General features: G+C 28.3%; 1 protein-coding gene across 2 annotated transcripts; it reads right to left on the bottom strand.

Moving 5' to 3' along the window:
* Positions 1 to 30,889: 30,889 nt before the first annotated feature.
* On the bottom strand, positions 30,890 to 113,623 carry LOC107454507 (diuretic hormone receptor). 2 transcript variants are annotated; one of them, XM_087167494.1, is made up of 13 exons: positions 113,470 to 113,623; positions 69,751 to 69,907; positions 63,735 to 63,857; positions 54,519 to 54,619; positions 53,727 to 53,827; positions 50,761 to 50,881; positions 49,335 to 49,485; positions 44,016 to 44,100; positions 41,829 to 41,895; positions 38,611 to 38,696; positions 37,053 to 37,185; positions 35,437 to 35,478; positions 30,890 to 31,300 (listed from the first exon to the last, which is right to left on the bottom strand). In XM_087167494.1, the coding sequence occupies exons 2-13, from the start codon at positions 69,872 to 69,874 to the stop codon at positions 31,046 to 31,048; spliced, it is 1,389 nt and encodes a 462-aa protein (XP_087023620.1). In that variant the 5' UTR covers positions 69,875 to 69,907; positions 113,470 to 113,623; the 3' UTR covers positions 30,890 to 31,045. The 2 variants fall into 2 exon arrangements, with proteins under 2 accessions (XP_087023620.1, XP_087023621.1); XM_087167495.1 differs by lacking the exon at positions 53,727 to 53,827 and having other exon boundaries at positions 63,742 to 63,857; positions 113,470 to 113,596.
* Positions 113,624 to 127,608: the final 13,985 nt, after the last annotated feature.

Below are 127,608 nucleotides of genomic sequence, written 5' to 3'. Positions count from 1 at the left end.
GGTTAAAGTTTATGACTTTTTTTTAATATTAACTAACAAAATGTTTGGATTTTCTAGGAAAAAACACAATTTTTAAATATTTCTACTTACTTTAGATCGAATATTGTATTTTAATATAAATATCGAGTATTGCGTAAATTTCTTACATTTTTATGGTAACGAAAAATTGTTCTGAAGGCAGAATTGTTCTCGAAATTTATTTTTAATTTAATAATAAAATAAAAGATATAATCTTTTCATCAGCCCACACGATTATATCCGCAAAAAGGAGTACTTTCTGATATTGTATCAATATAGCCAAAGTAAAATATATTAATATAATAGTGTGAGGAGCACTCAAAATTTTTTTTTACAAGAATTACTATAAATTTTCTTAATTTTCTTCGTGCTTTTTTTGTATTTATTTATTTTGTTATAAATTATATATATATATATATATATATATATATATATATATATATATATATATATATATATATATATATATATATATATATATATATATATATATATATATATATATATATATATATATATATATATATATATATATATATATATATATATATATATATATATATATATATATATATATATATATATATATATATATATATATATATATAATGTTTTATAAATTTATAATCAAGCATTTTCTAATTAAATGATTAAATGTTAGAGTGTTTCAAACTTTGATAAATATAAATCATAAAAGATTTGTCCCTACAAAACAATCTTCCTCAACTTTCTGAAAAATAAATTATTTTATCTCAATTGAAATTTTTAATCAGAATACTGGAAAAAAGATAAGTCAGATACGCAAGTACACTAAATGAAAAATAAAGAATAACAGTTTACTGCAGTCAAGCTATAAAAAGTAGTTTATTTCTATCTACTTCGAGTAATTGAATAGTTAAAAATATCCCATGATGAAATGCTATCTTAGTTTAAGTTGGATTTAGTAAGCATTTAAAATGAGTTATCTGTTTTATATGCACAGCATTTTAAATTGTTAATCGATAGAGTGATTTAAACGTGCGTTTTTGACTAAATCGCATGTTTAATGATAAGTTCTATTCACATATTGCATATCTTAGCCGAAGAAATCATTCAAAATAATTACGATAATTTATTTGTTTTAAAATTATAAAATGCGTTTTTTGCCTACGATGGGTTTCTTAACTCATATTGATAATTCTTGGACAAAGAGATTTTATTATGATACCTTAGAGTATGTCACGAAAATCTTTTTTTGTTTTGTTTATTCCTTTGCACCAATCGGACGAATTTATTTTCAAGTTTTTAAGTTTTTTCTAAATGTCTAATAACAAATACAATAATTTTGAAAATCAAAATTTCAGGTTAATTGTTACCGTATAAGCGGCAAAATTACCATGTGAATAGTTTAAACACCATAATTTTTTTTTCTCCGCGAAAGTGTTTAGGCAAAAAACTTGTCTTGTTTTCATGTAGTGGAACACTGGGTGAAGCACCACATTGGTGTAAAGCAGTTGCCACCATTTTGGTGTTAAGATACACAAAAAATGTTTTCACTATAGGTACATAATTTATTTACATTATTTTAAAGAATTTTATTTTATATGAAAAATGCAAAACTTTAACAAAATCGGTTGAGAAGTTCGAAAAAACAAATTTTTAACCAACGACTGTTTTGAAATTTCATTAATCAGAAACTATATAACCGATTTATTTTAAGTTTTTTATTTAAATGTTTATAATTATAATCATTAAAATGCTGTAAAAACTTGAATACCTTGCAGTTCAAAAATCTTCAGCTATTATTAAATAAATTTTAAAAAAAATGATGAATAATCTAAAAAAAAATTTTTTTTTTCATATGGTATTTCATAATTGTGCGAAATTTTTTTTTGACTTGCTGAATTACTTTTTTGAGTTATAGAGAAAAATGCAGCTTCTATTGCCATCGGTGCATTTTAATATACCAGAAAATTGCATGGTAGTATCCAGTTTTCCAACAAGAAGTATCATACTTTTTTTAGTTAGTATCAGCATAAAATTAATAAAAGTCCTAAAAATAGTGTTTCTAATGAACTATTTTTGTGTTCCTAATTTAAAGGGATTTATCTGCGACATCTAATTTTCTTATTCAACTCTGCTATAACAACGTTTTTGATTTTGACAATTTCAGAAATAAAGAATTTAAAACTGAAAGAAATGTTTTTATATCACTACGCAATTATATGATTTTAACTAATGACGTTGCATTTTAAGATAAACTTATTTAAATCGGTGTCGAAACTTATTAATAATTTTACTATTATTATTTTTTTGGTCTAAATTAAATTTATGTACCGTAATAAATTACTGCTAAAAAGGTTCGTAAAAGGATCAAAAACTAAGCGATCAGCTTCATGTTCAAATTGTATTTAATATAACAGTCTACGGAAACATTAAATTACGTTAGTTAACTCACTAAATTTGTCATAACAATATTTAATTTGAAATGCTATATTAAAAAAACTAGTGGGTTCCATCCCTAATTTTGTGACGTTCTCCTGCCCCCGATGATTGTTATGTAGTGTGCAAAATATAAAACGCACCACCTTGAATAACTTTTGATCTAATGATCAGATCTTCTTGTTCTAGGACTCAATCTTAAAAATTCAAAGGGGTGACATCAAATACTCAAATATGTATTTATTTAGTGCGGACGATATTTTAGATTTTATATATATATATATATATATATATATATATATATATATATATATATATATATATATATATATATATATATATATATATATATATATATATATATATATATATATATATATATATATATATATATATATATATATATATATATATATATATATATATATATATATATATATATATATATATATATATATATATATATATATATATATATATATATATATATATATATATATATATATATATATATATATATATATATATATATATATATATATATATATACACTACCGGTCAAAAGTTTGCGAAAATTTTGAAATCTACGAAAAAATGGTCTAAATTCAAATGTTTATAGAACTGCGAAAAATCAGTCAAATTGCATGCAAATTTGATATGTTCTAAAGTGAATCCTCTACATTTAGTTACATATGATCAAATTGCAATACTTTATTTTTTGCGATCTGAATCCAGCTTTTCATCATGGGTTGTTTCTATGGTGAAAAAAGTTGCTAAGTTTGAACACTTGCCAAACATGCAAAAAAATTTTTTTGTACTTTCTGTTAATGGAAAATAGTTATTTGAACCGTTCTGTGTAAGCCCTTAAAATTTCAAATTGTTTCGATTTGTTTTGACAAAGTTATAGAATTTTGAAAAACATGTGTACTTTTCTCAATTTTTGAGCATCCCACATATGCAGTCTTTTATTCTATACTTCTTCTACCAAAGAGCTTTTTAATTTTAATGTTTTCGATATTTTCAAGTAATTAATATTGATTATAAAACAAATACTCTTATTTATTATTGTAACTATTATTGTTTATATTTATTGTTTATATTTATTGCTTATATGTATTAGTTTTGTTGTGATATTTTTACTTTACATTAAATTAAAATAAAAAGTTATAACAATAATTACATAAATAATTCTAAAAAAATAATATCAATAGTATAAAAAATTTGCATTTTTACTAAACTATTTTATTTACAACAGGTCAAATATTTAACATATTCTTATTCGTATTTTGTAATTAAATAAATTAACATTTAAATCTTAGATTCCTCGAACCATCCACCTTTTGCTTTTATTATAGCCTTACATATGCGTGGCATTCGATCGAACAAACCATTAATCACTTCAAGTGATATAGAGTTCCATTCCTGTTGTAAAATGTCCCATAACTGATTTCGATTCGAAATATCAGAGTATCGTTTGCAAGAACAAACAAATTTTCAATGAAATGTGACATTTATGAGATATTGTTTTAATTATATTCATAATAAATTCTTTGTAATTGCAATAATGAATAAGAATATTTGTTTTATAATCAATATTAATTAGTTGAAAATATAGAAAACATTAAAATTAAAAAGTTCTTTGGTAGAAGATATATAGACCAAAAGACTGCATATGTGGAATGCTCAAAAATCGAGAAAAGTACACATGTTTTTCAAAAATCTATAACTTCGTCAAAACAAATCGAAACAATTTGAAATTTTGAGGGCTTACATAGAACGGTTCAAATAACTATTTTCCATTAACAGAAAGTACAAAAATTTTTTTTTGCAAGTTTGGCAGGTGTTCAAACTTAACAACTTTTTTCACCATAGAAACAACCCATGATGAAAAGCTGGATTCAGTTCGCAAAAAATAAAGTATTGCAATTTGATCATATGTAACTAAATGTAGAGGATTCACTTTAGAACATATCAAATTTGCATGCAATTTGACTGATTTTTCGCAGTTCTATAAACATTTGAATTTAGACCATTTTTTCGTAGATTTCAAAATTTTCGCAAACTTTTGACCGGTAGTGTATATATATATATATATATATATATATATATATATATATATATATATATATATATATATATATATATATATATATATATATATATATATATATATATATATATATATATATATATATATGCCGTAAACCGGGGCGAGTCTACCCATTTTAGTTTTATTTAATTTTCACTATTTTAAATTGCAAATAAAAAATTTTTTACCGACGGAGGACTTAGTTCAGACTCTAAGGAAGATGGCGCTGTAGTAGTTTGATCCGTTTTTATTTATTTGGTGTCTTTTTAACCGACCTGTTCAAACGTCTTTTGAGAGATTTGTATTGAAAATCAGCAAACTTTTAGTTGGTTCTCCGTAAGTATATTATTATTATTACTATTTTCACTTTGGTTAAGTGATAAACTTATCTAAGACTAAGATTACATTAATTTTACATGAAGAAAAAACAAAAAGAATGTAAGTTTTGCTGTTGAAACAAAAAGCCAGAATTCGCGGGGCGAGTCTACCCATTCGTATTTAGTTTTAATAAAGCATAATAATATAATTTAGAACTTTGTTTATATTAAAATTAAGTCATTTTAAATGAATTTGAGTATATTATTTTAATTCTGCATTGATAAATTTCTCATTAATAAGAAAATTTATAGGTTAAATATATATGTAAATATAAAATATGTTTATTTTACCTATTTTTTCAATTTTTATATTACAAAATTAACTTTTTTATTTAATGCAAGTTAAACAAATTATTATTTATTATTACAGATGGTTCAAAATTATATTCGCAAAACAAATGGATTTAAATATTACAAAAAATGCCACCTGAGATGGAAAAAGCTATCCAAAGGATAAAAGCCAAACAATAACAATATTAATTTTAATTTATTTTTATCAACAATAATCAGAAATTTTTTTTATTTTATAATGTTAATGATTATAAAAACAAAACTGTGATCAAAATGTGATAATCGATCAAATACTCAATTTGTGTTATTTTATTAATAAAAAAATGGAATATATAACAAAGTTATGAATTTTACTTCATAAATATCCTATATAGTAACTAAAATAACAATTTAATAGTAAAATTTGATTATTTACAATGTTAACATTCATTTTAGTAGAATGGGTAGACTCGCCCCGGCTTACGGTATATATATATATATATATATATATATATATATATATATATATATATATATATATATATATATATATATATATATAAATATAGACAATGTTTCGGCATCTGTGGTTTTCCTAGTTTTGTTTTTCATCTTTATTTTTCAATTTTTCATTGGCAATAACTTTACGTTTTTATTTCAAATTACTTCAGTTTCTTCTCATTCACTTCTGACAAGTTTTGAAAATGGGTGTCTATTTTCGAAGTACTTGAAGCATGTCCATTGTTATTTTCTATCTCTATATATTATTGAAGTGAATGAAGTTTTAAATCAGTTAATATATTACCGATCCAGTGTTTTGGGGTTTTTTTTTTATTTAAAATTAGTATAAAAGAGAAATGTCTGAACTTGGGAAAAAGCGGAAACAAACGTAAGCATACAGAATTCTATTTAGTGTATATATTTTAAGAGAATAATTCCAAATTTCATTTTAAAAAAAATTTTGCTAAAAAACAATGAATATAGCAAAACAATCATTGAGGTTGCTGAGAGGCAATAGGCTTATGAATTGATGTCATTGTTAGATCATATTTAAATTTAATAGATTGCTTAGCTTTTTTCTAAATGTAGATTTAATTTAATAGAACAGCAGTGAAATCTCATTGATTTTTAAACAATGTTAAATGTTTTTTCTAGAATCGTCATTGTTAGTACAATATTGAAACGTTGTAGAATTCTAAGGGATATCATTGCATGGTAATATATTTACCATGCATTAGACTATTTGTAAAATTAAGAAATAACTTAAATTTTGAATCAAATATAAGGTTTAAATAAATAGAACAACATTAAAACTTCGGAATCGAACTTAAATATCCATCAGTTATAGAAAAATAGAGATTTATATCTCCAATGGTTGACATTGCCATCCAGTTTGAATGATCAATTTCTGAAAGGAAGACGAATTGCCATTAATATCTCAGTCTGAGTAAAGTAATCGATGAAAAAGATCTTTACACTGAACAGTGGAAACTGATTCACGTACTAGATTCAGTGGCTATCATTAATGGTGTGAAGGGAGAAACCATAAGCTGTTGATTGAAAAGTACATTTGCTTGTACTTTATATCAAATAAAAGCTGGAACAGTTGCTTATATTGATTAACAATTTCGCTAAGTTGTGCTATTGTAAACAAGTCATTGAAGCGTACTTTGTTTTCATTTTAGTGTCCTGTGTTATAGCGAACACAATCACTAGCAATCTGTTGTATAGAAATTTGTAACAAAACTCGAATTTAGTTCGATTGTATATCGGATAATTTTGAAGCGTTTACATTTTTTCTCACTAACTCGTGATGAATAATAACAACATAAATACGGAGAGAATTATAATGAGATATAAGGCTTGAAATTCAATATGACTTTTTTTAAACTGAATTATTGTTGATTGCAATTAATTCTCTTCAGTTATCATCGCGTTTTATTTTAATTTGGTTTTAAAATTTTTAATCTATTTTTAAACTTTTTTAACTATTCATTAAGCTAAGTGATATTAAATTAACAAACTACTTGAATATATAAAATTTAAAAAATTTAAATCACAAGGTCAGTAAAAAATGGTTGCCATTTGGATTATCTTGCATTTTCATTTTTTCAGTGATGATATGTTTAAATAAATATTAAAATGTTCATAAGAAAACAAAACAGTTAATTTCCACTTCTTCACCTCATATATTGCATAAAAACTCAATAGCACATCTTATTTCGATTCAGTTTTGAATATTTTAAGTGGAACTATAATCTGAGCGCAATGGGACAAAGTTTTAATCTAGAGAATTTATATTTTTTCTTAATTAAATGCAGTTTAAATCTCATTTTTCCATCAGCTCTGTACCCTTATTTTTCTATTTAACCTTCACTTCCTTTGGAACATAGATTGGAAAAATGCAAAAGCTTTGAGATTTGTTTAAAGAGTTTCAATGAAGTAAGAACATAGGAAATATTTCTTAGAAACTGAATGATTTCTTTACAAAAGCGGTCTGAAAGGTCACCGACAATGAATCATTGGTAATTGAAGTTGGTTTTCTTTGTACGGATTTGGCTAGATAATTATATTTAGTACTTTGTTTCGCTAAATAAGAAATGAATTAAATCGATTTATTAGATTAGAGGGAAGATTTCTTTTAAATGATATTCATGACCGATTCCGAAGGAATTGATTGGGTAATTAATTAGATGAGAGGTAAAAATTATTTGAGAGCTATGTTTTAGTGAGGATATCTGAAGTTTCCGTTGCCCCTGGAGGTAATAATTTATTAAGGGGAGCAAACTGAAACATTTCTATCTAGACAAGTAAGTTATTGTTTCCTGAGATTGTTTCTACGCTTAAATGAATTAAATTAAGTCCAGATGAATGAACAGATTATAAATTATAAGATTTTATGTAAAAAACTGTAAATTTTTGATTACTCCTTTGACATTAGGCAATAAATTATTCCTTCTTATTATTGAAGTTATACTTCTTATGCGACTTCCAACAAGGTTGCGTTAAACGTTTAACGCCACATTTTTATTGGCCGGAAAATCACGTGGTAGGATCCAGTTTTCCCTCATTCATTTCCATATTGTTTTGGTTCTCACTAGCATAAAAATAATAAAAGTCATAAAGTATTCGCGATCGCAACGCTCGAGTACGCCCTCTATCGGGAGCCTGTAAATATCAGACATTAATTTATCACGTTTTCATTTAGTTCCATCAAAATCATCGGCCATGACGGACGCCATTTTCTTAGCAGCAAATAAAAATCAAAATTTCCCTAAGGAACAGCTGAAGAACTTGAAAAAACTAACGAGAACATGCCAAACATTGAAGCAGAACACGCCAAGCATTTGAAGAACTATTTCTCAATAATTTTAACCTTTCTATTACCACCAAAATAACTTACAATTTCATGATCACTTGCTGTTACAGATGTGTATATTGCGGTAAAATAATTTTTTCTGTCTTCAATTCATTACAAATTAAAATGAAGTCAACATTGCTTTCGTCATTCCAATTAAGAAATGTGAATTCAGAACGTCAAGAACTGCAATAGTTATAGAATTCTTCTTTGTTATAGAACAGTATATATTTCTGTATTTATATAATTCGGAAAACAACAATAAAGAATCAACCAAATTACTTGAAATAGTGTCATTTGTGCTGATGATTAACAAATTTTTTATCGTTTTCTTGGTAAGTATTTCTTAGTTTTGAAAGAATAGATAATTTCAACTAGAATTCAGCTGTTCTGCTTTTAAGCTACATATTCAAATTCATATCGAGATCTTACAATTATAAAATTTTGATGTGTGGTATGTTATCTAAAAGTAATAAAGGGATAATCTATGCACATATTATTTGAAAATAAAACTTTCAAACGAAGAACATTTCATTTGGAACTCTACGAATTTATAAAGAGGGTAAGTGTTATGATTATTATAATAAAAAATTAGCTTGTAAAACTTTTTTTTCTTATTTGATGATAGTTCTCTACAGAATGGTTTCTTACGTCTGATTAAGAACTATAAGAAAAGAAACTATATGAAAGTTTTTATTTCAATGTAAAGAATTCTTAAAATCGTTTTTTATCCTAAGAATTCTTTATTTTCCGTTTTATAGTTTATAATTTTTTGATAAAAATTGTTGTCAAAATACTTTTTTTGAAAACATAAATGGTATAACATTATGTGTTTATGTATACTTCTTGCATATTCTAATGTTTCAAGTAATATGATTCAGAAAAGTATGAATAAAAATTCGGTACTTATGTATTAACGCCACAACAGCTACAGATTTGGCTGTTTTTAAGTGCCACCAATCTGCACCTAAAATTTTTGTGACAAATCATAAAACAAAACACTTTATTTAAAATCAAAGTAGTTTATCGGATTTCGGTGGACAATGGGCAAAATATTTCGCTCCAGAAAAAATAAAATTGCATCTTGTTCTATTTTTGGCAAATCGCAAAGACGCATTTTCGTAGCACTAAAAAATGGTAACAAAAATCGAAGAACAAATCATTTTGGAATTCTTCTGATTTATAAAGCAGGTAAGTGTTAATTTTTATAAAATAAAAAATTTTACTTTTAAGTAGTTTTTTTCTTGATGATAGTTTTCTATAGAATGGTTTTCTACGTCCGATTATGAATCAAAAAAGAAAAAACATTAAAGTTGTTTATTTTAATATAAGGAATTTTTAGAATTGTTTTTTTTTTGTGTCGTAAGCATTCTTTACTTTACGTTTTTCAGTTTCTAAATAATGATTTTTATTAAAACTTAAAATTTTTTGATAAAATTACTTGTCAAAAAACTTTATTTTCATAATTAAATTACATAAGATTATGAAGCTTATGTATACTTTTTGCTTATTTTAATGTTTGAAGTAATATGATTCTTAAAACTATGGAATATAAAGTTTAAATAGGCCTTTCAGGTTATATCATTAAATTTAGTAAAACTCTTTCTCAGGCATTAGGTTTTAACTCTAATAAGAAGATACATATTTTTTTCCGTTTATTTACAAATATTTTTCAGATGTGTTTTTGATGTTCCTTCTTTAAAAAAAAAGAAGAGATACCATCTTGTTTTCGGTTGTATAAGAAAGGATATCAAAATTTTTTCTTTTTTAAATTTAATAAGCCACATTAAAGAAGGAACGTTACAATGCTACACGCTACATTAAAGACGTCTCCAGAGACTCCAGAGTAACTGAATGACGGTTCATATAGAAATCGCAGGTATGCGTCTCATACAACAACGCCCCCTATAGTTCGTTGCGATCGCGAATTGTTTTTCGATAAATATTTTTCTAGTTTGACTTGATACACATATAATTTAATAGGATAGTATTTCTTATTTTCAAATTTAGTAGATAACAATTGTAAAAAATGAGTGAAAACAATCCCACGGACAATGCGACGGATTTAAGGTTATGTCAAGGTATGTCTCTTGTGAATATCAATTGATTGTTAGGTTTTCTCTTTTGAAATTACATTATGACGCATTCACATACATTACTAATACAAATACAATTTCCAGGGCGAGACGATGAGGCAACCACAAGCACTTCCACTGGTTCAAGAGGTCCACGAGGGAAAAATGCACAATATTACCGTGATTATAGAGCACGGAAGCGAGCAGAGCAGGAAAAAGAGTCGTTGAATAGAACTAGTGATCCATCTACGACTGCTGATTCTTCTTCAATTAACGTAGCAGGTTACGAAGTTTAACTTCTTTCGCGTGGAGGGACTCCACGCACTATTTTTTTTTATCCTAAATGAAATTTATAATGTCCAACTTTCAGTTGATATGATTAATGACTTCGTAGTTATAAGGCTTTTTTATTTATCAAAGTACAGTTTTTAACTTATATTATACCCATTTTCTTATCTAAGTTTTGATAATTTAGAATTCAAAAAGGTTTTGGAAAATCATTTTTAAAAGATATGAATAAGAGAAAATAGATTTCACAAGCTCTTTTTCTCTCCCTTTAAAAAAAAAAAAAAAAGTTTTTCTTTTTTCACCCTCTTGTTTATTTCCAGACATAGGAGTACATTTGTGCATCTTGAAACTTAATTGACTTTATCTTATAAGTTAATTGTGCGTCAATTGATCTAATCAGGAAAAAGAGGCACACACACGCACTTTATTTCAAACCATAATTTGAATGACGAAATACAAAATTTGAACAATGAATTTTTAAAAAAGATTGAATATAAATATAACTAGACATAGTATGACTAGACCCTTGGTAAATGTCCGAAATATATACTAGGTCTAGTTAAGTGCCACTGCCCGGGTATACATTTGCCCGGTATTCCCTACACTGATATTTTTTCAAGGTCAAGGGCCGCTGTCTGGTATACATTTGCCCGATACTCCAAACACTGATGTTTCTTCTTATCTATCGTCAGTAAGTATTAAAATATCGAGTAAATGTAATCTATCGTCAGTAAGTATTAAAATATCGAATAAATGTAATTATATCCACAAATAAATTAATATCAAATCGGATGTAATAAATATTTCGGACATTCACCAATGCGATTGTCAACATTCACTGATGAAAGTCAACAACCACCGATTTCGGTCATTCACAGTAACATGCACATCATTTACATAATGACCTTATCAGGACGTTTATTTCATACTTTGCCTAAATAGCATTTGTCATTCTATAGAATGCCTAGGCATTATATACAATGCCTAGGGAAAGTAAGTAATAATTCTCACATTTCATACTTTGCCTAAAAACATCCGTCATTCTATACAGTACCGGCGTTTCATACTTCGCCGGTAACATATACAAGAAATAATTTGAATTCTATCATGTGGTTGATTAATGTGTAGATTCAAAACAGACAATACATAGAATTATTTATTTTCTCTCTAGGCATGCATAAAGTATTTAATGTATAAACTTACTTATAAAAAACATTAGTGATGGCTAAAACAATCATTATTGGTAAGTGTTGAATAATTTATAAATTATTTCCAATATAAAACAAAGAAAATCTTTTACCGAATTTTAAACTATATTGTTGCAGCTAACTCTTCAGGGATTTTTGATAGTTAGTCGAATGTCCAAAGGCTATTGATTCAAGATAATTCTGAGACGACAAAAGAATTAGAAAGCATTAGAAACTTCTATCAAGTTACGGCACTCTACCAAGTACTCGAAGTTGGCCTCTGATGTTATTACTTGATGCATAAAAAAAATCTTTCCATCATTATTGAACGAAAGTCACTTGAGATGTCCACAGACGAGACAAGAGACACACAGACAAGTTTTCGTCTATGGATTGAGGACTTCATAGACAAAAGAAAGAGAAGGGTTTGCCCAGTGATGAAATGTCCAACAATTCGCGAAAGTAAAGCATTTCTAGATAAATTAGATTAGTGTTAACACAAAAAGGTAATGTTGATTATTTGACGAATTTTAATAACTGGTAAAACATTACAAAGTTTCAGATCAAAGCTTTCAATAGAATTTGTTAAATTTTTTTTTATAAATTATTATTATAATAATAATAAATAAATTTAGTATTTGTAACACATATAACGCATATAGTCATCCGTGTAGCAAATATAAACGTTAGTAACACTTATTGTCAAGCATATATGATATATATAGTCATTAGTGTAACACTTGCAGCAAAACACGTATAACAAATATAGTTATATACTTACAACGCATACAGCCATACTGTAACAAAAGTTATCATCTGTGCTACAAATATAGTCAAACTTGCGGGATCTATCATCAGCTTTCTTTTCATCATTTTTTTTTTTTTGGTAGCGGACATTTTGAAGCTGATTTTGGACTAATTTCAAACAAGCAGAGAGATTTCTTATATAGGCTTTAATTATAGAGATTCAGCATAACTAAACTGTAAAACAAGTAATTTTCTCAATTCTGTAAAAGAAAGATATAATTCAAAGTTAATTCCGATTGTGTTTAGTATATTAGTTTCAAATATTGAAATAATTGAACCGTGGTGAATCAGGGGATAGAGCATTCACATCCCAATGAAATGACCAAAGTTCGAATACCGGCGTTGGCAGGTTAATACAATTTTGTTCCCCGCTCGCTCCAACTACCTCAGTGGTAGACGGATCAAAGGTTAGAATCCCCATGCCATTGGGCTAACAGTGGGAGGATTTCGTGTTTTTTCTCTCCATGTAAGGTAATGCGGGTTAGTACCATCAAAAAGTCCCCCATGTAGGCTTGTTTGCCCCTATGTTTGAGCAAAGAATTCCCTTGTTTTCTGAGTTGGGTTCAAAATTACAAGGTCACGGAGTTGAACATTCATAGTTATTGACTCAGAATTGGATCGTGTGTAATGAAATAAAATTAAATATTTAAATTATTCTATATGACTCCATTTTTAAAGTCTTATCGCACCTACGTTAAGCATACATAAAAAACTTACGAATTTCAAAGAGCACCCAAAATTCTTTGCACATAAATCTTGTAAATTTTTTTTTCCGTTTGAAAATCATCACATCGAATTGTAGTTGAAATGTGTTTAAAAAATATAGAACCAATTTAAAAATCGCAGGCACCTAATTATGTCTTTGCCTGTGTTATTATCTGTTAATATTTGGAACATTTATTAAATGATTAGTTATTCCTTCTTGAAAAAGTTTTTAGACATTTTATTACAAAAGATAAACCCTTGAGCATTTGTTTTTAAAATTAACTTACACATCGATTAACACTCATGGTTTACAATTTAAACAAGCCAAATATTCAATAAAGAAAGAAACTAAGTTTAAGTTTGAAATATTAATAGCAAAACTATTTTTAAAAGATTATTAAAATATTTGCAGCCAAGGCTGATACTGCTCTTAAAATGAGTGTAAAATACGATTTTAAAAGGAAATATTAAAAAATGCATATTGGATAAAAAAAAATTGATCGTTGAACTTCTTATACAGATTCCATTATAAAAGAGCTTTAGGGTATCTGACTTAAAATTGAGCCTTAAGGATATTCTAAAACGATTTCTGCGCCATTGAGTGGTACTTAACTTTTCTTATTGGATTGGGAAAAATTTGTATCAATTTCTCATTCCCTTTTCTCTGTTAAATATATTTTTAGAAAATTAAAGAAGAAATAATAACAGACTCTACAATTTGATTTATTTTCAGGTAAGTGAAAACGCATGCTTTCAGTAGTATGACAATACATTTTTGAAGAGAATACATTTTGAATGTATTTAATATTTATTGGTTTTTCTTAATATTAAAAGAATGATTGCGTAACTGTAATTTCATACTGAGTTTAATTTAATATTTTAGAATACGAAAACAAAACGCTTCAACAATTCGAAAAAGAAATATTATGAAGCATTCTTTTCTTGAATTACTATACCAAAGTTTTTCTATTAAGATCTCAGTTTTTCTTTAAAAATTGTTTTTTGCTTAAGGATATAAAACTTAAAGAAAATATTAAAGAAAAGATTTTCGTTGATTTGCGATTAAACTAAAATAATATTTAAAGCTACAATCAACATAAAAGTAGTCGGTTGCCAATATCAAAAGAATGTGTGTAAATAACGCTGTATAATAGCTTATAATTCTGCTCATGTATATTTTTAAATCCTGTTGCCTTCCGTATCTTTGCTTAAGCCTGTAGAGAGTAGATAAAGAAGATGAGTTGAAAAAAAATGAGCAGTTGTAAAAGAAAATTGTAGTTAAATATTGTTATTTTATAAAATGTTGTTGTAAAAATATTTTTAAAAGTTGCTGCAAAAAATGCTGCTATTTTTTACCACGTTTATATAAACTTGCCTTCGTGTATGTCTGTCAGGGTGGAATTTTGTAATCGATTTTAAACTAACTTCCCGACTAGCTACAAACTTCAAATTTGGCACATAGTTCAGAATTGGATGACAATGCATGAAAATGAAGAGAAAAAAGACATACAAAGTAAAATGAAATTAAAATTTAAAAAAAAATTATTTTCGAGATTGTCTTTTGTTGTCGATTCCATTATTTCAAATTAGTATTACATGTCAGGTGAAAAGATTTTTATTGTCGGAGTATTTTTATTGGCTGAAAAATCACGTGGTAGGATCCAGTTTTTCCTCATTCATTTCCAGATCGTTTTGGTTGTCATCAGCATAAAACTAATGAAAGTCGTAAAGGTATTGTTTTTCTATAAAGATTTTTGTATCCCTAATTTAAAATGAAAGTTCTATTATTTTAGTAGTGGTCTTGTAGTAGTCTTGACTACTCTTGACTAAGAAAAATAATCTAAATAAAAATTTATATTTTTTAAAAATCGTGTTTTTTGTAGTGAAGAATAATAATTAAAGAGTAATAATTTTTAAAAAATTTAAAATAAAAATTAAAAATATTATAATTTAAAATAAAAAAATTCAAAATAAAAAGTAATATTTTTCAAAACCACGTTTTTGTAGTGGAGAATAATAATTAAAAAAAAATTGAAAAATGAAAAACGTGGGGCGAATGAAATACATAACAGTACATATACGCATACATATACACATTTTCTTACTCATACACATGCACAGCCACATATACATCCACATACATACGCATATACACAAACATATTCCACATCCACATTTAGATGCAATTATAATTACAGATATACATGCACATATTCTCAAAAGCACACATACACACACTAATATAACATTACTGTTATGTATTTCATGCGCCCCACGTTTTTCGTTTTTCAAATTTTTTTTTAATTATTATTCTCCACTACAAAAACGTGGTTTTGAAAAATATTACTTTTTATTTTGAATTTTTTTTTAAAAATATGGTTAATTGTTTGATCATTGATAAATTGCTTTGCAAAAACATTGTTGACTGCAAAAAATTACATACTTCATTATTTTATAAAAATATTGTTATTGTTAACCATTCATTGTTTTGTTCATATAGTGTCGTTGTAGTTCTTTAGAGAAAGTCCTTAGTAATCTTTAAAGAACATTAAATTTAAAGACTGATAGCAAAAAAGAATTTTAAGGGAAGTTTCCACATTTAATAAGTAGCAAAAACGTTTAAGTATTTATAAGATACATTAAGATTGAGCATATTTGTTAAAATGAAACTTGTATCAAATATGCTCAAATATCTTAAATATAAGCTTCTAAACTATTTCGCTGAAAATTGCAGAATTTAAGACAAATTACCTTTTATACACTGATATATAATCCTACTTGAACAATTTAAACTCATAAGATTTTCCATTTCCGTGACATTTACGTTGAAAATCCACGGAGGAAATTTATTACTACAAAATATTTGTTGAGTGATGGCTTCAGTTATTCTGATTCAAAGTACCCCCAGCTAATAAATCCAAACGAAGACATGAATATTCCAGTGGTAAATTGTGAATATATTAAAGCATTGTTTGCGAAAACAGCAGGAATAAGTCAATCATAAAGCAGAATTAATTATCTCTGGTCTCATTTATGTACTTAAGAAAATAAATCTTAGCTCTGGAAATGAAATTTCCGATTATTCATATCTTATGCAGTAAAAATCGAACTATCGTATGTAAATTTAATGCCACATTGAAAATAAAATTTTTCTTAAGCTGATATCGAAAGCCGTAGAGTGAGATTTGAAAGGAGTTTGTATCATTAATTTAATAAAGATGTTCAAATGAAAAATTGTATCTAAACAATAATTTATAAACTCCGTTACCTATGATGTCTTACTTTTCTTTCTTTGTAATTTACCAATTCTTCAAAAACAAACAAAACTATTCAAACTAAACTATTCAATCATCATTTTAATCTTATTGTAAAATTTGATGTAAAAATTTTCAACCATTATCTCAAGGATTATCTATTAGATTTATATTGAAATTAACACTATTTATCAAATATCCATTGTTACGCAAAATTTATTTAAAGTTTGGGTTTACGAAAGGAAAAAAAAAGCCTGGTGGATTTAATATCAATTGTATTCATACAATGACGTGAATTATGCTTGAATAAAACGACTGATAAACTAAATCCACATTTTTTCCCATCTTATTGCGTTAAGTAATACGGAATATTGTTCGAGATTTTAAGTGGAAAGAATTAGCGATTTAATTTTTATTTTTAAGAAATCTTTTGCTATCTAAAAAGTAAAATTACTTGGACCGTTTACCAATTTTTCCGAGATAATAATTGGTGTGTAAAATTCTTTTCTTCCTCAGCACTCATGTAATCTGAAAGATTTTCTTTCTTTTTTACATCACGTGCAGTTGTAATATTAATCAATTTTTAAACTATGCTGTGCAAATATACTGTGACTAAAAGATAAATAAGCAAACTAACAATTTTAAGTGCGATCTTCAAAATAGTAAGTGTATCGATTCACATACTGTGATTATGTGTTTTGTATTTATAAGCTTTAAATAAAATAGTTAGTAATAATTAACACTTTTCACACACTTTGTATTATTTAAGAAATATTAGTACTTTTTGGTTCGCCGAGTGAGTTTTAATGGAAATTAAAAAATTTTTTAATTTGAAGGGAGAAAAATATTAGAAATAATATTTTTTGGTTAGCCGGGCAAAAGAAAATGCAGTTTTTTTTTCTCAATTTTTTTTTCTTTTTGTAAAAAAAAAGTTGGAAGTCTACATTTTTTGGCTACTTTTCGCTTGCTCTGCCTCTGGTGGTTGCCTCTATTGTCAGCAAATGGCAGTACAATAAGAGATAACTTCCACTGGATCATATGAAAGCATAGCTTTACACTAGATTAGCTTTAATTTACACTAATCTGAGCTGCAATGACGTCATAGGAGGACTGTAAGACTTCCGATTTGTTTCTTTTAGGATACTGAATGAATAGGACTTAAAGAATACATTTTAGCGAGGATGATACAAGCATGATATTTATCAAGAATAGAAGATCACTTATATCGCCAATATCAAAAACGCCCCGTGTGAATTTCAGTTTTATTTCTGTTTAGAAAAGAACGCGACTAGCCTCTGTGTGAGTGAAAGGTGATATTATAGGATATATTTTAAATCCTACTTAATAAATAAATATGTTTTTCTATTGTCCTTCCTATTTTTCAATTTCACTAAATCACAATTTCAGTTGAATCACTGATACTTCTATTAGAACGGATCTAGATCACTTGGTTGTTCGCTGCCAATACTTAAGAAAAAGAAAGAATATTAAATCGATGGAACACATTCTCACAAAAAAAACAATTCCTTTACACGAAGAGAAAAAATTTAGTTTGAATTAAATTCAAATATTTTAACATTTTCTTAAGAGTTTTTTTTTAATGGAATTTTTTAAATTACAAAATCTACTTTCAAGTATTCAGCATTAGTTGTCTCTACTTAATTAACAAGGACAGTTTTATGTGCAAAAAAGTAAGAAATCTATTAATTTTGTATTCAAAAATTTTTCTAAATACTTTTTCGGATTAAGAACTCAAACTTTAAACTAAGTAGTTCCGCAATTTTCTTTATGAGACTTGAAATCATTACAGAAAAAAATGATTTTTTTTTTATGCGTCTTTCTTAATTTTTATCGCCTAAATCACCGAAGCAGAAATTTTTTATTTTCTTAATTTTAAGAGCCTTAAAATAAGAACTTTTTAAAAAAAAAAAATAATGTTGAAAGTTTTTTCGTATAATTGTTTTGTAAATTTCTGATTAAATCCGCAAAACTATCACGTACGAGTTTTCTATTCCCATGAGCTTAAATTTTATGTTAATTTCTTTTCTGTTTCCTTTTATGAGTATTGGTGTTTGCAGTATTTCTTTATTTTCACGTCTTTGCCTCACTTGCTGAATTTGACTAATATCTTCTGATGTTTTGAAACCATTTGATGGAAACTTTCAAACTTTTTTATATTTTTTCATTTATATAATTTTTTTTCCGTATAGAAAATTTTCTAAAACTGGTTTTATATGAATTGATGTGTGTCATATTTTTCTAAATGACCATAGATGTTAAGACATTTTTTGAGTATTAAAAAAAGCTTAGTTAAGACCTACGTTCTCAAAGTAGGGGACATAAAAATAAAAAATGCGTCATAAAAAATAAATTACTTAGGAACTCGAAAAAAGTTATGTAACAGTTAATGTTATAGACTATAAAACGAAATAGTGCGTTTCTTTACTTAGTTTGGTGAATTTGTTTAATGTTCTGGTAATATTCATGTGAATGACTATTTTCTTTTAATTTGAAACGTGTGCTGTAACAAATGCTACAACTTTCTACAACTGCGCATTAACTGCATGTACAGTAACGCAGTTGAGGGTTAGTTCCATCAAAAAGTCATCCACGAAGGAAAATTTCTCCCAATACTTGACCTTGATACTTGACCCAATACTTCCCTTGTCTTCTGGATTGGGTTCAATATTGCAAGGCTACCGATTGGAACATAGGGAGTCGTAAATCCAAATTTGGGTCGTTTGTTCAATGACGGTAATAAAAAATCATAAAGATTTATTAAACTCATTTTCTCTGTCTCAAATGTCAAATAATTCAATATTCGAATATTTCTCCCCCCCCCTAAATATTGATTTTTAAAGCTCCCTTCATCTAAGCAATCGCACAAAAAGAAGAATTTTTAAAGTTCCCTGTGTGCTTAACTTTCTGTTTTATCTTTGGTTTGTTTATTTATTTACTTTTGAAAACTGAAATGTAGCTTAAATATGAAGGACATTTAGAAAGTCTATTTTTAAGGATATTTCCTTGTAAGAATCCTTAAAAGTAGGATTTCGTTAATAGAATAGCTGAAGATTCTAAATTATGGTAATTACCTTTAAAGATGGGATTATTTTTGTCTGATAAAATTAATTTTTAAAAAAAATTTTTATAAGTTGTTTTTCCAGAATATCTCATTTTTTTTAAAAATTCACTCTGTTTTCACCTGCCCTTGTTATTAAATACTCTTAAATATGCATCAACACCAACTTTCATTTCTTTGCTTTTATTTCAAATTTTTTAAAAATAATTACATTGTAGACATGTAAATAAAACAATTCAGAGAAATTTTGCTGAGATTCGATTGTTGCCTTTTAATTTTAATATCTTTTAACTATCATCTTCTTAATTAACTTTTAATTAATTAACAGTGCATAAAATGGCAAAAACGGAACAACTGAATAACTTTTTATCGAATGACTGAATTTTCACGATAAAGAGAAAATCTTATTGGTTTGAGGGTCAGACTCAATTTTCGACGTATTTTAATTTTTGAATAGAATTCTTGATTGAAAAGGTCTACAAATGATGTTCTTAAGAACACTTTATCAATAGCATCACTTGGCAGTGTTGTGAGATATGGAACAAGTAGCAAAATAAGTTACTTATAAATGCCTTCGTTATCGAAATTGCAATAGAGCTAAAAGGCAATTTTTATTTTGTTTTCTTGTGAGCTAAAATCTCAAAAACATGCACTATATTTTTTATTTCAATGCATAAAATCAAGAAACACCTTTTTTTGATAATATTATGAATCGCTGTTCAGAATGTTTTTCTGATAGTTTTACTGGAAGGGGTAAATTTTGTACATGCGAAAGCATTTTGGTGACTCTCCACTCATGGGCTGTGTTTGCATGGTAGATTGTTCAAAATTTTAAGTTAAACTAAAGATAATTGCATTTACATGTTACCGTTGCCATCCTGATGTTTTATATTATATATATACACAATAAAATTTGAGATACAAGTACAACAATAAGGAAATTTGAAGAGAAAAAGTCTAAAATATGAAATTCCAAGTTGTGACAGAGCCGTTGCTAATGTCACAACTGGAAGTATGTTTGAAGAAAAATATTTTAAAATGTACTAAAATAAGTTATTAACTCATAACAGAACTAAAAGAATCAACGAAGTTGGAGAGAATCAAAAACTATTAGCACGAAATAACATACTAAATGACATATTAAATATCACCTTGTGAAAAGCACTACAGGAAATAGCAACCTAACTATCAAAAAGAAAAATATTAAAAAACAAAATTAGAGTGGATGCACTGACATACATGGATTCTGCGGCGAGGTCGTAACCATGCATCCAGTGGGGGAGCAGTTTCGGCGGCTAGCGGTGAATTTCCGAAAACTACCATACACCAGACTGCCCCAAGACGAACAAAAGAAACCAACAGCAAATCAGACGAAGACTAATATATATATATATATATATATATATATATATATATATATATATATATATATATATATATATATATATATATAAATTAAGAAAAACAATAAGTTTTAACATGATAAAACAAACGCAGTTCTGTAATGCAGTAAGAGCGCACTTTAATACTAAACTCCTCTAGTTACGCTTTTAGCTCAATTTGCGCTTTTGTTTTCATTTTTTGCAATCTGGCAATATTGTTACGAAAATATTTTAAATCATTCTTGAAAAATTTCCCGTTCATGTAAGTTCAATTGAATGCGCTACTCACTTAACAGAATATGTTTTATTCTGTTTTTTTTTTAATTTTTTTTTTATTTATTTATTTTTTATTTTTTTTATTTTCTGCTTTTACGTGTCATTTTTACTTATTGTGTTCTATTTTATTTGCTGTAATTTTTTTGTAAATTTTTTGAGTGCTCCTCACACTATTGTATTGATATATTTTGCTTTGACTATATTGATACAATATTAGAAAGCACTCTTTTTTGCGGATATAATCGTGTGGGCTGATGAAAAGATTATATCTTTTATTTTCCAGATGTTTGAAAAAAATTGTTGTCCTTTTTTACGGATTTCGGTTTTTTGTTATTTGTATTATTATTTTTCTTTTTTTCCTTCCCTTTTTTCACTATTCTGCAATTTTTTTCCTTTTCTTATCTATATTTTGAACATATATATATATATATATATATATATATATATATATATATATATATATATATATATATACACTGAGTGGCCAAATTATTATGACCACCTCAGAGTTTTACGCAAATGAGTTATTGCGTCACAACGTTGCCGCTAGAGGGCAAGATAACCATAACACGGGAATGCTGGACAAGTGAGTCATCAGTTATACTGTGTCGCTTGCTCAGATATGGGAAGGAAAAGTGATTTAACTGAATTTCAACGTGGAATGATTGTGGGTGCGAGATGTGTCGGAACGAGCATCAGCAAAACGGCTGCACTTGTGAAGTGTTCTAGAGCAGCAGTTGTTAATGTGTACAAAGAATGGACAATCAAGCAAAAAACCGGATCTCAACGTCAGACTTGCGGTCGTCACAGGGTAGTGAATGCTCGATCAGAGAGAAGGCTGGCCAGGGTTGTGCAGCGCAACAGGAGAGCAACAGTGCGACAAATAGCAAGTGATCTTAATCAAGGAGCAACTGTGAACGTCTCTGAACGTACTATTCGACACACATTGCGCCGTATAGGGTATGGAAGCAGACGACTGAAGGGGTGGTCATAATAATTTGGCCACTCAGTGTATATATATATATATATATATATATATATATATATATATATATATATATATATATATATATATATATATATATATATATATATATATATATATATATATATATATATATATATATATATATATATATATATATATAATATTTATATCTTTTCAATATCTTGCGCCGTATACTCTTTAGAAAGGGGTCAAAATATCTAATGCCTTATCAGTTATTGTTGTTAAATGCACCCTTTAAAGCTTTAAAGTGTGTATAAACACTCAATCCGGTATTAAGTTGAAATAAAGCTATAATTTATGCAATTTTTAGGCCTTTTCAACTCCAAATTTTAATAGGTATTACACCAAAGCTTTTAGCGAGGAGTATAGGGAATTTTTGAGCTATTCTCAAAATTTGAACAATTTATTATGAGAAAATTCGATCATTATACCATTTTAAAACGATACGTTATTCGTATTAATGTCTGTCTAGTTTTTACCTAGTTGATTTTTATCCCTCGGCTTGATTATTATCCCCAGTTGATATTATCCCCCATATTTTTCATTTAAAATACGAATAAAATGTATTTGATTTTTAATAAAAACACTTTCTATAAAAGCAATGGCATTCCTGGAGAAATTGAAGACGATTAATTCATCCAAAATTGTGAGTCAATGTAAATTAAAAATAATCTCAATATGCTTAAAGAAAATTTAAGTCTCTCAAGGTTTGTTCCATTAAAATTTCCCCATTATTAACATAGGGAATTTCATTCAGGACAGGGATCATAAGCTTTTTTTTTTACAATCCAATTACTGTCACTATAGATTGAATTATTGCGTTTGGCTAATGTCTTTTTATCCCTTAGGGAATAACCGAGGTCTATTTTTATAATTTTTAAAAGAAACGCTGTTGTGTAAATACCCTCTAGTCATAAGAGAATCTGAAATTGGACGAGCAAATAAAGTTCCAGTTTTAATTTCGTTCTCTAGTTGTGTGCTTTGCAATAAATTATCTAAGAAATTTATTCAAAAAGAATATTTTTGCTATTTTTTCAAAGATAAGATAGAGTTGAATATCACCTGGTTTGTCAGATAGAGTTTGAAATTTTGTAACAATGCATCAATTACAAATCATATATTTTAAAGCATGGATTTTAAATAAATAAACTGTTACTTTATGGAGGTGGTGTCACAAAATTTATTTGAAGTAAAGTTTCATCGAATTATAAAGGAGATTTTTCATAGTTGTAATTTAAAAAAGGAGCTCTTTCTCTCCCTGTTTAGAATTATTTTAAGCTTGTTGTAGTTGCAATGGCTGTACGTAACACTGTGAAAAACTTCGAAACAAATTACAGTAAAAAAACCAGTACACATGGTGTCATAAAATCTATTTGTACCTTAAAATTTCACGGAAAAAATGCCGTAACTTTTTTTCAGTAATATTTACTGTAAAATCAACGTAATTGAATAAATATTAATATAAAATTACGGTATAAAATTTTGCTGTAAAAAGGATTTTACGGTGGAGAAAATTTTACGGATGCTGCAGCCAGAGAGTCAGCACTTTTTATCGTAATTTGATCCGGGTGTTTTTACAGTGTGTATGCATGTATAGAATTTTTAGATTTATGATCTGTTTATAAAATATAATTAATGCAATTTATTTCTTAGCAGAAATGGTGATTTTATTGAATTTAATTTACTTTTTAATATATTTTAAAAATATTATTTGAAAATAAATTTCAAGATTGGAGAATGCCTTAAATTAGATGAGCTAACTTTTCTCGTGATATGTTTTACGCAAATTTTTTGAGATCTATGCCAGGAGCAGTCTATTTGTCATTTAAGGAACAGATTAGGATCTCAACAAGGGGATTATAACCCTTGAACCATCTACCATTGGAGATATTTTTGAACATCAGCATTGTGGTCGGTGGGAGTCTGGTGCAGAATTAACATCGACCAGCATCGCTGGAACTCGAAGCTGGATCGTCTCATTGGGAGGTGAGTGCTCTATCCTCAGAGCAACCGCGACTCTCGATCACAGCTTCTTCGCTCATATCCTTTTAGATTGCTCACCACTCACCTATTATCACTCACTCGCAAAATCATTAAAACTTAACAAATCCTTATTATTCACTCACTATATCATTACTGCCTAAATATAATTTCTCAAAGTAATAGTTCCAAAAAAAAGTTTTGAATAATTTGTTGGAAAAAAAGGGAAACTTGAAATAAAATTTATTTAAATATGTTTGAAAAACATAAAAATAGAATTAAAAATGAAAATGTAAACGGGGAATATCTTAATGCAAATCATATTCATGATAAAATTATTAATCATTTACCAAATTTTAACTCAGCTTTAATTAAAGATTTAAGGAATCTAAAAATAAGCGTAGTTAAAAGGGAATTAATTTTAACTTTACTTTAAAGCAAGGATGAAATCCAAAAATAACGTTAGGTTAATAAGTTGGAAAATTTCTAGATAAAATATTTGCGTAGCTAAGAGTCTTACTTACTCCATAAAGATTAAAACATCTATGTTATTAGCTTTTAAAGTTTGAGACGGGAAATATATATTTATTCAAATATCTTCTGAGAATAACTCTTCAATAAACTTTTCCCCAATGCGTTTTATTTCAATAAACTTAAGAGGTTAAAACATTAAATTCCATTTTGACTATATTTCGTAAGGTAGTTTTTAAATTTCTTCTACATTTTCTTTCATAAAATTCTTGAAATTTAATTTTTAAGACTTTACGATACATTTTCTAAAGATTCAAAGCACAATTTTAACTTGACGAATTTTATACAGTATGCACCGCTCTGACAGCAATTCTGGAAAAAAATAATATTTGCACACTTAAGACATTTCTGATAAAAAATTTCGCTGATTAACTCTAAAATTAATTGTATTTGACTAATTTATTTTATTACTTTTCTCTTTTCTGTTCGTTATGGCAATGGTTCATTGGAAATGCTGGTCGTCAAAGTTAAAGTTCGTACTATACTATATTATTTATTGAGTAACACTCTTTAGAGTGTTTAGCGAAATGGCAAGACTACTTAGTCAGGGAAGCTCCTGGGATTATTATGAGTGAAACAACCAAATATGAAACATTATTGGAACCTCCATAACTGAATTGCGTTGACCAAAAATAAAAACAAAAAGTGTTCAGAAGGTGAAGTTTGGATGAAGTTGGAAGGATTTGAAAATTCTATGGGTACTGCCATCGGCTTCATCAATTTTTCGATCACTATAATGGCCAGTTCCCCCCTTAGCGGAAAGACAATAATAATTCGATGAGAAGTCATTTTAAGAATTCAATTACCATTTCTAAAAATGTGTTTTCAGGATCTTTTTTTCTTCTTAAATTCTTCCTATTTTGGGTTGCAAATAACTTTTTAAGCGAAAAAATAATATAAACGCTATCAAAGTCTGACAAAATATTATTATGGTAAATTAAAGGGAAGACAAATTATAGTTATCGAAAACAACTAATTTGTTGGATGAAATTGAGAGTTATTCTTACATTTAAATACTTTTTTTAGACACAGTTGATTATTTTTTAAATTAATTCTTCGTTTATTTTCTGTTAAAATATTGAAACAATTGTCTAACATAAAATTATAGTAATTATACATTTGATTAGAAAAAACTTTTTTCAAATTAAAATTTTTTTTTTTCTTCCTACTTATAAAAAAAAGTTTTAATTTAAAAACAAAATTTTTTTAAGGAAAACAGTGAACGAGAAGCAGGGTTTTTTTTAAAAAAATATATAGATTAAAAGTAGCGACACTGGAAAACTCTTAACAGGTTTCCAACATTTTTTTGGACCATCACCTACTTAGTAGAGCAAAAATATTTCACGAATTCTTAAAGAGATTTGAGAATTTTTTTAAAAAATAAATAAACCATTATTAAATTATAAGACTACGTTATACGAATCAGATGCTTTAAGCATCGTTAAATAATCTGTAATGTATATCTAAATATTTCTAAAATATTATCTATCGAAAAAATTTCTTCAAGAGTTGTTTGCATTTTTTGCAAGTGAAGCTTATTAATTTTGATTAAATTTTTTTACATTTTTATCCATCGTTTTTCCTACATTTTATTGACAAAACAAAGTGGAAATTTTCATAATAATTCTGCTTCATAAATAATTGAAAATAATTCCGTTTAGAACTTCCAGTGGCGTCGCCTTTTACTAATTCTGTTTTAAGAACTGAGTGGTTATTGGAAAAATATTACGAGTTCTAGTTGCCCTCTTCAGTGCATTCCTGGTAGCGAGACCGGAAACAATTCTGTTTCAAGAACTGAATGGTTGTTGGAAAAATATTACGAGTTCTAGTCGCCCTCTTCAGTGCATTCCTGGTAGCGAGACCGGAAACAATTCTGTTTCAAGAACTGAATGGTTGTTGGAAAAATATTACGAGTTCTAGTCGCCCTCTTCAGTGCATTCCTGGTAGCGAGACCGGAAACAATTCTGTTTCAAGAACTGAATGGTTGTTGGAAAAATATTACGAGTTCTAGTTGCCCTCTTCAGTGCATTCCTGCTAGCGAGACCGGAAACAATTCTGTTTCAAGAACTGAGTGGTTATTGGAAAAATGTTACGAGTTCTAGTCGCCCTCTTCAGTGCATTCCTGGTAGCGAGACCGGAAGCAATTCTGTTTCAAGAACTGAATGGTTATTGGAAAAATATTACGAGTTCTAGTCGCCCTCGTCAGTGCATTCCTGGTAGCGAGACCAGAAACAATTCTGTTTCAAGAACTGAGTGGTTATTGGAAAAATATTACGAGTTCTAGTTGCCCTCTTCAGTGCATTCCTGGTAGCGAGACCGGAAACAATTCTGTTTCAAGAACTGAATGGTTGTTGGAAAAATATTGCGAGTTCTAGTCGCCCTCTTCAGTGCATTCCTGGTAGCGAGACCGGAAACAATTCTGTTTCAAGAACTGAATGGTTGCTGGAAAAATATTACGAGTTCTAGTTGCCCTCTTCAGTGCATTCCTGCTAGCGAGACCGGAAACAATTCTGTTTCATGAACTGAGTGGTTATTGGAAAAATATTACGAGTTCTAGTCGCCCTCTTCAGTGCATTCCTGGTAGCGAGACCGGAAGCAATTCTGTTTCAAGAACTGAATGGTTGTTGGAAAAATATTACGAGTTCTAGTCGCCCTCGTCAGTGCATTCCTGGTAGCGAGACCGGAAACAATTCTGTTTCAAGAACTGAATGGTTGTTGGAAAAATATTACGAGTTCTAGTTGCCCTCTTAAGTGCATTCTTGGTAGCGAAGCTCTTCTGGGTTGAGGTTTAACGATCTGTCTATAAGGCGAATATTTTCAGTTTGCATAAAATCTTCGACCACTTCAGTTTTATGTGGCCGCATTTGATTGTTCATTAAAATGAAATCAAGGCTAACTGCTTTCGTTTAAAAACCAACATAGAGCCCCAAGACTTCATCCGAGACCGGAAGCAATTAAAATGTAAAAAATTATGATGGTAAATTTTGACCATCATGAGTTGGCCTCGAGCAATAACATCATGACGGGGAGAAATACGAAAACGTGTTCTGCTAAAATTTTATAACGTAAAGCCAATGGGAAAGGGCAGCAAATAATAAATATTAAATAAATAATTAGAATTATTTTAGATTTATTAATTGTATCGGTATATATCTTTCAGTTTTGTGCATAATTTTGCAGTGTTGCTTATCTGAAACTTATTGATTCTTTTCTTGTTTATTCACCCGGTACGTATAACGGATATTCAGTTAGTCTTTCTCTGGTATAAGATAAATTCAATATTTCACTGGTATGAAAATATTTACCCTGACCTGCCCCAATTCAGGGCATATGGGTAAATGTTTATTAAAACCAAGTAAAAGCAGTAAGGAACATAAAATACAAAAGTCATATGGCAACAGCTCGTAAACTTTGCGGGCGAGCAAGACTGTTGAACAAAATGAGCTATCTACAATTAGTCAGAATATTATATCTTTAAGAAAACATGACTAATATATCTGGCATGTATGTCATGAAAAGTGCAGGTCAACAGACCCTAAAATATGGACTAAAAGCACAATTAAATTTAAAACACCAGCAATATTAGAAGCAAATTAAAAAATAAATTGCCATTCTAAGTCAACAGAAATGAGTTACAAATAGTAAAATCACCAAAAATAGTGTTGAAATAGTAAAAGTGGATTAAAATGGTGTGAATGACGAGGACAGTTGAAATCCAACCTAAGAACACCATGAGAATTTAAAAAAATTAGTAAGTCACTAAAAGTCCAGTTAAATATTTCACTGGTATCGAGAATATCGAATCACCTACATGTCCCTCTGTAAAAATATTACTGAGTGTTTAATAAAATTAGTTTTCTTAATTATAAGTCAGGCAGGAGTATTAATTCATCAATTTGTGTAACCCCTAAGTACCAATTGTTTTAAAAAAAGAAAAGGAAATAAAATACTGAATAACATTATTTTCTCTTAATTACAAATCCCGTATGTGTATTAATTCACCAATTTATGTAACGTTAAGTACTAATTATTTTTAAAAATAGAAAAAAGAAAAATGGCAACATGCTACGAGACGCAAATTGATTTACTAAATAATCTCGTTAGTTGAAATCTTACTTGAAATAAGCTCTTAGTATTCCTTTTAATGATCTTCGTCCTTACATTTGTAGACAATCATTACGAGCTTAGTTTTTCATTTTCGTGATTACGAAGCACACTCATAGAAGCGTTTTCTAATCGTCAATTTATCTTCATTTTGCGCATTAATGATCAACTTTATTCTTTTATGCTTGAAAAAAAAGGGAGAATTCGAAATAAATGCTCAATCCTTTAATATTGCAGATAATGTACTACAAGACAAGATAAAGGAAAGAAAGGATATCACGGTAATGATGAAAAAATATTGAGCTTTTGATGGTTCGAAAGTGTTAGCTTGAAAAGTAATATATGATTGCCAAGGTGGAGTTTTTTGTGTAGTGAAATAAATAAATTTTTTATTTTATTTTTAAATAGCGCAATCATGTCTTTTGATAGTTAATTAAAATGGAAAGAAGTGTTAATTTGGTAGGTTTAGAAGATTTGGCGAAATAAACACGTTCAATAAATCTTTGAGTTTAATTATAAAAACGTTTGTTGCTTTCATATTATTCAAAATGTTATGTTATCAATTAATTTTCGTTTATTGAAATTTATGAATTTTAGGAATTGTTAAATAATTTTTTTTCCGTTACAAAATACTTGCGTTTCACAACTAACACATCATTAAGGATTACGAATTTCCTTTTTCTTAAATATTTTTTGATTAAATTATCTTTCAAATTCTTTGTCCACATTTGTTAACATAACATTTGTTTTTTTTTACAGTGTTAAACGTTACACGTTTAACAAGTTGCATATTAAGTTTGCGAGAAAAAGAAAATTAATTAAAATTTAACTTAAATTGTGTTTGAAGATTTAAATATTTACGAAACAGAAAGAATTCTTTACCATTTCTGAATAGTTATTATAGTTATGAACAAAGGTTAATACCAACATAAATACATACTAGAAGACCAAATTGCAACCAAAAATGGACAGTAATATTTGGTACAGTACAATAGAGAGGAGAGTAGCGGATATATCGCTCATGGCCTGCAATATTGGCACAACTAAAAAAATACTCGTTTTGGACTAAGAACAGGTATAAGTATGAAAATACACATTCTTTCAGCAGCAATACTAGCACAACTCATTATTCAACTTCGTTTAAGCAAACTGAAGCGTTTCTTATGCATTTTCCTTAGCAATGAAAACTTTAAACCCATTTATCTCAAAACTTGATTTTTTGAGTTGTGCCGCTATCACAGCACTTGAGCGATATGGCTTACTGAAATAACTTGGAGCTATAATTATATTATTTGTCACAGCAGAGTAAAAAGTTTAAACGTGACCAATTCCAAAGACTCAATTTGCTTTCAAACTAACAGAAGTAATTATTTTTTTTAATTGGTTTGTTTTCTTACTCAATTTCTGTCACAGTACTCGCAAAGGAGGCTGATGAGCAGTGTCCACCTCGTTGCCAGCATCATGAAATTGTGCAGCATAAACTTTCTTGAACCTCATGGCTCTTGACATGCTGTTCTGGGAATGCTTCACTTATTTATTTCCATATAAATTTTGCAGATAAATTTTGTACTTCCCTTATTAGCGTAAAGTAGCCACGACTTCTGCATAGACCAAACCATAACCATATTTATTCATGACTAAGTTGCTAATTAAGAAATGTTATAATGAATAACTTAAAGAACACTTATTTGATAATTTATTGGAACAAAATGTACATAAATCTAATCTACATTGACAGACATGTAAAACATTGGTGAGCATTTCAAAATGAATATTATCTTTGGCAATATGTCCCTGTATCCTTTTGACCATTCATACGCATTATTGATCATTTCTCAAACGATGTCGTCTTTCATGGGTAGGGATTCAGGAGGAGATAAATATGCATCCATTTTATTGATGGCTGGAACAGAAGGTGAGCGATTGACGAATGACATCGAAGTTGAGAAACTAATGCAACTTCCCCTGGGTATGTTTCGATAGAAGTTCTCTTGTGGTGATGATCTAAAACTGAAAGATTGATTTGGCTGTGTGTTGATCCCTCGACGAATTCTCCATCTCTCTAAACGATTTCTCAGTGAATTCTGAACCTAAACAAGAAATGGAATCGTATCTCTAATAAGATTTCCAGCACAAAATAGAATTCTAAACCGAAACATGAAACGGTATTATAATCATACAACTCATCTGTCATGGGTAAATAAATGAATTCTCAGCCTAGCAAGATAGGAATGATATGAATCATACATCTTAACTGTTATAAATTAAAAAAAACACCCGCACACATTCGAAGTTAACAGTTACAAATATTTTTTTTTAAACTTTATACTATTTCAGGGAAATTTGATGTTTATGTAACACGAATATTCGAAACTAAAATTGACCTGTTTGAACAGTGTGAGAGGAAAAATTGAACATAGTTGTGAACTAGAGTGATTAAAAGGAAAGATTTTGCAACTTAATTTCTCAATAGAGACGTGTGCAGATTTTGTTTGAATAAGTTTAGACTAGCGGTGTTCTCTCGAAAAGCTTGGTAATCTATTGTTTGTTGTTGACGTATGTCTGTTTAGGCAGAGGGGGTGCGATTGTTCATGTTCTCCAGTGGCGCCATTTTTGGTCAAGAATTCCACTTTTGCCATACCTTACGTCACACCCGTTTATAGGGCAGACCCATTCATACATCCATTCATTCATCCACAGATCGTAATTTTGACCTAAATCATAGAATGATCGATCTCCAATTCAGTTCCCCCAGAGGTATTGATTTGTTATGGGAACATGGAGGACTTTTGCGACTCGACAAATTTAACGTGCATCAGTCACTTTATTACACGTGGAGTCTTCGGCCGGCTGGGTTCGAACCCACGAACTCTCGAACTTGGGCCCAGCGCCCTACCGACAAGGCTATTCCGGCCCTAATCTATTGTTTAATTTACGACTATGAGTAAAAGAGCGCAATGCTTCTAGTTTTTCCCTGTCAATGTGAGATTGTCACTGAAAAATGGAGCAACGCGTGAACATCAAGTTTTGCTTCAAATTAGGCAGGAGTGGCTTAGAATTGTGCCCTCTGTTCCTGATGAAAGAAAGGGGACCAAGGTCGTATTAATATATAGGAATGTATAGGACCTCAGGAGTCTCAGGGTCTACCACCACTGGATTTCCGGATTCTTTTGATGTATTCTGGCAACGGTGTATCCAACGTTACCAAAAGAAGCATTATTTGATGTACACTTGCATCAGTTCTACAACCGATCTCAAAAGAGTATTGTAGTATGTTTGAGTTATATTTGTGTCCCTTGTTTACTTTATGCTAATCACCGAATTTTTTGAACCTACTTTGTAATTTTTTTACTATTGCTTCAAGTTTAAAAATTTCCAAACAATTATGTCATTAACTGTACATTTTCTATTGGTATATATAATATTTTCCTACATTGAAATTGAATATGAAGATTTTATTACAAATCGCATTCAGAAAATCTTATTGGTTCGTTCAATTTAAAATTATATTGAATATTCATGTAGTTATTTTGTGCTTAATAAAAAATCTGAATTTAAAATAGCTTATCCTAAAGTGTAAAGTTGATTGAAATCCTGAGAACACTTTATAACTTTAGTATTTGCATGTAGTTAGTGGTATGGGTTTTGCCTTTTCTGTTTACAACAGAGCATTTCTATTTAAGATACAAAATAATAATATCCATTGTTTTAAAATAGAAACTCATACAAAAAAAACGTGAATTTTCCACTAAAAAAAAAAGAGTTTAAATCGAATAAAATTTTCAAAATAATTAATCAAAATGTGTTTTGATAAAAGAAATTTTTCTCTGAGTTAAAATATTTTTACAGATATTTATTTAAGTAAATAAATATGATTAAAATTTCAGCATCCGAAGAAGAAGAAAAATGTTTTATTGAATCTTTACTAGCTTTAAAGTTCAAAATGGTACTAAAGAACGTAAAGTAAGTGTTTTTAATTGCATCACAGAGACCTTCAGATTCCTTTATTTTTTGTATTTAAACTGAGAGTCGGACCACAGCAGGATGAAATTAAATACAAAAATTACTTACAGTAAATTACATTTAGTTCATTAAATACTTGTTGCAGTTTTTGCTAAAATCGATTTCAATTTGGCATAGTTTGTTCTTTTATAAATACTGTATTATTCAAGTTATGAGCAACCTCTCTGAAAAGTAAGTGATACACAAAATATGCTGATACACAAAATTGCTGATACACAAAAATCAAAAAATAATCTAAGAGTTGAAGCGCCATGACAGTGTCCTTAAACGCTGATAGGCATATGAAGATCAAAGAAGAAAAAAAATAATGACATTATTTTTAAGCACACTTGTTTTTACATTATTTCATATAAATATTTGCTATTTAAATTCACTGAAAAAGCAACATTATACTTTTTAATTAAGGTCCTAAATAATAGCGAGCTTTGGATCTCATAACCTGTTTTGTTAAAAAATTGTTTTTTATTTTATTAATATACTAACAAACTGATTTATTTGCGATTTTATGTTTTTCGACACTATCTCTCTCTTATACGATCTTTCTCTGCTTACGACATTTTAAAATTAATGAAACTCAATAAACTCAGGAATTTTACCTTCAAGAAAAGTAATTGAGAACCAGTTTGCAATGACAATCACTCTTTCCCAAAGTAAATAAAATCAAATTTTTAGCAATGCTTTTTAATGTTATTAAAATATTTTATTACGTTTCGCAAACTACAGATATTTATCTTTCTTTTTATTTGACAGGAGTTTAATCAGATTCTCAATTTTATTTCTATAACACTGACATTAATAATTTATGGCTTCAATTTTTGAATTAAAAATGTAAACAAAAATAAAATTTTATCAATAGAAATAATATAAATATTTAATTTAACAGAACTTCTTTTTTTGAGTAAATTTATTCGAGATAGTTGTAAATCAATAAGAATTAAAAATAATTTTTATTCGTATCGTATACTTTTCCTCTCTTAACGTGTCTGCAGGAAAAAATATAAGAGTAAAGTGACTTAAATTTTAAAAAATGCTCTGATAGTGAAATTAAAAGGGGAAGAAAGCTCATAAAAAGGAAGAACAGAAGTTTAGGAATCCATCTGTTTCGAAACTTTTTGGGTTCTTATTTTAAATTTCGTAAATGTGTGTTTTGACTTTCAGCATAACTGGTAGCATATTCAGACATTTTATCAATTTTCTATTTAGATTATTTATTAATTTTCCTTGTTCTTCATTTCAAACCATTTTTACTCAAACCCTAATTTTTTGGAATTATTTTTTTGAAACTTAAATTTCTAACATTCCAGCAAATATTTCTGGATTTCTAATTTAAAAAAAGAAGCCTATTTCTGGAGAAAATAAAATTAAAGTATATGAAATTTCTTGCATATTAGGTGATTTATTAATCATAGCAAATTACGTAAAATTATTTTATATTTGAAAGATCCTGATAGTCATCATGTAAAAATAAAAATGAGTAAAAATAAATAAACTCAACACAAAAAGTTTATCCTTGCATCGTTTTTTGTATGAGAGGGAAGCGCTGGCAGCACTTTACCCTATGATAATTATATGAAATAATATTAAGAAGTATTGGAACTAAGCCCTACTGAACAGTAGTCCTGCAATTATTTAGTCATTACAATTATTTGGTGGTGTTGAAACTACAATGGCTGGCGTTTAATGGTTATTGAAATTCCGGACATTCAAGTGTTAACACTAATTTTAAGAAGAAAAAAATAGCCCGCTTAGTGGGTTAAAACAAATAAGAAAGCTAAAATAATGCAAGATATTATAAATTAAAAGTTCGTAGATCTATTATGCTTATAATAGAAGCGTTTTATTTCTTAGTAAAACAGTGCTTTTAGCAAGCTTTATGTACTTTATTTAAATTAAGGATATATTTTTCATTAACAATAAAAAAGCCTTTTTAACTTAATATTTGCTTGCTTCATAAAAATTTAATTCAAATATTGTCATATTAATAACCTCTTATGCAAAATGAATTTTAGAAAGTATTTCGTGTCGTTTTTTTTAATTCGTTTTTTTAGGGATGTATAATAAAATATTGATACATAAAATTTGCTATACATTATAAAATTAAATAATCAAAAGTAAATCACTTAATAAAATAATCACTATAAGACATAAATAACAAAATTCATAATAGCACTGCAAAATTATTTAATGAAGAAATTTAACTTACTTCCCCATTTAAAAAACAATACAAAACAGCGACTATAAAGCCCTAAAAAGCAAAACATTTATTTAAGTATAAGAGAGCATAAAATTTATATAACAACAAAAGTATTAAGATAAGATGCTGTTTTAAATACTTTCTAAAGATAATTTTCGTAAGGTAATAAAAAATAACTCACTTGTAGTAATAAAACTATCTAATCAAAAATTCATCACTTAATGAGATGTTAATTATTATTTCTAAAGGAAAAATAATTGAATATATTCACTTCGTGTATTCACAAATTTATTAAATGTATCCGACTACATTTAATGTAAAGCTCGAAAAACTTTCCTCTAAATGATTATTTTCTATCTTTTACAAGACTTAAACAATGGTTCGTTTTTTTTGAACACTTGAAATTTTTTTTTGAAAGAAAAATAAGTCCTACTTAAAATAATTTAAAATTCTGTTGTAATACTTAGAATTGAATCTAGCTCACATTTTTTTATGTATTAAAAGTATAGTTTTAAAACTTCAGATAAACCACTTCAGCTTTCAATAAAATTTAAATGGTGGTTAAAATCAAAATATGTGGACATAATACTTTTTTTAAATTCTAGTGGCAACTTATTTCAGTAAGTTCAAAGCATGAAAATAATAAGTCTTAATTAATTAGAAAAACGTTGGACAGATACATTTTTATTAATTCATTTTAATAAGAATAAAAATTTCCTCGAACTTTTAATGCATATACACTGAGCGGCCAAATTATTATGACCACCCCTTCAGTCGTCTGCTTCCATACCCTATACGGCGCAATATGCGTCGAGCAGAAAGATCACTCGCAATTTGTCGCACTGTTGCTCTCCTGTTGCGCTGCACAACCCTGGCCAGCCTTCTCTCTGATCGAGCATTCAGTACCCTGTGACGACCATAAGTCTGACGTTGAGATCCGGTTTTTTGCTTGATTGTCCATTCTTTGTACACATTAACAACTGCTGCTCTAGAACACTTCACAAGTGCAGCCGTTTTGCTGATGCTCGTTCCGACAAATCTCGCACCCACAATCATTCCACGTTGAAATTTAGTTAAATCACTTTTCCTTCCCATATCTGAGCAAGCAACACAGTATAACTGATGACTTACTTGTCCAGCATTCCCGTGTTATGGTTATCTTGCCCTCTAGCAGCTACGTTGTGACGCAATAACTCATTTGCGTAAAACTCTGAGGTGGTCATAATAATTTGGCCACTCAGTGTATATATAGCTCATAAATCATTTAATGTCATATCATGTATACTTCATTTCATTCGTTTAATTACTTTTTTTTTCAAATATATTTAAACTCATATTTCTCGAAGAGAAAGGTATTATTTTAAAGACGTTGCAATTTATTTTATTTCATTTATGAACAAAATTCTTTTTATTTCATTTCATTTCTAAGCAAAGTTCACTCTTTTCATTTTTTATTTTTATAAAAATATTTTTTTTTGAAGTAGGGTTCCATGCTAGGAGCTTTTTTAAACATTACGAAATATTCGAACTCTTTGCAATATATGATAAATCTGAAAACAATTACTAAAATATAAAAAAATGGAAGAGAAACCTTACATTATGTTTGTTTCTTTTTATTTAGGTACCTGTGTGGACAGCAAAGTAGCTTGTATAAATGTAAAAACAACTTCTCCTGTTCTGTGACTAGGTGTTGCTATGACCAGTATGTAAGTCACTCCGAGTAACGGAATCAGCACTAACAAAGCTTTAGCTGCTTTCCTAGAAAATACAAAAACCAAATAAAAGGCAAAATAGGACAAATTTTTTTTTCTTAAATTTTACTATTATAAATTAATTACTGAATTTATATAAAATGTTTTGCTTCATAAACTCGCATTATTCTCACTTTTCTCACAACTAAATTGAAATATAAATTTTACTTCGTTTTGAATTCTAAATTTTATTTCCATTTAGTTGTGTCTTGTAGTCAGTAGAATAATTTGGTGATTAAATTTTTGTTTCAAGTAAGCTTTTGTGCGTACTATTCTTATGTATTTGTCTTGTTTTTATTCTTCTGTATTTGCTTTATGTATTTTATATATTATTCTCTTCTTGGACTGGCAAAACTTTTGGGGTAACGAGAGAGCAATTTTAGAATTTTGTCGTGCTCTGTGGATGGAAAAGGTTTTGCTTTTATGACTTCCGGAGCTGGTACCCCCTGAAGACGTCAGCTTCGATTGTCATATTTATCAATTTTTTTCGCATTTCCTTGTTTCTTTTCTTCTTTGACATTTAAGATCTTCAATTACAAACCAATATAACCAAAGTTAGTGGTAGGCCTAAGATCACATGGCTTGACTGTGCAGAAGAGGATTTCAAAATCCTCAGAATGAGAACTGAAGAACAATCGCAAAGAGTGGAGGAAAGTTCTAGGGAGTGCTCTGGCCCACAAAGGCCTGTCATGCCAATAGAAGATCTAATTATAAACGTTTCCTGGTGTGTATTATCTTTTAAATTCCTTTTTCTGAAATATTCTAAAAATAATCATTAAGGAAGGCTATCTCGAAACTCTTAATTTTAAAAGAAATACTCAGTCAATTTATATCGATATGTGTGTTTTACATAATATTCATCTTTGTGTTCAAAACTAATATCGTGTTTTTTTACAACTAATACGCGAAATTTGACTCTCCAGAATAGAAACTACGAATTTGACGAAATTTGACTCTCCAGACAATAATAAATGGATCCTTTACTTCAAGGTCTGTTTTTAAATTTTTCTTTATGAAATCAAATGAAGTTTCAACTGACTCAAAAATTTGATTTACGCCTTGTTTTAATTGCTAAAGTTAATTATTAGAAGCTGTATTTATTAAAAGCTGAATTGACTAAAAGCTGTATTTACTAAAATCTGTATTTACTAAAAACTATATTTACTAAAAACTGTATTTACTAAAAGCTGTATTTACTAAAAACCGTATTTATTAAAAGCCATAAGGAGTATAAAGAAGTTAAGATAAGGGCTAGTGAAAATATCTTAAATAATCTATTTGAGTCATAAACTGCGAAAATAAGTCTTCCTTCAGACCATTCTTCTTCGTATTTATTCAAGAACTTCAGAAGTAAGTGTACGAAACGAGTATAGTTTACTGTTTTAAAGATCTCATTACACGCAGTGAATAATAATAATGATTGCAAACGTACCTGTATTGCTCTGATTCAACTGATGTAGTCACTCTTAATTTAGTAATCAATACCCACATTATTTTCCCAAGAAAAATTATATTCACCTGAAATTAAAGTTGGATAATTAAATGCCGCGAGGAATAATAAGGTTTAATTGCTAATGCAAATATTATTGGAGATTACTTATCAAGCAATTATTTCAAAACGTGCATTGAATTTCAATGAGACATTATTAACACACAATTAAATTATTCCAAACATTTCTAAGGACTGATTATTCTGGCTAAATTTTATTTAAGTCTTTAATTTTAAGATAATAGTATAACCGCAACAGCCTATTTCTGGCCAGGGGGGGTAGAGGTTAAAACTTCATAATTTTGCTATATGACATGATTTGGTTGGGACAGCATGCTTACTATTGCGCACAAGCTGCCTTTACTTCTCAGACCTGTGGATGCCCATGAAGATGAAGCAGGGTGGGCTTCAGTCCACCTCTGGAGACAGAATCCAGTTTTCCCAAGAATAGTTTAGCGTTTGAACCATAGAGCCATTGCGTCACTCTTTAGATCAAACCCTCTTCTTCAAGATAACAGTGTAGTGCATTAATCATTGAGTTATCTTTTTCAAGTAATAAGTTATGAAAATAAAATATAATCATTTGCCTGTCAGAGTAATCAAGTAAGCGAATTTCCCAACTTTTTTTTTTATTCAATTTCGCCATAAACCAAACATTTTCAAACACTTCACTCTCTGAAATAAAACACTTTTGACGATCCAACAACTCTTGAGCAACATTTCGCTAATTTTGAGAATCATTTCATCACAAATCACGTGATTGAAACGCGAACTCTCAAATGTATGACGAAAATGTTTCCTCAGTTCTAAACCTCTTCATAGTGCATTGTGGGAGATCGTGAACTAGAATGAACTAGAATCTTCGGGCATGTGTACAATTTATCGATCTGTTCGACTATATGATTCCCTTGGTAAAGTAAGAAATTATTAAAGAAGTTAGATATTTTAGGCACTATTATTTTTTTGGAAAATAAATAGAATGACGAAATATTTTTTTGAATTTCGCCGAAATTCGCTTCTTTGTCACATCGAATAAATTTTTGCTCGGAGCATATATAAGAAAACGGTTTCGACAAAAACGAAGAAAGTTTTGTGATTATCGAGTATCCATTTTTCACAGTGTTTGCCTCGTTTTTAAAACTTTATCTTTAAAGGTCATTCGTATAAAGCTCTATTACTTGAATTACTACTTTTTATAATGCTGGAATAAAATTATGCCTCCTAATTTGTTTTCATAGAGTATTTACTTAAAATTTCTTCATGCTTATAGTCATTCATATAAACGAATTGTTATGAAAACTTTCTTATTTTCAATAAATGTTTCAGTTTTTCGAAGAATTTAGTTTTAGTTTTAATTTCTGTACGGTAAAAAATTAAAAGATATTTAAGTTTTTTTAATTTCATAAATATGTCACTATAAACGGAAGTTAAATGTTAAATCTTCATTTACTTATTTTTTCTCTTGCTTGCATTGTAAGTTATCCTACAGTAAGACAGCTAGATATGTATACTTACTAAATAATTTATTTATTCTCCAACTGCTATAGTAAAAAAATTAAAATGTAACATTGTGAAAATAATAGTAATTGTACTATTATACGTAACTCTGAATTGTAGTAAAATAAAATTGTAAATATTGTTTCGATTTAAAATTTTAATTTGAATAAGGCCTTAAATAGCAGACAGAATAATAAGTAAAGATAATTCCTTTAATATAAAATTCGACCCAAATATCCTTTTTTTTGAAAAAAAAGAAAATAAGCGATACTCATTTTTTTAAAGAGTTTTATGTTTCAAAAACAATAATTTGTATAAATATGAAAGTTCATTTAGAAATTAACTCCTTTTTCTTTCGAAACTAATTTTAAAAGTCCTTTTTGCATAATTTTTTCGATTTGAATGAATTGTTCCCGGTATAAAAAATGCAGTGAAATAATCATTAAGGGGTCAAAATTTTAAAATGCTGTTCTAAATAAACTGTAGGGATAGTATTTTCCTTATAGTGGCCACTCTAGAATTCAAATTCAGATTTGTATCTAGAGTTCAAATTCTGGGGAAAAAAGTATGTTTAAATAGAGAAAGTATGTTTTTGTGTTTGATTTCGTCACTTAAAATATTGTCAGCCCAAATAAATTATCAAGTTAATACTCAATTGCTTGAATCATAAGGATTGAATGCTTGTAATGGAAAAATATGCTCATTTTATCAGAACATATTCATGTGTTCTGATTTCACTTTGTGTAGTGTGAAAGAGATTAAAAAAATCTTTTCAGGGAATTCGTCTGATATATTAAAGCCAATTAGACGATAAAAAACAATATTCTATGTATACTTATAACTTGTTATTTTATTTTCGTTCTTATTATTTAATTTTAGATGTATACAACCAGACTCGATACACCCTCCAGATATTGTAGTAATTAGATTTTCCCTTGAATGTAAAGTTGCTTAAAAATTTAATCTTTGATTAATATAATTTCTTTTTATTTAAACCTTCAAATTATTTTATTAAGTTTTTTTAATCCTTGAATATAAACCAGTATCATTTTTTTTAAAAGATCTTTTTAATTTGGTTGTTTTTGATAAATTTAAACAAATAATCACTTTGAGGTGGGCAGCGTTGAAGCCCCCCATTTCTGCCCAGAGAAGTACATCTTTCTGTATGCTTGAGTTTTCGTTTTGTGTAAAGATTACTAATCGTATTCTATAGTAGACCTTAAATGAGATTAAGTTCATGAGTTTTTAATTTGTTACAACATAGTTAATCTCGATAAAAAAAAAACTAAAAAAAAAAAAAAAACTCTAAGAACGCATGCAGCTGTTCTGAAGTCTCATTTACTATAAAACTAACCAACTTTAAATTTTGTTGTACAATATCTCTGTTATCTTATTATTTTCGTTTGTAAGAAAAAAAGTAAAAAATAAGGCTTAATTAGATTTAACGTTTGATAATTTTTACCAAATAATTAAAAAAAACGTTAATTTTTTTTTTTTTATAAAAAAAATAATTGCTCGGAGATATAGTTTTTTTATGATTTAGAAATTTACACATGAACAGTAGTTCTGAAAAGCTTAACAATAACAATTACAATAAGTATTTTTAGAATATTAGTAGACATCGTCTTTTTGTAAATGATTACTTATAAAAATATTTTTCTTACCAGCAAAACGGAAATAACTGGGCAAATGAATATGTAATCATAAAGATCACGTTTCTGCCAGGGGCATCTGCAAATGAAATAAAATCATGTCATCAAACAAATATCACAATGTTAGTTATGGAAAGAAGAGTGAATTTGTAACTTGATTATCAGCAGAAAATTATGTGACTAAGTGCTTACGGATGAAGAAATATAGTATTTTCTTGTAATATATATATATATATATATATATATATATATATATATATATATATATATATATGTAATGACAGGGCTACAACCCTGTTATCAGTGTTGTATTTAGCTTGAAATAATGCAGTCGTAAGCCATCAGACGTTCTAAACAGGTTTATTTAAATGTAGGCTGGTATTGATAACAGTTCACGTCCCCACTCCTGCAAAGGAGGGGGAGTGGACAAGACTTCTGACAATTCCGGAACAGCTTATCAGTATCAAATTATGATGAAAAAGGACACGCAAAACTAGCGTTCTTACGTTTTATACCAACACAGATTTGAGGTAAAAAGGCACACTTCGTACATTCCTTGCAACCTTACGCATTAAGGAAAATCATTTACTGCTTCCTTATATGGAAGTGAAAGAGGGAACGATTCTAAAAATAACTCTTCCTTTAAAATATAAATCTATTTATATTTCAGTGGTATGTTTTCAGCCTTGAATTCCCAAAATAGAATCTCTCTACGCTTATTCTTTAGCAAAGACATTTTATGAAAACGAAAGAGTTTTAATTCTTTTATTAATACAAAAGTATTTAATTTTTGTCTTACATATATATATATATATATATATATATATATATATATATATATATATATATATATATATATATATATATATATATATATATATATATATATATATATATATATATATATATATATATATATATATATATATATATATATATATATATATATATATATATATATATATATATATATATATATATATGTCTATTTAAAAAAAATATTAAACATTTAAAAAAGATAATAATTTTTATTATTTTGTGTTCCGGCTTTATAAGTTTTTTAAAATAAAAAAAATTCTTTTTTAAAAATAATTTTAAGAATATTTTATTTTAATAATTTTTCTTCTTAACTTTTCATAAACGTTTATTATATTATTTTTTATGTTTTTATTATATTTTTTAAACTTATTTTATAAGTTCTACATACTTGCAGTTTATGCGCAGTAAATAAAACTTACTATTTTTCTTAATTTTCTTCGTTTTTCTCTGTTTTCTTTTCATACTTTTGACTTACTTTACTTTTGAGCGGTTATGAATAATGTGCGGACATGATTTTTTTCATGTCCGAATGAAAAAAAAGTATTAAAGTAAAAAAAGGAGCTTCTAACACACATAACAATAACACACGTACATTTTGTTACGTGTGTTTTCTTGAATAAAATTAATTTTTAAACAATAATTATTCGTTATTTTAATTAAAGTTATTAAAACAAATAACTACCTTACTACCTTCCTAACTTATAAAACAAAAAACTACCTTTTCTACCTAACTAAAGTTTTTAAAGTAAAAAAATTTAAAATTATTTTACGTTTGCTACAAGGAAATTAAATTAACTTTATTAATCTTAATCAACTTTCAAACACTCAAAAACAATTTAAGACAAATTAAAAAAATATATAAAACAAAGATAAATCGATAAAATATTTATATAAAGTACTAAAAACTTTCTTATTACGCTTCAATATTTTCAGAACTACATGGGAATAAAACATAACATCGGAGAGAACCTGTGTTAAAGTTCAGTGTGTTTTACCTTTTGTTAGAATCTAACAAAACATTTTTTATAATTTTAAAGCTTACAGCTTTACAAAATATGCAAGCATTAAAGATCATTTAAAGGGTTTGTTATACAATCTGAAATATATCAGAGCGGAAATGTTTGTGAATCTCTGCTTTAAACGTTTTTGTTATTGCATAAGAATTTATATGTTCTACTAAGGCCACTTGAAAAGCGTTTTTTTTTAAAATTAATTTGTTATATTATTATATTTTGTTAATGAAGAAAAAAAATTAAAACTTTCTGTGCGACAAGCAACATAATCTATTGTAGATTTAAAATAATGTAAGTGGGCTTTGCATAAAGAAAGAATAAATTAAAGATGTTAAATTCAAATGATAGAATCAAATCAAGAACTCACCCCTGAGGTGCTAGAGCATCTTCGATAGTATAACCGAGTTGTCCTTTTACACCTGCCCAAATAGCCACAATTATTGCTGGAATAACTGTAATAAATACAAGTAGTTTCAGGATATATAACATAATGTAACAAAAGATGTAAACAAATAGGCTGAAAGCTTAAAATTTTTAATACTAATAGGTCGCTCCGCTCAACAACTCCTTTGATTACTTCTCATTCATCATTTTTTTCCTTAAAAATCGATAAAATGATAATTTTGTTAATATATTTTTTTTAATGAAATATCTAAGTTTTTGTAAGCCCTTTTTGTTAGTATTTTAATCGCAATGAAATTAAATAAGATTTGAGATATAGTCTATAGTTCTTGAAAAAAATTAATCTTAAGAGGGGACCGAATGTACGACACAATAAGAAATAACTACTGAGTATTAATTTTTCTCGTTTATAATATCTAACGATAACCTTACATCATGTAATAGTTCAAATTGGAAAGAGTTTTTCTTTCTTTTACGGCTTTTGTATTTTTAGAAATTTCATTACAAATGTCAAGATTTATATCTAGCAGCATCTAATTTCTCGCTTTCTTATTCTTTCTTTAAATATGTTTATTTATTTTGATTGTTAGTTTTGGCAACAAGACAAGTATGACCTCATAAAATGAAGATCCCGAGGAAGATAAAATTTTCTAGAATGATAAATATTCATTATTAAAATCAAAATAGATTAAAAAAAATCGCGAAAAAGTACTTACATTTTTGAATAAATTAAAACCAGGTTAAATTTTTCAGTGAAAGGTCGTTTTCATCACGTCAAATTTGAACTCTGTTATTAAATTTTTGTTGACTGCAGAATGGTACAAGTTTAACACTTAATAATCAAATGTTTATTTTTTTATTTTAACGTACTCCCTGTACATTTTTCGATAAATCTTCGTAGTTGCCAGTTCCTAATATTTATAGATTTTGCACAACTGCATAAAATGTAACGTAAAGGTGTACACCCAAAATAGTGGAGGTGGCATTTTAAATTTTTTGATATAAAGAGAAATACATCAATAAAACGAAGAAGCAACGTGATCAAGTTACACTCGAATGTGATAAATCGAAAAAATTATGAACTTTCACTACAATATTCCCAGACAACATTTCGCTTAATTTACGTTCTTAGGTGACTGGAATTATAGAAGAATAACTTTGTACAAGTTTCTTACAAGTAGGAAAAATTTAAAAAGACTAATAAATATATAGTGTATTACTTTTAAGGAGAAGTACTAAGTGCAAGTCAGACAAATGAATACTGATGTCTATTCTAAATATTTAAATCTGGTACCTAACTCAAAAAGGCATTATTTTTTACCATGTTATACCTAAATACACTAAAGAACGGACATTCTCATTTCGAAATGAGTAGATTTGTTTCAAAAAGAAAAAACCTGCATTTTTTAAAAACTGATACATTTCGCAGAAATTTGTTTTGAACATGGTAAATAGAATTTTGAAGTCTTCAGAACTAAATTTTTTGTCAATTTCATGCCAATAGAAGCGATGATGTGCAAAAGCTACAGAATCCTTCTTCATTTCAAGTAAACAGAGTAACGATATAGTAAGAAATTGTTGGAGAATTAAATTCGGAAATTACAACAATTTCTTTTTGTGACATATAACTTTAGCCAGAAGTCTAAAATGGTCTGGTTTAATAAAATGAGCTCGCAAACAGAGCAGCATTTTAATGAAGGTAAGTATCTTTTTACTTTTCACAATATTATCTTAGACGTTCCTTTAAGAATATTTGTCCTTCATAAACTAACCAAGTTAGGATTCATTATAGTTTTGTTCTAAAAGAAGTTTTGATTGCTTTGCTAGAAACTATTTCTGCTATTTATTTGGTAAATAATTTCAACTGTCGATACTATTAAATACTTCTGCCAATATAATTCCGTATCATATAATCTTCTTCATACAAAAATATTCGTTCGCAACTCTCCAAACTACGTTTCGCCAATAAAGCATAAAATATAGTGTATTGTTTAGATTTATTTATTTCGACGTATATTTATTTCGGTTGAACTAACGTATTATTTTTTCAAATATTTGATTCTTATAAAATAGTAAAGTTTGAACGTATTATAATAATTAGTATTATAATAATAAACGTATTATAATAATTATAATAGTATTATAATAGTGTTTGTTCTAAAATTAATAATTCGGGTAAAAATTTAACTTCGATAACACCAGTATTCTTTCCCTCCTTGTTATTTACGTCAGCTCATCTTGATTCGCAGGAATCTTGTTTCATTCATATGAATTCCGAATTTGCAGTTAACGGCAGAAGTTACTCACTGCCCATACCGCTAATTAATCCTAACCTGGTTCTTTAGAACACTGTTGTTTCCCTCGGTTATCGAAGTTCTTCTATTCTGTTCCTCTCCTGATTTTATTTCGCTTGCAACTTTGCTTTTTCTTTTCTTCTTTTTTTTTTAAAAAAAAATTTGATTTTCTAATTCATTGGCATTGGGTTTTGAAAAGAAACGCCTTTATATACAGTACTTCTACCTTAAGGCCTGGTTTCTTAGAACAGGACGCCGTCAGCTGGAAATCAGCGTTAACCTCTGATTGGTCCATTTGTGAGTTTGATAGTATACGTCATCGAACGCTCATCTTGAACTACAATTGCCGTCCAACTCAACTGCAGTTGGATTACAACGTGACGTTAACCACAGAAGCAATGGCGGACAACATCCAACAGCACATTGAAATCAGCAAAGATTTTGACTTTGACATTAAACATAGCTTCTTCATTAAGCATAGCACTCTTCATTTAGCTCAGCTATAATGGGTTTTTTCTTGGACAAAGTCATTATTTGTTCTCTAAAACACTGGTCGACAATCACAAAATCAATACAAATTCAATACAAATTCAAAATAAATATTTGTTTACGTTATTAACGCATGCGTAATGAGAGATAATGTCTGCGTTGGACCGACTGCTCACGCTGAGCTAACAAAAAAGTATTTTTTTGGTGTCAGCTGTACGTCAACTTTCCGCTGACGCCCAGATAAGGCGCTAGTTCTAAGAAACCAGGCCTTGAGCTAACAAACCAGTATTTTGTTGGCGTCAGCGCGACGTTGACGTCCCGCTGACGCCCAGATAAGGCACTTGTCCTAAGAAACCAGACCTTAAGTAATATTTGAACCTGATAAAGTTTTATTTTTTTATTTTTGATTATCAAGTGACTGATTAAAGTTTCTTTTTATATAAAAGACATTCCAAATAGCTGCAATCTCGCCTATTCATATTATTTTTTGGAACTAATTCTCTAAATTCGAATGATTGTTTGACATTCTCAGTAGAAATTTATACAAATTACCCAGATAATAAATTTGCTAAATATTCGGATATAGCAAAAAAAAAACATATAAGATATTTTCGAGTTTGTTAACAGGCAAAATTAAAAAATACGTAGATAAATTTCTGTTAAGATATCAATATCAATTCAGACAAAATAAACTATGTATTAGCTTTTTGTATTTAGACGAATTATAGAAAGTTTTATAAATATTATACTGGTTTACATAAGTCATTTCGTGACTTCAAACAAGCATTTGAGATCATCAATAAAAAAAATTTATTAAGCAATGCACAGGTTTAGTATATCGCCAAAGCTACCAAAAGGAAAAGGAAAAAGAGAAGGTCAACATAAATATAAGTGGAAGAACTGGAGAAGCAATAGCGTTTAACAATATTGTTAAGCATGTTGATTCGCTGTTAGCTATGCTGTTCAACATTATTTTGTAGTTCGCAGATTGCTCGACAAAGGAATACATATATATTCACAAAGTCAACAGAAATCTCGGCATTCGTAGACGATATAGTAATTAGTGGAAGATAAAAAAATAGACTAATACGGCTAATAAAAGAGCTTGTAGAAAAAATCAAATGAAATCTTAGTGAAATTCGTGTAAGTTTGAAAAGAAAAAATTCATGCATGATCGAAAAATTAATGATAAAATTAAGGGCATAAGTACGTTTACTTATTTTGGTGATGAAATAAGTAATAAATATAAAATTCATAATCGCATAAGTAAACAAATACAAAATTAAAATAAAGTAGTATTTGCAAATTATAGAGAATTTTCAGATAATGGATTACTAAAAAGTAAATGAATTTCAAGAAATTGTAAAATGCGCATATATGAAATCGTAATAAGGTCAAAAGTAACATATTTATCTGAGTATATATGTAACATATGTACCAAAGTTATGGTATATATGAAACCTGAGTTTTATCCAACAAAGCTGAAACTATATTAATTAGAAAAATTTATGGAACCATTAATGAAAATGACACATGGAGAAAAAGAAACAGAAAAATTAATTAGAATGAAAAAAAATACCAAAGCTAAAAGAATACAGCAGATAGAACATATTGAGGAAGAAGATATGGCAAAGAAAGTCTTTACGTGAAAAAAAATGAAAATGAAAAACTGGAAAAAAAAATCTTAGGAGAGAATGACGCTCACCAAGGGCTGTAAAAAAAAAAAAGAAAAAAAAAGAAAGAATAAAGGAGAAGTTAAAAAGAAGTACTATTTTCTAAAATAAGTAAACTTGAGTAATTTCGAGGGTTGTAAATTAAATAGTGGCAATTTGACCTTGAAACTCACAGAAGGGCGGGCATGCGCAAGTAGGATATGGGAGCTGTGAGGTGGCTCTGTTGTCGATGTGTAGAGTGCAAAAAACAGAAGGGTAGTTGTTGTGTGGTGTTAAAGTGAGGAGTTTCGTTTCCATCGCTCTAAAGCATGTTTTCAAAGGGCTTAATGACGAAAAAGAGGAGATGCTTGAACCCATCGTGCTACTGCCCTATATTGTAAAGCATTTGCTCCACAGGCTTCCACTAATCCTCGATTGCATTCTGTAGCATTTTTGCCACGGGCAACCTCGATTTTAAGCCATGATCGCTGATCACCTTTTGAAAACATGCTTTAGAGAGAGGGAAACGAAACTCCTCACTTTAACGCCACACAACAACTACCCTTCTAAGGAGAACGACTGTTTTTTGCACTCTACACATCGACAACAGAGCCACCTCACAGCTCCCATATCCTATTTGCGCATGCCCGCCATTCTGTGAGTTTCAAGGTTAAGTTGACACTATTTAATTTACAACCCTCGTATTTGAAAATTCAGATTAAATTGTTTCGTAATTTCACTAGAAATAGTAAAATTGAAAGTGTTTAAGTAGTATCGCTCACGAATGATGAATTCAATAAATTTACAATTTCTGAATTTAAATTTCAAAAATAAGAACACCAAACTTACCCCATCCAACCAGTGCGTAGATGTAAATTTTCACATTATCAACGGAAAATGTTTTAACGACTAAGATGAAGAGGTACAGGCCTTCAACAAACATCCAGAAGAAATTGGTTCCCATCAGATATGTCAAAAAGATTGTTAAAAAACACGCAATCTGTAAAATTTGCAGAAAAATAAATATTTATTTGAATTTCACAAAACTAAACTACAAACTATCTAAAGAAGTAAAAATATATTTGTGATTTTTATAACACATATTGAGATTGAATAAGGAGCTTGATTGGTTATTTAGAGGCTAGAACAATCGAGATATTATGTGCTGGAGAGAATTTGTATTCCTCACCACCAGGTTAATTTCTTCCTTTCGCTTCGTTAAATTCATACTACCAAAGTGGAAAATAACTGTTGGGCAATCGAAGATTGCCCTACTATGATGTATTTTAACAGGAAGAAGAAATTTTCCGTTCCGAAAGAGGTATCTTATCTGATATCTTCAGCGTGATCTAATTACAGGCCGCTTAATGATTGCGCAGTGATGAGGAATTCAAGCGTTAGAAGCTAACTGGTCAGGAAGATGTGCAAAATATTTCTCATATTTAAAAACATTACAATGAGAAATAAATCATGATTCGAAATTTCATTACCGTCAAGCTAATCGGCTTCATTAATCCCTGGATCTATGATCTGCTTAAAAAAAATCTACCCTAAGAATCTTTAAGAATTAAATATAATAATAATATTAAAATAAAAGAATATAAAACACAAGTGATAGTTTCTAACCAAAAGTAAATAAATAACAATGTTAATAATTAAACCGCATATAAAATGTTACAATTACTGTTAATTTCCCGCAAGTTTATTTTTTGAATTTTAGTACTTTAACAATTTTTTTGTTGAAAAGTAAAAGATATAAAAGATGTCAAAAATATGTTAACGTCCTATTTATGGTAAGAAAAAATAACAGTTCTTATATTTTACAAAAGGTTTTTTTTTCAGAGTAAACTTAAATAATTCTATCTGTGAGAAATAATCTAACTCAATTTCTTTGCAATTAATAAAAAATTTAACTTGAGCCAAATTTTAGTTCAAATTGAAATATAGCATCATAAAGCCAAATTTAAATTCATTTTTAGGTTAGTTTTGAACGATAACATAGTTCAAGCTAGTGCTATATTAAAGTTTGCGGCTAATGTAAATAATTATGTGGCTAAATACGTTTCAAAATTTCTAGCAGCATAGCAACGTTCAAGTTTCTTCCCTTTTTGATCCCTCAGTAAATTCGAGAGAATGACTAAAACTCAATTTAGAGGGTTGAGGAAGAAAACTTTAACCTAAGCAAAAAAATTTAAAAAGATATCCAGCTTTATACCAATTATTTCCGCACTGACCTCTTATTTATGACACTGGTAATGATTTAAAAAATACTTACTCTGCTTGAAATGTAATTTTGACTGGACTGTAATTTGGCTGTTAATATCCAAATTACATCCAACAGGATGTATGTGAAAATAAGATTGGCATGAATTGTGTTACGTAAGCATCTCAACTCTCTGAAATAAAAACAACAAGTTGTAAACACGTTGTATAAAGTTCAGTAACAGGGTTTATGCAACAGAATTGAAACACCTGCAAATAGAGATAACAACTTGAATACAATAAATTCTGCCTTAAGTTGTTTTTTTATAAGCAATTTTCCTTGAAATAAACGGATCATTTGTTAAAGTTTTAGACGTGAATGCTAAATGTCAAAAATCTCGATCTAAATAATATTGCACCGATTTATCCAGGAATGATAGATATTGCATCACTCGATCAACACCTATTTGTTCAAGGTTTAACATGACTCTTATTTCTGACATAAAATAGTAAATATTATAATTGTATTTGAAAACTATTGCACGGTCTTTCAAAAAAAATTTGATTCTGGTCAATACCGTAAAATTCGTATAATGAATCATAATATCATTTAAATTATCTGCAAGTATAATGAGGTACTAAGTTTAACCCTATTTACATTAAATTGGAACTTCGATGTCGAAAATGTACAATAAATTAGCTTGTACTGCAACATGACTCTGTCTGACAATTTGATACAGCGAAGTGGATTTGTACGATACTATGGTTAACCATGTTCGAACTTTTGTAACAGTCTGCAATCGGATAGGAAAATTTCTACTCTAAGAATCTTAAGTTAACCATGCCTTGTATACTTTCCAATGGAATCATATTAGTCAAATGAAGTCATGTGATGTCACAATGACGTCATGCGTGGAGGGGAAAATCAGCAGATAAGAAGGTTTTAGGTTATCTGTTTCTCATATTTTTCATTAAAAGAATTATACATAAAATCCTTATTTTTATGCTCGCAAATGCTATTAAGACGCATTTCAAAAATAAATTTGATATATGTTTTGTTATTATAATAATTGCTAGTATATTTTTTATACAATATAGCGTGACATGGGATAAATAGAGTTTGGAGGTATTGGTGAAGTGTGGTACTTTGTGACAGAGGAGGAGGATTCAAAAAAAAAGTGACGTCATTTATGAATCCCTCCTTAATGGAAATATATTACGATTAGTCGTAACTTACCTGAAATTTAAATAACTATTATATCAATTTTGATACCCAGTGGCTGAGTGGTACTGCTTCGCGCTCTCGTGCTGCAGGTCCTGGGGTCGATCCTAGGGCCGGGCATGGTTTACTCACCCTTTCATCCCTTCAGTGGGTCCATAAAATGAGTACCAAGCATGTTTGGGGGCTAAACACTGGGGATTACGCTTTCGGTTTATCACCCAACCGGAACATCTGCTCCTGCACCTTAGAGCCCAAGATCGAGAAATTTGAGATATGCATGGTAAGTCTTCGCCCTCTATGGGCTGTCATGCCTCTGAGTTTAGTATTATATCAATTAAATTTTTAAACAGGATCGGGTTAAACTCAAGAACACAAAATATTAAATTGTAGTAAAAAATATCTTTTTAGAGTTTAATGTTAATAGAACGCAGCAGAAAATCACTTATTTAATTATTTCGAGAATAATTAGAGTACTTAAAAGTTAAGTCTATCGGAGAAATAAATAAAAAATAATTTTTTAACTGTTTTAGTAAGTTTTACACTTTAATCTAAATGGAGCACCGAGGAAAATATTTTGAAACAAAATTTCATCTTTAACTAGAACTTTTCGATAAATTTTTCTTTATAATTCGTTAAGTTTTATACATTTTCAAGTATGTCATAAAATTACAATTTCGTGTCGAGAAACTAAGATATTTTTTATTTTATTCATAACTTAGCGAATAGAGGTAAGTAAATGTTTGCGCTTAAAGTTTTGAAATATGGCAACACTTTTGATCGTTAACTTTAATTTCGCATTTCTTGATGATGTCTAAAACCCGCATAAGAGTTTTGATAAATCACATTCAGAAATTCAATTTTAGAATTCGTTTAACTGTTCATAAACTGTTTATTTTGTGGCTTTTATTATTTATTTAATCTAAAATTGTCGTTTCGAACAAAGACTGAAATACATTATAGTGAAATCTATGTAGGTTTGTCTTGTTTTGGGTGGCATCAAAACGTGGATATTTACTCAAGTCACAACAGAACTTCTAAATTTCTGCGTCGAATTACGTAGAATTTTTCTTAAAAGTTGCTGCATTTTGAGATAATCCTGCCTTATTTCTCGCTTCTTTGCCTGGAGTTGTTCATTTGCAATATTAGAAAAAGTGTTTTTTTCGACACAGTTTTGCTGAAGTTTCAGAAACTCTTTTTCACATCGTGATGCGAACACATGACTCTTATTTCTCTCGTAGTGTCTTTATAAAAAATTTACTACTTTCAGTGTAAAAGTTTTCATTCCTTGTTCGTTATTATTCAGGAATAACTGTGCTGGGGAGCAGCGCAATCATTTGAGTCTTGCTTTTAGCAATCCATTTGGAGGTCAGGGACCATTAGCAAACTGAATAGCAAAATGGAACATACTGCAATATAAATGCAAAAAGACAAGGAGGTCAACGGGCAATATAATACACGAATAACATAATTTAATTATGAAAGACAAAATTTATTTCAGTCTGTGTTGATTATTAATCGTCAATCATAACTGTGCTAGGACTCAGTGCGAATTTGCAAGCAACGCTTTTAGCCCTTTTTTCTGGAGTCACTGAGCATTTACGAGAAGAGTGCACTAGTAATAAAACAAACTGCTATAAGACTGATCATTAAACGCTTAGTCAAAGTTGTTTTCCCCACTTTAGTATAATTTATATGCCATTTTTTAAAAAAAATTTCTTGGCAGAAAATAGTAATCTTTTTTTTCCTGATCATTAGCAAAAAATAACTAATTGTAAATTTATAAAAGCATTCTTATGAAAATTTAAAATGCCACTTACTTAAAATATAAAAATATCCATAAAGCTATAGTAAGAGCCACTAGGGAAAAACCATATCCAACATAGTACACAGTTACTGCATCCCGCATATCCCATAGCACCTTTAGAAAAGAAATGGGGGGGGGGGATATATATTTACATTAAAGTAGCAAAATACTGCACTACAGTTCATTGCATTTTTAATTAAAAAAAGTTATACCACCAAATATATTTTTAAGTGAAGCTTACAGTTAAATTAAATACACAAACTTCAAAATAATGGCTAACCATCTATAACAGCCTCCTTTCAATCTGACAGTTTTCTTTCATTTCATTGGTTTCAGACTTTTTTTTCTTCTTTTTTTTCTCTTAAGAATTTGTTTATGGCACTGTTAGACTACCTTACCTTGAGTCCCATACGTCACAAGTTAATCAGGCAAATACGGGTTCTACAACTACGAGACATTTTAGAGACCTTACCAATTTTTTTCGTGTTTGTTTTGGTTGAAGGTGGAGTTTAGTAGCAAAACAACAGGAATAGGCTATACAGCACAAAGCGTAAGCAATATTTCATAATCTAAGTAAACTTTAAGATTTATTCAAAATTACCCTCACTTACTGTCAATACAATTAAGAAAAACATAATTAGAAGAAGTGTTAAACAAAAAATTGGAGATTAAAAAACATACATTATAAAAAAGGCACAACTATCTTGGATTCTAATACCACCGATCATAACGTTAAGTAAGTAAATATTAGTAATAAAGAAAAACAAAGACGTTAACGGTGATATAAGTTATAAAATTATTTTACTTGCAAGTATTCTTCTTCAACCAGCTTAATGGGTTTACAAGATCTGTAATTTGACCACGAGGACCAGCTTGCATTAAACAAGCATTCACGACTTGCATTTCCTAAAAAAAAATAATGATAAAGCATTTCATTATTCTTTTTATCTTACTCAAATAGTGTACGAATTTTAACATTTTACTTTTGAAATATACTTATTTTATATCAAGGATAATTAATAAAAATGAAACAAATACTTTGAAAACTAATCGATACAATTACATAAAATGGAATAATCTTTCACTTAAAAATTATTGCTATTTTTTTAAATCAAAATATAAAAACATCGGCAAAAAGATTGTCACAAAATTATTTTATTTACTTCAGTTTCAGTGTTATTATAGTTTAGAGAACATTCTAACACATATTGGAGTTCGCAGGCTTATAGCCAAAAATTTTTAAAAAGACTCCTTACTCCTACCACTATAATGAAATCACTAACTCTCTTTACTTCTTTCCTAACAAGATGCTGATATCCGATCATATTGATATTTAATGATATCTATAATAATAGAAGGAGAAGTTTGTCTGTGTGTCACTTTTATAACTCCAGAAGCGTTAGTGTTATTTGGACTTAAAAATTCAGAAAAATAAGCAGCATTTGCTAGAGGCTATCATAAAAATGATTCGCAAATTCCAAATAATCCCTTCGAGAGGAATGTTTCGTTTACTTGAGTTTAGCACATTTTGAGCATTATTACTAATCAGGCGCTTATACAACAGCATACACTTTCCCTATTTATTCATATAAAGGGCAATATTAATGATGTGCGTCAGTGTGCAGTAAAATGCCTCGTTTTTCAAAATTCTCTCAATTCTGAGTGAAAATGTATCAAAGCAAAAGTTGTCATTTTACATGGAGATTACAGTTATAAAATGTTTTTCAAATCAATTGATATCTTATGTGAGAAATATTGTGTCGAATTTTCGGTTGAAAACATCAAATTTGCCACTAATTTTAGTTTAATTACATGGTTCTTGCAACAGATTAGTGGAAGATGAGAGGTTGGGTAACAAATGCCCCAAACACACATAATATTATATAATTGAAATGAGTACGCACTTATTACTTAGATAATTTAAGTCCTAACTTCTGGGCATCAATATTAAGAAAGGTTTTTAATAGAAATTTTTTTTGTCTTCAAAAAAAATTTAAAAATAGTCCATAATAGCAAGTAATTACACAGTAGATTTTCACATATTAAATTGGTTACCATGCTAAAGTTCATTTTATTTACCAATTAAATGAGTTAAATAAAATTTAAAGACTTAATTTTTTGATATTTTTTAATTTGACTAAAAAATTAAAAAATAGTCCATAGTAGCAAATAATTACACAGTAGATTTTCACATATTAAATTGGTTACCAAACTAAAGTTCATTTTATTTACCAATTAAATGAGTTAAATAAAATGTAAAGACTTAATTTTTTAGCGCAAATGCTCATTTCCATGGTTATGTTGCCTTTCAGTTCCTGAACAGCTCTATTAAGATTAATTACTTTTTTAAAGTTTATTTTTCGTTTTATAATGCATTATTTACCGTTTTGGATCTGTGTAATCTTTTAACTTAAAGAAAGTTATAGCAGTTAAAGTTCGTTTCGTTTTAACGAAAACCCCCATACAAATGAAATTCATTGACTCGCATAATTAATAATAGCAAATAATTACATAATAAATTTTAGAAAAGTTGCTAATTAGGTTTATTATCCATCAAAGGTGCCATTGAGGTGATAAGCATTTTCTTAATCTCAGTATATGTAGTGTTACGCATTTTAAATTACAAATTCACCACGATATTCACGATATTAGACCAACATGTAAGATACAAAAATTAAATACATTCTCACTTGAGTAATATTAGTTTATTGTACTTACATATTGTCTTGAATTTCGACTGAACGATTTTAAATCTTGAAATACTTGAAATTCTACTTATTTGGAAAGGTGGAGCAGCAGTCGGCTAGCAACTTATGTTTTAAAGATTTAAAGTCTATGATATCCAGCTGTTATTAAAGACAATCTAGCAAGTCTTCTACTGACGTATCCCATTACAGCTAAATTTCGCCACATGGTCCTAATGGTCACGTCTTTTTCACGGCTTAAACGTCATTAAGGTTTGGGATTATTTCGCGAAATATTATTTATCTGTTAACACTGACAATTTTACCGCATACGTTCACGGTCTCGGTCATTAAGTATAGGCGGTTACCCACTACTTTATCCCTGGTTTGATGTTATGCCTGAAATTAGGTATTCTCAACACTCTTGACACTGCAGCCCTAGAAATGTTGAATTCCGTGTCAATTTCTGAAGTTGAATGTTCCATGCGTCTAGTTCCAAGTACCATTCCACGTTTAAAGTCATTAAAATTTACATTCATTAAAATTCTCGTCTTGCGGCCATAATTACACCAGAAACATTCTCAAATGAATAACTTGAACCAAAAAAAGGCTTGCCAGTGCACTTTCCATGCATGCGTTCTTTACGCGCTACTACTGCCATCTGTATATTTGCGTAATGCTGTCAAATAGTCAATGGTCAAATAGTCCCAGAGAAATCAAATTTTTAGAAAATATGTAGATTTAAAGTTTGATTTAAGAGCTATTCAACCGATTTGACAAATTTTATGTATTTGTCATTTTTAATTACATTCATTAAAGTTGATGTAAAATTGTTTATGCATTATAATTCGAAAATTTTCAACTATTATTAAATAAAATAATAAAAAATAATTAATAACAGTTATTTTTTGCATGGAATTATCTTTGAACTAACAAGTTTAGTATTTGTGTGCAAAAAATTTTCAATTCGTTAAAAAAATTCTCGAGATACAGCGAAACACGCAAAAAGAAAAATTAACATCAAGGAGTCCTAACACCCCGGGCGTATGAAAGGGCATTCAGCTAGTAAAATAATAAAAAAATAATATATAATTATTGAAACTTTTTGTATGGTATTATCATTGAATAAACGAATTTTATAATTGCGTTCAAAACATTTTCAATTCGCTTTTAAAGATCTCGAGATATGGCAAAACACGCAAAAAGTAAAACAAACGCTTTAAGGGGTCCAAATTTTCGACAGCTCTTTTACTCAAACTATTGGGACCATATTTTTTCTCTTCGCGTCTGCTCCCTTATTTGGATGTCTGGAAACTAAATTCGCTGAAAAAAATCATGTTTATTAAGAGAGAGTACGTTTTGGTGCTTGATTTCTTAGTTTAAACCATCCCCTCGAAATAATTTTATTACCCATTGGCAAAATGGGTCTTGTTTTGGGTTCGATGGCGTGCGCATCTTATTTGGAATTCACAACACTTTTTAACTGTGTTCAAGAGTAATAGTAAACAGTGCGCATGCGTCGTCCTTGCAGGCGTTGCTATGGCAACAGCTGATGTTCGATAATTTCTTTAGAATTCCTTTTTTAACTTTTAATTTTGTTATGCATTAAATTGGTGAGTTTATTTTTGAGGTATGGGACCAGAGAGATCCCATAAATACATCATTGTGAATCAAAGAGAATTTCATCATTTGAACGATATTTTTGTTTTTATTGAATTAATTAAGAATTAGAAATTCTAACCTACAGTTCAAACTGTATCGTTTTCAAAACTAATTCAGGTGAATATCACAAACAAAGAGGGTCCTAAACTGATAGACACGGTACCGAAGGTTAGAGTTTAAGCTTGAAAAAAAAAACGATGCCAAGGCCTAAACCGAAGCTGAACATGCCAAAGCCAAAGAACGTAGATACCTTAAGCGTTACACACAAACGGAATAACAAAATTATTCCGTTCGCAAACGCAAGCATGTAGACCGTTTCTCACAAAAGTACCAAAGTGGTTGAGAAGAACACTACCGAAGAGCAAATGGTGACTCTCTGAACCTCTTTCATGCAAATACGAGAACTGGGTTTTGATCACCAGTCAGGGATAAAAGGATTCATTGTCAACGTACCCAATGACTTGCATAAGACCGTAGACTTAGATCTGACCGTTAATATTGATCTTGATTGGCTGTTTAATGTCTGTTCAATCCTCAAAAGAATTTACACAGAATGTGTCTGAGCTTCATTTCAATATGTCTGCGAAATTATGTACCGAGCAGTTCAGGATTAACAGCTAAAGATGTCCAAGATGAAAACACAATAAAACCGCTTTTCCAAAAAAAATTAGACAGCAACAATTTTGCCAAAGGGTAACCTGTGATCACCATCGGCGATCGCAATTTTTTTTATTATTTTTTTTTTATAGTTCTAAATTAAGTGGATTTGAAAAATATTTTCTTAACTCGTAAATTTACCTCACAGGACATTAGGTTTGGATATATAGTTATGATAGTTGTGTTACGCCATCCCGTTTACGAGACTCGTATGTTCAATCTCAGGTGAAAAAGTATTATGCAGTTTTTTTGAAAAACTACTTAAACTAATTTTAGAATTCGTCATGGTGCTGTATTTAACTTCATAGTACACTTTTTTAATAATAGATTTTTATTTTATTTTATTACAGTCGTTGATCAGTTGACCCAATTTTTGGTTTACGAATACTAATGTTCAACTCCGTCGCCTTGTAATTTTGACCCTAATTCCGAAAACAAGGGGAACTCCTGGATCAAGTACTGGATAAAATTTGATTTCATGGAGGACTTTTTATGGAATTAACCCTCATTTGCGTTACATGTAGAGGAAAACCACGAAAATCACCCATGATTTGCCTGACTTCAAAGGGACTCTAACCCATGATCTGTATACCACTGAGGATATTTTTTATGCCAGCACTGTGGTCGGTGCGAGCCACGCGAGCAATTCGTATCGACCGAATTCCGCACCTGGGGTTCGAACCCGGTTCACCTCATTGGAAGTCGAAGGCTCTATCTCCTGAGACACCACGGTTCTTCCCTAAATAATTAGCGTACCCCAGTGAACCATAAAGTCTGAATCTGAGTACGTTGAATTCATTTATAAGATCACGCTACATAGCTCTGCTCAATATAAAAAGAACTTTTTTTTCACTTCCTTTAATAGTTTCTAATTATCCCTTTTTTGTGGTTGGCAAACTCAACAACGTGGATGACAAGTGAGGGTTACATTACCGAAATAGCAATCCTAAAATTATCTTAATCAATCTAATTTTTGTCTTGTTTTTGTTTCTAGTAGTGATTTTGACCCGTGCTTTTATAAATCTAAATAATTTAAAATCAGCCGTAATTGAAATTAAAATAAAAATAGTTATGCCATAAAAAGCAAAATTGCAACTTAATTGTCCATTTAATTATCAATTTAATTTAATTGTCATTGCTTAACAATTTAACTGGCATTTCAAACAAGAACAAACAAGAACAACAAAATGCCTTGAACCGAAGCGGGGGTGCCATCCCCTCTGCAGAGGATCAAAATTGTGATGGCATGTCTTCGGATCATCCTCAGGGATGTTTCTCAGACCGTCGCCAATAGCCCATTGTGCAGCTCTAGTGCGACGTAAATGAACAACAACAATATCTGTCAGTTTTAATTTGTTTTCATTGATCAATATTTAAAGTACAAAATTTTACATTTAAATGTGACTTTTTCGCATTGGATTAAAATAATGTAGTTATACATCTATAAATTTGAAAATTTATTTAAAATTTGTTACTTTGTTAATTACTAAAACAAACTCCTTTATGCCCTCTAGTACCCATATCTGATTATAAAAGATTCGTCTTTTACTGTTTCTACAACAACAAAGTGAAAATATAGAATTCCAAACATCTTTGTTGTCTAGAAATTACCGACAGATGAAAAATATATCGCTGTTCAGCTGAAATTAAGTAGATAATTTAATTTTCTTCTGAAATACAAGTCACGTTTATAGTTTAAAGGAAAGATCACGATCTTTATCTTCGACGTATTTTAAAGTAATTTAATCTAATAAAATATTTGTGTTTGATTATGGTAAATACATAAATTTTATTCATTAAAATAAAAGTTTATTAACTCTTAAGACTCCTTATATCATAAACATTAAGTTTGTTTCCTTAAGTTAATTCAGATGTATTTAAAAACACTTTTTTTTAATTAAAAAAATAATTTTTTTTAAAAGTAATTCATTACCTTATTTACATTAAAACATTCAATTTCAATATTTTAAATTGATATTTTCTCATGTTAATGTGCTCTCGTTAAAGTTTGAAAGTTTAATGTCTATAAAAATTTTTAGCTCTGCGTTTAAACATTATCATGTTTTTAACTAAAATACATTAATGCAAATGTTGTTTAAAACTCACGAGTTAGCATTTAATTTTTTTATTTGTAACTTAGAAAAAAAAGAAGAAAACTTCTTAAAATATTTTTATTCCTATCGGTGATATTATTTTTTTTCCTTAATTAAAAAATTTGTCTTTTTATCTGCATTTACCTTATTTTATTTAACAAGTTTAAAAGTGTATTTGAATTGATAATTGGTTTTATAATTATGTTTTTTTTTTAAAAAATGGAAAAAAAATCTCAATATAAAGTTTTTATTTAAAAAAAATCAGACAAATTTATAATTTAAGAAAGCAAACAAATTTATAGTTCGGAAAACAAGTGACTGTTACTTTTTGTTTCACGAAACCAATTTTCTCGACTGGAGTGCAAATTATTGCCTTATGTTTAAAAACACAGATCACGTAATCTTGTTTCAATGTTCATTTAAGGATTGTCGAGATAATTACGCCGTTAACTGTAAAGTCGAGTGAAAAAAGTTATAGTGAGTTCGAAAATTTAAATTAATAAAACTTTACAAGAAAAACTTGAAGATAATGAAAAATAGCTAAACTAATCGTCACTTGAATTACTTGTTTAAAACAGTTCAAACAAATAGCTTCAAATAGCCTTATACTTTTTAAAATATCTATGTGATCAGAGAAGTATTTAAATTCTAACTTAAGACGTATAAAGAGTAACATAATATTTAATCTGTTTTTCATTTAATTACGAGACATTTAAAAATATTTATATAACATTTACAGTACTATTTACGAGACAGTAACTAACCCGTGACTGCACGAGTTCGAAAACTTCCTATTTATTGGTGGAAAATAAAACCCACGCTGTTTACAAGTTTCATTTCATATTCTTACAAAAAAGTTAAGCAGGTTTTTTTAAAAGAATATATTTTTAATAAGTATATAAAGAAAAAAATATCCTTTTGATTGCTTTCATATGCTTTGCCAATAAATTAATTTAAACTTGAAAAATAAAGAATCAGTTCTAGCCGCATTCAGCAAATAACCCTTTTTTTAAAGCCACTAAATATATGACATAGACTGCATATAATACATTGATTGCCCTCATTCCACAAAGAAAGGAAACAATTTATTTTCCTCTTCCAGTGGATTTTGCATTCGGTAAGTCATTCTGAACACTTTTATAGCAGAGCACAAGATACCACAATTTTCTTTTCGGAAGGAATGTTATAAAATTTCAATGGATAACCTTACTAGAGCTTCTATTTTGATGTTACTAAATTTCGTAAGTCCAATAAAGTGTCCGAACTTGTAGTTAAAATCTCAGTCTTAAAAGAATACTTAGTTGCGGTATTGCCATAAAATGAGAAATGCATGGAAATTTTTATTGCTTATTTGATATCAGTTTTATAAACTTCTCTCGAAAAATACTGCTGACTTTGCTTTTTTTATTCAAGTAAGTAATTCTTTAGAAAAAAAAATAACTAACGCATGTTAAAATGAATAGTTGAGAAGTAATTGATATTTGTTATGAACTCGTTAGAAAATATTTGATTTTGAATTAAGTATATTGAAAACAACGAAATGATACATTGATTCTATTGAAACTTTTGATCGAAGATTGCTAGATAACATCTTTTGCGAAGGAAAACTATACAATGTTGTTGGACACTCATACTAAGGTTTCGCTATTTTACTATATTTCGTTTCATCGATAAGTTAAAAGTTAATAGAAATTAAAATTGCAAAAAAAAAAAAAATACATAATGGTTCTAGGGGAAAAAATTTAAAATTTGTGTTCAATTATTAAAATAAATTATTATTGTATTGAATTTATTAAAAGATGATTGAAAATGCTTGCCGCATATAAGTTTTTATATTTCTTGTATTATCAATTTCATTTTTCTTTTCTTAAATGAATTTGTTTATCTTACCCATATGAATAAATAATTAATCTAAAACCAGAAGGTGTTAAATTGTTTTCATTGCAAAAACTGATTATTGTGATTAATCTGTTAAATAAAAATACTGTATATAGAAAAAAATTACTGTATTTAATTCATTAAAGAAATTAAATGATTGTTTGGTTCAATTCAGTATTTAATATAAATTTCTCGCTGCTTACTGGGTCATTACTTATTTTATTTCTCTTTTAAGCAAATAAACTTTCTTTTGAAAACCATTCAATACATGCTTAGTTTCATTCATTGAAAGACAATGGAATGTAGAAAAGAATAAATACAAATGAATTGGTTTTAGTTTGAATTCATTAAGAATAAGACCTTGTTGAGTTGATTCATTGAAATCAATCGTTTTATATTCATTCAAATACAGGGTGTTCCAAAATTATCTTTACAACTTCAAAAATTCATAACTTCGAACATAAACAAGATATTTATATTCTGTCTTTTGTATGCATTACTGCAACTAATAAAGTTTTTGTTTCAATAGGCTGAAAAGTTTTAAGTGAGGATGTGGACACCACAACAGAAAGCTCAATGCGTCTCATGGCCGTATTCGCTCCACATTTTCTGGACTTGTGCTGGGTCGTCCGGCTCCACTTTTATGCAATACTAATCCGGTGCTCATGAAGCTAGTGTGCCATGCACGGATGGAGGGTCTGGATGGTGGATCTCTTTGGAAATTTGTCCTGAAGTTCCGTTGAACCTGTGTATCTGATTTCGTCTCTATGAACCATGAGACGCATTGAGCTTTCTATTGTGGTGTCCACATCCTCACTTATAACTTTTCAGCCTATAGAAAAAAAAACTTTATTAGTTGCAGTAATACATGCAAAAGACAGAATAAAAATATCTTGTTTATGTTCGAAGTTATGAATTTTTGAAGTTGTAAAGATAATTTTGGAACACCCTGTACTTTAACTGCTTGACTAGTTTCAGTGTAAGTAATTAATAATTAAGATAGTTAATTTGTGCATATAAGTAAGAGTATGTGAAACGAGAACTTACCACTTACATCGTACTTTACTCCATTGAATTCAGGAAAGCATGACACAGAGGCTGTACTCCCTGCTAGTGTAATCGGCCAACATGTCAAGCCATCCCACGTTGCATTACAAGCTGCTGCACCGTCTGAAAATGAAAAACCATAGTATTGAAACATAATATCTTGTATTGAAAAGCAGTTCATAATTTTCATTCAATATTTAACATAAACTTGATTTGATATGATATATTATATAATGGATTAAAGAATTTAATAATATTTAATAATGTTAAGCGTTTGCTTTAATTCATGCATTTTTAAATAGTTATAGTTGTTGTTATTTTTAAAAAAATTATCAATAGTTGATCTGTGCATAATAAATGTGTTCTAATTTTGTTTTGTATACAGTCATTTAAAAGGATTGAGTTAGTTTTTCTCTAAAAATAGTGAAATTTTTTGAACTCAACTTAAGTTGAATACATCTATGTTTGAGTCAAATACTTGTTTTGCGTTAAGTTGAGCTTGAGTTGAAGATTTAAGTGATATTTGAGTTATTTTCGCCCAGGTATGATTTGATGTGTAGCAACATACCAGTTCGAAGAGACTGTTAAAAATAGATTCTATTTATTTATTATTTAATTGTGTGTGAGCGATAATCTGGAATTTGTATCGATTCATTTTGCGGCGATATGCTGGAACAACCCATCTAAATAAAAGTGGTATGTTCTCTCTTCGACTTACGTTTTGAAGAATATTTAATTTTAATTGTGTCTTTCATATTTTTTAAATAAATAAGAATTTAAGGATCATTTTATTAGAAGATGTTTTTACATGCATTGTATTATAAATTTATCCTTTTAAAAAAAGTGAAAAATTTATATTTTAAGAAAATTAAATATTATTTTGAGTTTTTTATATTATTACATGCTCTCACTATAACTTGTTCTCAATGTGACCAATATAATTAAGTATGGATCTATAATTATATCCAAGCAGTTCACTGAGTTGTGGATTTGATACAATGTACCACAATACAGCTTGACAGTTTTTATTTTGGTTTTAATTTTAACGCAACATTACAAATGAGCATTATTTAAAACCAGAGTTGGCCGTTGATTACAGTAATCGATTACAACTGTAATTGATTACAGATAATTACAGCTATGTAATCAATTACTTGTAATCACGATTACAAGTAATCAATTACTTGTAATCGTGATTACAACTTTCAAAAAATTTTGATTACAGCTGTAATCATGATTACAATTTTGATTACAGTAATCAATTACTTGTAATCGTGATTACAAGTAATCAATTACTTGTAATCGTGATTACAACTTTCAAAAATTTTTGATTACAGCTGTAATCATGATTACAATTTTGATTACAGTAATCAATTACTTGTAATCATGATTACAAGTAATTGCGATTACAAGTAATCACAACAAAAACGATTACAAGTAATTATGATTACAAGTAATCAAAATATATGATTACATGTAATCATGATTACATGTAATTTGATTACATGTAATTGTGATTACTTGTAATCAAACTATACGATTACAAGTTATTACGATTGTATACTATAGTCAAATTTTTTATGTAAGTATTCATGTGTTTACATATTTTTATGTACATAGAATGTACGCACGCATGAACGTACAATTTGCGATTCCTATACATACAATGTATGCACAAACGTTGTTTGTACGTACAATATTCATAATTATATTGTAATATACTTAATGCAATGCGCATATGCTTAGTACATATAATTATGCATTTATGATACATGTACGCATGTATGTTAGTTTGTACAAAAAGGCAATGTTTTGTATCTTTGTATACATAGACAATGTATGTATGAACGTATATGAAAATAATGTTTATGCGTTTGCATGCTTTTATGTACTTAAGTGCATATATTGTATAAATTTACGATAATAGCACGTATATACAATGTACGTTTGTATATAAAATTGTGCGTATTTGCGTACAATATGTAAAAATGTTATTTAAAGGTACAATATATGCACATAGTTGCGTAAATAAAATGCGTGCATGTATACATGCATATTTATATGTACATCGATATATGTGCACGCAAAGTATGTACTTATGTACAACTTACGTATGTACTTGTATAACTACATACTTTGTTAATACTTATGCGCATGTAATGCATGGATGTACAAAAAAATAGTTATATGCACAATGTATGCATGTGCATACAACGTATACATGTACATAATTACAAGTAATGTACAAATACGTGCGTACACTTATGTAATTACAATATACACATACATTGTGCATACTTTAAAAAAAATTATATGAGTAAAGTTATTAAAATTTGTTTTAAAATTATTCTAAGGTATATGAAACTCGATCTCATATTTTTTAGAAAGCAAACGATAATTTTATTTGGAATTTCTAAATATTAATTCCACACATAAAATTTACCGTTTTTCTTACCATTTAAAAAATTTCTATGAATCATGCATTATGTTATAAAAAAAATAAATCTGTATTGTCAAACATTTCATGAAAATACCTGAAAATAATTTTTTATTCAGAGAATTTCAAAATGATATAGAACAATTAAAGCTGAAAACTAAATTTAAATATCGTTTGATTTTGTCATTTAACTTGCTTGAGTCATTAAAAGTTAACTTACATGCATTTTATTTATTGCATTGTACACATATTTAGACATAAATGTAATGTACATATGTATACGTGTAATGTATGTACGCATGTACAATGTATACATACATTCATGTATTGTACGTGCATATATAGTACATATGGATATGCATACATGGAACATACGTGTATTGTACATGTGTGGATACATTCATTGTACATATATACATTGCACCATATGCATAGATAGGGATAGCATGCATGTACACATGTAAAATTTGTACGAAAGAATTATGCCCAATATATTTATGCACATACGTACTGTATATGTACACACATATGTACATTATATGAACATTATATGTTCATTTCATCATATGTACATTATATGAATATACATCTGTACGCTATATGTATATACATCTGTACGCTATATGTATATACATCTGTACAATATATGCATCTCAAATGTGTGCACGTACGTTATGCATGTCGAATGCATGTATGAATATATGTGAAATATAAATACGCCCAATGTACGTACAATAATTCACAAATGTATTATGCATATTTGGATACTTACATTGAGCATGAACATATTATGTACATGTACATAAATACACTGGACATGCGTATCATGTACATGTATACATACATATATTGTACATCCTACAGATATATCTATATTGTACATGCATACATTTATTGTACTGTTCATAAATAAATTGCACATACATGCATGGGACATACATTGTACAGACAATGTATGTATGTTCGTACAAACACAAGTGCTTGTATATACATGCGTACATGAACATAGATATACATTTTACATACACAAATATTTGCATAAAATGCATATATTCATTGTGTATAAATGTACATGCCTACATTGTTTGCACATACATACGTAATTTTTATCTATATACATACGTACATATATTGTATACCTACAATATAAGTGTATGTACATGTGTGTGATACTAAAATGTCTGAACATATGCACTAGACAAAATCATATGTACATACATTTCAGTTACATTCATTTGTAGGTATACAAATACGTACAAAATGCAGTACATGTTAATACGTGCAAAATGTATCATTATAAAATACATTCTACTATCTACTGTAAAATATAATCATTTATAAGAATACAATAGTCTCGTAATCGTGTAATTAGATTACATGTAATCATGATTACATGTAATCAAATTACATGTAATCAAATTACATGTAATCAAATTACATGTAATCATATATTTTGATTACTTGTAATCATAATTACTTGTAATCGTTTTTGTTGTGATTACTTGTAATCGCAATTACTTGGAATCATGATTACAAGTAATTGATTACTGTAATCAAAATTGTAATCATGATTACAGCTGTAATAAAAATTTTTTGAAAATTGTAATCATGATTACAAGTAATTGATTACTGTAATCGACTATGTAATCATGATTACAGCTGTAATCAAACTTTGTAATCACGATTACAAGTAATTGATTACTGTAATCAATATTGTAATCATGATTACAGCTGTAATCAAAATTTTTGAAAATTGTAATCATGATTACAAGTAATTGATTACTGTAATCAAAAAATGTAATCGATTACATTTTTGGCCAACTCTGTTTAAAACAATACTTTTTATTTTAACTCTTTTTATTTCAACACGATCATTAAATGTTTCTTCATTTTTTGTCAGTGGTTAAAACCCAAAAGATGTTGGCTGGACTGCTGATGCTGATTGATACGGCTGATTGATATGAATTCTGCTTCCGGCTCGCACTGATCGTAAAATATCTTAAGTGGTAGACGGATTATGGGTTAGAATCCCCTTTCTGTCTGACTAACTGTGGGAAGTTTCCGGGATTTCCCTCTCCATGTAACTCAAATATGACTTAGTTCCATCAAAATGTCCTCCAAGAAGGATAATTTGTCCCAATGCTTGATCCAGAAGTTCCCTTGTCTTCTTGATTAAGTTCAAAATTACTAGGCTAGGAAGTTAAATATTGATATAGTCGTAAATTCAGAATTGTCTCGATTGTTTAGTTCAATCCCGTTTGTGAAAATAAAAAAAAAAATATTTAATAATGAGATATGGCTGCATTAGTCCGTTAAGTGTAAGCGTGTCATATTATGTTTCGAACGATTGTTGACTGGTCAGAACCTTCTTTTCTCTTTTTGGAGCGTTTTCCTCTTTGTGTATTTAACATTGTGTGAGATTTCAAAATTTAAATTACAAAAAAATACTCTCTTGTGAAAATAAATATGTGGCAAATATTTTTTTGTTCAAAAATTCAGATTTTTGCGCAGGTGTGGTTACGTGTCATACCCTTCGAGTTGGTCCCTTCCCGTGAAGTATATTTTTTAGTTTAGTTTCTCGCGTGCCGCTGCCCGGAAGTTGTCAAGACTTAGCGATTCTCCTGCCGTAGATCACGATACGGAAATCTCCTCTTTTTTCTCTCACTTAGACCAAAAGAAGTGATATATATATTAATATATTAATATTATATATATATATATATATATGTGATATATATATTAATATATTAATATTATATATATATATATATATATGTGATATATATATTAATATTATATATATATATATATATATATATATATTATTTAGGATTATTATATATATTATATATATTAATCCTAATTAATTATTCTAATCGAAATACTTTCTCATACTTTTAAAAGCCACATCCTGTTCTTAAATCTATTTTCGGCTCAAGTATGCATTTAATTAAGAGCAGGACATTTTTTCCTTTGCTCTGTGTGGGAAACGTTCGATCTATTTCATAAACCAATAGCAACTACTAAGAGTTCCCTCTTTCCCTAAATTAAGACATTTTACGGATTTTACTTTGCAAGGTTTTCCCTAACATATAACCAAGGAGCGCCACTTTTCATGTGCACTTTTACTCACTCTCATGACTGCTGTTGTCTAATAATTAATAAATAAATTTTGTACCCTCCTTCCCGACCTATGACCTGTTTTAATCCTTCCACTCGGCAACGACGTTATATATATATATATATATATATATATATATATATATATATATATATATATATATATATATATATATATATATATATATATATATATATATATATATATATATATATATATATATATATATATATATATATATATATATATATATATATATATATATATATATATATATATTAGAGATAGAACTGATCTTGAACTTTTTTATCCGTCTTTATAGGGCATGATATTTGAAATACTTCTTTCCCAGGAAATGCTTGAGAAGTGATATTCAACAAAATGTCACACTTACTATAAAAAATTACCAAAATTACAATAAAAATAAGTGATTTAAAAAAATAATAATTCAGACTCACCTTCAGATTTATTAATTTGATTTTGTTGAAGAAAATTACAATAAATGTCATTCACACTGTTCTCCTTATTTGTAGTTGTTTGATAAAAGTCTGTTACGTCTTCTACTATATTGCCTTCTGCCATTAATGATGTACAATTTTATTTCCTTTAAGAACCCTGAAACATTTACAGAGGAATTAAATTTTCAGACGCAATTGTTTTTAAAATAATGCATTGTAAAAAATCCTGTAAATTAAAATAAATTAAAATAGCTGCTTGATGATTATTGGTAAAAAATGATGTTAGAAAAATAATTTGAGGGACATAAATTTTTAGTCAGTTTTTAAATAATCAATTAATCAATTTAAATAATCAATTTAAATAAACAATGAGATCGTAAAATAATGTACAAATTTTTAATCATTTTATGCAATGGCAAACTGTTTGTCCATGTTTCCAGAAAGCTCTTATGGCAAGAATATTATGAAAAATATGGTAAGATTATTGATAACATTTTATTTTTATTTGCTTCATTAAAGTCTCTTATTTACCAAAATTCTCGATTCATTTGTTTGAAAAAATATAGTTTAAAACTGTAAACATGCCTATATTAAATTTAAGATGTTTGTATAAATAAATATTCTTTAATTAAAAGTAGAAAATTTCATTCCAAAGAATATACTTCGATTTTGTTATTTTATTTAAATGAAGTTGACTAGTCTAGACGAAATCAAACTTTAAAATTATGCAAAATTGCTATGAAAATCAATTTGAATAAATAGCAATGGATAATAATAAAAACAGAAATCCCAAACATGCATGATTCTATATTAGAAAAAATATTCCTTACAACAATAGTTTCTCACTAATAAAGTATTGGTTTATTTTGGAAAATAAAAAACGGTTTATAGTTCGATTTGAGAATAATACGATTTGCAGTATTTGTTCAGAGAAACCTTCATTCAATGTTCGTCAGCATTTTATTATATTTTATTTTTCAAATAAGTGGTCATTTTTTAAAACTTCCGATGCGATTTCTTTTCTAAAAAACGAATTTATGTTTGTTAAGCTAAAAAAATTTGATCATCGTAAACCCAAGTATTTTATCGCTGATTTCTGATGTAATGTTCTTTGGAAATATTTTCTAAGCTGTTAACGTATTAAAATTATTTTCTCTGTGGTTTAAAATGTTAATCCCTTTTATTTATAAAATCATAAAAACTTTCCCTTATTTAGTGCGTAAAATTTGCATAGTACAGAATGCATAAAGTGTGCTATGGTATGGGTATATAATAGAACCTTGATTTTTCAGACGGGGGGGGGGCAGGGAAGTAGTGAGAATATTAAAATCATCGGATATTCGAATGAGTTTTTAAAGTCAATTTTGTGTTACGATAAAAATTACTCATATTAATTAGTGACTATAACAAAGTTTAAAAAACACTTTTATTTTTTTTCATCAAAAAGAATGATGCAATAGGAAAAGTCAATGAAACATTTGTTTCAGTCTGTTATTTTCGAGAAGATAAATTTGGGAATCATCGTTAAAACAATATCTGGAAGAAATTAAATACGGGAATTGAATAAGTTCCTAAACGCGAAGAAGTAAAACATCGGCTCTTATAAAGAGAATTCGTGACGGGAATTTTTTGATGAGAGTCAGATTTCAGGAAACGGTGATCAGCTTATATTTTAAGGATTTGAATGGTGCAGAGTTCTGCTTTCTTTTTCTAGCCCCTGCTGATGGAAGGCAAGACAGACCTTTCATTTTCTCTCTGTATTTCTGAAATTCTAAAAAAAATCACAAATTGAAAGGGTTTACAAAATTTTCTTTTTACAAATGCGCTCTAGACGGAAGGCAACTCCAAATTTCCTATTTTATTCCTTACTTTGGTATATAATTTCTAACACCCATAATTGGCTTATGACTTTTACTTAGGCTGTACTTTAGGATCCCTTTACCTGGAGGAGAGGAAAAAAATGAGAAAACTGACAGCAATAACGGTCAATTCTATGGATTGTCAGAATTGACAGTATTAAATTTAAAATATTTTATTAAAATAAACTTTGGTTTTTTAATAAATTATATAGTGATAAAACGGAATAAAATCTATACAGCTGTCTGCGTAATAAAAATTATATGAAGAACTCTTATTTCACTTTTGACGTAATATAGTAAGTGCGCTATATGGTATTTGTAAATGTTTACCCATAATTATAAGAAACTAATAATAAAACAAACATAAATTTATTACGGAAATCATTATTTATGAGAAATGATTGCATGCCTAAGATGATTAAACGTCCTTTCTCGTAAGAACTATATTCGTGGTTGAGAGAAAACAAGGAGTAGTTTTAATTATTTACTAAACTTCTGAGTTAAACAACAAGATAACATAAACGATAATTTTGCACTAACATATTATACTACTGTAAAAGATTTTTTTCTCAATATGAGTGAATAATTGTATAAAACTTCTTTAACTCTTGTTCACTCTTATACATCCCAATCTTGGATCATAGATTACTCCCAGGACCTCATACATATATATATATATATATATATATATATATATATATATATATATATATATATATATATATATATATATATATATATATATATATATATATATATATATATATATATATATATATATATATATATATATATATATATATATATATATATATATATATATATATATATATATATATATATATATATATATATATATATATATATATATATATATATATATATATATATATATATATATATATATATGGTATTTTAATTAAATTACATATATTGAAGTTAATTTTATGTTAAAATAAAGTTTCGAACAAATCGATTAAATTGGCAGATACATAAAATTGGAGGGATCTCATCAATTCAATTTCACTCCCAATCTCTTTCCTTAATGGTTTTCCTTTTGTAATTTTCCAGAGATTTGATCCATGTTGACCTTCGAAAGCTTTCATTCGGGAAAACTTTGTAGGAATTGTTTGTGAGATTTAATCACCCATCATTTATTTTCTTTCTCTGACCTGCTTTTATGAGTAAACCTTTAAAGAAATTCATTTCTCAAGCAAACATTTTGCTTTCTTTTCGGTATTATTTCAAATGATAGATTAGGGATGGATTTTAAATTTTCTTTCTAAATTGAGTTAAATATCTTCATCATGCATTTCGGAGATTTCAAGAAAAATTGTACAAACAACGACATGTAACTGTAGCTAAGGAAAAATAATAGGCTTGAATTAAATGATAAAATCAAAGGTGCTGGATATATGATGTATGTACCTGCTATTTGATCATACTTTGCTCTACCTGCTATACCTGTTATTTGATCATACTTTTACAAATATTTGCATAGTTTTAAGTTAAAGAAAAATGCTAAAATTTGAATAAAATGTGTTACGCGAATAATTCCTTAAAAACGTTGACTTGTTGTACATAGAATTTTAAATATGGGCGAAATTATGTACATTTTTCCGGCAATATACAAAGTTCTGGCATTGTATACAATACCCGTAGGTAAAGTGTGATGATAAACCAGGAAATGACACTCAAATCCTTTAATTAATCAAATTATTTAATATAATAAACATCGATTATTGTTGATTGATTATTATGTTTGTTGTTTAACTTGGCGAAAAATCTTTAACCATTGCAAATGGCCTCAAAGCATACGCATCGGAAAAGCATCATATATTGTCTAGAGTGTGTCTCAAGTAGGTTTAAACACAATTTAATTTTTTTATTTGAAAATTTAAATTTTTAAAGTGATTACGTCGATGAAACTATCTTCGAATTATTTTTTAAAGACTTAAAAGAAATTTTGACAAAAAATGCAATATTTATGTCTGTTTACAAATAAGATCCTGTGTAAAAAAAGGAACTAATGCACAGTTAATTCTCTCGATAAAACTGAAGTAATTTCAATAATTTTCAAAAATAATTTTTGCAATAGTTAAAACTCCTAAGTATTAATGCAAGGACTTGGTAAAAGTCCGAAATTGAATCATATTGAAGCATACTTCAGACTTTTACCACGCCACTATGGTAAATTCGACCTTTTCTGGCGAGGATTTACCCTGAAATCTATTGTACATTAAAATGGATTCATAAGAAAGCTAATTTAATTTTTAATCTGATACATTTATTATGATATTTTAAATTATTAACCTTTTTTCATTGAAGCATATTAATCTAAAAAGTATTATAATATCAATAGACATTTTTGATTTATTATAGTAAAGCTTCGATATTAAAGTAAAATAAAGAAAGGAAAAAAATTCTCGAAAATCAAACAAAACCTCATTATTTCAATAATTCAAAATTGTTTCAATTGTTTCTATAACAACTATCTATTATTTATTCTAATTTCTAGTACTATTTTCATAAAATAAATTACTTGTCTGAGATATATCTAAAATAGATATATTTCAGTTTTTTGGCAGAATATTTTTAGTTTTTTTTCCTGTCTAATTTTTTTTTACAGAAACTAAAATGTGTATTTCAAAATCTTCGCCATATTTTAAAATATTTAACTAAGTTGATTTATTTTGATAGAGTAATATTAACAACAAAAATTGTTTCTCGTAACAATTATAATGATCCTTAAAACGACCTCATTTGAATTTCTTAATGAAGACATACAGATATTTTAGGCATAATTTATATTCTTACATCTATAGTAATTAATTTATTCGCTTTTTAAGAATAATATGAATATTTATTCGTTTTTAATTAGTTTCTATAGCTCTTTCTATTATATAGTCATTTAATTGCATTTATGATGCTTATACGACTGTAATAGTTATAAACTGGAAGCTGAAATACTTACGAGGTTGAATATTACTCACAATAACTACGCTGTTTAATGAGTTTTAAGTTGTTTCACCCCATAGAATACAAAGAATTCTATTTCTGTATCAAAATAGCTTATGAAAAAGTAAATTTCTTCAAAAAAATCGCTTTAAAAATTTCTTTAACACATATCTATTTCTCAAAACCATAAAATAACTCATTTCTTGAAATAAATTGAGATTTTCAGCTTGTACACTTAAAACCCATTTTTACATTGATTTCCATTGTAAAAATGTTTATTATTCTCATAGTGTAAACTTTTATTGCAATACGTATAAAAAATGGGCTTACTTATTTTGCACTTTTTATTTACAAACCTTATTAAAAACGTTATTACAACGTTATTACAAACGAAAATTTAAACGTTGCTGGAATGATTCATAGCACACATTCATTCAAAGAAAGAATTCAGAAATTAAAACTAAGTACACTGCAAAAAAAGCATGATCAGAACTACTAGAATATGCTAAAATTTAACATTTTTCTGGTTCTTTGGAAACACCAAAATGCTCGATATTTTTTAACGAAGAGCTATGGTAATTATTTTGTCAAAATTATCAGCAAAATATAGTTTTTCAATCTGTGATAAAATTTGGTAATTTTATTATGATACCTTAGAACATGGCATAAAAACCATTTTTTTTTTATTCAATTGATTTTTTTATTACTATACATTACATTTCCACCAATGTTGGGTGAGAAGAACTGAAACTTTGAAAATCAGAATTTCTAGTAATCCGCTATGAATGGTTCAAAAACGGTATAGTTTGGTTTTTATTACCAGAATTACGAATTTTTTTAAACCAGAAATGTCATTACCCTATCGTACGGTAATTTTACCAAAATAATTTTCTCCTTGCAGTTTTTAATACTGACGTAACGTTTCAGAAATAAAACAAAAACGTTTACTAGACCTTAAGAAATTTTTCTCATGATCTTAAATGATTTTTTGAAACATGAATGTGACTTTTTTGTTACATAGAATAATGTGTTTTCATACATTATTCAATTTATTGATTATCGTCTGAAACCAACAGAATACAGCTGAAAACTAATATCTTTATTGCGAATATATATAAACATTAAACTACCATTAAATCAAATGACCCATGAATATCGCATTTCTTTATCACTGCAACGTTTCTTTATTGTAAATCCTTTCTGCATTTTCTCGATCTGGTGTTAGATTGTGAAATTTATTTTAGAAAATGTAACGAAAACATTGTTTGCGGTGCATGAAATACCTGCATTGCTGGTCAAGCCTAATGACCATTTCTTTAAACGAACATCTAGAAAAATAGTGAACATTTAGAATTCTATTCTAAAGTAGCAGAATTTTTATCTCGACGCAAGTGCACATAGGAATTGTGTAGTATATTTAAATAATTTTATTTTCAACCTTGATGATCTAAAATGCAACAAGGTTGCATTTTAGAATTCAAAGTAGTTTCGTAAAATATGCAAATTTAAAATGTTTAACTCAAAAAAATTAAAACAAAATAATATACAAATTCTAAAGTTTTCAAAGTGGAAGTTCACGTACAAATTGGATACCGAGCAAATGCAATCTTTGTTTTCTAAAAGATTGGCATTTAACAACACTTCGAAATGTATTAACTATATTTTATAATTGTTTCAATATCATACATAATAGTGAGTATAAACTTCTTAAATGAATAATCAATAATAATAAAACATAAAGTGCATAACAACTGAACTTCAGAACCTAGTAATAAAAAATTACATTATATTGATTCCTACAACCCAACAAGAAATTCGATGTCTTTTAATTAAAATTATATAAAGACCCTATCTTAGTTATAATGCGAAAAATGAAAATTCCTCAATATTGCATGAGTTATATTTCCTGATTTCCAGTTGTTTTATCAATAAATGTTTCATTTATAGGTATTAACGACATTTTATCAATAAATGTTTCATTTATAGGTATTAACAACAGTATTCATTCATTAAATAATTAATTTACATTATTACATTCATCCCATTTGGAAAGTGTGATATAATTATTTGTTCCAAAATACTAAGATCAAATCAAGATAATGTTTGTTAACCTAAACTCAGGTTAAAAACTCTTAATTGGTTATAAAATTAAATCTTTAACGTTTCACTTTTAGCTTGAAATTTAAAATATTTGGAAAGCTTATTACAGGATAGAAGGAAAATAAAAATACCAAATTTATTAAAACAAGCATTATGTTGACCTTAAAATTATTGCTTTTGCAGAAATGACAAAATAAAAATCCAACTAAATTTCAAATCCAGTAGGAGAGACTAACTAAAAAAAAAAAAGAATCTCTCTATCGGCTGTCAAGCGTCTTCAGAAGTAAGTATGAAGTTTGCGGTTGACATCTTCGGATTCCGATTGCCAAATATGTCTGGAAATTTTTCGATGCTTCAGATTGGAGAATGAAAGAGAAGGAGTTTAGAGATGTCAAGCGACTGACAGTTCTTCCAATGAGAGCAATGGCAGACGATTCCGACTTCGACTATCTTAACGAAATCTGGTTGCACCTTCTCATTTGTACTATCTTTCTTGCATTATAATAATGGAAAATGTAAATTAGTAAATGTTAGAGGGAGAAAAGTGTAAATGTTCTGGAGAAATTCCTACTGCCTTTAATTATGTGCATTTACTTTCGCGTATTTTAAACAAATCAATGCATTCGATATTAATTTTCTTCTTCCGATATTAATATTCTTTTCAGTTTTTCTAACCTTTTAGGCATAGTTCATACTCTTGATACTTTAAAATTTAAGTTATTTCCTTTTTTCTAATAGTTGTAATATTTAATCATTTTGAAAATTTTTTTTAAACTTTTTTAACTGGATAGTCATTTCATTGTCGTTTCTGGATAGTTATTGTTATTTCGTTAATTTCTTCTAAACAATTGCATTAACACCTATCTACTTCCCATAACATCAAAATGACAATTTTGAAGTATTGTGCTTGCACATTTAAAACGAGTTTTTAAATCTATTTCCATTGTAGAAATGCTTATTGCACTTCTAGTGAAAGCTTTTATTGCAATATGCACAGTTAATGGCTTTACTTATTTTGTACATTTTATTTGCAAACGTTATTACAAGTGTATTACGAAAATTTAAACGTTGCTGGAATGATTTATCACTCACATTCATTCAAATAAACATTTTAGAAACTTTTACTTAGTACACTGAGAAAAAAACGTGCTACTGAATATGGTAAAATTTAACGAGATTCTGGTTTTTCGGTTACATTAAAAACTGGATAATATTTACCGAAGCACTTTGGTAATGATTTCGGCAAACTTAACAATAAAATAGGTTTTATAATATGTATTAAGATTTGGTAAATTTGGTACATTTTATCATGACACTTTAGAGCATGGCATAGATATAATTTATGTGGTTAAATTTACTCTTTAGTTTAATATTTCTTACTAAATGTATGGCAATAAAAAAATTAATTTTGAAAACCAGAAAAATTTCGATAAGCCGGTACCGTTTGTTTGGAAAAATTCTTCTATGATCTGTTTAAATATAGTATATTTGATTTTATTAACCAGAATTAGAAGTTTTTTTTTCACCAGAAATGTCATTATCCATACAGCACGGTAATTTTATCAGAATTTTTTTCTTCGATTGAATTAGCATATTCTTATATTTTACAGACCTAAGAAAAAGGGAACATCTTGAATCACTTATGATCTAATGATCGGATCTTCACGTTCTATGACTCATTCTTAATGGTTTACGGCGGTGACCTCAAATATGCTAATTAATTAGTACAGGCGTAATAAATATTTGCTGAAATTTGTTTTTGGCATAGAACTATCTTTACCTAATTGAACTATCTCCCACATTTTTGGGGGTCAAAAATACAAATCCATCAAAAAAAAGGTATGTTTATCCAAAGGAAGTACCTTTCTGTGTCTAGTTTCGTATCTTAAAATATCGTCTGCACTAATTGATTAACATATTTGAAGTCACCCCTTCGAACCATTAAGAATGAGTCCCTAAACGTGAAGATTATCATTAGATCACAAGTTATTCAGAGAGGTAATTTTTTTTTGGCGCACTGTACATGACGCCATTTTTGTATTACCTATTACTTTTTTGTATTTTTACTTAAACTTTTAATTTAGCTTCAATTTGAATTTATAAATTAATTTTTTTCTTTTCTATCTACGTATGCTATAAGCTAATGTACAGCTTTCGATATCTTCCCGCTATAAGTTCTAAACTTTTCCAGTCATTAATAATGCACTAGTGTTTAGTTACCAGTAATAATTGGAGTTATACAAGTGTTTTTAACATTGCTGTTATACTTAAACTCTTTTTACTTTTAACATGAAAGTACGACGCCATTCTGTTCCTTATTTAACCACTCCTAGAGTGAATATGCATAAAATGTCAGAACATGGAAATATGGCAGTGCATATTTCTACAAAATGTTTTTATTTTTATTTTTGTGAATGTAAAGTTTTTTCATTCAGTAAGTATGTCTTCAAAATCCATTAAACATTTCGTCAATAATTTTTTCATAAGTGTAGCGCATATTTTTCTTTTGTTACTTTTTCAATGGTGTAAATTGCTATGTTCAAAGTATGCAAATATTTATTGATATTTTTTGTAGTAAAAAGCATACGCGTTACTATGGTTGTATGTTTGCGTTGCGTAGGTGGTAAGAAACTATTTTCCGCAGTTTTTTCACGAAGTAAAACATAAAACGTTTCGGGATTTAGAATTTTACGCCTTTGACGATAAACTATGTTTTGAATAAACTTTGTACAAAAAATAAAATTGCTAAAAATCTTGGAAAATATATTTTTCATGTTCTTTTCTCGAAACAAAAGTTTGCGTAACGAGTTATAAATATTTTTTTAAGGCATTTTTAAGTTTCTTGTAGTTCTTTCTGAATTTCTGATCAGAAAATGCTCAAATCTAATAGTACATGCTTTTCTTGCACATAAAAGGAACTTTTACCAAAAAAAAATTATTACAGTAAAACCGTATTGGAGAGATTTTACCGGCTTCTCTTAGTTTTGTGAGAAGTTCACAGCCGTATTAAAAAGAAAAAATATATATAAAGAGACTAAAAAGAGAGATGTTCAAAGCATTTGGAGAATGTGTTATTCCGTTATTGCTGTTTTGAACAATTTTTAGGTCATTCACATTGTTTAATTCCTAAACTTTTTGATTTTTTCTGGTTTTAAGGTATCATTCAGCCTTATTTTGCAATAAATATACTTGAAGAGTTTTCATAAGTGACTAATAATATGATTCTAATATATTTAGGGGTATTTTTTTCTCTCACATTATATCGAGACATTATTTCTTTGGGAAAATGTTCTTTTAATTACCGTATTATTTTACAAATCTGTAGAAGGTGGACGGGTGGCGAAAACGCAGTATACTGAATGGTTTTAATATTCCGGAGCCTTAGAGTTCAGATTGTCATCACATTAAGCGATATTGCATGTCCTTTTGCAGCTTATTATTGTAGGATTCGAAGAAGATTCGATGAAGTTGTTTTAGTAAGATTTGTTTTAATCTTTCATCAAGTTTATTGGATAACTCTTTGTCGTATAAATATTGATTTTTAATTCTCTGAAAAAATGAAGCAGAGACATCTTTTTACTAAAGTAAAATGGGAAAAATTGTAAAAAAGAATATCGTCGTCGAAGCTTAATAAAATTACCTCTTAAGTGCATAAAAAATGGACGAAAAGAATTTTTTCATTTACCTTCTATTAATAATTCTTTCATTGAAATTATTATCGTTTTTCTCATTTCCCGATGAAGTATTTGATAATCTTTGCTAAAAAAGTCAAAACGTCTAAAATGTGTCATTTTTTTTTCATTTAATTTTCCTGAAAATGAGCTCGTTACTACACTGTAAACTTTAGTGTAATACCTATCAGAATTTGTTACAGAAAACTTTATAAACTGTAAGTAATTTTAAGTTATTTCCAAATTCAGCGTTAATACACATTTTAAAAGATGCTTTTACGGTAGGTTTTGCACTCTTTCACTGTTAAAAAATTCCAGATTACGGTAAAAAGTACTGGCACTCAAGGTGCTGGTGCATTTTACAGAAAAATTTAATTTTACTGGTACATGTTACGGAACAAAAAATTTTGGCACATAGTAATCACAGATTTTGGCGCATTTTGGAAATCGCCAGAAGTTTAGTTCGCCGTTAATACTTGCATGGCTTTAGCTGTATAATATGAGAAGTTATAACTATTCTTTTAACAATTAGTGAATTGTTTTAAATCAGTTTATAATATTTGCTCTTTTTAAACACCTTTTTAGTTAGACCTGCACTGAGAAAATGAGTATGATCAGAAATACTATATGGCAAAAGTTTTCATGCTTCTGGCTCTATGGAAACACTAAAGAACTCGATAATTTTTATCGAAACGCTTTGATAATGATTTTGGTAAAATTAACAATAAAATATGGTATTATAAAGTGGGATAAAATTTGGTAAACGTATTAAAATTTGGTAAATTCAGTATGATAGCTTTGAGCATGGCATAAGAACCATTTACTATTTGATTAAACTAACTTTTCACTTTTATATTTTTTCACCACACCAGGAACAATCTAGGTGCTTCATCTGGAGCTATCTTTGGCTCTTTGTGTAGAGGAAAACGTGGGTGCAAAGTAGTTGCCACCATTTTTGGTGTTAAGATGTACGAATTTTTTAGTATCGTGCAGATGAATACGCTTCTATGAGTATCTAATCACATTTAAAGAGTCCTTACAAATAATGCTTAGGATGCTTTCAAACTTTTAATTCAAATATTTATAATACGTATTTACAAAAAAGCAACTCTACGTTTTAAAAATTAATAAGTGTTTTAAGAGACCTTTCAAATTATATTTTATATACATAAAATGTTAAAAATAGTGAAATCTATATTCTTTTCTTAGATAACGTAGAAGGTCTGAAATGTTTTATAACGTAACACAAGCCGTTTCATTTACCAAGATACATTGTTTTTTTCTGGTTTTAGTTCTCAAAATAAATATTTTACGAAAAATTTAAGGGCGAAAGCTTTGTCTCATAAAACAACAAAAGCCCAAATAATAAGTCTAGAACAACACGTTGGACATTTATTAAAATTATATTAAATACAATTCATTACATATTTCATCTAACTATATTTTAACTCAAACTTAATCATATTATAATTGTTGTTTATTCTTTTCGAATATAAAAGACGTTCTTAAACGCTTTAACTTTATTAGAAAATTATTAGAAACTTTAGAAAAAATAAATATCATATTGTAGTTCCTAAAAATCCTTATTTTGACTGTCCAATTACTGCTTTCTGAGCTTTTTATAAGTCTAATTTACAATTTATTACATTTCCAGAATTCTTCGGGAAAAAATGGACTTTGTATTAAACTTCCCAATTAATGTCCAAACAAAACCACAAAATTTAGTTCTTTTTTCCTTGATATGAATTTCGTTTTACCTTTCGGCAAATAAATTTGATCTTTAACACTTTATATTTTTCTTCCGAAAATAAAAATGTCTATTTTCTATACTTCGTTGAAGGAATAAAATTTAATTTCCATGATTTCCCGTGATAGTGAAGCGAAATTTATAGATCTACTTGACAGGATCTTCTCACTGAATAAAGAATATATTGCTCCTGAGGGACAGTCGTAAAATGTCCAATAGACGTTGAAAAATCTGCTAAAAGCATTTCAGACATCAGGACTTTAAACGTACTTTATGTTTCTTGCCATTACCTACTTGCTTTCTTTATCTCCCCTAAAACGTTCTTTTAAAAGATAAAGAAGCTCAATAAATTCATTTTCTGTGGATTATTTAAAAAAAAATTTAATGCATTGTTAATAGCATTTGTAAATAATCAAAGTTTCGTTACTCAATTGAATGAAAAAAAGTTAATTCCAGATTATATAAATGAAATTTCATAAAATGGAGTTTAATAATGGAATAATGAGTACTCTTCTTTAACATTTTATGACAGAGTTAATGAACGGAAGCACGTGATTCTTCGTCTTTAAATAGCCATATTCTGAACAGCTTTTCAAAAATATGAGCATTTTTTAAATTTATCTGTTATTTAAACAATTGATTAAATGAGTCAAAACACGAACAGTTTTATAGTTTCGTATAATGTACACCGAAGAGCCATTACATTATGACAACCCTCCCTCTATAACAATGGGCTCGCCCAGGTTTTCATGGTTTCTCGCCCGGGAACAATGTTTTTATGGGGCACATTAGAACCCATAATCCTCATAGAACAATCCCTGACGTCTGTAAGCTACTTGAACATAGTTGCAGACCACAGAGCCGGATTATACCTTTCGTAGACCCTAGGCACCGCCGTTTTTGGGCCCTCCCCTCCTTCCCCCACTCCTCCCCTCTTTTCAAAATATATGCTAAAATTTTCTTGCATATTTTTTTTTTACATTTTTATTAATATGGATTTTAATTTGAATACGACATTTTGCGTAGTTTGGAATTCGACAGCATAATACAATGAATCCAAAAATCCAAATCCAAAAAAGTAATATATTAGATCATAAGATTCTGCAAAATAATTTATTACCGAAAAATATTATATTTTTATTGGTATCTTCATAATTTTGTACAAAATACACTTGTTGTTTTTAAAGCTAAATTACTTTTGTCAACAAATTTTTTTCTCCCAATTTTTTCGTAGGCTCCTGAATTTCGTAGGCCCTAGGCACGTGCCTAGTGTGCCTATAGGTTAATCCGGCCCTGGCAGACCAGGTTCACCCATTCATGGTAACAGTTTTTCCTGAGGGGGATGGTGCTTACCAACAGGATGATGCACCATATCATAAGGGTCGAATCGTCGAGGAACATTCCAGTGATTTTCAAGTCATGTCTTGGCCCCCAAATTCACCTGACCTTAATCCAATAGAGCATTTGTGGTCCTACTTGGAAAACCAAATTCGTGCTGCCACGCTACCCCCTGGCAATGTGAGGGAATTGCAGGACCAGTTGATGAGCGCTTGTTACCAGATCCTCAGACTACCTATCAGCACCTTGTGGAATCAATGCCACGGCGGGTGCTAGCAGTTTTGAGGGCTGAAGGTGATCCTACATGTTATTAGCAGTGTGGTCATAATGCAATGGCTCTTCGGTGTATATTACTACCTTAAATTCAATAAATCTAAAATCAAAATATATACCGTAAACCGGGGCGAGTCTACCCATTTTTGCAGTTTGTCAACTTTCAAGTGGTCAAACTTTTGTAAATATTAAAGAAAAAAGGCTTTTAATAGGTGTTTCGATATCGCTATTTATCCCTCTTTAAAGCTGTGAAATCAATTTTAGAAAATATTAACAGTTACGCTGTTACTGTATATTTTTATAGAACTGCTGACAAATCTCTCGCATGGGGCGAGTCTACCCATTCTACTAAAATGAATGTTAACATTGTAAATAATCAAATTTTACTATTAAATTGTTATTTTAGTTACTATATAGGATATTTATGAAGTAAAATTCATAACTTTATTATATATTCCATTTTTTAATTCATAAAATAACACAAATTGAGTACTTGATCGATTATCACATTTTGATCACAGTTTTGTTTTTGTAATCATTAACATTATAAAATAACACTTTTTCTGATTATTGTTGATAAAAATAAATTAAAATTAATATAAATTTACAATTAAATAATTAATAAATAATAATAATTAAAGATTATTAACAAAATCAAAATTCAAACATTGGGAATCATGAAAAATCCTTTTCCCATTCTCTAGGGAGGTAATAATAATTTATAAATAATAATTTATTTAATTTGCATTAAATAAAAAAAGTTAATTTTGTAATATAAAAATTGAAAAAATAGGTAAAATAAACGTATTTTATATTTACATTTATATTTAACCTATAAATTTTCTTATTAATGATAAATTTATCAATGCAGAATTAAAATAATATACTCAAATTCATTTAAAATGACTTAATTTTAATATAAACAAAGGTCTAAATTATATTATTATGCTTTATTAAAACTAAATACGAATGGGTAGACTCGCCCCGCGAATTTTGGCTTTTTATTTACAACAGCAAAACTTACATTCTTTTTGTTTTTTTTTTTCATATAAAATTAATGAAATCTTAGTCTTAGATAAGTTTATCACTTAACCAAAGTTATAATAGTAATAATAATCATATACTTACGGAGCATCAACTAAAAGTTTGCTGATTTTCAATACAAATATCTCAAAAGACGTTTGAACAGGTCGGTTAAAAAGACACCAAATAAATAAAAACGGATCAAACTACTACAGCGCCATCTTCCTTAGAGTCTGAACTAAGTCCTCCGACGGTAAAAATTTTTTTTATTTGCAATTTAAAATAGTGAAAATTAAATAAAACTAAAATAGGTAGACTCGCCCCTGGATGGGTAGACTCGCCCCGGTTTACAGTATATTAGAAAATAAACATGGTAAATTCCGTACTTTTAATGTCGGGATTGAGAAAGGCATCAATTTGACGCGTTGTGCTGTTTTAATTTAAATAAATTTAATCCACGAATTTAAATTAATTAATTCAAAGCTCTCTACTTGATAATAATAGTTTACATTATGTAGTAAAAATATAGGAAAAAAAACATTATTAAATTTAAGTCACATTTCATGCACGAAAAATTCATTATTTCTTTAGAAAAATTTAAACATGTAAGATTCTGGCTAGTTATTATAAGACAATTTTTACTGACGTTTTTATTAAGTTTAAAATTAATACCTTAAAGCAGTATTATTTTAATCCTTAAACTTAATTAATCTATTTATTATAAATGCATCAATTTATAATTGATATAATTATTACTTTAGAGTATAGTTGGATCATTAATATACGTAATTACTTGAGTGATGAATTGAACATTTCATTCTATAACCAGTGAAGTAATTATATTGATGTCATTCAACTGCTCACTGATTAATTACTTCTGATTCTCAATTTATTCGGAATCCAATTTATATCCTTTATACAGTTATACCGAGAAATAAATGACATATTCAATTAAGAATGAAAGGATTACCAGTTCTATAGAGTTAATGACAAATATTTCCTGCATTTAAGTTCATTATCTAAAATTTCATACATTTATTATACTCTGCATCACATTTATTCTTTTAAATAAAGGCAACCTTTACAGATATAGTTTATTTTTACGAAAGTTCACTTTCTTTTAAAGAAAAATAATGAAAAAAAGTGTAAAAATAGATGTAAAGATAATTGGAAAAGTAGAGGATATATTTTATTACGAGTGAAACAAATACTGGTTTAATACAAGCAGTGATGAATAGTGTCAGCACTTACTATCTTAAATTTCATACATTTACTGTATTGAGAACATTAATACATATCTAATTACATCAACAAATGTTATGGATGCTTATAATATTATTATACTTTTGTATTGACATTAACATTGATTTTTGATAGATATTAATATAGGTTTATTTAGATTATTATAGATTATTTGTATTAATATAGATTTTTGACAAAGAATTTTTTGACGAGATATAGTATAAAGCATAAAAATGATATTAATAAATGACACATTCAATAAAGAACTTAAATATTAGTTCCATGCTGTTAATAATAAATAGTGCGAGTATTAGGTATCCTCTTAGATTTTATAAATTATCCACACTCTATACATTAAAATGTACAGATATATATTATATATACATTAAAACCCTTTTAATTAAACAACACATATTATGGATGTAATTTATTTTCTCAAATATAAGGCATTTTTTTTAAAGAAATAAGTGTAAATATAGATATAAAGAAAATTGTATAACTAGCGGGCATATATTTTATTTAAATAAATTTAATTTTTCAAAACCAAATTTAGCTTTTTTTTGAATGAATGAAGAGAATGCGTGTGAAATGTATGTATGTAAAATGTATTTGAAACTTAGCAATAATGTTTTTTTTTTTATGCAACCATTATTAAATATCATATGAGGAGAAAAAAGAGACAAAAAGTACTTTTAAAAGAAATAAAATAATTTTATTTCAATTTTTAAAAATGTAACCTTAAATTGAATAAATAAATTTGCTATTAATATTAATTCTTTTGCCAGATATATATTGAAATGACAAATATCTAATATTACAAAGGATCAGATATATTGTTTTTTAACAAACGAATATCGTAAATAATGAGAAGCATTTTCATATATATTATTATTTATATATATTTAATATTTTTTTCTTCATAATTAAAGTTGCAACAAGAATATAAATCGAAAACTTGTTTTGATATAAAGTTAATTTGTGGTTATTAATTTAAATTTCATTGCATCTTTGATCGGTTGAAAACAAAACTGAGTTTTAAAAATGCCAAAATAAAATTGAAATAAATTTTAAGTTTAATATGATTGTGTTTTAGCAGCAAAAATATGAGAACAGAAATATCTAGTTGAATAAATTGGAATAATGGTTCAAAGATATTATTTTGTTTCAAAATTGTTTAAAGAAACTATTAAAATAAAGTTAATAAAAAAATTTTATTTTAGAAGAAAATTCAATTACTTTTGGTGACTCTAAGGAGATAAGAAGCTTAGCAAGGATCACGCTTTCCATCATTTCAATCATATTTCTTTTAATTGAATTTGAAAATATCCAATTAAAATTTCAAACTTTGTTCTATTTATTTTTTTAATATTAGTAGAAAATTACGTTAAAACGAAAATTACACAAAATTTGCAGTCATCCATTATGTATTTTCCTTGGTACCGAATTTGGAAAGTTTATTTTATAATTATATATATTTTATAATTAAGCTTTTATTATTAAGTTTTTATCATTAAGTTAATATTCTTAAATTAATTTTATTAATATTCAAAAATTTATTAAAATAATATACTGTGCTTTGTTACTAATGTTACTAATGTTAATACCCAGAGAATTAATAATTCAAAAATTAAATGTTCATTTTCATTGTCATTTTTCTGTATATATATATATATATATATATATATATATATATATATATATATATATATATATATATATATATATATATATATATATATATATATATATAAAATTTAAACAATTGATATAGGAATTCAGTAATAAACAAAAATTCACAGAAATGAGCTCTGATAAAAAATCTTTTGACAGAGAGAGATTTTCATTACGTGAACATACATGGAATGAACTTCTTCGGGATGAAAAAGTGGTTAGATATTAATTGCTGCAAACAAACTTGACGCAGTTTTCTAATTGTAGAGTTAATTTGCAGATTGAAATAATTTGAATATGAATAACTACGTAACCAAAATTTTAACGTTTCCTTCTAAATTACATACTTACAAACTCGTTAGTTGCAAGACTGTACTTAATCATATATTAAGCTTTGCCTAATTAAAACAACTTACATAATTATTTAAGTTTTCAAAGTTTACAAGAGTGCATGTTAGCTTACTTAGCATGCTTGCTAAGTTGAAGGCAAGCAATTATATAGAGCTCTGATTTTCTGAAACAAAAGGACCAGACAAATTAAGGATGACTAAAACGTTTTCTGTCGGTTGGTGTGTCAGAATAGAAATGTATTTAAACAATTTAAGTTGACTGATACGTGTAATTGTTGCTAAATATTAATTTAAGGAAAACTATGTCAATCAGCAATTAAGTTGTTGAATAATAATTTAATTTATAGATAACTCATTGCATTTGGTTTATTCTGATATGAATTCCCTAATCTATATGATATTTAAAAGCCTTCTTAAGACAAAAAAAAGGGACTCCATTAATTTTTGTTTTATTTTGTTCATTGAACTCGATTCTACTTAGTAAAAATTAGGTAATTATTATATATATATATATATATATATATATATATATATATATATATATATATATATATATATATATATATATATATATATATATATATATATATATATATATATATATATATATATATATACAGTGAACTCTCACTTATGCACCGGTGTAAGGGGCCAAGAGAAAAAAGCGCATAGGTGAAAGAGGCGCATAAGTGAAAAACTTCAAAATTCTAAAACGCAACGTAAATTGCAGTGACAATATGAATAAATATGTTTCTGAAGATAAAATGTTAATATTTATATTGTTTTGGTATTTACAATAATTATACAAAGAAAAAAAAATAACATAGCTTAAGACAATTTATTTTCTTACAAAATAATATTAATACCTGTTTGTATTTGTTTTTGACGACGTATTTCAAAAACAGTTTTTTCAGTTCATATAAATGTGATAAGGGGGAGTTTCAGAAGCAAAATTAATTTGTAAATAGTCACGAATAGTGTCTAAAGCTTCTAATACTGCTGTGTGATTTGGAGGAACTTTATCATCCTCGTCAGTATCATCCACCTCGTTCTCGTTGTCCACAAATTCTAGTTAGATATAAATGAGCAGTTCTTCACAAAAAATTTGAGTTTTATGGGAGGGGGTGAAACATCACATTATAAATTTCTAAGAAAAGTACTTGAAGTCCTAATATGCTGCACAATAAGTTGAACCTCCTCTTATTTACTCATGATGTCCATCTGACTGCAAGTAAGTGATTGTGGTCTCTTTCATCTTTCGTATTCCAGTTATCTTCTTTTTCTAGAAAACAGCATAGGAGTAAAACTAACCTCTGGACAAGAGGAATGATCATTTTCTTAAAGAATCAAGAGGCTTTCATTGTTGTTGGTGCAACAGATAAGACACACTATTCAAAATTCTAGAAAGAATGTCCTTCCAGAAACAACAATAATGAAAAGGTCAGAGGGGGAAGAAAATTCAAAGGGATATAACAGCATATATTTCTTTTTATCAGTAACAAGGATTGCTAATTTGCTTCATTTTTAATTTAAAACATTTTTTTAGAAAAATAAAAAAAATATTTGAAGGATAAAAAAATTTAAATGCTAGCCTAGAATTTCGGCGCATAATTGAAAAATTTATTTTTAGAGCGACGCATAAACGAAGGATGTTTACCATTATTTTCATACCTTATGTACTGGGACCTGTAAAAATCGTCGTATAAATGAAAAAGGTGCATAAAAGAGAGGTCACTGTATATATATATATATATATATATATATATATATATATATATATATATATATATATATATATATATATATATATATATATATATATATATATATATATATATATATATATATATATATATATATATATATATATATATATATATATATATATATATATATATATATATATATATATATATATATATATATATATATATATATATATATATATATATATATATATATATATATCAATTTTTTTTTTTTTTTTTTTTTTTTTTTTTTTTAAAGAAAAATTTAAATATTTTTGCAGACGATAAAAGATGTTTAATCAGAAATCATTCTCTGAAAAAGTAATTTTTCGTAAATATCAGTTATTTTTTATAATTTTTTTTAAGAACAGTCGAAAAATGTTTGAATTGTAAAGTATACGATTTCTTACATCATTTTAAAGGTCGTAATTTTATGTGGTAAAATGCAAGATTTATGTGAAATCGCTCGAATAGTACCCGAAAAAAAAATTATATAATTGAATTTTAAAAATACGACGTTTTTAAAAATTGATTTCTCAGGAACTGTTTGATTAATTTTACTCAAATTTTGAATTTTGCCTCATAAAGTAACATTCCTTATTGTATACCTTACAGTTCAAAATTTTTCGACTATTATTAAATAAAACAATAAAAAAGTCATTAATATTAGATAAAAGCTATTTTTATAGAATTATCTTCGGATTAACGAATTATATAATTGCGTGCAAAAATTTTTCAATTCACTTAAAATTTTCTCGAGATATGGCGAAATACCAAAAAAATAAAATTAGCATCACGGGGATCGAACTTTGGATCGGCTCTCCTGACCAAACTATTGTGACCATACTTCCCAAATTGCGGCAACCCTCTAAATTTTGGAGATTAGAAATCCAAATCCGCCAAAAAAAGGTATGTTAATTCAGAAAAAGTGCGTTTTCGGATCTGATTTCGTAACTTAAAACATCACCTGCATTAATTCATTAGCATATTTGAAGTCACCCCCTTGAACCACTAAGATTGAGTCCCAGAACGTGAAGATCCGATCATTAAATTAAAAGTAATTCATGCTGATTCGTTCACTTTTTGGCGCAACTGTATGTGTACCTTTTTATGTTCTCAGGTAATCATATTATAGATCTAGAAGAATACATTACGATTTGTTGTAAAGCTGTTAATAAATCTGATTTTGCTTAAATTATATTTTAAATACGTTTTATTTTGTTTATAAATGAAGCCTTTTCGTTTCAAATTAAATATCTTCGTCACTGTTTCTTGAAAGGATTACAATCTTATGAACAATTTATATGGTATGATCCATCACTTGAGGTTCTTCTGGATAATTCATGAAATGCAATACAAAAACTTCTCATTTCAAAATCTATTAGATTTCATCGCCAATAAGCTTATTTATAAAAAATGTAATTAATAATTTATAATTGTTTAAACAGGTTTTTCATATCTTTATCGAAATTAATAGGTACATTTACCTGAGATATTTCTTAACACGCAGAACATTTAAAGTTTGCTTAATTTTTTCTAAAACTCTATTTTTTTATTATTTTCAGATGAAAACGAGAAGAAATAAGTGAAACAAGAGTTAGGATTGTTAAACTATATTCCAATATGAATTTTATAAGTCAAACTAAACTTTATAACATGCGCCCAAACTAAAACTCTTTATATCATCCTTTAAATCTCATTTCTAAACACTTTCAAACGTGTTAATTCTGTTAAACCATGGATATGTGCTATAATTGTTTGAATGATTGATGACAGGTTGTGACTAGTACATTATAAAGCAAGATACGAATACTGAGACAAAACACATCATACTTCATGCAAATTTAACGGCTTAATATCATACCTTATTTAAATGCTGGATTCAACTAATTCAACGTCGAGAAATAATTATCAATGAGTTATATAAATTTACGTCAGTTTAAATTATATTTAACTCTGTTCTAGCTATCCCTCATTTTGACATGAGATAAATTAATTGATTAATTAATAATAGTATTTTATTTGGGGTTTAAAAATAGTTTTATTCTAAATATTATATGAACATATGTTAAGACAGTCAATTTTTATAAATGCGCAATTTTTCCACTGCTCAGGGTTGCTCTGTCAAAAAAAAATATGTTATTTAATGTCAATTTACCGTATAAGTTTACGGACAAGGCCCGCATTTCAAACTAAGCTGTAAAGTTCCATGAATTTACGGTAATAGGTTGTTGTTAATAGTGTATCTAGAGCATTTTTAAACTCAGGATTTTCAAATAGACAATCAAAATATTTTTTTGCCGTCAAATTCCTTCAAACAACGAGAAAATGCCTTATTTTCTATGTCAAATCATGATTATTACTGTGCTCTACCCCCTCCAATCTAACACTCGCCAACCCTTAATTGCTATGCTAAATTATAAGATTTGATTTGCAAACCGCTTTGCTCGCTGCCACGATTGATCCATTCGAAATTATACTTAATATAAAATTTTAAACTAGTTAAATCATTGATAAAAATACAAATATTTCTTTTCTTTCTTAGTATAAAAATTCTGTAATTTGTAACCGTCGTTGAACAGCCTACCGAAACTTGAGTTTACGACTACCAATACTCAACTCCGTAGCCTTGTAATTTTGTACACAATTCAGAAGACAAGGGAACTCCTGGATCAGTCCACCCAGAGGTATTGATTTGTTATATGAACTTGGAGGACTTTGTGACCCCGACAGATTTATCTTCCACCAGTCACCATTTAATACACGATGATTCTTCGGCAGGCTGGATTCAAACTCCCGTTCTCACGGACGCGAGTCTAACGCCTTACCAATCAGACTATCGTATAAAAATTTTAGTTTATTTTATAACCGTCGTTGAACAGCTGACCTAATTTTTGGGTTTACGACTACTAATATTCAACTCCGTAACCTTGTAATTTTGAACCCAATCCAGAAGACAAGGGAACTCCTGGATCAAGTATTGGGAGAAATTTGCCTTCGTGGAAGACTTTTTGATGGAACTAACCCTTCATTGCGTTACATGGGGAGGAAAACCACGAGAAACACCCACGGTTAGCCTGACGACAAAGGGCCTTTAACCCATGATCCGTCTACCATTGATGATATTTCATGTCATCACTGTGGTCGGTGCAAGCCGGATGCGGATTCGTATCGACCAGCCATCGTGGGATTCGAACCCAGTTCACCTCATTGGAGGACGAACGCTTTGTCCCCTGAGCCATTGCGGCACTATTATAAAAATTGAACTTAACTGAACGGAGAAAATTGCAGCAATTTTAGCAAATTCTCCTTGAAAAATTTACGCATACACAGCATTTAACCCGGCGCCTATGACCTTAAAAGAGCATTTATCGGTTTATGTCTAAGGTTAGAAAACAAGACAGGTAATAGCGGGGGGGGGAGTGCAAAATTGAGAAAAAGAAAGATTTTTCTATTATTACGGGCATTTTGTTTAGAAAGTGTCGAGGGCTAATTGATCAAGTTTAGAAGTGGTTGGAGCTCACATGATTTTGTCATTTTTTCATGAAAATTATTTCAGGATTTCCTCGTATTCCTCTAGAAAATTAACCAGGTTGGTTGCCTTCTGCTTCATCTTAGGATTCTTATAGATCGATCTTTTCCAGGCTATGAAGAATTCTAGCTTTAGTTTGCTTAAAGTGGTGGGATATGGTAAGTGAATATTGTATTGCATAGTTACACACTGTGCCTACTCCTCCATAGGTGCATGTGCTGCCAGTAGCCAGGCTGAAGTGTTTTAGATACGCTTTAAAGGGACCATGCTCTATAAAGAAGAGGATTAGCTGCCTATTCTATTGTATTGGTTTGAATGAGACATCTGGTGAAATTTCTTTCATTAATATTCCCAATTTCGGTTTGTGATGATGCCATTTGCCAATCCTTTTTAATTTATGTTTTAGCTTTCAGCTTAATGAATGAATATGGAGTTTTGATGTTGAAAAATGGACCCTTATCAATTGCCTCTTAAGCCCAGTTACCTGCTTATTCTTTTCCATCGTTGTTATTTTGTGCTTTAATCCATGAGATTTGGAGGCCACAAGTATTATTAAGTAAAATTTGGATGTCCTGTATAATCTGGTGAGCGGTAGCATAATTCTTAAGTGCTATTATTGTTTAAAGGCTACCTGACCAGATTGCAGTTTGGCTTGTGAATTGTTTCATGGCTTGAGTGATGGCCTCCTTTAATGCTATTGCTTCCTTCTAGAATACTGTGCAGTAGGAATTAAGTTTAAGTACGAATTAAGTTAAGTTAAGTAGGAATTAAGTGTGGTCGATGTGATTATGCCATTGTACAACTGCAGCTCCCGTTCCATTACACTTCTTAGATCCATCTGTAAATACATTTATTTTTCGTATTAATCGGACTTGCTTAATGAATAGACAATTATTTTACTATAAGTTGAAATTCTCAGGGTGAACGTCATTGAATTTGATTTTTTTTCAATTTGTGGGGAGTGAAAACAGGTGCCATCTACTGTTGAAGAGGAATTTTCATTTCTGATGAAGTTGATTCTAATTGCCTCCTGCTGAAGGTTGATGTGTGGTGAAGGTATTTCCAGAATAACCTGAAGGGCATTTGTGGAGAATTTACAATCGGCACAAGAGGTATTCAGCAGAAATGTTCTCTGAATAATATCTAGTTTGTTTCTGGTGTGTTTTTTGAACACCAGGATGTGCATGTGCGGTCATTCTTTCTGTTCTGGTTTTGTAAATTATTCGACTTTGGGATTTATTTATTCCTCGTTTTCCTCCATCTATTATTTGTATGGCCTGAAATTGTCTGGCAGCTTTGTCTGCCTGGATGTTTAGATAGTCAGTCCAGTTGAGGTTCTCATCAAGATTGAGGTTCTCATCTTGACCACTTTAGATATTTTGCTTTTTTGCCCATTCAGGTGTACAGATGGGCCATTCACGAGTTTGTATTTTAGTAGTAAATCAGTTTCATCAGTTGAAAGATTTAGATTATTGTCTGTTGCCCATGTTAAAATCATTTACAGCTTTTGTGGACTGGATGCCTAGATCTGATACAGTGGAAGCTACAAAGAAAAAGTCATCGGCAAAAGTCCTCAAAACTATTGTGGCACCATTTGGATGTTTTAGCAGAGAGATGATGTTGTTCCAATTGTAGTTTAAGGAGCTTTCCGAAGATATATTCATTGATATGGGTCCACCACAGGACCCCTGCGGAGCTCCTATTGTTTGATGTTTTTGTTTATTGTTTGATGTTCTGGTTTCTGTGGACTATTTCTCGGTGTTTTGATGTTTTGCCAGAGACTATTTGGGTCTACAGGACCTGTCGCAACGTGGAGGTTTGGACTTGCGTTCGTATCGGAATCTCGAACTGGCTTTGGAATTTCATCCCTCTTTCAATTTAAAAGTTTAAAAAAAATAATTTTTGATTTTTTTTTTCTTCTCAAAAGGGTGAAGAGTGATATTGTTTTTTTCTGTAATAAGAGTCTTGATAGTATGCTCGAGTACCGATTAAATGCGGTTGTTAGTTGACTGAACACTCTGATCAATCTTCCATTTGTGATCTTGATGCTCACCAGAGAACTTCACCGATAATTTTGTTAAGATGTCCTCCCGTTGGGTGACCTGTGTGTTCTTTTTAGCTCTCTTTACAAGTTCCCATTCCGCATTCAAAAACCGGCTTGGTGAAGTACCTTGAAAATGAAAGGCCGTGTTCAATCTAGAATGGTCTGACTTGGACTAATCTGAGTTGAGGCAGGTCAAGGAGACTTGAATAATAAAATGACTTAATTACTATCGGGGATTAAACTTATCGGAGGTAAATTTGAATTTTCTAGTCAGATGAATTTTTACACATTATTCTTTAATGATTTTGATGGGTTTTTTTTTGTGTTACAAGAGTTTTGATAGTGGGTTTGAATACCGAGTGACCAATCTCATATCTGTGACCATGAGGCTTTTCTTGACGCCCACCAGAAGTCACTACTGATTCCTTAGTCAAGTCTCTGGTATCGACAGGTGCACAAGAAAAAAGATTGAAGTACCGTGATAATGGAAAGTCAACTTTCGATGAAGAATGGTCTGTCTTGGATCAATCTGGACCGATGCAGGTCCCTAACACTTGGATAATGAAATAAACGTGATTGGTAAAGTAAATTAAATTTATCGGAGGTACCTCTGATTGGATTTAAGTTCTGGCCAAATTCCTTCTCAAAAATAACTAATATCGACAATTGATGCATTTTTTTATATATAGTGCTTCAATGTCTAATAGACAAAAATAAATTTAAATACTTTTGCTTCATAGAGTTTGTTTTATTTCGGTCATACAACTGGGTTTAAATTGATTATTACTGGTTTCTGTATGGAATTGTAATGTCTTCACTGAAATTTAACTGATACATTGGTTATACATAAGCTAAATCATGATCCACAAATTAAGAGCTCTATATTGCAGATGCTAATAAATGTCCATTACTTTGCTTTATACAGTTTGACTTATTTCAGCTGCGCAATCGGCCAAAAATGGGTCATTTCGGATATTTGAGCAAAATTATATTATATCTACCTTTGATAATGCAAAAGCTAGGTCATAATCCGCAACACACTATTTTGTGTTCTAGAACAAATTTAGTTAAGACTATGGCAGGACAAATTTATCGGGACATTATTCTGTTAATGTTTAGTGTAGTCATGGGAGCGTAATATGTGTTTATTGATGACAACTCCCGTCCTCACCGTTCCAGCATCAGAAAGCAGTGCCTTTAATCAGAGAATATCACTCGTTTGGAATTACCAGTGTTTTCCCCTGATTTGAATTCTAGAGAGCAAGCGTGATACAGGCTCGGCTGACATCTTGAAGTCTGTCAACCACCTCCTACAAGCACACTGGAGTGAATGGTTGAGTGGTGAAATCTATTTTAGATTTTTTATTCTAAGCATATCTAAAATATGTAGCAGTGCAGAAGAAGCATGCACTTTTTTAACCATCAAACCAACCTTATATTATCCCGATTCTGTAAGAAGTCTTTTCAATATGCTCTAGATCGCATACGCGGCAGTTTTATAATTAAGACTGTGCTACACGTATTATCCTTTATTGTTCTCATTCCTTTGCTTTATAAATAGGCTTAGTGTATATGCTACGTTTGTTTCACTTTTTAATCTTTACTTTCACAAATTTTCATTGTTCATAATTTGTACACATGTGTTCATTTTTGATAAAGTCGTGATGTAAAAAAGTTGATCTTTCTGTTTAATCGACCATCATTGTAGTACCCCCATAAATCCTTTTAATTCAAGCTTTTTCTCTCTTTTTATTATTCTAGAATAGAAATCACGGAATCTTGACTGGAAGAAAAATATGAGTACGTGATAGCACGTAAATATAAAATAAATAGAGTTCCACGATTTTCCCTTGCTTACAATATATTTATCAAAACAGGAGTTTTAAAATTGCAACATAAAAGTAGTTTTGCTTTTAAATTTTACGAATTTTGTACAAACATGTTTTTTTTTCTCATTTCAAACCAGAAACAATAGCACAAATAAAATTAAACAGATAACTTTTTTTTATAAATATTTTTCATTTCATAAAATATATTTTAATTGCGCTTACGATATTTTAAAATTACTTTGCTCGTGAAATTTAAATTTTTAATCACAATTTATAGATATGTTAGTTGAATGCTAAAGCAAAAACCAACTTTTTTTATTACTGGATGGTAACAACATTTTGCCTATAGAGAAAAGTATGAATTATTTGCTACGATAAAAATGGTTATTACAGGAGAAATACTTTTATCCTCCAAATTGATTGTCTAACTTCATAGAGTTTTCGTACGTAAGTAGGTAATTATAAGTTGTTTTATATTTTTTAAGACAAAACTGAATAAATTCAACTCCTTTTTCTAACCCAAACATATATTTTGAGCATATTATAATAAACACAGCTGATTTGAAATTTAACAGCTAGAGTAAATATTTTTTAACAATAGTATTAAAAATATCCGTTTTTTATACGTATAAAATCATTTATCTGCATCATAAAATTGAAAATACTATAACAATTAGATATTTATATTGATTTTAATTGTTGTGTCCTACCTTTAGTTTTATCGACACAGATATTTAAAAATGAATCAGGGTAGCGTGGCTGGTTGGGTGTTGGGCCCATGTTCGAGAGCTCCTGAGTTCGATCACCCCAAACCAAAGACTACCTGCGTTACAAAATAATGATTGGAGCACACTAAAACTGCCGGGATCACAATGTCCTCTAAGTTTCCGTAACAAATGAATACCTCTGAGGGTATTGGACAGGAGATTGGTCGTGCTCCGGTTCGAAATTACGATCTGTGGATAGATGTATGGAGTCCTCTCTGTAAAACGGGATGTGACATATGTAGGTTGTCTCTAGATCATCCTCGGGGATGTTTCCCAGTTCGTCACCAATAGCCCATTCCGCAGCTCTGTAATCCCATTCTACAGCGATGCAAATAAAATGTACCAGTGTACCAATATACTTAAAATTTAGGAAAAAAAATCAAGATAAAATAGAATTTTCTGTGAGAAAAACTGCATAATAATTTTCATGAAATTTATTGTTTTACTGTGCCATTTGCATAATGCCGAAATAAATATTCTCCATATAAGTACATATTAGGTTAAAAGAAGGCTACGTACAAAAACGCAAAATTAATTGAGAAACTTTAGTAATTTATTTAGGAGAAGCGTAGAAAATTGCCATTCAGTTATTGATGCCAATGATACTTAGTTAATTTTGGTAATAAGTACTAATTACATGGAGAAAAAAAAGTTAAGTTTAAAGCAAAATTAATACTAACTCTATTTCTCCATTAATTTTCTTTATAAATCTAACTTATAAAAGAAGAAGAGTAAGAAATGGCCAAATTATTATAAACCTTTTCTATGCGAAATAAATATTGGTAATCTGAACTAATTGAAAAAAACAAACAAGCTAAGCACTCTTAGTGCAAAGATAATGAAGAAAATGAGTTAATTTGTGCTGAAGACAATGAGTTAATTTGTGATTGTGAAAAATCACCATACTATTATTGACGTCAGTGACACTTAAAAAATTTTAGTAATAGGTTCTGCTGGTAATTGGTCCAGTTTTAATACATACCAAATGTACTAATATAGTATTATGTAAGTATATTCGGCATCAATTAAAACTGCATCAATACTTGGAAGTTTTCATTTCGATACTGTGGAAAGAGGTATTTTTATGGCTCCTTTAAGGGAATAAGTACCAGAAAACTTACTTGATTGTGGTACTTGATTGTGGTAAATATTGACTACCATCAACTGACGTCGAATGATACTGAGTCATGCCAAATGATATTGAATACAGTTGATGATGAATACATGAAGCGTACTTAATATGGGTATAGAACAAATGATACTGAATATTTGTGATGGGATGAACTACTAAAAACGTGTTTTGCTTAATAACATAAAACCATCAGGAGGGACTAAATAAAATAAATAAATAGTGTAATCTGTTTAACTTTATTAATTGTGTAGGTACTAATATATTGATTTATTTTAAGAAGAACGAGTATTCAGCTAGTATTTCATAATAGTAATAATCATAATTTTAAAGTCTACACAAAGTGGTTATTTATGAAAAACTCGGGAGAAAAATGCTTGTCATGGGTGTTTGCAATCTGAATTAATTTATCGAAACTTTGTTGAAGTTACGTAATATCATTCTAGTTATGAAATTAAAATTATTACGTCATTATAAAATGGTATTACTTAAGAAATAAGATTGTAAGAAGAATTAATTTCATACTTGAACAATAACAAAAGATAATAAATTAATAAAACTGTTAAGGTTTTCTGCAATTTATTAACTTTAAAATACCTATTAACCAGTTTTTCTTACATTGGAAGATAACAGAACGATCCAACGTGTCACTGTCTTTAAAAAAGTTTTACGTTTGTTTTTGCTATACCTTTTTATATCATTGTTCAAATTTGCCAAAAAAAATGTCGAACCTCTTCCAAGCATACAAAAATTACCAGTTTATCCCACTATAGAATTTTTTTAAAAGAAAACTCAAGTTTTTTATTTTTTCTCTTTCAATCATTTTTTATTTTCGAGCAATTTACTTCAAACCTTTCATTAACATTTAATTTCGTTGACATTTGATTAAAAAAGTCCAAAGAGTTTTTTCCATACCTTTTTCAAATATCAAATCTAAAGTGTTAAATAGTTTTCCCTATTATAGATTTTTTTTGTAAAGAAGTTATCGGTATTTATTTTACTTTTAACTTTTTTTCATGGTAAGATATCTTTTTTTTCATCTTACATTACTTTAACATTTAATATTACAAATATATTGTATTACCTCTCATTTATTTATTCAGAAAGTGAATTAATGATTTAAGAAGTTATTTCCATTATGAAAATAACTGCTTTAATCATTTATTAGCCAGCATGAATGATTCCAAACTTACACAATTAAGATATCGATACAATATGGTGACAAATACAATGAAGGATTTGCTTTATTTTTAGCGAAAAGTTGCCTTCATTCTCTTTGTTCAACAGAATAATGACGCGGTTAAAAGAGAAAGACTTTAGCAAACTGAATAACATATAGTTCTCCTGATAATAATCTTGACATACATTTTTGAAGATTGGTTGACTTCTTATTTTAATAAGGAACCGCAATTTACTCGATAAACAAAGAAACTGAGGTAGAATAATTCAGGAATTAGCTCTTTTCTAAGTTGTCAATGGTTTGACTTTAGTAAGAGATGTCACTTTTGAGGCGTTTTCAGCAATAAATTAATAATATTTCAGTGTAATATGGGTGTTTAATAAATATGCATACTGTAATTTCTTAGAAAAATCTCTTGAAACAAGTTTTCTATTCTAATTATTCCCATGGAAATAAATAACAAATCAATCATTAATTTAATTATAATAAGATTTACATCAATATAGTTTAATTATAAAAATGCATAAGGAGAAGACAATTTTTTATCAATTATCTCTAAAGATAAAAGACTTATGCTTCAAGCAGTTATTTTTGCACTTGAAAATGAGCTAGCATTATGAGTGTGTCAACACAAATACACTTACTATATACTTTACGAGAATACTATAAGAGACCAAAAACAATGAAGAATTTGCTTTATTTTTCGGTAAACTTCACATTCATTCTCCGTTCTCTTTGTTTAAACACGGTTAAAAGAAAATAGTTTAATGAAACTGAATAATAAGTTTGTTTTAATATTCTTGACATCTGATTTTTGAAATTTGTTTACTTTTTATTCAAACAAGAAACCACAATTTATGTAGTAAACAAAAAGTCAAGTAAAGACCAACATATATTTTAATCCTTACTGTTTTGCAATTAAAGGTAAAAGAATGCCGGTTTGACCTGAATTCAAGAAAAATTCAAACTGCAGCTAAATTTAAAAGAATCAAATCAATTTCTTACGTGATTTTTCGAATTCGTTATTTTTATTTCTCATTGGGAAAAATGGAGGAAAAAGTTTAACAGATTTAGAAGAAAAGCACTGAAACACTGAATAAAAACACTTTCATGATTAAATGAAACCATGTACAATTTATCTCTTAGATTACATTGTAAAAATTGTTTCATTTAAATTACGACTGTTTTTACTATGTAATTCGAACGTGTGGCATAAAATTTCTATAATTTGCTGAATTGCAATCAAACGCAAAGAGAAAAACAGAGAATTACTTGCATTGAAAGAGAAATGGAAAAAAAAGAAACCTCCAGTGTGCACACTCATATTACAATAACCATGGCTAACTGAAGTGCCGTAACTTATTTTCTCGAAAAATAAGCCATAAAATGCCTTTTCCTTTCTTTTTTTTTTTTTTTAAACGAGCTCAATTTCAAACCTTGTGCAAATTTACAATTCAAAAACTTTTCGACTATTACTAAATAAAATAATAAAAAGTTGTAAATAATTATTTAAAAAGTATTTTGCATGAAATTATAAAACAATATCTTAATGTTAATTTTACTGAAATCACTACCAAAGAACTTCGGCAAGAATTACCTTTCTTTTTAGTAATTCCATCAATCCAGAAACTCCGTAAATTTTACTATATTCCAACAGTTTTGAGCATTCTTTTTTTACTTTTCTCAGTGTTCACAAAGTTCAGTGTTCTTTTTTTTAAGTGTATTTGCTTCCTCAGTGAAATCCTATCAGCATCAAAAGCATTGTGCAAGTGACTCTTCAAATTTCTATTTGTCTTTAGATGATTGTCCATATTATAGTATTAACTTTAATTTAACCACCTAGCGGCTTAGTAGTAGGGCAAAATTGCGAGAATGTTTCTCCCCTGTACGCTACTTCTCTATCTAATAACATGGAGAAATCAGTTTTGCTATGCAAAGAAGACTCCAGATTAAAATACGACTTTTATTGTAAGTTAAATTACGTATAAGTCACGAAATGTTTTTTTCTTTTTTTAATTGAGCACAAAATACTGAATTTTCCAACTCAAATCAAGCTTACAATTCAAATTTTTTGGACCATTATTAAATAAAATAATAAAAAATAATAAATAATTAGTTAAAAATATTTTTTGCAAGAAATTATCTTTCAAATCAAACTTACAATTCAAATTTTTTGACCATTATTAAATAAATTCTAAGAAATAACAAATAATTAGTTGAAAATATTTTTTTGCAAGAAATCATCTTTGAATAAACGCATTTTATAATAGTTGGCAAAGTTTTTAAAATCACTCAAAAAGCTCTCGATGCATGGTGAAATATGCAAAAAGTGAAATTATCATTAAAGGGTCCGAACTTTCGACCGCTCTCTTGACTGAACCATTGGGACCATATTTTCCAGACAGCGTCTGCGACTACTCCCTCTCCCCCATATATTTTGAAAATCAGGAATCCAAATCTGTTGAAAGAAAGATACATTTATTCAGTGAAAGTATGCCTTTATGTCTAATTTATTAACTTAAAATATCTACTAATTAATTAGCATATTTGAGATCAACCCTAGATTGAGTCCCCGGTTCGCAATCATTAGATTAAAGTTTATGCAGAGTGTCTCCGTTTTTTTTCTTCTTTTTTGCGCATTGCACAAGATACTGTTTAATTTTTTGCTGATTGCCCTTCGTATGCTTTCGAATAAATCGTTTATTTTTATTAACTACACTATTTGTTCTTTTTGACATTATTTAATTCTTCCCTCATATCCTAAATGTTGAGGAACTAATGTTAATAATTTAAAATGTTTAGGTGCATGTGAAATGAAAATTATCAATACTGTATATAAACTGTACACCACTACTATATACAACTACAAACTGTAGTAAAACTAACTCGACACAATATTAGCTTAAATTAAGTATAAAGAAAATAGCTTTATAGTTTATTATTACTATAGTCTCAAAGCATTTTCTGAAACGCAAAACATGAAACGCTTATTTTAATGCGAAAAAAGAATAAAGCCGTATTTTCTAAATTGAAAGAATGTTTTAGCTTTTACTTTTATAGATATTTTTAATGTGTCAAAATTAAATAATAGCTAGCTCTCTTTTCATTCTTTGCGTCATGAAAAATAAATGCATACGGATGTCATCTCAAAATATTATTCCATTCATTCTGAACACACGTATCTTACATAAATGTAATGTTTCTTATATTCATGAGGAAAAGTTCGACATACGTAGGGACAAAAGATTTCGAACTTAAATCTTACATTTTTCAATACCTGGTGAAAGGAACTGTATTTTTGTGTACGCATCGCATGAGTTCAAAAAAGGAATTTAATATTTAAGGAAATATTTTTTTTTGCAAAGTAGTCTTAAGTGCTCTTAAAAGAATTTAGATTTCAGAATGCAATTGGCTTCCCTATCTCCAATTTTTTTACGCACAGAAACATGAATTAATAACAAAAAAAAAAGATGTTTCAAATCAAATATAATAGTTTTTATACCTTCTCGACACTTTTTATTTCGAAACAATATCTTTGTTTTCTTTCAAGTATAAACAATAAGAAAATCTTTTTAAATATTAAAATAAATAGTTCAATTTAGATTGTAAAAGATTTCCGCGAATAATCTTTTCACTTACCGTTAAAAGTTTTTCACATGTAAAAAAAGTCCTACTTTTTTTTCATCAGTTCTGCTCTATACACCTATTATACACCTTTTAGAAAGCTTGGATCTTGCTAAACTTTAATATAGTTGCTGTTTTCGGTGCTGGTGCTAATCATATTTCAATGGAAATTATACACCATATTAAACACTTGATTTTCCCATATTATGCTTGAACATATTTTAGAAAAGATAGCAGAAAGACTTAATGTTTAATATAATCTTCAGTCTTATGAGTTATAATTCAATTTAAAATATATATTCTTGCTTGAATCCAATATACTCAAATTCCTAAAAAAGTAATTTTCAAGTTTTCAACAAAAAAACTAATAACAACAAATAGTTATAAATATGCACTCTCATAAACACTTTTTAACCACAATATCGTTACCCTCAACCATAATTATTAGCAAATTTGTTGCAATCTATAAATCTTTCTAGAACAACCTTTGTGGTCATTTTGACTGAAACCAAAGGGCGAGAAAAAATATTTCATTTTAAATTCAAATGTCGTTATAAAAAATAAAAAATTCGCATTTAATAATTTTATATTTTGCCACATTTCAATGGTATTATTTCATTACGTGAAAACATTCTATTTATGTAAAATTACATAGTAGATCCTGGCACATAATTTTAAGTAGAAGTACTTAACAGAAATTCCTCGATGAACATTTTATTTTGTTTCAGTGATATTCTGATGAGGAGTTTCAATAGTTGTAGCTTTGCTAAATGATAATTAATGGTCTTTATCATTACTTGTTTCATAAAAATAAGCGCGGCATGCTAAAAGTTCCTTTGATGAACAGAAGGGCAATATCGACTTTGTTGACTTAGTTCAAAATAAAGGAATTCCAAGAAATTCCAAACATGCTTAAATGAGCAGTGATGACTCAGAGAATAGAGCGTTTGCCTATGAGGTTAATCGGGTTCGAAACAACAGGCAAAACCTCTGTACTTGATCCTCGACATACTTGATTACAAAGTTCAGCTTATAGAGTTCCCTTGTCTTCTGGATTGGATTTTAGGATCGGCTGTTCAAAGAGAATTATAGAATAAAACAAGTCTAAATGGAGCCATGATGGCTGAAGGGATAGAGAGTTCGCCTTTAGTGAGGTGTATCGGACTCGAATCCCAGCGATGCCTGGTCGATACGAATTCCGCACCAGGTTCGCGCCGACCACAGTGCTGCCATAAAATATCGTAAGTGGTACACGGATCATGGGTTAGAGTTCCATTGCCGTTAGGTTAATCGTGGGAGGTCCTAGTGATCCTCCTTTCCATGTAGCGCAAATGCGGGTTAGCTCCATCAAAAAGTCCTCCGCGAAGGTAAATTTCTCTCAATACTTAATCCAGGAGTTCCCTTGTCCTCTGGATTGGGTTCAAAATTACAAGGCTACGGAGTTGAACATTACTAGTCATAAACCCATAAAATTGGGTCGGCTGTTCAACGACAGTTATAAAAAATCACTCTGTGGGAGCCGTGAAGTCTCAGTGGATAGAGCATTCGCCTTCCTATGAGGTTTACCGGATTCGAATCCCAACGTTTGGCTAGTCTACACAAATTCCGCATCCGTCTTGCACCAATCACGGTTATGATGTAGAAATATCATCAGTGGTAGATGGATCATGGGTCAAAGTCCTTGCCCTCAGGCTAACCGTGGGAGTTTTTCGTGGTTTTCCTCTCAATGTAACGCAAATGTTAGTTCCATTAAAAAAATTCTACATGAACGCAAATTTCGCCAACGCTCGATCCCAAGAGTTCCTTTGCCTTCTGGATTGGGTTGAAAATTACAAAGCTGCGGAGTTGATCGTTAGTACAGTCGTGAACCCAAAACATTGAGAGTCCCCATGCCGTTACTCTAACCGTGTTCTGCCTTCGTGGTTTTCATCTCATGTACCACAAATAAGGGTTAGTTCCATCAAATAGTCCTCAACAAAGGTAAATTTTTCCCAATACTTGATCTGGGAGTTACGCTGTATTCATGATCCGATTCAAAATTACAATGACAGGGAGTAAAATATTGGTAGTCGTAAACACAAAATTGGGTCGGCAGCTCAACGACGGTTATAAAATAAAGTAAGTATTATTAAATGAAAATTAGGAATTTATTGCTCCAATAACTAAGACATTGGTGAAATTATAGAATCCGCTTCTGTCGTATAACCGCAATCGGCTTACTTGAATTTAACCACTAAGATATCCAGTGAAAACACCGCTAAGATATCCAGTGTATTTATGTATATTCCTACTGTCTTTCGTAAAACTGCGCTATCTGTTTTAAAAAAAGTTTCTAAACCTTTTTTGTCTGTACAAAAAAAAACCCACATGAATATGTAAATTCATTAAATGCCGACCGGCCTGTGTAGGGGACAGGGAACTGTCCTGGAGTCAGAAAGGTCCTGGGTTTGAATCCCGGGCATGGCATGGATGTTTCTTTCTCTCTCTGTGTGTTCTATGTCTTTTCACCCTTGTGTGTGAATGTGACCAGCCCTATAAACGGGTTGTGGTTGTGTGAATGGTGTGGCAGAAGTCGAATTCCTGGCCATAGATGGCGCCACTGAAAAACAGGAACAATCGCACCCCCTCTGCCTAAACAGGCATACGACAAAAAAAATACATTAAATATATAAATATCACCATTTCATATAAGGTAGATAAAACCATCCCCATAGAATGATATATCTGAGTTTAGTATCTTTAAAACACTTTAAGTTAAAATTTGAAACCATCATTCTTTTCTTTTTAACCCTTCTTATAATTTAGAAATTATATTTGAATAAGAAATAATCAACAGTCAACTAATAACAATCATTTAAGTAAACTGTTTGTTTAAGTAAACAGTAGAAGTGTAAACAGATTATTACCCTTCTTTTGGTGCGAAGCAAGGATATCAAACACTAAAATCACCAATAGAGTGGTAAAATGATTGATAACTCTGAAGATTTTGGTAACTTTAACGTGATACTTCAGCGCATGGCATGAAAAAACATTTATTTGGTTACAATTATTTTTGAGGTTAGTATTTTTTTACTAAATGTATTATAGGAAGAATTATTGTTCTACAATGTTGAATTTTCTGAAAACTGCAACAATTTCGGAAAACTGTAACAACAGTGGAGTACAATTGCAATATGAATGGTATAAATACTGTGTATTTCGCTTATTTCTTAGAATTGTGATTACCTTTTCCAGAAATGTCTTTGTGATAAATGTTTTTACTTAAGTATGGCAAATTTTTTTTTCCCTCTATGAGGCTAAATTTTTATTATCTCAAAAAATGTCTGTCATTGAAATATTTCTAAAAAATTTAATATTATTTTTTAATTTTTGCTTGTAAAATTTTCATAAAAAATAAGAATACCTTTACTTATTGGATATATCTATAACTCAATTTTAATTTATTTCTGATATTTTATAAGAATAACAACAAAAATGATACCAGTCTAACTTCTCATTTCGAAATTTCATGAATAGCTAGTGTAATCAATAATCTCATTGCTAGTGTAATCAATTTTTTGTACGGGTTACACCTGAAATATTTCTAAAATTGCAAACTATTTTTCTTTTTTCTTTTAATAGCTAATTAAATGAAAGTAACAATAATATCAAAAGGCACATAGTTTGAATTCTACATTCTATGTAAAATCTATCTTCGTTGATAAAAATTATTCATTGAGATACAGAAGTGCCTCATTTGGCAAATAATTATTAAGGAAAAATATTCTTAAAGCTTTGTTTCAAGGTTTCTATGGTATGCATTAGTAAAGCAATTATGTACTTAGAAATTTAATTCGTTTTACGTCAACATTTATTCTTGCGATGAAAATCATAAGATATATTAAAAATTAACTCTTTTAAGCTACTCAGAAAATTTTCTGTAAAAATACTCAGAAAAGAAATGATCTCTCTTGAAGTAACCTCTATGTAAAATGTATGTTAAAAAGTTTCTCGTTAACAGAAAGAAGTACGGAAAATACCTCTTTTCGCAGTGTACTTCTTTAAAAAAAATCTTCCAGATATTTCAATGTACTCTTTATTTTCAGGCTTTGCTCTCCCTTAACTTAAAGTTTAATGTAGAGTGTATTGTAGAAGAATGTATTAGAGAAAGTAATGTAGAGTGTAGTAGAGAAAGTTTAATGTAGTTTACGGAGTAGTGTGCTCATGTGAGTGGTTCTGATTTTGCTTCCATGCAGTTCCAAACATGTTTCTGATCTAGAAAATGGTTGTTGTTTTGGAAACATTATAATTGAGTGACTTTAAATGAAATATGCAAAAAAAATAGTTCTTTTGCACTGATGAAATCATTTTTATCTAATATAGGTACATACTTCAAAGTAATATTTGCAGTGACTGCTGTTAAATTTTGGGTATCAAGTAATTGTTTAATATAAGATTTTCATTGATAGTTCCTCATTGATAGATGATTGCACATTGAATTTGTCTGATTAACAATTCTTGAAAGAACTGTAATCTTCATTAAAGAAATCTAACTTTTGAATATTTATTTATTCTTGGAAGATATTTTTTTTAAAAATAACTCTTAAAAGTTTTTATGTTTTCTGTGTTTTCTATTGGTTTTAACTCAACTTGAGAAAAATTAAAAATTATTCGTAATGTACTTATACCCTAGAGTAATCAGATGCTATACCATAATTATACCATATATACCATAAACAATTAATATCATCATTAATTTTCTCTCAATAAACAGTGCTTTTCCATGTTTTGCATTTTATATAGACAGTAAAGTGTGCTTGAGAGCTATTAAATTATATTGAAATTGATTAGGGTTGTGAGACAATTTTAAATTATTGTATATTTTTTTAATGATGCACTACACAGCATTATTAGAAAAATATCTTTTAAGAAATCGTAAACACACGATTTCAATTCGTTTAAACACAATAAAAACTTAATTCGCGACATTCTTTCTAGGTCTCGGGGGTAATTAAATTAACAAATATTTCACGCGAGAAAGATAATTTAATTACGTCACATACACTGTAAAAGTACGGTAAAGAGTATCCGTAGTCAGGATATCAGTACACTTTACCGTAAAATCTATGTTTACCGCAAAACGTCAGATACACTATAAAAGTACGGTAAAGAGTATCCGTAGTCAGGATATCAGTACACTTTACCGTAAAATCTATGTTTACCGTAAAACGTCAGATACACTATAAAAGTACGGTAAAGAGTATCCGTAGTCAGGATATCAGTACACTTTACCGTAAAATCTATGTTTACCGTAAAGCGTCAGATACACTATAAAAGTACGGTAAAGAGTATCCGTAGTCAGGATATCAGTACATTTTACCGTAAAATTCATGTTTACTGTCAAATTTTTAAAAAAAATCTTGATATACCACAATTTTTACACTAATATTTGCGTAAATTCATTGAATCATTGCAACTAAATAAATATTGCCGTAAATATTTCGTTTCGTTATTGTAGCAGTAATAATTATTACAAACTTACTGTAATTAAATGGTTTATACTGTACAAATTAAGGTATAAAACTTTACGAGTAAAAATGAAATTTAGGGTAAAATATATTTTACAGAAGCTGTATTCAGAATGCGCCAGTACTTATCATTGAAACTTGATCCGAATTTTTTTATACTGTTTAGAACAAAATGTCACAGTTACGAAGAGTTTAATGGCATAAAAACTCAACATAATCAAAATATACAAAGAGAACAACAAAAAAAGTCACAAAATAAAACTATCAAATATATCAAGATGAGAACATTTTTATATTCGATAGAAATTTTCAAAAAAAAATAATAAATTTTACATTAACAATGTACATGAAACAGTTTATAGCACAAATCTCGTTGAACTTGTAACATAAAACCGAATTAGGTTAACTAAAATTTGGGATTTAACTATATTGTACAAAATTTAGGAGCTTACTGAAACAAATTATTGTTTATTTCTCTAGTCTGAATATTGTAGTAATAAGTTTACGGAAAAAACACTCAATCATATTTTTTTAAAACTTGATTGAACGATATTCTATTTCAACTCAAACGGGAAAAGGGTTCGATTAAACGCCTTATTCTGACTGTGTACAATGTCAAGAAAGCAAAAACTTTAATTAAGTAGATCTAAAAACAAATATAATTTAAAAGCATTTTTCTATAGCATAATAATACTTCGATTCGAGGCATACTACGAAGAATACTTCGATTCGAAGCCCACTACGAAGAATACTTCGATTCGAAGCACCCTACGAAGAATACTTCGATTCGAAGCATACTACGAGGGATACTTCGATTCGAAGCATACTACGGAGAATACTTCGAAGCATAACAATACTTCGATTAATATATGCAAAATAAGTATGTACAAGTAAATGTTGTTGAAACATTAAGGGAATAATGAGTATTTCTATTAAAGGAAACACGTATAAAGAGTTTGAAACTCAAATTGCTATAGAATATTTAAGCTTGAAATTATTTTAATACTTTTTCATTAAAGTATAGACGATTCTATTTTATTCAAATATTTTATAAATAACATTGGTGCTGTTCGGTAGCTAATATATCTATTTGATGATGAAATGAGTTTATTGCACAGTATTTAATATTTAATTAATTTTTATTCATTATGTGACTAAATTAAATTTTCTTCGTTATTATACTTAAATGAGGCAAAATACCTAACCATAATAACATAATAAACTATCTGAAATCAAGTGTTTTTTGTTTATGTACCTATAAAACGTGCTTCTATAAAACTAAACAATTTGAAATCAGCCATGATTGGAATGAAAAACAAGTTATGCAAAATTAATGAAAAAGTGATATAAATTTGTTTAAGATAACGCAATAAACCGTCAAACTATTATATATACCAAAGGTAATTAACTAATTTCAATAATATGTAATTGAAATTAAAATAAACTGTGTACTAAATAGCAAAAAAATTAACTACTTATTTAGCGGCAGAAATGATAGAGCATTAAATTTTAAGAAATCAGAATTAAAAGATCTTTTTTCCTCGACTTTTTAAAAATATTTTTAAAAAAAGTAAACTTGTTTTTAAAATTCTAATTATATTTATTTTTAAAATATCGGCTTTTTTTGCGATCACTGATAAATCTATTTTGCATAACATTCAAACGCTGCAGGTTACGCAATCGGTAGCAAATATATTATTATAGGTACAGAGTATTATTGGGATAGATTTGGTAACTATGAAACTGCACCAATTACTGAGTAGTTTCAATGAAGATATTATGGAAACAAGATTAGTACGGCCCCTTGAAAGAGATATGTACCACAGGAAATTATTTAGAAGGGGTAAATTTTGACTGTCACGAGTTGGCCTCGAGCAATGGCGTCATTCCAAGCGATGCTGAAAACAATTTCGATTCTGATGGGATGAAATGTAAAAAAAGTGTTTTTCTAAATTTTATAACATAAAGGGCAACAAATAATAATAACTAAATAAATAAATTTAATCATTTTAGATTTTTTAATTGTGTCTGTATATGATGCATGATTTTGTGTGATTTTGTTCATCAGTACTAAATTTCTTCACTTAGTACTGATGAGCTATTTATTATTTTATTCTTATTTAGTATTTTCTTTTTTCACTTACCCAGTCCGAAGAATGGTTATTTAGCTTATTTATTGTATTAAAATGTGTAATATTATGATTGCACTCATGCCAAAGATTCTAGTTTATCAGCGTTTATCCTTTTTCTCTGTAAATGAACTTTAAAAGATATACCAACTAATTTTAATTGAAATAAAAAAAGTGCGATTATTAAACTCTTCATTAAAAATGGATCAAATTTGAATCAAATATCCGTTTCAGTTAGTAATCCTCTTAATTGCAAAAAAGTAAGTAAATAACTATAATATAATTTCTAAAATCAGAATTTAAAACGAACATTTTAGGAAATGTATTATTTTTGGAGTTAAAAACAATTGCAACAATACTATAACGTAAATAGAAATAGAAATTTCTCTTCTTTTTAAAATAAATTTATGAGAAAAATTTATAGATAGATTTAATGATAAATTTATAACATAGATTTGCAAGAAATTGATAGATTTATAGATCAAATAAATTTATAGGATAAATAATATAAGAAATAGATTAATTTAGACATATTTATAAGAAATTGAAATATAATTAAATTCTTAGCTTTTTATTATTATTAATGGAATGTAATAAGCATATTTTTTTTTGATATTGTGGCAAACAAAGCGTAACGCAAAACAAACAGAAGGTAAAAAAAAGTAGAGAAATTGTAAAATAGTTAATTTCCATGATTGAAAAACTAATAAAAAATTTATAGTTAAAATAATTATCGCTATTTAAATTTTATAATATTAATATTAATAAATATTAATTATTTTTTATTATTACATACCCCCTTTTTATTTGTTATTTAAATTTGTGTGAAAAGAATTAAACTGCATGGAGAAAAGAATCGACACTATCAAATATGGTAAAATTTATTATGTTTCTGGGTCTAAGGGAACACCAAAAATCAAGGTAATTTTTGCAGAAGCGATTATTAATAAATTTTGGTAAAGTTAACTGTGAAATAACGCTTTATTACCATGCTGTTTGGTAGTAAATGTGGTAAAATTTGGCTACTTGAATTATGATATCTATAAGCCTGGTATAAAAACCCTTTTTTCTGTTGAGTTTACTTCTCAGATATATATTTTTAATAAGTGTGTGGAAATAAGAAAGCTAATTCTTAAAACCTGAATTTTCATTTAACGTTTACCATTTGCATGGTTGAAATGCCATATATTCTGATTTAGTTCCAGAATTATGTATTTTTGTTACTAGAAATCTCATTACCATGCAATGCAGTGCTTTATCGAATTTTTTTCTCTGTACTGTTTTAAACCAAAAAGTTACAAATAATGATTGTATCGAAAATAATTGATGAGGCTAAAGTTTTACAAATTTATTTATTTTTTTAATGAAAGCGAATTCTCATTATTCAAATCATTATGCTTCCGTTGATTTCCTTTAACATTTGACCGAAAAAGAATAAAAATATTTAAATTTTTTTTTAAATCAAATGTAACATCACGATATTATGTTTTATAAAATTACATGTAATTATGAAAAACAGGAAACTATGCTAAACTAGCCTCTTTCTAAACATATTTTTTACGTTTTAGTCCAGAAAAATTTAATTTTATTAAAATATTTACCAGGGAGAAATTTTTTGATTTAAATGCTGGCTTTTTAAAAATGAATAAAGCTTGTTTTACACCAAAAAGTTACAAATAACGAATTTTTTAAAAGAATTTACAAGGCTAAAAGTTTTAAAATGTTTAGAAATAGCTAATCTTTAAGAATGCGATCACAATTTTAAATTATTCAAAACACTATGTTTCAGTTTATCTTAAAAGCAAAAGTGAGTGAAATTAAATAACTAAATTTTTTCTTTGAAAAATGACCAAAACACTATTACAGATTTATAAAATTTAAATAAAAATAGGAACTATTTCACAACTAGTTTGTTTTAAAAATGATTTTATTTTTAACAAATAAAATATTTCTGTTTAAATATTTATATAGTTTTAGTAAAATTCTAAATGACCTTACCTTTTTATATGAAATTATCAGGAATACTTTTTTTAGAGTTGTTGAAAGTTCCACTCAAAGCTAAAAAACTGGAACGTCCCATTTTAGAGCTCAGAACACCGAATTCAAAGTTGTTCTATGAACTCAGATGATGTTGAGAGGAGTTGCCTTAGTTGTCAAGATTCATTCAATTGAGCGCCATCTGCTGGTCACAAGCTAAGTATTGCTGAATAAGTTAATACGGAAAAACTAAGGGCTTATTTATCTTTAAACTTTCAAAAGATTCTTTAAAGAAATATGTTACAAATTTGTAATCCTAAGAGAGACAACAATTTTTTTTAATGAGAAAGCAAAACAAAGTTTAACAAATTATATATTTTTTTACACTTTGATAATCAACGTCCTTTTGAAAATGGAATTATAGATCACAGAATTTTCGTACTACACCAAACTTAAACAATAGTAGTACATATTCAAAGAATTATTAAAATTAAAACGAGTCAATTTAAATTATTTTTTTTTTAAATTTAAAACGAAAAACGTGTCTAAGATATTAATGAAATGAATTTGTTTTAGGAAACTAAGGAGTGCAAACTTCTTAGGAGAGAATCATGTAACTATGAACCTTATTATTCGTGACTAGTACAACTGGGATTTTCATGATTTGTGCTAAAAAAATCTACTTCTATTAGCTTAAGTAAAAATTATTGTTATACATATTTTTCAATATAAATTTTAGTGTTATTTACTTCTATAATAATTTACTATTCATTAAAACCCTTTACATTTTAATTAAAATCTTTTTCATTTAATCTTATAGTCACACGCCTCTTTATATGACGTAATAAAACTTTTTCTGTAAAACATAAGCTTATAGGGTTGTCGGAAGTATTTTTCTTTCATTATAAAAAATATATGAATATTCTAATAAAATTGAAAATTTCAAAGAAAATTTTGTATGAGTTTTTTATCTATAAAAATGCCACTTAGTTAAGCAAATACACTAAATTTCATTTGCAAAATTTAAAATTTCTTTACATTTTTCTAAGCAATGAAATTGGTTAAGTGAAAGTTAAATTTTTGCCACTTAGTTAAGCAAATACACTAAATTTCATTTGCAAAATTTAAAATTTCTTTACATTTTTCTAAGCAATGAAATTGGTTAAGTGAAAGTTAAATTTTTGCCACTTAGTTAAGCAAATACACTAAATTTCATTTGCAAAATTTAAAATTTCTTTGCATTTTTCTAAGCAATGAAATTGGTTTATTCAAAAATTAAAGTGGTACAAATTGATATTAGATTCATTTGATGTTCACAGTTTGAATTGAAAGAACTTTATCCGTTTTCTCTCATAACACTAGTGTTTTTTTTTTGTGTGTGTATGTGTGTTTTAAGAACTTAAGATACGTAAAGATATTTTTTGTATAAAAACTTTGTTAACGTAAAGTAAATCGAAATAATTTAAGTAAGTCATTTGAGGTTAATTTTATTATATTTCTTATCAAAATACAAAAAAATGTGTAAAATATACTCACATTAAAGTAAAATTTTACAACTAACACTTTATTTCGTTACATTCAAAGTGTAATTGGCAACAGGAAGAAAATAACAGCTTCAAAATTTTTATAGCTTAACAACTACTTAAAAAAAGACTCCCCACGTCAATCTGTGTATGAAATTTTAGCTTGATTGTCTATTATTTGTACGTCTAGTACAAAATTTGAAGTTTTGCAATTTTGATTTTTGCCATTTTGAAGTAATTTGAGAAATTGAAATAGTGAACTGCTTGATGATTTCCATTGATAGAACTACGTAACGATTTAAAATTATAATGCAAGTAGAACTTTTGCGAAGAAATTAATCAAATTTGTGCGTAAAAATGTTATTTTTTCAAACTTGTTTTCAATTTAGTATTATAAAGTAATGGTAAATAATAAGCAATTTATTTAATTAGCAATTTTAAAAAACAATATGTTTTAAACTTTTCTCAAATTACACAATTTATACTTTTGTAATATCAATTACGCATTCTCTGTCGTTTTTCTTCGAGAATTTTCCTTTTAATATCGTAATTTATACTTTACTTCTTATTTTTGTAATCTTTTTATACATTACTTTAAAGTGTCAATAATTTGCTATTAAACAAATTTGTCTGTGCATTACTTTTTTAATAATTAAAACTTTTCAAAATAAAAATGCATCCTAATATTGTTCTAATTTTTTATTGTTTTTATCATGCTTATTTTTTAATAAATCCATCAGTAAACTTAATAGAATTTGTTAGTTTGTTATATAAACCACAATAGAAAAGTTTATATCTGCGCATTTAAATTTTAGTTTATTCATAGTTTATTTCATAAATTTCATTTTAAATGTACACAGGTGAAAAACGTAAGTAAAAACACTAGCTTTTATGAGCATATAAGATATTCAGAAAACCCTTGGGATGTAATAGATAACGATATATGTCTATTCGATATCGTTGCAGCTGTTAGATCTATCAACATCAGCAAGAAAAATGGGTGAAAACATTTATCAAAAAAATAGCACTTCGGAAAAGGACTATATATCTATCAGCTGTTTTCTTTTCACTATTTTATGCTATAAAATATCAAAATACACAGAAATGTATTTTTAGTTCAAAAAAACATACTGGTTTGACTGTTTTTTTCAAATTAAAATTAAAAAAAGCAATGCTTTAGAATAGACTAACTTTATGAATTCAAATTTTTTTACTTTGTTTTGAAAAAAGAATTGTTTACGATACTGTATAAGCATCTAACAAAAAGTGTTTAAAATATGAAAATAGTTCATAAAATAGGTTTTACGGTCAAAGTGTAAGCTTGTATTAAAACGATATATCTCTATATTTTTAAAAAACAAATAAATAAAAATTATTATTCTTATTATTATTACTCTAGTTTTGACTAAAAAATGCCATTGTTTAGGATGACCTATGTTTTGCAATTAAATTATGTAAATATTGAAAATAATTTACATATTTCACTGAGATCAAAATTATGGTCCATACTATCAGAATATGATAAAATTTATCGTATTTATGGTCTATGGAAATTCCAAAGTGCGCAGCAATTTTTACCGAAGTGCTTTAGTAATGACTTTTGATAAAAATTAACAACAAAATAAGGTTTTTTTACCGAGCTGTTTAGAAGTAAATGTGGTAAAATATAGTAAATTAACCGTGATACCTTAGATCATGTTATGAAAATAATTTATTCGGACAAACTTACATTTTCAGTTTTGTATTTTTGTTTGATGTGTGGTAAAAAGCTCTAAAATTTTTTTATAACTGGAATTTTCTGTAAACTCTAACTAAACAATCAGAAAAATTGACAAATGAAGGATTTAAATACCGTATATTAAGATTTATCGCCAGAAGTTTATTTTTCTTCTCCAGAAATGTCATTACTATCCATTTGCAGTAATATTTCCACATGTTTTCGTATCGTGACTGCAAGAAAATATCATACACATTTATTCACTGTACTTAAACTTAATAAATACTTGTACTTAGGAAACTGATAGGATAATTGATAATAGCTCAACTAATTTTGTTTATTAAAATAAGTAAAAGCATTATTATAAAAGTATAATTACCCTTTGGATTTCGAGTAGTTTAAAATGATATAAATTGAACTGATGTAAATACTAAATCATTTCAAATACATAATACTGTATTTTTATATAATTCTTAAAATACTTATAAAAATGGTTACTAATTAAGGTATAAAAATTTTTAATTTTTGACTGGTGATTGTTGATGGCGACTTTGGAGTGAAAATGTATTAAAGGTGAAAATTGCATTTAAAAAACTAATCCAGTTTCAGGCCGTGATTTTCAATAAATAAATAAATGTAAAGCAAAATTATGAAATTTTACTGCAGGCCAGTGCCAGCTGTAGCACATTTTTTACAAGGGCTACTTTTTAAAATATGTGGCAAGGTTTTCAAAACCTTACATTTTTTACTGATTAATTAAACTGTTAATTTAAATAATGTATAACATTAAATTTGAAGCATTTTTCGAATTTTTTTATAAGTTTAAAGTTTTCTTTGTTTTATGAGGAACACTTTTCAGAAGAAATCGTGAAATACATTAATTGTCAGAATGTTATTCAATATTTATAACACTTCTGTATGTATTAACAGAATAATGATAACATACACATGATAAAAACGTTTTTGACCAAAAAAAACCACGATCGGCTGGTGTGTGACAGACAATTCTTTAATTACCATTTCTAATTTAGTCACCGTTGTGATATGTGAAGACCGTTAATTTTGCATCAAAGGTGACTTTATGTTTGACTTCGAAAATAAAAAGCCCAAGACGTCTAACATTTCAGAAAAAAAAATTTGAATTAAATTGTAAAACAATAAAAGAATGAAATAAAAACAAAACCTACCCTTTGAAAAGAAAGTTATTACGATTGTGAATGCATCCTAATCTAGAGAGTGCATACAGAACTTTAAGCCGATTTAGAAATGACATACACTTTTGATTGCCATCGATGTAGTTCATTTTACAAAATTTTGACCATCTATCTTCCTTTATTTGAAAGAAAGCACAATATGTTTGATCTTTTATGAGAGGTAAAATGAAAAGAAATTGTGGTTTATACATTTTCAAACAGCTCATTGTCAAACAAAGCAATTTATTTTGAAAGATCAAAAAAATTTGTCACATGTATATGAAGCGACTTTATGAAGAGAAGTGAAAAAATAAAATAAAACTAATTTTCGAATTAAACGGATTTTAAATTTTGGCCGCTATATTGGGATATGCAATTCAGCGCGGACATTCGAATGCGTATTAAAATAACACAACCCCTATAATAATATCTCATTCAAACTGGGTCTTATGTATAGTTCGTTATTATGGAAGGGTTCGTAGTGATTTAAATTATACTGAAGAATGTTGTTTGAATAATATAAGTATACAAATACAATTTAATAATTTTAATAATGCTAATATATTTTAAATATCTCAAGCTATTTAGATGATTTTTTTATATAATGATATATAGTAGAAATATATAAATGCAATTTATGTTTTTTAACGTTACTAATATATTTTAAATATCTCAAACCATTTCGATGGATTTTTTTGCTGAAAATAAGAATTTATTAATAAATTCATTATTTTATATTAGTACGAAATAAAATAAAATAAAATAAAAAAAAAACGTTTTTACTTTGCCTAAAATAATGCAAGTATACATTTATACTGATTTAGAGTGACCCTTATAGAGTGCTTTTTCAAACTACTTTTAAGTAATTTTGTTTGAATATTCTTACAAATATTTTAATGCTGTGTGTTCAAAATTATAAATTTTATTTTAATTCCATTTAATCTATTTGAAGAAGAAAAAGTAACCGATAAAGAAAACGTACGCATAAAGGAGCTCAAATATTCAGAAAAAGAAATTGCCGTTAGGAAATCTCTCCTACTAACGACTTAAATATTAAATCAATTTTGCATAAAAGTACACGAAATATAGTTTACATTTGCATAAAAACTGCATATTCTTCGAAAAATAGTAATTTAATCTATCTGGCTCGTGAAATTATTGACTTAAAAATGGTATTTAAATATCAATTTAAATCATTTGAGTGAGTTTGAAAACACATAATCCTTAAGCCATTATGCCTTTTTTTTTTTTTTAAAAAAACCACTATAAGTTATTACCCTTATGTGTCGTACTTGTTACATTTTTCATCGACATGCATAAGATTTTTAAAAAAAAATGATGATTCATACATTTTATAATAAAAGTATCAGCATGTTTAAGGGGGATTATAAAATATCTTAAGTAAATTATATTTTTCTTTGCTTTATCTGGAATATTATGATTATCTGCAATTTTCTCGTGCCTAAAATGCTTTTCGGGTTCAAAACTTTAGTTAAATTCCTAATTTCCTTTTTGTTCGAGTGAGGAAAGTTTAGAAAAAATTCTTTGACAGTTTCTAGAGTCATAGTTTCTAAAAAGTTTTCATAAGGAAATTACTGGAAAACTTTTACAAAAAGTAAAGAAAGGATAATATTTTAATGAAATAAAAATTTTGCTCATCAGAATTGCTCTTGAATCTCCAAATAATGAAAGGCACACTGTAAGAATAAAGGAGAATGTGAAAAAGAAATTGAAGAAAATGCTTTGAGTTTATTCAGATTTTTATCAACTAAAACGAGCTACAATTCTTTTTTATCAAAAATGAATAAATAATTTTATTATGAATATTTTCTTGTTAGATAATTCAAAAATACTTCGAGTAAATTGATGGAAAAGAATTTTTTTGGCATCCTCAAACCTTTTTTTTCCAACAATTTTAAATTAAAAAAAAACTTTTTTTTGAAAAAAAAAATGATTTTAATTCTATGCAAACTCCTATCCGGAAACATTGATTCTCAAGGCTTTTATTGCCCATGAAAAAACAATAGCTAAGCAAAACAGTTAAAATCACAATTGCTAAGTGCTTAAAAGGAATGGACACTTTCTATAAAACTACTAAAGAATTATTTTAGTGAAAGAATGAACAAGGTTCTTAAAATGAAATTTGATGCCAAAAATAGGCCACAACTTCCGAGCCCAACGACGTGTTTGCGATAACGGGATCAGCCTTACGGACAAAAGCAGCCTTTTCTTCCTAAGCAAGCTGGTCTTAATGGTGAACGAGTTTCAATCCTCCACTGAGAACCGAACCCCAGTCTGGCACAGTGACAGCTCAGCCTCTTTAACTGAGCGTTTTTGTAATATTCGTAATAGTTCAATAAGAAGAACCAAAAGAAAAATTAGTAAACACTAGGATGATACTTTCCTACTTCACAGTTCTTCTCCATATTTACTTACTCATGTAAGCAATTTTTATTTAATTTGTTTAAATTAAGCTTGCTAGATACTATAATTTTAATTTATTTTAAAATAAACTTTTTAAATAATTTAAGGAAATTATTTTCAATATATTTTTAACACTTTCAGTGTCCTTTATTTTATCAGCATCTTCATTTTGAGATAAAATATTATTATTCTTAGAATTACTGAATTATTAAAGTCCTTTATTAGCTCCACATTTAGGAATATAATCCATTTATTACTTTCCGAACGTATTTTACTAATTTTTATTCAATATATTTCATTTGCATTTTATGTTGAGGCTCACTTAATACTCGTACGTAAGTAGAAAAGTAAAAACTTTGCATTCATTAATTTGTTTTAGAAAACTATTAAAACTATTATTTTTTTTTTAAGATTATAGACTTCTACATTACATTATTTAAGTAATATTTTTCCAAAATATTCGTTTAGTTATTTTATAATATGATATTAATTATAACCTAAAACTTTACCGAGTCAAACATCAAGTGTATTAGAAGTTTAAAAATACGATTTAAAGATTTATTTCAATTTTTGGATTAATATTGACTAAGATTTGTAAGTATATTTATTTTCAATGAATTGCTAAGAAGCATAAAGAAAAACAAAACATAAGAAGAATACTAATCTGGCTTTCACAGTTATACATCAAAATGCACCGCACAATATTATTTGAAGAAAACGCGAGTTGTTTCGAATAAAAAGTGACAGAGGGAGGTGAAAATGCCAAAAGAAGTGAAATATTGGGAATGCTAGTGGTGAAGCAAAGCCCCTACTCAAAAATCTACTTCTTTCTTTCACACATTGCATATAGAAGCGATTTGATTTTGTAAGTTGCATACTTTTAAGACTGTGAATGAATGTGTAATTTTTTTGCGTTTTAAAAAGAAGAAATATTAAACAGGTAATAAATGTGGAAAAATATTTCACTTTATTACTAACAAAAAAAAAAGTTAAACAGGTCTGTCCAAGTTGGTTGCTTTGTAATATTTTGCATACTCAAATACTGTAAAATCAACCAAAAAACTCTGGTAACTTTTATTTTTAAAAACTTTATTAAATATTTAAAAATAATAAATTGTGGAACTATAAGTAAATTGCTGTGAAATCAAAGTAATAGATCTATTTGTTGGTTCAAGGCTATATAAATACAATGCATTAGTAATTGATACACATTTAGAAGTCATGTGGTCCGTTATGCTTAAAATGTTTCTGTAAATTAGTGAATTTTTAGTAGTTAATTGACTTTTCAATCTCTTTTTGTACCAACAAATTTAAAAGACGGATGCAATGCGTTTATGTATTAAGGGCATGAGCACAAAAATCATGCGCAATCGGTCTAGTTTTCTTCGTAATACAAGGTTCTTCTAATATTTTCAAACTTTTTCGAAACAAGAAATCAATAAAGTTGGAATAACACATTAAATGTGTAAAAAAACGCAACGACTTCACGAAAGATGCAAAAGAAATATCAGCTTAAGGAAAAAAAATTATGTTTTTCTTCTGATTGGTAATAAAATAATTTTTAAAAAAAATGCTGATATTACAAATTTAAAAGATGGATGCATTGCGTTTATGTATTAATGGCATGAGCACAGAAATCATGCGCAATCGGTCTAGTTTTCTTCGTAATACAAGGTTCTTCTAATATTTTCAAACTTTCTCGAAACAAGAAATCAATAAAGTTGGAATAACACATTAAATGTGTAAAAAAACGCAACGACTTTACGAAAGATGCAAAAGAAATATCAGCTTAAGGAAAAACATTATATTTTTCTTCTGATCGGTAATAAAATAATTTTTAAAAAAAATTTTGAGGATGCAAAGGACAAGGTGGTAAACTGACGCTGGAACTCAAATAATTAGATTAGGGTTAACAAGTTTGCTTGAAGTACTTAGAATCAAAAAATGATTGCTTATAATCATACATCGATTTCACAGGCCTGCGATGAAAAAAATACAAAGGGTCTGATAGCTGAACTTAATGTATTTTTTGGTGCTGAAGTGGAAAATAATAATGAAAAATTTCTATCACGTCACGTTTTTTAGAAAAATTCAATTTTACTGGAATTTTTATGAACATTTACCATAAAAATTAGAAAAATTCAATTTTACTGGAATTTTTATGAACATTTACCATAAAAATTAGAAAAATTCAATTTTACTGGAATTTTTATGAACATTTACCATAAAAAAAATAAAGTTTTTGAATTTCTATCCCTTCTTGACTGACCAGCATTCTACTTTGGTCAAATCTACAAAAGTACCCCTCTATTACTACTTCCTGTCACCGTCCCTCTCTCTGTCACAATCTCCCTTTACCAATAGCGTCACGAGAATCCTTATCTAGTTTCGCTGACCTCTCAGAAACACTAGCAAGCGTAATAGGGAGTCATTTTAAAGTCTTCTTTTTTCTGTGCGTTTCGCGAAACATGGCTTCGAGTTCGAGACATTGTGAAAATTTCCCAGATGACTTTTGTTATATATGCGGCGAATATTGTGTTATTAAAAATCGAATGAGGAACATTACAGACTATGTAAGACAACTTTATCTCGCATATTTTGGCATGAAACTCGGAGATCAGGACAAATCTTGGCACCTCATAAAGTTTGTGTGCGGTGTCTCAATGATCTACGCTTATGGCATCAAGGAAAGAAGACTACTTTACGATTTGGGATTCCTATGACGTGGAGGGAGCCCCAAAACCACTTTGATGATTGTTATTTTTGTTCCTGCCATGTTCGTGGGTATAACCGAAAAAATCAAAGACTAATATCTTATGCTGATAACATTCCATCGGCCATCGGCTGTTCCAAATGATGGCAATTGTTTCAAATATCTTTGCAAAAAGTTTCCAGGTTTATCCCAAGCTAAGTTGAAAGAAGGAATATTTGTTGGTCCAGATATCCGCAAGCTCATGAAGGATAAAGAATTTGAGACCAACATGACAGAAACGGAGAAAGAAGCTTGGGTTGCTTTCAAAGATGTCGTCAATAAATTTCTGGGTAACTACAAGGATCCTAATTATAAGGAAATCGTAACGAAAATGCTGGACAAATTTAAAACGCTAGGTTGCTCCATGAGTGTAAAAATGCATTTCTTTCACTCACATGTGGACTTTTTCCCTGAAAATTTAGGGGCAGTCATCGAAGAGCAAGGGGAAAGGTTCCATCAAGATATCAAAGATATGGAGCGTAAATATCAAGGAAGATGGGACAAGAACATGTTCGCTGACTACAGTTGGATGATAGCTCGGGATAAACCTGAGATTAAGCATAAAAGAAGATCATCAAAAATAAGTTTCAGAGGAAAACGAGCATGTACTTAAATAGAAACTTTTCTCTTTTGTTTTTTGCTTGTTTTGATTTTTGTTTGTTTTGTTTTTTGTTTCAAACTTTCCTATACACATACACAATATTTGTTATTCTTAGTCAATCGTCAATTTTACGTCAGTTATCTCAATAAAATACCAATAAAAACAAATTACAATGGTATGTTGGTGATTTTCTTCTAGAATCTGGTGTAAAAAGTTTGAACGCAAGAAACTTATTGTTTTTTTCTCGACCAGAGGTGACTTGTGCTGTCTGGTAACAGTATTTTTTATTCATTTTAACCTTTAAAAAATTAGCTGATAGCTCAAAAATCAATTTTCTTTCACAAGATTAAATTTTACATAGATCAAAATGAAGAGAACAGTTGCTGGACAGTACATGCAAAATCTTTTGAGAGAATTCTTTTCCAAATAGGATTTCAGTAAAAACATTAATATCGATTTTATAAAAAATCCTGATGTGATTGGGAAAAATGAAGGTCATTTTCGAAATCAGCACATCAAATAACATATAAATCAACAATAACTTCTCTTGTATTTTTCCAAAAGTTCAATTTCGCAGGCTTGTGTTTTTAATACCTAATGAAGTAAATAATTCATAAATTTGGTTATTTTTGTACTTTCATGTTATGAAAGAAATTTTTAATGCTAATAAGTTAATTAATTACATTTTGATAATATAAATGAAATACGTAAACTTATAAAAACTGAATGATCATTAAGGGATTAATGGTTGAATTGCATTTACCGCGTAAGGCTCAAATATTTCTGGAGACGAAACTGTAATTAATAACGTATAAACAGGATTACTAATTTTATAAGAATTTATCGTGTAATTAGGGTTCATAAGGTTTGCAAGTTATATTGAATGGTGAGGAAGGTGAATTGTTTGATGTAACCATCATATCGTAAATTTATGCTTCCCTTACATAATATTGCCCTTTACATAATATTGTCCATATATTTTGTAAAATTATAGTACTGCGTGATATTGAAATTTCTGATAAAACAAACCAAACATAATTTAAACCATTTATTTGGTAATTTTTCCGTTCATATGGTAACGGTTTACTGGAAATTCTGGTTTTGATTTATGATGATTGTGTATGATTGAGTTATGATTGAGTATGATCACTTTGACTATATTTTACTTCAGTATTGAATATCAGCATTTTTATAACAACAAAATGCTTTAATAACTTATTTGAATCAATATTTTTGATGCGATTTTTAATTGTTGTGTTTTAAACAAAATATAACATTACAATTACAGATTATTGGGTTGAGGAGAAATTCGTTGCTTTTCTATCAACAGATAGCAGTAGTGCAGTTTCTGAAATACTGCTTTAGGCAATTGCAAGACAGTAATTTTTACGTCGTTGATAGCTGATAGTTTCATCGTACAGAATAAATTGAGATATTTCGTTGAGTTTTTGACAAAAACTTCGATCATTGTGGTATTCCATGTATTTGAACAAAAATATGTTTTTATTGTAAAGATAATTATTAAAAAGACAAAAATTAATTAGAATTTCTCAATAATCAAATTCGCAAATTAAGGATATTTTTAAAATCATAGTAGTAACCCAAAAGAACATCTTTCAGTTTGTTAAGGGGAATGCTATTGAAGAGATCGTGGAAATAATTTTTTTTTGTTTAGTTAATTCTAAAATAGGTTCATTATTAATGATAATACAAGAAAACCTCCTTAAATAAAAATATTAATAATTTTATGTAAGTAGTTATTGAAAATAGTGCCAGGATTAGTTAAGTAAGCATTAGGCCCATAAGTAATAGTTCTAAATCTGATAAGAATTTTATGAAATTTTGGACTGATAATAAAGTATGGAAATAATATATTATTAATTTTAATTTTAACTATTTATAGAAAACTAAAATTTTTTAAAGATAATATTATTATTAAAATTATTAAACTTAATTTTGCTTTTATTTTTAACCCATTGTTTAAAAGTTAAATGTAGAATTTTTACATGAGATTACATAATTATTGCTTGTTTTGTTCTATAGGGTAATTACAAAATTCTTTAGTAGTTGCTTAATTGCTCGAACAGTTTTAGAAAAATTGTTTCATTTTTTACTTTTACTTAAATTTCCGTTATTATTAAAAATAAAGTTTTTAAAATAATAATGTACAGCCCATTTCCATTTTGTTAACATGCCCAAAGGTAAATAGAATCTATTTGATATCTTTAAATAAATATTATTGATATCATTAAGAAAGTATTTTAGAGTATTATTAATTGATATATGGTAAATTCGTCTAAAATTTTGCGCCCAATAGCAATAAATTTCTCGGTTTTAAGTTTTCTATAGTTCTTAAATTGTCAGTAATAAAATGTTTATGATGTTTATCAACAAATTCGAATTATTTATCTTCCTCACAGTGACATTCATAATTGGATATATTAACTTTCCTTACATTTTTGCTAATATCATTATTATATTATCAAAATTATTACAAATCAATATAATAGAATAATCAAATAATATAATATCAATAATATAATATCAATAATTAAAAATAGTTCTACCAAGAGTTTTATTATATTTATAGCTCTTAATTATGTCAGAATTCTTTTAATGGAAACAAATTCTTTAAATTGTCAAATATATTACGAAATATATTTGACATGTATATATTTGACATATATTTGAGAAGTTATATATTTGACATTTAATACATTTCAAAGGTTTCCTGATAGGGTTTTGAAAACTAATAATAAAATATATGTTATCTAAAGTTTTCTTTTTATTTCGTGAAGTTTTATTCATTTTGGCTAACACAAGATCAAAACAAAAAATTTTGAAGAGTAAATTAACAAAAGAAAAGTTGTTAATAATATCTTGAAGCTTATAGATATCATTGTCTTTAAAAGCGAAAACAATATCATTCGTTGGTTTAAGTTGGTTGGTTCTGTTTTTATTCTAGTTTCTAAGATAGTAATATAAAGTTCGAGAGTTTAAAATTGGTGCTTTAAAAAAGATGTTAACAATTATTGTTATCATTAGTTTGCAATAAAATGTTTAAGTATTTGAGTTCAATAAATTTAAACGCCAAATGAAATGCCATTTGGACGAATAAGCATATTTAGCCTGAATAATTGTTTGTAGCACTCGTGTTTACTTCATATTTTAAAGTATGAGCTTAGCAAATATGTATATTTTTTTTCTCGAAAATTGCCCGTCTTCATTTTACAATAAAAAAGTTTTATAATGATGCTGATCCAATGATAGCGCAAGTTAAAACAATGAAAAAAACGTTTTTTCTTTAATGCATGCAAAACTCAACGTAGAAAAAGTAGCAACATGATAAAAAAAAACTTGTATACTGCAATAAAAACAAAGCATCAATCAGTGCAATCATTCAGAAGATAATATGTAACAATGGCTTTCAACAATGGTATTTTTGATGTTGCGCTGAAACTAAATGGTGCCAGATAGGGGTGATTATTAACAAACCACCCCATAAAAATTTTCAAACTGTAGAAAAAAGAACACGATCTATGACTACTCCTGTTCTCGAGTTATTAGCGAATATCCATAGATACAGACTTTTGTTTGTCTATAAATTGAAATTTTTACACAAACCCATATATAACTGCAGAAATACAGAATCTATATAACTCTATGTTTACCACTAAATCAGACCAAATGATTCATTACACAATTAATATTAAGTGTAATGTATATTAAGATAACTAAAATTTTCCCATAAATAAGCAATTTAATTACAAAAGAGAGCAAAGATTTGTGACTCAATATTTCAAGTCAAATACGATAACTTAATCAATGAAATAAAGGGACATAATATAGTAGAAAAGAAGGAATTCATGCCAAATTTATTAAAGGTGCTCTTTTGTGTGTTTGTTTAATAAATAACAAAAAAATTCCACAACGACTCCAGAGGAAGTACT

The sequence above is a fragment of the Parasteatoda tepidariorum genome, chromosome 7 (assembly GCF_982258835.1).
Source record: "Parasteatoda tepidariorum strain Cologne lab strain chromosome 7, Ptep-v5.0, whole genome shotgun sequence".
Lineage (NCBI taxonomy): Eukaryota > Metazoa > Arthropoda > Arachnida > Araneae > Theridiidae > Parasteatoda > Parasteatoda tepidariorum.
This window is presented reverse-complemented; position numbering and strand designations above follow the sequence as displayed.

Bases quoted from the DNA above. Each gene is read 5' to 3' on its own strand.
- LOC107454507 (XM_087167494.1), bottom strand. From the start codon at position 69,874: ATGGCAGAAGGCAATATAGTAGAAGACGTAACAGACTTTTATCAAACA. The intron at 53,828-54,518 runs GTAAAATAATTT...TCTTTTCTAAAG, and splicing joins TTGAAGAAGAATACTTGCAA to GTGCTATGGGATATGCGGGA. The intron at 41,896-44,015 runs GTGAGTTCTTGA...TTTCATTTGCAG, and splicing joins GATGCTCTAGCACCTCAGGG to ATGCCCCTGGCAGAAACGTG.